Raw genomic sequence first — 144,179 nt, 5'->3', positions numbered from 1 at the left:
GTCATTTACAGGCTCATGGGGGTCCAGAACACATCAGGTGATGTAAGCTAACACCTGAAACAGTGCCATTCTATCGCAGGACACACTCACACTGACATATACAGCGGCAGTTTAGAGCTGCCAATTAACCTAACACACACACATATATATCTTTGAGAAGTGAAAATAAGATAGAATACATGAAAAAACAGCATGCATCTGTTTTCTTACTTAATAATCCCTATGCAGGTAGAAACTGGGCAAAAGGCAAAAACTAGTCCTGAACAAACAAGGTGCCAGTCCATCATATGGCCCTCTCATGCACATGTGTATACGTACACCAGATCAGTTATGTTCATAAGACAAATGTGCAAACTCAACAGTTGTGTAGCAATCATTAATAATCATAATAATAATAATAATTAATAATCATGAGCTGTGAGGTAGGCACCCTAAACACAGCACCATCAGGGATCATTTTCCTTATATATATATATATATATATAAATAATTTGCATATGTTGTATATGGAACACAATACTATGACAGTTCACTAAATGGATGTATACTGTATATATTACTAAAAAGCACCCTGTTCAGATTTGGCTGTTGCATCATTCACATTGCTGCCATCCCCAACCCAATATCTTTTATTTAAAGAAGCAGATTCTGAAAATAAAATACATAAAATAACATTCCAGAAGCAGTTTGATATAGTTTCAGTTTGTAGGGGACTGATGCATTTCTCAGCAGCATTGGGGAAATGGTAGAAACAAGCTCAGACCATTCCTGAGTCTATTTGCACACACATTAGTTTGTAATTACCAATCAACCTAGAACACAGATCTTTGAGGTGTGAGATGGAAACCAGTGAAGAAAAACACACACAGATCTGAAGAGAACAATCAGACTCCACAACGAACAACAATCAAGCATGGGACTGAAACACAGAATGCAGCAGCATTAATCACTGTGCCACAATGCTACACCAGGCTGAGAAAATCGATGGATGGAATATATTATGTAACAGTCTGTGCTCGCTAACATTTTAAAAAATAAAGTTTATAGCATGGATAATTAAAACAATTAGAAAGCAAGCATTGAAATCCTAAGGAATAAAAATAAACAAAACATTAAATAAGGAGTGGTTTAAATATGAATAAAACAAGCTACATATTGTAAGAGAAATATACATAGACAATCTTAAGGAAAGTGCTTAAAAACAAACAATAGTACAATTTTATTAATTAATGAAGCTGCAATTATATGGTGACCACACCACCCTTCCTGTAGGCAAAGCACTACAACATCATTAGTGACGAACCAAGTGGTTTGACATGATAATTAGATCTCAGAGCATACTGCAAGTACTGTATATAAGCTCTGACATTCTCGAGAGCAGGCAGTCTTCAGCCTGTCTTATGAAGCAGATGTCAAGAAACTGCAAATAGGTAAGGAGGGGAGTGGAGGGGTGGGATTGGGTGAAGATATTGCTGCTTTTTTAGTTTTCCTATTTTATATTTTTGTTTGCACAGTTGGTTTATTGCACCATTCAAGATGATTGAGATTCTGCTATTCTTCTGTTTTCTTTTCATCATGCAGTGTAGATTAAATTTTTTATTGTTAGTACGATGTAAATAATGAAGCAGGGTAATATTGAATGTTTATTTTGAGTCATTTAAAACCCATATACTAGAGCTATTAAAAGAGTGAAATTAAACTGTTGTAACCTTGTTTACTATCAGTGCTTGACACTATAAAGTGCACTATACGGTATGCCATACACGTGGTTTAATAAAGTAAAGATATAGGCTTTGGCTAGAGCAAAGATGTTTGAAGCGTTTTCGACAATAAAAAGCTTTTTTTGCTATACAACTCTCCATTTTTATTATGGGCTTTCACTTGCCTGAAAATACTAATAGGATGTCTTTAGCAGGAAATTGAATTTTTACGGTTGCTGAGTTATGGGACATAGAAACACCAAACCTACTGGCAAAGTGATAACTGCATGTACTGTACTGTATGCCCCATCTCACTATACAGCTTTAAAGGGAAAAAATGGCAGAGCGTGTACAAGAAATATCTACAGACAGAAAGTATAATATGTTTAAAGGTAAGACTTTATCATTATGCAATCTGACAACATGTCACCGCTTTGTTAGCTGTATCGTCAAAGTTTTCGTCTGCATGCTAAACAACACTTTCTTTGCTTGGCTTTTAATATATAACTTCTTGCTTTACTTGTAACATTTACATGTGTCTCATGCCTTTTTTAAACGTCTTGTGCAAACATTCCGGCTAACTTTAACATCTGTGGCATTCATCCTTGCTAAATGTAACAGACAGTCTAACACTGCAAATGTTGAACTGCTGTCATGGTGATCAAATGGAGGCTGCTGTTGATAATGTTGAGAACTGTTACCTTAAATCACAATGACAATATAACAATAGTCAAGTTCAGAAGGCACCGTGACAAACTGAGTGCTAGAATTGAAGGGTTTAGGTGCTATTGCAAGGTGGGCTGCTTTTAAAGGAAGAATCATAGAAAACAAGAAGGGAGAAGTCACAAGTGAGCAACCTGAGCAAGTTAAGAGGCTTGATGCAAAAGAGGGCTCATTGAAATAAGAACATGCATTATTGAGGTCAGCCAGAAGAATTTATGTTAAAATAAGAAGACAGAAATGCTGGTCTTAATTAGGTGGAAATGTCCATAACAGGGCTATTGACGTGTTGTTTAACATTAGTGTTTATATGTAGCTTATGAGGTAAATGTAAAAAGACACATTAAATAATTGTTTGTCTCTAAAATGAACCTTTCAGCAGAGCATATAATGGTTCTAGGTTATGGGATACACCTCAAAGTAAAATCAATAATAACAATAACCTCAATAATAGCAACTTATTCACTTGATGTTATCTAATTTATAGAAGAAGAACAGTATCTTTTATAATTGTTTAATATTCATGAAAGGAATGATATGGTTAGCTAGGTTTATGATTTTAAAACTGATGAAGCATGCATCTGCAAACTATTATAATTCCCGTGCTTAGAGCAGTTAAAATAATTTGGTATTCAAGCACTTAAATCAGTTCTATTCACAAATTAAAGTGCTTAGAGACAAGAAAGTGACAAGAAAACAATCAGAAAACAGAAACATAAAAGGCAAAAATTGATGTGGCAAACTAAAGGAAAAAAGAACTAATGCACAGAGATTGCCAAGCTAGGAGAAATACTCATTAAATGGTTCAGTTTTCTCAGCCTGAACCCTCCAAGCTGCTCTTCTTTCTTGAAATACATAAGGAAAAATTCAGAAAAAAACATCATAACACAGAACAATTTGGATCTAGATGCAATTTATGTTTAATTCAAATATGTAGTATGTAAATAATACTGTACAAGTCCTTTTATAACATACTGTACATAATAAGTGATGATGTAAAAGGTATTAGTAATTTTATTAAATCATCGCCTCTGAGGTAATTTCTGTAAACACCATCCATCCATCCATTATCCAACCCGCTATATCCTAACTACAGGGTCACGGGGGTCTGCTGGAGCCAATCCCAGCCAACACAGGGCGCAAAGCAGGAAACAAACCCCAGGCAGGGAGCCAGCCCACCGCAGGGTGCGCACACACACACACACACCCACCCATACACCAAGCACACACTAGGGACAATTTAGAATCGCCAATGCACCTAACCTGCATGTCTTTGGACTGTAGGAGGAAACCGGAGCGCCCGGAGGAAACCCAGCAGACATGGGGAGAACATGCAAACTCCACACAGGGAGGAAGCGAACCTGGGTCTACTAACTGCAAGGCAGCAGCACTACCCACTGTGCCACCGTGTCTGTAAACACCACTTTTTACAAATCCTCAATGTCAACTCTGAGGCACATCCATTTATTAGTGTATGTCCATGTATGTGTTTATCTAAAAGCACACTAAATTAATTTAGAGGAAGGATCACACACAATGTGTGCTTTTTGTTTTTTGTTTGCTTTCTTTTGTGCTTTGAACTCTATTGTGGTGCAATAAAAATATTTTTGAGCTTTTTACCGAAACTCAATAAATATTAAAATAAGCAACAACAACCTCTCTCAAAGACCCACAAGAATTACAAAAAAGAAGAAAATCTTCTGACTTTGATTAAATATAAGAGAGCAGTCAAACTGAGGCATTACACAGGTGTATTACTGCTATGAGGGGCTCCAAGAGCGTTACTTGACACACGTCTGTTGAGTGATTTGCTACTTGAAAGTGTGTCTGAGAGAGGGATGTGCAGCATTGTTCATAATGGCCATTAGCTTTGTCTTCACCCTCTCCTCCAGCCGGGTTGAGAGTATTTCCCATAACTTAGCCTGACTTCTTAATTAGTGTGTTGATTTGTTGTGCCTCACTTGAATTAATGTTACCTGCCTAGCACCACACAGTGAAGAAAATCACACAGGCCATCACAGAGTTGTAGAATATGTGAAGGATGCACACTGACAACATTAAAAAAGTAAAAAGTGCATGTAATTTATAACACCTTGAAATTACTTTATGTTTAATATGATGCTTTTCACATTTGTCATTTTTTACAAATCAGCCTCAGACAATCAACTGACAGTAATCAAATGTTTTTTTAATGCATTTATAAACATGAATTAAGTAATCAAGAATTAATTATATATGTAGTTCATAATAGGAATAATACAAAATAAATCAATTTCAATAATATATATGATCTGGAGATGCTCTTCATATTTACATATTGATTTTTATTATTTCTCCTATTGTTACTATATTTAATAATACTATTGGGGAAAATATTGGGAATTTTGGGTAAAACTTTGGGTAAGTATGGAAAAAAAATGTATTTAGTGTTTTTCTATGTAAAATACACAGCAAATGTGCAAGTATAGTTAATATTATAATATAATATACCAAACAATGTTTACATCTTTATTATTTAAAAAATATATGAACAAAATTTCCAGTATTAAATTAAACTTGATTATTTTGCTAGGATCTGCATTTATTACAATTGTAAATTCAATTTTTACACAGTATTAATGCTGTACTTATTCTGTATTGGCTTTAATATGGTTTGGAGTGCAGTTCCTTACTCATTTACTTTTTTTGCTCTCTGATCTTGAAGAACGACAGTGTTCCTTTTCCTTGATATGTCTTTTCTTCTCAGAATGTTCAGCTTCCAGGATAATTTCAGGTCTAAAGTAAATCATACTATGTGAATGTCTGCTGTCTTATATTACAGTGCACTTATTATTTGTTTCAAAATTATATTAATGTTTGTTAGTGATCCTGGAATGCATTTGCTGAAAGTGGCAGAGAAGATAGGAATTAAAGAACTTTTAACATGCTTAGATTGCCTGCCCTTGAAACCAGTGGGAATTATTTTCATTAAAAAATTGTATGCGTAAAATCATTTCAAGACTGACATCCAGTAGCAACACCTAAATTAAAGTGATTAAAACAAATAAAGGCTCCTCTAACCAATGTTCCTTTAAGTCAGAAGAACTGAGAGATCCAATTTTCCAATTTGCAATGTTATAAACAGTCCATTTGTAACTTTCCATTATGTATTTCTTACCAAAAAATAAAAACAGAACCTATCAAATTTCACTTAGCAATTTCAATTAAAACTGGAAAATGCAGGAAAGCAAATGCACTGTTTAAATGCACTAAGAGGATCATATGATTTTGTATAACAGGCATTGCTCTCCTAGTCAACTGCATTGTAACACTGTGGATTTCCCAATTGGAAGTGAAAATATATGAAAAATAGATGCATGGATTCTCTCTTGTCACTAAAAACCCACGTAACCTAAAAATGTTCAAATGTTTATAGTCACAACTATGGGTTCTGTGAACAGAATGTCACAACATTTTTATCAAAGCATTTTTTTACTCCCCAAAACTATGAAAAATTGTCTCTTGGTTTTAAACAATTACTTTTGATCTGCTTTGTTGCTGACAATCATGTGACAGAGTTAAACACTGAGAAGAACCATGAGTATAAACTGAAGTATACAAAGGTCTGTGGTTGGCTTCTCATGGCCGGCTACAGCTGTGTGGAGATACATACATAATACACTCACTTAGCATCTTACTAGGGACACCTGTACACCTGCTGATTTAAGCAATTATCTAATCAACCAATCATGTGGCAGCAGCAGAATGCATAAAATCATGAACGTACTGAACAGAAGATTCAGTTATTGTACATAAAACACCAGAATGGGGCAAAAATGTGATCTCAGCGATTTTGACCATGATTGTTGGTGCCAGGCGAACTGGTTTGAGGGTTTCTGTAGCTGATGATCTATCTAAAACAGTTTCTAGAGTTTATTTAAGATGGTGAGAAAAGCAACATCCAGGGGCTGGAACTTATGCTGATAAAAACCTGTTATTGACGAAAGACGTCAGAGGAGAATGGTCAGACTGGTCCAAGCTGACAGAAAGGCTACGGTAACTCAGGAAGCCACATTGTACAACTGTGATGAGCTGAAAGACATCAGATATGCAACCTCGAGGCAGAAGGGTTACAGCAGCAGAAGACCACATCAGGTTCCACTCTTGTCTGCCAAGAACTGATAGCTTTGGGCTCAGGTTCACCAAAACTGAACAGTTGAAGACTGGAAAAATGTAGCCTGGCCTGATGTGATTTAGTGATTAAGCTTTGTATTTCAAACCTTGAGGTTGCTGAATCACATCCTTCTACTGCCACTGTGTGACCATGAGCAAGTCACTTGACTTGTCTGTGCTCCCATTGGAAAGCCAAAAAGAAATGTAACCAATTGTATCATAAATATTGTAAGTCATCTTGGATAGAGATGTCAGCCAAATAAATAAATGTAAATGGCACACAGATAGCAGGTTCAGAATTTAGCCCCAGCAGCATGAATCCTCGCATCTAACCTGCCTTGTGTCAACAGTCCAGGCTAGTGGTGGTGGTGGTTGTGTAATGGTGTGGGGAGTGTTTCCTGGGCATACTTTGGGCCTGTTAATACCAATCAATCATTGCATGAATGCCATGTCCATTCATGTCCTCAATTTACCCATCTTCTAATATCCATTTCCAGCATGATGCACCTAAATCAAAAGACATCTCAAACTGGTTTTGATGAACATGACAATGAGTTCAGTGTTCTTCAGAGGCCTTCCCAGACCGAATTCAATAGAAGTCCTTTGGGATGTAGCAGAACAGGACATTAGCAGTATGAATGCACAATGACAAATCTGCACAATTCGACTGATGCAATTATGTCAGTATAGACCAAAATCTCAAAGGAATATTTCCAACATCTTGTAGAATCCATGCTACAAAAAATGGAGGCTGAGCACATAAAGAGGCTCGGCCTAATAATAGTATAATGTCCCTAGGAATATTCACAGTGAATGAATATTTACTGAATGTACTGTATATAACTGCTTCACATCAGCAGTAGAAATTCAACTTGGCAGCTTGCAATGGTAGTTCAGGTGAAAGCAACTGCTACTCATTAATTTAGTAGTCTCGTATTGATGCCTACTTTTCTGAGCTAAGTTGAGACTACTGTGCCTGAGTCATGAGTTGCTATTTTTTATAATGTATTTAGATTGGAATGTTTGCGTTTGATTGAGATTGCGCTTGATTCACCAAGGTGGAATCTCTGATGATCATGCTCAGTTCATTCACCAAAGGCAAGGTGATCGTGCTAGATTCACCAAGGAGATGCACTCTGATGATTGAGCTCAATTTACACCCCCTTGATGGATCATTACAACACTTAAATGGGAAAATGTGGGTCACTACGGCAAAAGGGCTGAGAACACTGCTCTAAAACAACCAGCTTCTTTTTCCGTGTGATTGCATTGCATCCATTATACCTGGCTGCACACTCACTGGTTGTCAGTTCTCACCCATATAGGAGCCCATTCCTATGAAATAAGACAAAATCAAATCTGTTTAATTTCATTGTGGCTTGTCAATGAAATTAAACATATGGCTATGACAATTAGTGATCTCAGGTGCATGCTGCAACAGTCCTTGATGTGCTAAGATTATGTAAATTAAGGATTAAATTGAAAATAACTGAAAAAGTCAAAAAGGCATGGTGGGGCTTGACTAGGAGTGCTTAAACAAAGTGCCCAGGATGGTTACAGTTGTTTAAGAGTGACATTACTTCTGGGGCAAATTGTTTTGAAATAAATGTATGATCAATCCATGGCAACAACACATATGCAAAACCAGCAAAAGAAAATATTTACTAACTTAAATGTGCAGCATACCTTACTGTTTTTTTAGTCATTGGTGATTGTATGTTTTATAAAATGGGTCCTCCACCTCCTCAGGTTCTTGGACCATACTGCTCTTGCAGTTTGGGACCCATGGATCTACCCAAAAACAAACATGCTCTTTTGTACCTATGAATTGAGGTTATCTTTAGCATTCTTTATGTGTGGTGCTTAATCTACATAGAAAAACTTAAAATGCCATTCTGGCAAATCATACATAGTAGTGTTGTATAAAAGTTCTGTAGCTGCTTTTTTCACTTGTATATTTTTGAATTGGCAAGTTTCATTAGCACTATATTCTCCAATATTTTTTGTGCTGGTGCAGCATATCAACTTTTTCATCCACTGGTACAGAACATTCACACTTTCAACTTTTTCACGACTTATTTTCTTATAATATGAAATTTTCTATCCATCCATTATTAAACCAGATTCAAATAGTTTAAGAATATATGGAGTTGAGCCAATTATGCAAGGAGTGTTAGTTTATCCCAGCAAACTCACTCACACTAGGACCAGTTTCAAGTTGCCAATTAACCTAACATATCTGTCTCTAGGCTGAGGGATAAAAACCAGAGTAAGCAAGAAAAATGTAATTTAAAAACTGGACAACTGTGACCATATAGGTAGCGACCAACCTGGGACTGAAAGAACGGACTCTACAGTTGTGAGTCAGCAGCATAAGCACTGTGCTGCCATTTGGGCCAAATATGAAGTTGTAATGTTTTTCATTCGTATTTGTTGTTATCATACTTCAACACATTAAAATCCATCCATTTTCCAACCCGCTGAATCCGAACACAGGGTCACGGGGGTCTGCTGGAGCCAATCCCAGCCAACACAGGGCACAAGGCAGGGAACCAATCCTGGGCAGGGTGCCAACCCACCACAGGACACACACAAACACACCCACACACCAAGCACACACTAGGGCCAATTTAGAATCGCCAATCCACCTAACCTGCATGTCTTTGGACTGTGGGAGGAAACCGGAGCGCCCGGAGGAAACCCACGCAGACACGGGGAGAACATGCAAACTCCACGCAGGGTGGACCCGGGGAAGCGAACCCGGGTCTCCTAACTGCGAGGCAGCAGCGCTACCACTGCGCCACCGTGCCGCCCACACATTAAAATGCAAGAGCAAAATCTATCCTTATTAAGTATTAAGTTTATCATGGTGTTTATACATGATGTCAGTCATTCTATGCTTAAACGTATAAGCAGGTTTAAGTAGTTCTGTAGAACACTACTGTTGAGTGAACTGCACGGTGTTTATTTTGCAAATGTTTGAGAACTTTACTGAACTCCATGAAATGCAGAGAATTCAATGAGGAAGGAGCAGCCAAACTAGTTTTAGGTGGTTTTTAATAGTGCAATGGCCTTTAATTAATTTAATTTGGGTATCTGTCAACTATTCTGGACTGATTATTGTGCCCAAATAATAAACGCTGAATATTCACTGTGAGAAATGCTTTGGGGAATTTCACCAATCAACATTACTGTACATAAATGAGTGAAACTGTGCATAAGACAGCATTGGCCCAGGTTGTTAACATATCCAGTGTGCACATCAGGGAAGAGAAACAACACATATTGTTGAAAAATATTCATATTAATTCTTAATTACAGCTAGTCAGATGGGTCGTGTAGCACAGCAACCTAGGTTCAAATCCCATATTTTGTTAGCTGTTTTTCGTCCATATCCTCAAAGATGTGCATGATTGGTTAATTCATAATTCCAAATTGGCTGTGTGTGGGTGCATGCCTGAGTGTGACAGATGCTGGCAAGATAGGATCTGGTCTAATATAATTTGGATTAAATGGCTTTAAGAATATTATGTTAATTTGTCAAACAATATGTGGGTGACACTGTGTCTTGAAAATCGATTACCCTTCTGTGGTCTAAAAAGACCACAATTAACTATTTGGTTTTCTTTCTGTTATATTTGGCAGCTCAGGTGATCAGCAAATCATCCTGTGAACACTATTTTTCTGTGAGCAAACTACTGGACTACGTAGCCAAGATAAGATACAACATTAAGACAGCTTTTAGTTAATCAAAGGAGTTTGAACAAATGGATGGCTCATTTCTTTTGTCAAATTTTATTACTTTCTCATATACAAAGTATAGGGAAAGTATTGTAATCGTCCAAAGATTTGAGGCTGAGATTTTGTTGAATCTTGACGTTTTAGACCTCCCTGACTTTCTTGTATACAAAGTATAGGGAAAGTACTGGAATCCTCTAAAAATTATATTTCAAGATTTTGATGAATCTCAACATTTTAGACCTCCCTGAGTCCGAAAATACCATTTTTGGAATTATGTCTGTGTGTTTGTCTATGTGTGTGTGTATATGTGAACACGATAACTTGAGTACGCTTTCACTTAGGTCAACTAAATTTTAAATACAAGTATTAGGTATAAAACGTAGATATCTGTCAACTTTTGGGCTATTTTCGTTAACTGGAAGTGGTACTTTACCTTTTATTCATGTAGCTGCAGAGCCCGATTTTTTCAACATTACTTTTATAATTGTTCAATATATTATTAATTTGATTGGATTTGTTGTTGATGGTCTCCAGAAATAGGATAAAAGTGGATTGCAGTAAGATAAGCACAGTTTCAGAGATTAAAGTGTAATTTCAGAAAGTGAAGGTGCTTTCCTTATAAAGCACTTAACACCTGTTTTGCATAGTATGAGATGTAATGGCTTCAGGAGACAAATAACACAATGATCTTTTTTATGATATGCCTTGTCTATCGTAGCACCCAGTGAATGCACTGAAGGGGATAAGGGATAAAACTGTGATTGGTTACCTTTGTGATGTCTTTCTTTGGTCTCAATTAAACTAATTTTTCAGGGTGATCTTTTAAAATGCATCAAGATTGCACAATAAGTTTTGTTATTCTTAAAAATAGTATCACATTTAATTTGAAAAATCAAATATTATTGTGTTGAATGGTAGGATACTGAGCTGTAAGGGAAAGAAAGTCTAAAAAGCACAGAAATGAGTGTCCAGCAATAAAAAATGAAAAGACCAGGGGTTTACTGGATCACAAAGTCTGGTGTTGCTGTCCATGTAGAGAATGTTTTTGAGGGAGTAAAAATTCAGTTTTTTGACTAAGTACTGATTATCAAACAGACATACTTTATCTCTGTCTCACTCATAAAGAAATGTAAGACTTAGTTTTAAAACAAGTAACTGAGCTGAAATTTCTATGCATTGCCTGCTTGTCAGCTTACACTGTCAGGCATATGGACCTTTGCAACTGAAGTGTTTTTGCTATTATTTCAGATAACTCTTTCCCAGATCAAGATTGTAGATATGATTCATAAATGGAACTGAATGGCAGCTTTGGATTTACAAATAAGGTTCATTAACTGTCCTTTAACAGATTGAGCTGCTCTGCTGACTTGATCCAAACAAAATAAATAGTGATTTGCAAAGGATTTTTGCTAAATTGTTGAGCATAATTTGTATGTTTAAAAAGAAAAACAGACAAATAGAGCAAGGGAAGTGCTTCAGTTATTCTACTTATACAACAGTCCTAGGAGCCATGTAGAACCATGAAACTGTTATTTTGTATTTTAGCTTCATCGATTTATTTTTGAATGCTCCTGGAACCAGACAATTAATTTGATTGATGTTTTGGTTACTGCTCTTCATGCGTAAATTTTGGAAAAGAGTTGTTGAAACAACTGGGAAAACTAAACATAGTCATGGTGACATTGCAATCAATGGTTATTTTCAACCTGATTTGTCATTCAAATTAAAAGCTTGAATGTTTTATTTGCACCATGAATTTAAATAATCCATTCACTTTTAAAATGTGTTTTTACTTTTTGTGCAAAATGCAGTGAAGCTATTTTTGACAGTTTTCATTGTGACTTGGGAAATATCAAAGAAACTGGAGCAAAGAGTGCTTTGTGCATTATATATAAATGTAAAAAAAAAGTATTACAAAACAGTAAGAATAACAAGTGTAATGAATAAATTCCTTAGGCCTAAAGGTCAGCCTTGTTGCAATTCTTACAGGGGATTGTCTATTGAGAGTGACATCCTGTGGTGGCTGAACGTTAATGAAAACATAAGGACTTTCCACAAAAATGACAAAATTACAAATCTAAAGCTGGCCCATTCTGAATGATCAGTTATTATTAATCTGAAGGGCGACTGCTGTAGGTTAATCAATGTATATCTTTTAGCTGATTCACACTTTTTTGTTCATTATTGGTGTTGCTTAACTGTAATTGTGCATCTAAGTTCTGAACTGCAGTTTATTAGGCCATTTTATGGTGTTTATGATTGATCAATAAGTACTTTGTGCCATGTGAGGCTGTACAGTGTCTGTACGGTGGCTGTTTCTAAACGTTTTCATAAATTAGTCATATCTGAATGTTATTAGTAAACAATATGATTTAGACATACTGTGCTTAAGTATACATCTTTATAATACTGAATACAATATAAGGTAGGCACTGATTTGTTTAGATGTTGTGTAAAAAGAACAAGATGTTGGGGGGGGGGGGGGGGGGGGGGGGTGCACCTTGAAATTATAGCTCCTCTGCCTAAGGTGGTCTTAATGTATCTCTGTAAAGATAAATACGTACATTCAATGAAGGAGCTGCTAACTAAGGTAAGATGCTAAGATTCTATCTCATGTACTCCTGTACTCTGCCAGCTTGCTCTCTACCCCACTAACATGTCTTTCATAGGATTACACAAGGGAATAAGTGATTACCAGCTCCTTTAATGAGTAAATTCCAGCACAGTTGCTGTTACATGAAACACTCTATCACTGTCCCAACCCTTCTAGAAATGTAGCATTGAAGTCTTTGCTAAGTAAAGTGAGAAGAGGTGGCTACACACAAATGGTTTAGCATGACAAAAAGGGGCGAGCAATCTAAGAGGAATTCTGCCTTGGGAAACAGAGTGAGTCACAGATGCAGGGTATTGTGAAGTACATTTATACAGCTTCTGTTACTTAATCAAGGTGCCAAGCAGTGCATTCAGGAGGGAAACAAATTATTTGGAGCCTCAGAAGAAGATGAAAAGTAATTATGGTGACTGACTTTGGAGACCTTTTCAACTCTTCCATAGGAGCCTAATCTGGTGCTAGTGCTTAAAACCAAGTTACCGTATATACTTGAACATAAGCCGAGTTTTTCAGCACCCAAAATGTGCTGAAAAACGTCACCCTTGGCTTATATTCGAGTCAGGTCCCGCTGCCCCCACCAACCTGCACGTGTTCAGTCTCTAAATGCACAATACCTGTGCAGTGAGCAAGAGAGAGATAGCGCGCGCGAGAGACACAAGCGCACGAGAGAGAGACAAACGCGTGTGAGAGACACACACACACGCACACGCACGCACACACACACGCACGCACACACACACACGCACACACACACACGTGCGAGAGAGACACACACGCGAGAGAGAGAGAGAAAGCCAGCGAGAGAGATACCATATTGTTTTTGTTGACCCTTTTCTCCACTTACAGAGCTAGTTTACTGTTTTTCTTTGAAACAAATACTCAAAAACATTTAACATACTGATGCCTCAATTAATGTACGGTAATTTTATTGGTATTTATTTTGATTATTGAAACTTACCAGTAGCTGCTGAATTTCCCACCGTAGGCTTATACTCGAGTCAATAAGTTTTTCCAGTTTTTGTAGGTAAAATTAGGTACCTCGGCTTATATTCAGGTCGGCTTATACTCGAGTATATACGGTGTAGTAGTTTAACATAAACTACGTTAAGAGATCTGAAAAAAGCCAAAGTTAGAAATTAAAACTTATGATAGATATGATTGTTATGTTTCAGTCAGGATTCCCTTCCCCGTGTGTGGTCTAAACTTCTCATTTATGTCTATTTTTGTTGAAGTTTAAATAACATTAATTAGAAATACAAATAATGAGATCAACAGGTTTGTCATAAAATAAAGTCAAAAGAAAACAATTGTAAAGGCAGTAATAACACTTAAAATGCAACACCACAACACACAAAACGTGCTGTGTTTAAAAGGTAAAAAGAAAAAAGTGTGAGTAAAACCTAGAAAGGAAATGTAGCCCAAACATCAGAAACCCACAGGGCCAGAATTTAAGAAGCAGGAAGAGAAGAGTTACAGCAACTACCGGCCATTCGGCTCTTCAGAATTTCTACAGTACTTGAGCATGCCATTTTGTAAAATATGAAGTGGATAACCCATTGATCACTATCACTCAGAGTGCTAGGATAGTAACATTGGAAAATGAAGCTTGCCAAAGCAGACAGAAACATCAGATTCCTGTGAGAAACTAAAAATACTTTGCAGCAGTTGTGTCTAGACTAAACAGCCTCTGCTGGACAGAAGTGAGAATGAGAGAGATTGAGAGTGAGACAAAAGGTCCGGTACGAAAAAATTTGACAAAGGGAAATATTAATGAAAGAATAAGATGTAAAAAGAGATATTCATTTAAAAAACAGTTCAAGGAAATTTAGTGATAGACAACAACAAAGTCGAGACCTGGGGACACTCCCAAAACATAAAAAAGTACTCGGGATGCATGCCTGGCAGAAGGGGCAATAGCGATTAATGTACAGACCCATGACAAAACTAACTACAGGGTCACGGGGTTCTGCTGGAGCCAATCCCAGCCAACACAGGGCACAAGGCAGGAAACAAACCCCACCGCAGGGCACACACACACACCAAGCACACACTAGGGACAATTTAGGATCGCCAATCCACCTAACCTGCAAGTTTTTGGACTGTGGGAGGAAACCGGAACACCATGAGGAAACCCACGCAGACACGGGGAGAACATGCAAACTCCATGCAGGGAGGACCCGGGAAGCAAATCGGGTATCCTAACTGCGAGGCAGCAGCGCTATCCACTGCGCCACTGTGCTGCCTGATTAAGTGATATGAACAATCCCAAATTGAATGTTTTGAAGATTGGAGGTCTTAGACAAAAATAAAATACTCATAAAAATAAATTTCCTGGAAAGTAATGGTGTTAAAAGAAGGTCCAGTTGCCAAACAGAGAGAATTGGTAAAGACTGATATGGGACCTTTCCCAGACAAGCATATAGAGATTCTAGAGGTGTCAAGATGGAGGATTGAAAGTTACAGAAATTGTGAAGAGGAGATGTTAGGTAAACATCATAAGATTTGAGAACAGACCTTAGTTGTAAGTTAGTGGAAAAAGAGGAGGATGGGATTTCAAACTCAGACCTAAGGGACTAAGAACGCCCACTACTGCTAGGATAGGTTCAGGTCTCCTGGGACCCTAAATTGAATAAACCAGGTTTGAGAATTTACATTATTTTAATATTGCTAATTAAAAGTTATTGTTGATATGTCAAGTAAGTATGTCAAGTTTAACACTTTGTATTCTTTTGAATTAGGAGAAAATACTTTATAAACATTAAATCTGCATGTCAAAGTAGAGTTGTTAAGGAAGATTTAAGGAATAGTCTTTCAAAGCATTAGACTAGATTACATTAGATTAGTAGCTTTGACCATCAAGAATACTTTAGAGTTTTATAGCCTTTTCTTGCTGGCCATGCAGGGTATACTCTTATTAAACAAATCCTTTAATGAATACCTACCCATAAAGTCTTTACTATAATCCTTTGTACATTTTGTTGTCACCACTATCCCTGTGGTGTCAGTCTTCCTTTTCGCCATGCTCTTCTGAGAGTGCGGAAGCTTTCAAGGACTGAGGAGTAGGTCCAGGGTGAAGGTCCAGAAGATGAACATCACCATTACATTCAGCTCATCCAATAGTCTTTTCAGTTTTTAGCAAGTAGTGTAACAGACGCACAACAACAGAAACAAATGCCATTTTGTCTCAAAAAGACTTTTTACTCTTCAAAGTGAACCTGCGGCACTTGTGCAGAGGGTGAGGCCTGATATGTATAGATTATAAATTTGATGGATCTACAGTCTTTGCATGTGCAGTGTCTGTTTGTGTAACAGCAGGTGTAGAAACATTTGTGTTGAGATCTGACACAGTTGTTCTATGGTTGACATACCCAGAATGAAGTCTCTTACTTTTAGGACAGTCAGAGATGGAAGGAGGTGCGGTGATACTTGGAACATTATGCATCCTTTCTTGCTGGCAGACATAGTTCACAAAGAAAGGTATATGGGGAAAATGCACACTATATTCCTTCTGAAATTTAGATCCCTGCAACATCCATCTTTCTTGCAGTGAGAAATGCAGTTTTTGCATAATAGTACTTATACCTTGAGCTGTATCTATGTAAGCAAGTCCTGGGAAATCACATTCTGCCTTTGTAGCTTGAAGCTCCTTTAGCAGGTCATCTAACTCTCTAACCTAGGCATGTAAAGGTAGCCTCTATTACTGAATATATAGTTTTGCATGGATTAACTGCACAACACCTAAACTGTTTGTCCTCCCCTTTCAGACAAATAAATTATTACTGTTCAAAGTCTAAGTAAATCCACAATACAGTTGCCCTGGGCCTAAACCAAATCAAGTCAGAAATTCATTATTATGATGTGCATTTTAGGTTAAAATATGGTCACATGATTACCATTACCTGGCATGTGCAACAATGAGTGGTTAGCTTGCATTTGGCATCTATGTCCTCTCCAAAGAAGACACCATCTAAAATGGGCAAAGGGTGTATAAATAGTAGGCCTAAAAATGTAATATGTTACATCACACCACCTTAAACTTTGTAGCTGGTCTAGCCACCATCAACAAAGATGACAGGGTACATCCAAAAAATCAGAATACTGAATATTAAGGAACTGCATTTCTGTTCCATTAAATTTTAGAAGTAATAGAAAAAAATAACTATACAAATATGTATGCACCTAAAACTTCGATTTGCATCTCAAAAAGGAAAATAATTTTTCAAGTCTGTCACATGCTCAAATGCTTCATCAAACCCATCACACTACAATAGAAAGGGAAAAACACGCTTTCAGAAAGCGTTTGATAAGGTGCCACATGAGAGGTTGTGCATCAAATTCAAAGAAGTGGGAGTTCAGGGTGATGTTTTTAGATGGGTGCAGAATTGGCTCAAACACAGGAAGCAGAGGGTGATGGTGCGAGCAACCTCATCAGAACTGGCCGATGTTAAGAGTGGTGTTCCACAGGGGTCAGTGCTAGGGCCGCTGCTATTTTTAATATATATAAATGATTTAGATAGGAATATAAGTAACAAGCTGGTTAAGTCTGCAAATGATACCAAGATAGGTGGATTAGCAGATAATTTGGAATCCGTTATATCATTACAGAAGCACTTGGATAGCATACAGGCTTGGGCAGATTTGTGTCAGATGAAATTTAACGTCAGTAAATGTAAAGTATTACACGTAGGAAGTAAAAATGTGAGGTTTGAATACACAATGGGTGGTCAGAAAATCGAGAGTACACCTTTATGAGAAGGATTTAGGAGTCGTAGTGGACTCTAAGCTATCGACTTCCCGACAGTGTTCAGAAGCCATTAAGAAGGCTAACAGAATGTTAGGTTATATAGCACGATGTGTGGAATACCAGTCCAAGGAGGTTATGCTCAATCTTTATAATGTACTGGTGAGGCCTCATCTTGAGTACTGTGTGCATAGCAGCACTAGAAAATGTCCAGAGAAGAGCGACTAGGCTGATTCCAGGGCTACAGGGGTTGAATTATGAGGAAAGATTAAAAGAGCTGAGCCTATACAGTTTAAACAAAAGAAGATTAAGAGGTGACATGACTGAATTTTTTAAAATTATGAAGGGAATTAGTACAGTGGATCGAGACTGTTATTTTAAAATGAGTTCATCAAGAACACAGGAACACAGTTAGAAACTTAAGGGTAAATTTCGCACAAATATTAGGTAGTTTTTCTTTACACAAAGAATGACAGACACTTGGAATAAGCTGCTAAGCAGTGTGGTAGACAGTAAGACTTTAGGGACTTTCAAAACTCGACTTGATGTTTTTTTGGAAGAAATAAGTGGATAGGACTGGCGAGGTTTGTTCTGCTGAATGGCTGTTCTCGTCTAGAGTGTTCTAATGTTCGAGTTCAGGCACTTCTAGATAGTTCTAAGCTCAAAACAGAGTCCACTTTTTGTGATGTTATTGGTAAATCGTATTTAGAAGCTGTGTTGCACTATACTTTCAAGACATTGTTGTGGAAGGCAGGGTAGAGACTATATAGATAACACAAATTTTCACTTTAAGAAAGATAATTTGAGTACCGGTAGATTAAGGGAAATTCAAAGACAAACTTGCCAAATATTTTCAAGTGTAACTTCTAACCAAATACATCTCTTTACAGCATCAAATTAAACTGTAGAGAGCAATCTATTAATAGCTTACCACAGACCATAACTCTTCAATTTATGTATTTACACCAAAACATTTTATCAGTGGTTTTGGAGATTTGTACCGTAAATGTTAATTTTACTTTGTGTTTAAGAGAAGAAATACAAATCAGAACCACTTAAGTTTTAGTTACAATTTATCTCATTCCCAAAGAAAAAGTGATGATTGTGGAGACAGGCTTGTACACATTTGGACTGTGTAGCACAAACACAGCTGCACTGCAGTTTATTATTAGCATATGCAGTCAGTGTATTTTGAAGACTATTTTTATAAGTGAAGATGTAGCATTTGCATACATGTAAAACATCAAGACAACAGAAATGTAGTCCTACATACCTGATCAAATAAACACAATGTTTAGTCAACAAATTGTGCTACCTGACGCCAGGTGAAGAGTTTGTATATACAGTTTGTTCTATTATTAATTTACCAAGCAGTTTATATACATGCTGTTTTGTAATTGTATTTACCCTAGAAACCAGCTGTATTGTACCACAGGAACACAATTCAATCAAGCTTCCACAGGTAGATTTTTATATAATTATAAAAGCCCTGAAAGTTTCACTTCAGATTTCACGTAATACTTATCTGGCTATCCTGCAAAAAAAGATAATCTTGGTAGTGAATCTTAGGAGATTAAACTATTAATTAAAAACAGCTTATTCTTGTCTTGGAGTTAAAGCTACGAATCAGGATAGGAACCAACCGCCAAATGGGGCATTAGTCTATCCTATGGTACGCTCATTCAAATTGGACCACTGCGGAATTGTCAAATAATTTTACATCTGATTCTTTGAAACTTGTGAGGAAAAGTTGAGTAATGGAAGAATGCAGCACAAGCCTAAAGAAGAGATTCAGACATTATGTCCCGGAGCTGTGAGGCAGCAATGATAACTATCCTTCTACTGTAATTTTGGTAATATTTACAATTTAAAATAAATGGACCTACAATGTTCAGGCACCACATTCTACTGTCATAAAGTTATGATATTAAATAACCTCATTGTCTCAGGTGACATGCAAAATCAGGACACATTACAATTGTTACAGATACTTTTTTACAGTTGGAACACAGGTGGGCAACATGACTTGCTTATGTTTACACAATGAGGCAAACACAGAAACCAAACTGACAACCTTGTGGTTTGAAATCCAGTGTCTTAAATATACTGCCTTATAAGATTTTTTTCTCCTGGTTTTTGTCAGGTAGGTTATTAACAGGCACCCACCTAAAGTTCCATCTTTTTACTCTGGTTTTTGGAGCTGTAGTATAATGTATATGCTTGTGAAGTTTGTTGTAGGGATGAGAATGTCTTTGGTTTGGATTTTGGAGAATTGAATTTCCCCTTGGGGATTAATAAAGTATCTATCTATCTATCTATCTATCTAGTCTACTGTTTATGTGATGTTTTTATTCTGGTTTATTGTTTATATTATTTTTCACATTTATTATTTTATACAGCACTTTGGTCAGCTATTGGTTGTTTTTAATTTGTGCTTAATAAATGTATTTGAAATTTTGAATTTATATGTATTTCGTGAGTTTTTGTTTTTTGCATTAACCTAAATTTATGTTTTGATAGGCATACATTAATCTTTAATGAAATAGGCACATATTTAGGGTGCCAAGGGTACAGAGACACCACAGTGATTTATCCCCTGGCTACAATGCCCTTAATTCTTTCACTTCTACATTTGGCTTCAATCTGCTTTGCTACCAAAAGGTTTAAACCTTTTTACTTTCTTGTATACGAAGTATAGGGAAAGTATTGTAATTGTCCAAAGATTCAATGTTGAGATTTTGATGAATCTTGGCATTTTAGAAAGCCCTGACTTTCTCGTATATGAAGTATAGGGAAAGTATTGGAATCCTCCAAAAATTTAATTTCGAGATTTAGATGAATGTCTATGTTTTAGACCTCCCTGAGTCCAAAAAACAGTTTTGGAATTATGTCTGTGTTTATGTATGTATGTAAACATGATAACTTGAGTACGTTTTCACTTAGGTCAACCAAATTTTGTATACAAGTATGATTTCTATCAACTTTTGGGCTATTTCCATTAATCAGAAGTGGTACTTTACCTTTTATTCATGCAGCTGCAGAGTCCAATTTATTCGACTTTACTTTTATAATAATTGTACAATATATTATTAATTTGATTTGTTGTTGATGGTTCTTTAATGTACATAATATAAAAATATAATCATTGTCTTGCGGTTTACTCCTCCATATCTGGGTATACGAAAAATTATAGGGGAGATCACTCCTGATTTTTTTTAAAGTATAAATAAAATCTAGATAAAGTTATATGTAGGAAATCATAAGCATTAACTTGCATCTTTTGATCCACATTGGTTGAAATACTATATATCTTCAATATTAGAAAACAATGCAATAAAAGATGTTTTGTTTTATACTAATGATATTTCTATATCAGAATGTCTTTCTTTTTTTAAATTCTTGTTTACCAACATCTATGTATGTCAAAAGACGATTTTCAAAATTGAAGAGTATGCTCACTAGATCATATAATTTCAATAGAGACAACATCAGCTCTTATTTTGCTTTATAATCTTCAGGAGGGTTTCTTACATTATTTACTGCTATTTATAGTTAAATATAAAAACTCATTAAAAAATATATTAAATATGGTTGTGGGATTTAGTTTAGGAATGGCATGGAAGAAAACTGAATTTTTAATCTCTTATTTTACCTTCAGGGTTTATTGAGTGTTAATACCTTCTCAGTCCAGCAATGAAAGTGCCAAGGTGGCCCCATTGTTGGGCTGTTTCCAGAGCATCAGCTGCCCTTAATCTGATACTGGTGTTGTGTACCTACAGTATGTCGGCACGTACTGAGAACAGGAGTATTAGCAAAAAATCAACATGGGATTAGAAATGTTTCACTAATATGCTGGAATTGTATTAAGAACCAACAAAAGCATACAATAAGAAATGAGATTATGCTATTAATCTTAATTTATATAAAGTTTTTGGTAAGGTACTACATAAAAGGTTAATAATCAATCTAAAAGAAGTGGGAATTCAGGGTGCTGTATGTAGGCGAGTACAAAATTTTCTCAAACATGGGAAGTAAAGGGTTATGATGAGGGGATTAGTGCTGGGGTGCAGCTTCTTTTAATATAAAGTATATAAACGATCTAGACTATAATATAGAAAATAATTAATAAGCTTGTTTAGTTTGCAGATGATAGCAAACTAGGTGGAAGAGTAGATAGTTCAGCTAATTGTTACAAGGTGCTTGGGCAGCATTCAGACTTGGGCAGATTTGTACCCAATTACATTTAATGTAAGTAAATGTAGAGATTACACGTAGGAAGTAGAAATGTTAGATTAGAATACACAATGGGAGGCCTGGAACTTCAAAATATACCTTATGAGGAGGATCTAGAAGCTTTAGTGGATTCATCATTATCTACATCCAGTGCACAGAAGTGATCATTAAGGCTAATAGTATAATACTTTATACAGCACGATCTCTGGAGTACAAATCAAGGAAGGTTATGCACAACCTATATGACATACCAGTGAGACCTCACCTGGAATACTGTGTATAATTTTAGTCTCCATATTACAAAAAAAAAACAAAACATTGCAGCACTAGAGAAAGTTCAGAGGAGAAGGACTAGGAAGATTCATAGACTAAGAGATATGAGTTAGGAGAACAGGAGTTGAATCTTTTCAGTTTAAGCAAATAAAGATCAAGAGGTGACACAATCATTAAAGTTATTAAGGGAATCAGTACAGTGGATCCCAGCTGATACTTTGAAATGAATTCTGCATCAAGAACATGGAGACATGGTTGAAAATTTATTAAGGGCAGATTTTTCAGAAATATTAGAAAGTTGTTCTTCATGTAATAAAACATAAGCACATGAAATTAATTACCAAGTAATGTGGTGGAGAATAGGACTAGAACATTCACATCTCAACTTGATGTTATTTTGGACAATCAACTGTATGTGAATATAATAGATGAGCTTGTTCCGATGAATGGCCTGCTGTTATACAACTGTTTTAATGTTCTAATAATCAAATTATCGAAGTAGTAAAATAGTTTATAATGGTCCTAACCGGAAAAAAGAAGTGGGTAGAAAGTAGAGGGCAAGCCTTGGTTCCTTACTCCTTCTGGGTACAGGAATGTGATATACTGTATAGTTATTCATAGTAACTCTGAGATAAACATTTTGTTTTTTCCAAGCTTCTTCAGATTAAATAGGTATCATAAATGGACAGTTGCAATATTTTTCACTGATACTAAGTGTTACAACCAAACTGGGAACCTCAAGATAATTTTTCTGAAAATTTTTATCTAGGCTGTATAATAAATGACATTGATATTATTATGGTTTGGAGCAGATAAAACTGCAAACTGTAAAAGACAGTTAAATGAAAACTCATTCAAATGAAGAGACAAAAATAGCAATATACCAGGAGTCAAAAGGACTTGAAAAACTGATCACCAAAACCACAAAATCTTATCCAAAATTTGCAGGACAAGAGTTACTTAGCTCCTGGTATAACAGCCTTTTATCAACGTCTAATGCAAAAGATACTTGTGGAAAAAAGTTTATGTCTTCAGTCCAACACATAGGCAATTGAAACAGCCCTCTGCCAACTTTAAATTAGATAATATGCAGATGGCAGAAGTCATATTAAAACACAAAATGGTGGTCCATGCAAAGAAAATGAACCAAAAAAGAATGCCAAGATGTACAAAAAAACAAAGTATTATTTTCAAAGGTAAGTGAAATGTACTAAAATTTACAGCAATTGTTGAATATAACACTGCATTTTCCCTCTTTTCTGTTAAATATCTCTGGTCCTCCTTATAAAAATAACCCCAGAACCTGAAGACATAATTATCATACTTTAGTGAAGGGATGGCACTAACAGAAAGACGCATTATGTTAGGTGTACAGTGGTGTGAAAAACTATTTGCCCCCTTCCTGATTTCTTATTCTTTTGCATGTTTGTCACACAAAATGTTTCTGATCATCAAACACATTTAACCATTAGTCAAATATAACACAAGTAAACACAAAATGCAGTTTGTAAATGGTGGTTTTTATTATTTAGGGAGAAAAAAAAATCCAAACCTACATGGCCCTGTGTGAAAAAGTAATTGCCCCCTGAACCTAATAACTGGTTGGGCCACCCTTAGCAGCAATAACTGCAATCAAGCGTTTGCGATAACTTGCAATGAGTCTGTTACAGCGCTCTGGAGGAATTTTGGCCCACTCATCTTTGCAAAATTGTTGTAATTCATCTTTATTTGAGGGTTTTCTAGCATGAACCGCCTTTTTAAGGTCATGCCATAGCATCTCAATTGGATTCAGGTCAGGACTTTGACTAGGCCACTCCAAAGTCTTCATTTTGTTTTTCTTCAGCCATTCAGAGGTGGATTTGCTGGTGTGTTTTGGGTCATTGTCCTGTTGCAGCACCCAAGATCGCTTCAGCTTGAGTTGACGAACAGATGGCCGGACATTCTCCTTCAGGATTTTTTGGTAGACAGTAGAATTCATGGTTCCATCTATCACAGCAAGCCTTCCAGGTCCTGAAGCAGCAAAACAACCCCAGACCATCACACTACCACCACCATATTTTACTGTTGGTATGATGATCTTTTTCTGAAATGCTGTGTTCCTTTTACGCCAGATGTAACGGGACATTTGCCTTCCAAAAAGTTCAACTGTTGACTCATCAGTCCACAAGGTATTTTCCCAAAAGTCTTGGCAATCATTGAGATGTTTCTTAGCAAAATTGAGACGAGCCCTAATGTTCTTTTTACTTAACAGTGGTTTGCGTCTTGGAAATCTGCCATGCAGGCCGTTTTTGCCCAGTCTCTTTCTTATGGTGGAGTCGTGAACACTGACCTTAATTGAGGCAAGTGAGGCCTGCAGTTCTTTAGACGTTGTCCTGGGGTCTTTTGTGACCTCTCGGATGAGTTGTCTCTGCGCTCTTGGGGTAATTTTGGTCGGCCGGCCACTCCTGGGAAGGTTCACCACTGTTCCATGTTTTTGCCATTTGTGGATAATGGCTCTCACTGTGGTTCGCTGGAGTCCCAAAGCTTTAGAAATGGCTTTATAACCTTTACCAGACTGATAGATCTCAATTACTTCTGTTCTCATTTGTTCCTGAATTTCTTTGGATCTTGGCATGATGTCTAGCTTTTGAGGTGCTTTTGGTCTACTTCTCTGTGTCAGGCAGCTCCTATTTAAGTGATTTCTTGATTGAAACAGGTGTGGCAGTAATCAGGCCTGGGGGTGGCTACGGAAATTGAACTCAGGTGTGATACACCACAGTTAGGTTATTTTTTAACAAGGGGGCAATTACTTTTTCACACAGGGCCATGTAGGTTTGGATTTTTTTTCTCCCTAAATAATAAACACCATCATTTAAAAACTGCATTTTGTGTTTACTTGTGTTATATTTGACTAATGGTTAAATGTGTTTGATGATCAGAAACATTTTGTGTGACAAACATGCAAAAGAATAAGAAATCAGGAAGGGGGCAAATAGTTTTTCACACCACTGTATATCAGATATGAGCCATTCCTAATTTAGTCACAGAGAACTGGAGACTGTCCAGGCAGCACTGCCAGCAAGGCAGGAAACACCCCATGACAATGTCCCAGTCCTTCACAGGGCCCCCTCAAACACACTCACGCAGGGGCCAGTTTTGAATTGTCATTAAACTTAAGAAGCCTGTCTATGGTAATGTGGGTAAAACCCAGAGTACTCGGAAGGAAAATTGATGCGCATACAATGTGAATGTGCAAACACCACACAGACAACCAAGTATTAAACAGAAAACACTAGATCCTGAAAGATATCATCACTACCCACTCTATATACAGTGTTTTTGTTATCTAGATTAGTTAAATTCTTGCCTATTACATTGCAAAATGTTTTTGTCACAGTTTTATATTTTCTTACGTGTCTTTTGCAAAATCCTAGCAGGATTTTACTTGTCATTTTCTTAGATTTGTTGAATCACACCACTATGCAGGCAATATTTGTTGTAAACTTTTCCTTCTGGTGATACTGGCAATTGCAACTTGGCTATGGAACTCAGACCCAAGACATATTAAATGTTCTCAATTTTTGTTTATTCACCACTGATACTTTCCTTTGAATGTATTACCCAACCATAGAATAGCTGTAAGGTGTGTTTAATCTGACACTGGCTATATTTTACATTTACAGTATATGAAACAAAACTTGAATGTGTCCTATGGCCAGCCTTATGTTAACTTCATCATCCTGAGCTAGGGTAATTAGTTCATAGTTGGAGTATATGTGCTTTTTTTAGAACTGTCTTCTATACTCAAGTTCAAAGCTGGCTGAACAGTTAATAAATGTGTGCCATACATGTTGTGGTATGTGACACTGCAGTTGGAATTCTTTTCCTTTAAAAGAGGAGGTGTAGGAAAACGCAAGTGTTTAAAATCTGCATTAGAAGGCTAGATGGCATCTGTGTGGAATTTTTCTCCAACCTGCTGTTGTTTGCTTTTTCTGCTCCTATGTGTAGTTTTCTTAGTGTATTTAAAGCATGGTTATATTTTTAGAGATTTAGACTTCTTGGTTTTCTTAATGTTATTTTCAATTGATGTTATAGTGAGACAGGCACCAAGCAGTCCAACTTTTCTACATTAGCATGTGGAGGAGCTCTCAGTTGATCAGTGTTTTGTTCTTTTTTATTGTGCTTTGAGTTGGGGTCTTCCACTGCCTTGTGCAACGCCTGTGCTATGTACCTAGTGTCCCAGGCAACCCAAAACTAATTGGAAAATTCATTACAGTAGAGATAAACTATCTTGTTTTACATCCTGACATAAAACACATGAGCTTTGTATAATAGAAGGTGTTAATGTATTATATTTGTGGGTTTTATATATTTGGAAATGATACTGACCATTCACAAATTAGCAACACATGGAGAATAGATAGAAACAAGAAAATCATGTTGCTGAATAAAGAGATTTCAGCCTCACGCTGTCAATCAAGGGTTTTTCCAATGCTAAGTTGTGTTCAACATCCATCCTGAATACAATATAATATTGTGTAAATCTTGACTTTCCTTAGAGAGGCAATAACATACTTAGCGTGTTTCATTGTCATTCTTTGTCTAGATTCTGTACATTTCACTCATTGTAAGTATAATAAATATTTACTTCTCCCTTTTCACAGATTTTTTCAGCAGCAAAAAGCTGAGAAAAACCCAAATGCCTTGCGAAAAGGAAATGCAGAATTCCTATGAATGTGTCATTAATGAAGATGACTCTACTCAAATTACACCAGATATATTTAAGGTATGAAAAGTAATAGTTTTCATGGCTTAAAATCTGCAAAATCTTTCTGGCATCAGAATATTGTAAGTGCAATATGCTATCTGCAATTTGTAATAACCATTTCGCTGGTATAGTTTGGATTAAACATTTATTATATAAAAAACATATTCTTATAGTCTTTGGTAGAAATTCTGACCCATTGCATTATATATATATATATATATATATATATATATATATATATATATATATACACTGTATATATATATATTGTGAAAGAAACAGCTGGACACACAATGACGGTTTGGGGCAGCCACCTGTATAGTTTCCCTAGCTGCAAAAGGCTTTAAAGTAAAGTACAATGTGTACTGGTTAGAGTCCAAAACAGAACTGTTTAAGAATGGAGGATGAGGGGTTTTTATAGTTGGATCACAGGAAGTGACGTCCTCAGGGCCGGAACAGGAAGTGACGTTCTCGGGGCCGGGACAGGAAGGATTTCTCGTGTTTGGTCTTTGGAGAGAAAAGAGAGAGGTTCAGTGCACCCCACCACCCCCTGGCCTGGGGTGGAATTGTTGTTTCCTGGTCCCTTTGGTTGACTCCCAAGCGCACGTTTGTGACTATATATATATACAGTAATCCCTCCTCCATCGCGGGGGTTGCGTTCCAGAGCCACCCGCGAAATAAGAAAATCCGCGAAGTAGAAACCATATGTTTATATGGTTATTTTTATATTGTCATGCTTGGGTCACAGATTTGCGCAGAAACACAGGAGGTTGTAGAGAGACAGGAACGTTATTCAAACACTGCAAACAAACATTTGTCTCTTTTTCAAAAGTTTAAACTGTGCTCCATGACAAGACAGAGATGACAGTTCTGTCTCACAATTAAAAGAATGCAGACATATCTTCCTCTTCAAAGGAGTGCGTGTCAGGAGCACAGGCTGTCAGAAACAGAGAGCAAAGCAAACAAATCAATAGGGCTGTTTGGCTTAAGTATGCGAAGCACCGCGGCACAAAGCTGTTGAAGGCGGCAGCTCACACCCCCTCCGTCAGGAGCAGGGAGAGAGAGAGAGAGAGAGCGAGACAGAGAAAAACAAAGAGTGAAAAATCAATACGTGCCCTTTGAGCTTTTAAGTATGTGAAGCACCGTGCAGCATGTCGCTTCACTAAGCAGCTGCACACAGAAGGTAGCAACGTGAAGATAATCTTTCAGCATTTTTAGACAAGCGTCTGTATCGTCTAGGTGTGCGAACAGCCCCCCTGCTCACACCCCCTACGTCAGGATCAGAGAAAGTCAGCTCAAGAGACACAGAGAAAAGTAAGTTGGGTAGCTTCTCAGCCATCTGCCAATAGTGTCCCTTGTATGAAATCATCTGGGCAAACCAACTGAGGAAGTATGTACCAGAAATTAAAAGACCCATTGTCCTCAGAAATCCGCGAACCAGCAAAAAATCCGCGATATATATTTAAATATGCTTACATATAAAATCCGCGATAGAGTGAAGCCGCGAAAGGCGAAGCGTGATATAGCGAGGGATCACTGTATATATATATATATATATATATATATATATATATATATTGTGACAGATGTCCGGGGACATTGCCCCACCAGGACGCCGGGAGGCAGGAAGGACCAGGAGAGGGGCAATATTTTCCCCGATACATGGAAGGGCAGCCTTCCTGGGTTGCATGGGGGTCACGGAGCCGGGATGCTCAACCCTGTGGGAGGACGTGGCCACCACAAGGGGGCACCTGGACAGCTCCAAAATGTTGGTTGACAGCACTTCCGCCACAACAGGAAGTGCTGTCAGAAGAGGAGCTGAATCGGCATGCAGCACTTCCGCCACGCCCAGAAGTGCTGCCTGGAGCACTTCTGGGTGCTGTATAAAGGAGGCCACCACCCTCCACTCAGGGCAAGAGTCGGGAAGGAGAAGACAGGAGCCTGAGCCTGACTTAGGAGGAAGAGGAGGTGGCCGGAGAAAGGAAAAGAGAGAGAGAGAGAGAAAGAAAATGGACTGAGAGCATTTTTGTGGTTAATTGTGCACTGTGTTGTTGTGCTGAAATAAAGCGTGTGTATAATCGAGACATTCGGTGTCTGTCTGTCTGTGGCTGAGCTGGTTTCTCACAATATATATACATACATCGATTCATTTATCTAATCCAAATTTCAGGTAATGAAGATCTATGAATGAAATATAATAAAAAAGACCTGTACACCAATCTGCCGCAACATTAAAACTACTGACAAGTGAAGTGAATAACATTGATTATCTTGTTACAATTGCACCTATCAAAGGCTTGGATATATTAGGCAGCAAGTGAACGGTCTGTTCTTGAAGGTGATGTGTTGAAAGCAACATTGTGATAGCTAGATGACTAGATAAGAGCATTTCCAAACAGGTCTTGTGGGGTGTTCCTGGAATGCAGTTTTTAGTAGTTACCAAAAGTGGTCCAAGGAAGGACAACTGGTAAACCGGTGATAGGGTCACAGTAGCTTAAGGCTCATTAATGTCTGTGCGGAGCAAAGGCTAGCCCGTCTGGTCGAATCCCACAGAATAGTTGCTGTAGCAAAAGTTGCTTAAAAATGTATTACTGGCCGTGAGAGAAAGGTTTTAGGACACACAATACATTGCAGCTTTCAGTGTATGGGACTGTGTAGCTGTAGATCAGTCAGAGTGCTCATATCGAACTTTACCCACCACCAAAAGCACCTACTATGGGCAAGTGAGCAGATGGACTATGATGCAATGGAAGAAAGTGGCCAGGTGTGATGAGTCACATTTTTTTTAGATCATGTGGATGGTTGGGTGAATGTGTGTCATTTATCCTGGGAAGAGGTGGCAATAGGATACACTATGGAAAGAATACAATCCAGTGGAGGTAGTATGATGCTCTGGCAATGTTCTCTGGGAAATCTTCAGTACCAGCCTTCAATGTGGATGTTACTTAACATATAGCATCTACTTAAAGATTGTTGCAGACCACGTACACTCCTTCATGGAGATGTTATTCTCTGATATATCCTGCCACAATGCAAAAATTGTCCAGGAATGTTTTGAGGAGCATGACAAAGAACTGAAGGTGTTGACTTGGCACGAGGGAGACCTACACAATATTAGGCAGGTGCTTTTAATGTTGTGCCTGATTAGTGTATATAAATATATATAATGAAAGATAGGATGTCCCTTTGGTGTCCAATCTCAAGGACACCAAAGTAGTACTGAACGGCAAACTTTACTGTAAAATAAAGACGTAAGGAAGGCTTAAACACAAAGGATAACAAAGCACCCCATTAATCGCTGATGCCTCTCTTTGCCTTCTAAAATATGTTAATCTGCTGTCTAGAAAATTGAATGGCTTGTCCACTTTTCACTTTAGAACCCCGCACCATTTCTTTCTCACCTTTCACACTTCTCTCTTCATAACCCCTAGCCTCTCTTTCTCCAGCAGTTTGAGCTCTTGACCAAACATGTTCTCCCAACAACAGGCTAACCTGCTCAACAGCAAGGAGGTGGCTTTAAACACTTTCATTGTATCACTGCCAGAGTAGTCCTGAAATTAACAGTTTCGGGATTAGATCTTTATCAGGCCACTTCTAATGCTTCCTTGTGCCCAAAATTATCAGATCTTCTAAACCTCATCCCTTGGCAGTGCACATGGATGGGAAATTCTATTGACATGTATGCCATAATTCCGTTGCCATGTATATATTGTCAGGACCTTGTATATCACTGTCTCCATCCTATGCCATCTTGAACATGGCAAGACCCCACATAAACAAGTTGTAATCAGTGGAAATGTATACAAGCACACACACACACACTATTTATACAGTATATGCTAAAATATAAAGTGCAATATAAATAAAATTTATTATTATTATTATATATATAAATATGCATATAGTGCATTTGTACACACACACAAATACAATTTTTTTGTATCCTCCTGTATTCAATGTTTGTGATTTTAGACCATTTCAGATGGAACACAACTGGCTTACTACCCACCATACTCTATTTATAACAAGTTACAATTACCAGTGCATTCATTGCTACATTCTTCTTTATGTGCCCATAATCTCCTTAGGTGTGTCTGTTAGCTGACGTTTGCCCATTTGTTATTGTGCTTCCATTCTGTAAATGTCTGATATGACACTAAGTAGTTAATGTTTTTGTATGGGCAGGTGGACCTCATGAAGTGTTCAGCAAACATACAGACAGTTTGTCAGGACACAATTTTAGGATATTATTTCATTTACACGTTATGTTTAGGTAGAATTTGACTCCCTTATTTGGGAATGCACATTTCTACCATTGGTGGTGGTATGATGGCCATTGACCCAATTCTTTATTGAATCCATACTCCAAACATGAACCACTCAAGACATGTCTGTATTAAATTTAAAAGTAGCTACATGCTAATATAATAAAAATGAGATGGTATATTAAAGATTTTGTTCAAGATGCAAACATGATCACTGAATTAGTTTTAAATGTTGATCTATTTGAAAATATTTAAATGATTATGTATTGTGTTCAGATGAAAAAAGATAAAAAGCTATTGTAACAGCTGCTTTTCACTGCATTTTTCTAAATTAAGCCTGGCACACTTTGAACCTACAGTAATCCATTTTCTAATATAGTGGTTTGTGAAAATCCAGTCTGAATAAATATCATAAATCATCTTTGCTTCTCTATCATTGTGTACATGTGATAAGACTGAGATCGGTACTCCATGAAAGTAATGTCTTTGAAAATAATATGATTACTATTAACACTAAGCCAGATTATAGTTGGTATTGTTTGATCTCTTCAGAAAAGATTCACTAAACTCATTTTTAATAATTGAGAGTACTAAATAATATTTTCCTAAAAGTATGCTAGTTTCATTCTATATATTAAAAAATGGAGTTACTGTACACATTAACAATAATGCCTTCTGTAAAATATAACTTGCATTTTAATCTGTCATAGTACATATAGTACGTTTAAAACCACATTTTTTAAAGGAAGTCCTAGTTAGGAATACAAATTTTGCACTTTACTAATATATTACACTTTCAAAAAAAAGAGGAAACCATAAAAGTTAGAAAATTAGGCATATTAATGACTTTGTAAGGCAGTAGACTTCCTGGGCACAAAATATAAACCTGGTACTGTATACATGGCTAAAACTATACTCAATGGGTTGAAACAAGCAAAATACACATTTATAGAGTACAATATTTAAAAAAAGTAAGTCATTGTTTAGTGGATTTGCCTTTCAATAAAATACAGAGACTCAGTTGGATAATAATAAATGCATACTTCAAATTTTGGGCTGAATCCACCAGCTGAGGGAAAGTGCTTTGATATTATCAATAGATGCCAACATTTTTTAATTTTAACGTCTGTGTTTTATTACTTTAAAACTTATCACTGCATATTTAAATACATTGCATTTATTGTTATTTTTGGTTTAATTAACTTATGTACACTATATTAATTACAAGCTATAATTTACCTAAGTCTTGTATGAAAACCATAAATAACAGCAATATTTTGCTGCAAAAGAACATTTAGTTTACTACTTGCTTTATACGGGCGCATCATCCTGAACAAAAAAAAGTGAGTATAAAAAGTGAATGGACATGTTATAGCAAAGATGAATGGGTTTTTATTTTGGCATGAAATAAGTGTAAGTGATGGGCGGCATGGTGGCGCAGTGGTAGCGCTGCTGCCTCGCAGTAGGGAGACCTGGGTTTGCTTCCTGGGTCCTCCCTGCGTGGAGTTTGCATGTTCTCCCTGTGTCTGTGTGGGTTTCCTCCCACAGTCCAAAGACATGCAGGTTAGGTGCATTGGCGATCCTAAGTTGTTCCTAGTGTGTGCTTGGTGTGTGCCCTGTGGTGGGCTGGCGCCCTGCCTGGGGATTTGTTCCTGCCTTGCACCCTGTGCTGGCTGGGATTGGCTCCAGCAGACTCCTGTGACCCTGTGTTAGGATATAGCAGGTTGGAAAATGACTGACTGACTGATAAGTATAAGTAAGCAAACATGAGAATGACCTGAACAAAGCTTGTTGTGGTTTGCTTCTACAAATGTATACTGTCTTACCTTAAACTGTGGAAATTCTCTGTCAATGTAGATAATACTGAGTGGAGATGCATCCAGCCTGCAAAACCTGATTCGCAGAGACCCCTCCTGCCTCAGCAGCGTGGATGCCACCAGTTCAAGACCTATTCACTATGCCGCTTCAAATGGTCAAATACAAATGATTCACCTGATTGTAAATGTAACAGGCCTTGCAGGTAAATCAGACTTTTACTTCATACTTTTATTAAAGATGCTATTGTGAAGAATAAAACTATTTACACTTTGCACACCCTTCATGAAAACTGGATTGATACAGGAGAAAGTAGGGTGAAATTACACCTTTTATGTTTTTATTATTATTATTTACACCTCTGTGTGTTTTTATTAATAAATATTTGATAAGAGTGAACAAATGTATTTTTATCCCAAAGCCTTTTGAAGCAGAGTGGTGGCTCTGAGGCTAGGGATCTGCACTGGCAATCAGAAGGTTGCAGGTTTGAATCTTGTAAATGCCAAAAGGGACTCTGCTCTGTTGGGCCCTTGAGCAAGGCCCTTAACCTGCAATTGCTAAGCGCTTTGAGTAATGAGAAAAGCGCTATATAAATGCAAATAATTGTTATTAAACTGGTGAACATGACCAGTATTGTCTTATTTGTAAATTGCCTTTACTTTACAGTAGTGGAAATTTGTTCTTTTTCAAACAAAAACAATAAACAGCATAACGAGCACACATTTGGACACTCAGCCAATCAATTAACTAGTGCCTAAAACTTGAATTAAAAAAATGAAATACTACACCTAAAAATGGATGACATGAATAACATAATCTTAAAATCCAGTCCTTAATAAATTTACCGTCTGTTTAGTGTTCAAAGAAATATTTATATTTTGCTTTTTCAGTTCCATAAAATTCTTCGCTTTCATTGCTCTATGGATAAAGTTGTTTCTGTCTTTCTTTTAAATTTTGAATCTGGGAGACAATTAGTCCTTAAAGACTAATCACTGCTATCCATAAAGATTAATCCTAAACTGCTTATCTTCTTCTTGACCAAAACTAGGCTCTCATAACAAATTGGGATTGAAATGATAAAAGATGCTTCCTATTCTGTGGCTTCTCACCATTTGGGAATTAGTGAAACGCTGTTAAATGTGTTCGTAGCCTACATACGTCGTGAGGCAAGCAAAAAACATGTAATTAATCATAACTGAAGTTAAAGGAATACTCTACCCAAATATGATAATGCTAAATTTTTTTTTTTTTATTTATTACTTACCCCACATTGTTTGCCATCTCATAATTTTTTGGAGAAATGAAGATAACAAAGGTTGCCAACACAGCAAACTTCAATAGGAACAAAAGCTAAACAAACAGCACACAATGTCTAAATGACCAAGAAAAAAATCTCACCAATCCATATGTCAAATATTCAATCTTTTGCTTACAACGTCTTAAACACATGCATTTTCACTGCAAAAACCGTTAAGCAAGCCAATGCAGGAAAATACTCTAGTGAATGTCTGGAGATCGCAGTGAAACAGTCTTGGTTTTTTGAATTGAAGACAAAATTCAAGGTATCTTCTCTCACTATTTTCTCTTTACCCTAATTAAGGTGAAATCCTGTGGTCAAATTCATTATTTTAGTCAATTTTATAAATTCTTTCTCATTGAGATCTATCATATCATTTGCTCTTATTTTCTGTTATCTACTTTTCTACATTTTTATCTCTGAGTTTTAGTATCAACACAGCAGTAAAATACGTTGAGGGCATTGTCAGATTTGGTTCATCTGTCAGGTTGGTTTCTTTTTAATAGTAACGATATTCTGGGGCCAGTCTGATGTTTACAGTTTGAAACACAGGTTTACTTGTGTGCAACAAGAGCTAAGGACTTGCAGTATGAACACAGGGGGTAGAGAGAGGTGTTTTCTAATTTCTCAAAACAGTGATACTCTATACCAATTTTGAGGTACTAACTCCATCCAGAGATATAAACTATTTTCATATAAATGTTCCCAACTTTTGAACATAACTGGAAAGGGAGTGGAGAATTGTAGAGCAGTTCTACTATCAGAATCAGAATCAGAATTCACTTTATTGACCAGGTATAGTAATGTGTCTTAGGAATTTGCCTTGATGGAATTATTATTATTATTATTATTGGTGTAACATACAAGGACAACACAGAATACATATAAAATAAATATAACAAGATAAAATATAAAATGATAAAATATGATGCAGCATACAAGGGCAGTAAAAAAACAAAGAGATAGTAGGATTAAAATGTCCAGACAGTCTAGTGTGCAGGTATACATAGATACTAAGTAGAAGCTCAGACCTGATTAGTCAAAATAACTGCATGTGGATAAAACTCTTTAGGTGATGTATTGTTTTAGTTTTCACTGTACAAAGACATTTGCTGGAGGGAAGTCTTTGGAACAGGTGATGCCCTGGGTGAGTTGGATCAGCAGTGATCTTTGCGGCCTGCTTCCTTACCCTGGGCTCATATAAGACTTGAATGTGGGCTACGTTACGGCTTATGATCGTTTCACAAGCTCTTATGATGCACTGCAGATTGGCCGTAGCCTAAACGGAGGCAGCACCAAACCAGACAGTTATAGATGAGGTCAGAATAGACTTGATGATGGCTGTGTAGAATTGGACCAATATTGCTTGAGGGAGATTGAATGTCCTCAGCTGACACAAAAAGAACCTTCTCTGATGGGTTTTCTTAATAATGCATGTGATATTATTGTCCCACTTAAGGTTTTGTGACAGCACATTGTCCAGAAACTTAGATGATTTTGTCACCCCACGGTTGAGCCATTTATAGCAAGTGATAGGTGAGCAGGTGATGGTTTCCTGAAATCTATGATCATCTCCTGAGTTTTTTTCAGTGTTAAGGACCACATTATTATGGCTGCACCACAATGTCAGACGTTCCTCCCCTTGTCTGTAGCCTATATGGACTCATTGTTTTTTGAAATTGACAGACGAATTGCCAGAGGTACAGTCATTTGTAGAAAGTGAGAAGAGTAGTGGGGAAAGGACACATCCCTGTGGTGTACCAGTACTAAGGGTTAATGGGTCAGATATGTGTGTGCCCAAATGTTTCCTGTCTGTATTAATGTCTGTGATCCAGTGGTAGATTGAACTGTGCAGGGTGAACTGGGTGAGTTTCTTATATAGGAGCTCTGGGATGATTGTATGGAAAGCAGTGCTAAAGTCAACAAACAAGATCCTCACATGTGTCCCTGGCTTATCAAGGTGTTAATAAATAAAGCTCAGACCCAAATTCACTGCATGATCCACAGACCGTTTGGCTCTGTATGCAAACTGAAATGGGTACATGAAATATTTTGTAGCTCTTGTGAGAATACAGAATAGATTAGAATGATCATGGTGCCAGAGAAAGGTGAGGTGTTGCCTGCTGTTCCTCGTAGACTCTTCATTTTTGTGTCTGTATTTCTGTTATTGTCGCTGTTTGTACTGCCTGTTTGCTGTTTTATTAAGTACAAGTACAACATTGGTAAACATCAGAGAAACAAACAACGGCACAAGTCGTTACTTTTGAAGTTATCGACCAGGGGCTGCTCGCCACAATAACTCGAGACCAAGGTGGCGGACACGACCCACCCGACCACACCCAGAGGAAGCGGAGGAGAAAACGTGGCCGGTGTGCCGGGATCTAAGCGAGGACGAAATGCCGAGGACTGCGACTTCCAGTGCCTAGCATTTTCCTGGCCAATGCCCAGTCTCTGGACAACAATCTAGACGATCTCTGTGGTAGACTTCGTTTCCAGTGAGATCTACGTGACTGTTGTGTTTTCTGCCTCACGGAAACATGGCCAGATTTGGCTGTCCAGCCAGATGGCTTCTCTATCCTCCGCGCTGATCAGTCGGTTTCCTCCGGGAAAAAGAGAGGTGGCGGGGTATGCTTCCTCATTAACAATGCGTGGTGTACGGATGTGGACGTCATTTCACAAAGCTGTTCGCCGTACCTGAAGTGCCTGCTCATCAAGTGCTGGCCCCTTTACCTGCCTAGGGAGTTCGCAAGCTGTACACATGGAGGATGTTTACGTCCCCCCGTAAGCAAACACCATCACCGCACTTAAGGAACTGTACGGCCTCATTGCAGACTGTAAAAACACACACTCCGAAGGTCTGGTTATCATCGCCAGGGACTTCAACAAAGCAAGCTTCAGGTCTGTTTACCCCAAATACTACCAACACGTCTCCTGTCCCACCAGGGGTGCTAACACGCTGGACCACTGCAACACAAAAAAACGTGTACCGCTCGCTCCTGCAGCCGATCCTTGGTCAGTCAGACCACCGCTCTTTGCTGCTCCTCCCGGTTTACAAGCAGCAGTTGAAGCGCGCAGAGCCGGTCTTGCGAGAGGTGTACTATTGGACCCTGGAAGCGGAGGAGAAATTTAGGGACTGCTTTGAATCTGTGGATTGGGATGTTTTCAAAGAGTCCTCTGAGAATCTGGATGACTATGCCACAGCTGTCACCGGCTTCATTGGGAAATGTGTGGATGACTGCGTGCCCACAAAGTCTGTAGGCTACGCATATTTCCCAACTAGAAGCCTTGGATGTGTGCTGAAGTACACTGGCGGATCCATGAGCGCAGCAGTGCGTTTCAGTCTGGAGATACACAGGCATACAAAAAGAGCAGGAATGATCACGGAAAAGCCATTAAATACGCAAAGCGCCAGTACACCCACAAACTGGACTCTCAGTTTAACAGCATAGCAGATGCTCGTCGGATGTGGCAGGGTATTCAGCTGATCACGGACTACAAACCCAGGACACACGCGGCCACAGCTACTGCCGCTTCACTCCCTGACAAGATGAAAGCGTTTTTTGCTCGCTTCGAGCTCGCTAACAGGGACAGGCCTGTACGACCCCCCACAGCGCTGCAAGACTCCAGCCTGAGGGTCTCCGAGGATGACGTGAGGAAGACTTTTTCCCAACTCGGCATCCACAAAGCACCGGAGTCTCAGGTCATGTTTTAAAAACATTAAAAACCAGATAGCTGCTGTCTTTACGGATATTTTCAACACATCTCTGAGAATTTCATCTGTCCCCACCTGCTTCAAGCACACAGCCGTCATCCCTGTCCCAAAGAAAAATAAAGTAGACTGCCCTAATGATTACTGCCCAGTAGCACTTACTCCCATAGCCATGAAGTGCTTTGAGAAGCTGGTGCTAGAACACATCAAGGACATCATCTCTGACAGTCTGGACCCCCTCTAGTTTGCCTATCGTTGCAATAGGTCCACTGAGAATGCCATCTCCATAACACTTCACACCACCCTGACTCATCTGGAGAACAAGAACTGTTATGCCAGGCTGATGTTTGTGGCATTTAACACCATCATCCCATCCCAGCTCATCGCTAAACTCCTGGATCTGGGGCTTAGCTCTTCACTGTGCAACTGAGTACTGGACTTCCTCACCAGCAGACTTCAGCAAGTGCGTATTGGTGGAAAAACCTCCTCCATCATCATCATCAACACTTGCACCCCGCAGGGCACCATGCTGAGCCCCCCCTGCTTTACTCTCTCTACACCCATGACTGCATAGCTAAGTACAGCTCTAACACCATCCTCAAGTTTGCTGACGATACTACTGTAAAAAGTCTGATCTGTGAAGACAATGAGATGGCCTACAGGGAGGAGGTCAGACTCCTGGCAGAATGTTGTCAGGACAACAACCTCACCCTGGGTGCCACAAGAGGGCACTGCAGGGAGATGTGCTCCTTGCTATATTGGACTTCCGTGTGACCTGAAAGTACTTCCAACAGACAGTAGCCCTGGCATCAGAAGTACTCCTGGGCCTTCAATAAAAGGGACCACACTTCCTTGTCCAGGCAAGTTGCAGCTGGGAGTAAGAAAGGCAACATTTGACTGGAGGACGGTGGTGCAGTGAAGAGAGAAGAGAATTGTGGAGAGATAACTTGTGATTGTTACTTTTGAAGGTATTTGTAATAAATTATTGTCTATTTGAACCAGGACTGTGATTGTGTTTTCGTGTTTGGGGCTCACAGGTACCCCAGTTCCATCACAAGCCCTAGATTTTAAATTGAGTCAATTTTATTATACAGTACATGCTAAATTTCATTAAGATCAACTCAGACAGTTTAGATTAATGTGTAGTTTTTGGGTTGACCCCATTACAACTCAATTACAACTAGGGAATCCATTCCTGGGTTCCTGGATTCCCAGACATTTTTCATTCCCGCATTCCCAGGAATGAAACTGCTGTAATTCCTGGGAAAACGGGAACAGCCAAGCTTGCATATATAGTGTGTAAAAGTGTAAAAATCGATCAAGAAATAACAGAGTTATAGTTGAAAATAATTAAGGTGGCGCCATTGCTGCAGCTTGCACTTCATCAGACAACAGCTTTGAGCAGCAACTTGAAATTGCAATGCGTCAGTCTGTTGCATTCGCATTATCTGTGCCAAGAAACTTGCCATCACAGAATGATGACAAGAAACTGGATGCATCAGTAAAAGTTGAAATGGCGGTGTTTCAGAGCAACGGCAAGCGTGGGTGTTGTTCAGAACAAGTGTGTTAGTATCTGATGACTGTGCCGCCTACTTCAGTGGAGACAGGGTGTTCTTTCTCAGTGGCTGGCGTACTCTGCATGAAGGTGCGCTCTCACCTGGACGACCGTATGCTGGACACGTTGTGCCTTCTACGCTCTTATTACTGCAACTAACTAGATACATGTACTTATATGACAGCAAGAACTGCTTGTAGATAAGTTTAGTCTTTTATTTGTGTCAACATATTGCAGTAGTTTTATTAAAAATAAGTGTCTGTCATTCTAAAACCGTTCACATGTGAGATGCCCGTGCACTGTGTCATCCCCGGGCACCCGGGATTCCCAGGAATGAAATGTGGGATTCCCGAATTAACAGGAATTGATAAACCCGTCTTGGAACGGATTCCCTAATTACAACCAGTGAAAATTCTGAAAAACTTTTAAAGCCTATATTTTGAATTGGATCAATGGCAACCTACATACCAAATTTTGTGAAAACTGATTCATCCATTTTTTCATGGCCAACAAACAAGATAACATCTAAGGGCTGAAATGAGGTCCTTAGTGCGTAAGATAGATTAATAACATCACACAAAGTTGACAAATTCAAAAGACAAGTGGGTGTTTAATTTTATTTACATGGATGATCTGGGAATTGGCTCCAGCAGACCCCTGTGACCCTGTAGTTAGGATACAGCGGGTTGGAAAATGGATGGATGGATGGATCTGGGAACTCACTTAAAGAGGGCAACTCACAGGAGACCTTGCCCAGTTTGACTGAGTTGGGACTGTTCTGCAATGGCTAGTGGAAAGGCTTGCAAAATTCAGCTAAGATGACAAACATCCATCCAAAAACATGTACTGCTATTATCAAATCAAAAGTTGCGTCTATAAAGTATTAGTTAACAGGCTTCACACTTAAAAGAATTTTATTTTTACTATCTTACAAATGATCCATTTATTTTTTACTTAAAAACTGATGGTTATGTAATTATAAAGAAGGTGAAAAAAATCCAAGATCATTTGTTATTATTTCAGAATTCAGAAAAAGCTAAAATTTCACAAGATATTGCAGACTTTTGACATCCATTATATATAACTGAAAGTTAAAAAACGGGAAAACATACTGGTTAAAGATTATTTTACTACTTTAGAATGACAGTAAGTAAAAGATGTAGCTGTGCCCCTAGAGCAGAACAGCCGGAAGAAAAAGAGACAACAAATTAACAGCCAGAATGAAAAGTAATTTATAAAGAAGGAAAAAAAAACTAAATTAACCAATGAATCATACCACTGGCAATATTTAATACTTAATGCTTATTTTACTTAATGTTATTTTTCTGAGAAATTGCGGCACTCTATAACATTACTAAAAATAGTTAAGCAATTATAATTATTAATAACTATAATTATTAATAACTATGAAATATATGATATCAAATGGAATAGTGAACTGAAAGTCATATACTTCTATTTTCATTAACGATTGAAAATGCAAGTTTACCTGCATGGCAGAAATAACTGGATTGATACGGTTACATACAGTGCTACAACATTTTAACTTTCAAGATAAATGCAGTTTAAGATTTAAATTAAATAAAATTATCAGTTAAATAGACAAATGGTTTAAAATAAGAATTAAATGGTTAAACCTCCAAACAGAAAATTGACACTTATGACGAATTACCTGGATTAATGAAATGAGGTCAATTCCCTGAAGATTATAGTAAGGTGATCTATATACTGAAGTCAGTCTGGGATGGCATAACATAACCTTTTAGAGATACTGTAACTCTTCAAAGGTGATCAAGAGGTTTCTCTATTCATGAATATATTGTCTTCAATTAGGCAGTACCAATGCTGTTGCCTTGCAACAAGGAGATTGTGGTTCAAGTTCTTTGTTCTCCCTTTGTGGAGCTTGCATGTTCTCCTCATGTCTGCTTTCCCACCATCCAAATACATGCAGGTTAGGGGAACTGGTTTTGTTATATAGTCCCGTATGTGTGTGTGTGTGTGTGTGTTCACTCGGAGAGGGACTGGTGCCTGTCCAGGGTTCGTTCCTGCTCTCCATCTTATGCTTGTGGAGATAGCCTCCAGCTTCCTCATGACTCTTCACTGGATTAGCAGGTTAGGAATATAGGTGGAATGGAAATTGCTACATACCTAATCTTATTATTTTGTGGCTACCTTTTAATTCTTTTAAAGGAAGAATGTTCCTTTTTTGGAAGAATGTTAATGTCATATCCAAGCAAATCTTGAGGAATGTACACATGAATGCATCAAGGCCCTTGCTCCTAAAGAATCTCTGCAATATATAACTGTTTCAGTCTGTCAGTTTTCCAAACCATTGATTTTCCGCTGTTGCTTCTTAAGATGAAAACAATATGATAACAATGTATTTTCGTGGAGACGACTCACCCCACATCTTCTCAGTTAGTCTACAAATATTTTATTTCCAATAGACTATTTAAAAATGCATGAATAGAAATTTAAAGGATGCAGGATAACTGAGCAACAAACAGAGAGAATGAATTTGTAGAATATTCATTCATGTTATAAATGTAAATATGTACTTTTGTAATACTTTTTAAAATCACTTCAAATCAAAATAATATCATTTAAACCTTTTCTTTGGTACTCCAGCATACCTCCCACATCCCAAAGACATGTAGATTACGTTGATAGATTACTGTAAATTGGTAACCTTTTTAAATGAATATGCCAACTTTGGCATCTTTGGAGATCCATCTCCAGCCCCTGCAGAATATTAGTGGATTATGAATTTTTTTGGAAATAAATCATAGAATCTGCGGTGGTCTGGCGCCCTGCCCGGGGTTTGTTTCCTGCCTTGTGCCCTGTGTTGGCTGGGGTATTGCTATACAATCCAGGATTCATTGCTGATTCACACCCACAAGAAATTTTGGCTTGACTTTAAAAAAATAAGCAGCTTAGAATGTGGGTAGTCAGAAGGATGATGTTTAATTAAAGAAAATGTTATATGTAATGTTGATGAAATATTTTAATATTACTGTATATATGACTTTTGTATCTACTAACATGAAAAAGTTCAACATTGTTTGCATCATAAGGTGAAAACGTTTTATATATGCAACATATTATCAGTGGAAAATTAGCATCTAATGGCATCTGATAGGGTATAAGTTCATGTGGCTGTAAAGGATGGTGAGTTGTATTGATAGGAGTATGTTGAAGTGTTTAACGGTGGTTGTTTCAGGGACTATGCTGTGCAACAGTATCCATTATCCAGTTTCTAGAAGGATCGTACTGGCTCATTAACAACGATGTTTGAAGGCTCTCCATATCTTACATAGGATTTTTATTTTTGCTGCCCTTTTGATTCTAGCTGTGGTAATCAAGTATTGTACACTGAAGCACTTTTGTAGAAAACAAGTAAACAAGTATACTGTCCACATAAATATTTGCTTTAAAAGGAAATGTTAAGGACTGCGGTTGCCGGCTTCTCAGTCATTTGTCTTTTAGGGAATGTCTAATCTATGTCACACGATAAATATGGTACATGATATGTGTAATTTATATCATTCCGACATAATACACAGAAAAAGAGGAGCTGGGATGGCCTCTTGTCCCCATCCTCATGCAAAGACAAAAATAAAATAAACAAACCAGTAGCTTAGTAAGCCAAGAAATACTTACCAGTACACGCTTCACACATGTGAACTTTAATTTTATAGCTCTGGCTATTTGTGGATGGCCCTTTTAAAAACAAAAAACATTTACGATTAGTTCCAGATGCAACTACTTGTTGGAAAATAAACTATAAAATATAGTTATGCCTCTAACATTCACACTCACAATGATTTCAGGATTCATATTCAAAATTACGAGGTGAGACACAAAAATAACCGGATTGGTAAACAAATATTTATATTTATTGAATTACAGCATTCTTAACATTGTCACCTTTTATATACACCCCCTCCCGATCACTACACCGCTCCATACATATCTTCCATTAATAGAAACAGTGCTGCAAGTCTTCTTGCTTGAGGCTCTTCAACAGGCTTGCTGTTTCTGTCTTCACTTCATCCATTGAAGAAAAATGTGTTCCCTTCAGGTCCCTTTTGATTTTCAGAAACAAGTAAAAATCACAGGGAGCTAAATCGGGTGAATAGGGAGAGTGATCGAGGACAGGAATGTTTTTGTCAGTCAAAAACTGCTTTATGTAAAAAGTGTTGTGTGCTGGAGCGTTGTCTTGGTGAAGCACCTACCCCCCTCTCGAAACTGGGCATCGAACGTCTTCCACATTTTCTCGTCCTTCCTTGAAATGTTTGTGCCACTCAATAACTTGTCTGCAAGACAAACTGCTATCACCGTACACTGTTCTTATCATTTCATAAGTTTCTGTGGCCGTTTTGTTCAATTTCGCGAGAAAATCTGATGTTGATTCACTGTTTTATTTTTTTGACACGACATTATAGTGGCAACTCGTGTAGAGATTGTTGTGCATATACTGACTGGGCTATTCACAGGATATACCTAGCCGGTCAGTGGTTTGAGAGGGCATGTAGGAGGGGAGGGGATACAGTTCTATGATTCACGTTCGGTCGACCTCCAGACGGTTTATCAGAGAAGCTCCAAGCCCATTCTGGTTATTTTTGTGTCTCACCTCATATACATCCTATCCTGATCAGTGACCCCTCTCAACTGTTTTGTGAAATGTCTTCCAAACACTGTCTGTGCCTACTGAATTTTTTATTATTTAACTAGCCGTCCTCCGCGGCTCCGCCTGTGTAGTAATGAAACAGGAGAAACTTTAAATATCAATAAATAAAAAGGTATTGCCAGCTAAGCGAAGGCAAGGTACACTCCAAAATACAGAGGTAGACCGACTCCCCACTTCTGACGTCACGCTTCCCCCTCCCCTCAGCCTGCAGCCTCTGTCTTGGATTGGCACAAATAGATCGCTCCTGAAAATGAACTATGATTCTTAGAGTGATGAGAGAAGTCGCAAAATCAACCAGAATGTTCAAGCAAATTCCAGAAAAAAAACTCGATCTACATCCATTAAGTACTTTTCTCATTCACTAGCTAAGTGGATATAAGGTACACTCCAAAGCGGGCACGTAAGTGAGGAGGGCCCCACCCCTCTCCCCTCGGCCCGCTGCATCTCTCTCGGATTCGCGCAAATAAATTGGTACCACAAGCAAATGATATGATACTTAGCGCAATGAGAGAGGTCACAAAATCAACTGGAATGTTCAAGCAATTTATAGAAAAAACCCGATCTAAATCTGTTAAAGTAGTTCTCTCATGAAAAGCGGATGGACATGCAAACAGATAGACAGACATTGGATTTTATATATATAGAGATTAAGTGTTCTTGTGGCAGCAAACAGATTTGCCCTTTTGATTTTTTGTAGTTGTGGTGAGTTGTTAGCAAAGGAAAAACAGATTGATGCGTTTCCCTTACACTCACACAAATTCTGTTGGCCACAGCACACATGATCACTGATTGAAGGCTATTATGTGCCTTACTGAGCATATGCCTGACTTAACAATCATGATCTGCTCTTAAATGTCTGACTTAACAATTATGATCTGTTCTTAACACTATTTGAAAAACACTCTTGAGAAATTCCTTGGAAGTGAATCTAATAGTTCAGCTGGGATATCAGCTCTTGCTTGACTTTTCACAGGAAACAAAGAAGGACATAAAGCAGAATTAGAGATGTCATTTTTGCTTTGTCCTTTTTCAGCTCTCAAGGGGCCAGATTACCTTTGTTTTGTGCGAATAGTGGGATTTTAAACAGCCATACATCTCATCTGTTTAGGAATGGTTGTGAAATGTAATACAGTATGTAGATACACATATGTATAATATAATAGTCTGCCTTAATTAGTTGCATTTTTAATAATTTGTGAAGATCCAAGGAATTTATTATTGATCAATATGTAGGGTTGGCTACATTAAAAGTAAAGAGTTACAGATGAAAAAGAAACAGATTTTCATGGTTCAAAAGCTTCATCTATTGGTCAAGGAAAGTAGTCATCTCATGAGACAATAGGAATAAGTGCTATATGGTCAGGTTTTGTTAAGAGCATTCATGCGTTTCTTTATTTATACTATATGTTTTCCATTAGCTTCCGTGTGTGTATCTAAATGCCTTTAAATCTGTAACTCTGAGACTTTTAATTTCAATAGTTTTTATATTTTGTATATCTTCTTGTAATGGAGACGTTATCTTAAGTACTGAAATTCATAATTTAAAGTAATTGTAGACAACTTTCTAAATCCAAACATTTAGATGTTTTTAATATATTTTTTTCTAGAAATAAATGCAAAAGATGAAAAGGGAAATACTCCTCTACATTCAGCTGTGGAAAAGGATCGGTTTGAGAGCTGCAAAACCTTATTAGAATTAGGTGCTGACCCAAACATTCTGAATTCTTTCTTGATGTCACCATTACATATGGCTATCAGCCTCAGACACAACCAAATTATTGAGGTAAGCTATAATACTTTACAGTGGTGTTTCTACATTAAGGGCCAGTAGGAATTTGCACCAAATATTGTGTAAAATATGTAATATGCTTCCCTCAGTATTTTAGTTTATTATTAAAATATTAATAAGTCTCTTGAACTTTGTCTACTTTAAGCAATTGCTTACCATAAGCTCAATGTAATTACGTATCTGGAAAAATTCTTGTAGGATGTGAAATGACCTTCAGGCCATGTAACGCAAGCATGTTTTTCAGCTGACCAGGTGGACCATTTGGTCCTGCAGTGTTCTCTATATGCTTCGCTGTGTGTGTGTGTACATGTGCAAACTGAACTTTTCAGTTAAGTGGTGGGGCTTGAAATTTATCAGCCAGATTAAAATGAGAACTGCCTATTGTTCTCCATGAAGCACATGCCAGTAAAGATGCACAAAAAATCCAGTACCATTTGCTCGCTTAAAGGTAACGGCAGTCATTTGTAAAACAGAAAGAAAATGAATATCAGGAAAGCATCCTTCATAAGATAATGTTACATCTTGATTTTCACCAACTCTCGAGGAAAATGGTGCTATCTTTGAAAGAGCCACCAAGAAAAACTACACATGCTCCTTCCACGATGTGGTAAAGAAACTAGCAGTGCATGTCAGTCAGTCAGTCATTGTCCAACCCGTTATATCCTAACACAGGGTCACGGGGGTCTGCTAGAGCCAATCTCAGCCAGCACAGGGCACAAGTCAGGAACAAACCTCGGACAGGGCGTCAGCCCACCACATAGCAGTGCATGTTCCAGTGACAAACAAGCACAGAATCCTAGTACCCAAAGAACAAGTACACTGTATATGTAGAAAATTGTTTTTTCAATTGTTTGCTCACCTCAGGCTGACCAGCAAACACATGGATGCACAGTGGTTAGTTCTGCTAGTAGATGTGCATTTAATGTCATGCAGTGTGTGTAGTCTACATGTTCTGTCAATTTATTGAGGGTTGTACTTTTCAATCTCAAAGTTGATGACATACTTATGATGCTGTCAGCTTTCTATAGCATTTTCAATCAATATGGCTGTATTTTGTATGATCATGACAATGTTAAATGGTATCACTGTAACCTGATGCCAGGCAGGGCAGTTAGGGCACCATTGAAAGGTTTCTGAATTTTCATGTTTTGGTAGTCATTAGCAAACGAGGGACAGACATTATTAGTTAGGTAAGTAAATGTTTATCTTAGAAGATTCAGCACATGGATAGGAAAATTCTGAATTTTTATGACAAAAACTCCACTGATAATTTATCGTTCATAAACAAATCCTTAAGGAGTGGCTTGCAACCTTATGGTATAGTATTACTATTAGAAATTGTGGAGTACAGGCTGGTTAGGTTTGTTGGTGGTGAATTACTTTTTTTGGCTGCTGTTTCCCTTTTGCATCAATAAAAATATGCACTTTACTTTAAGTAGCATCTCAAAGGAGTGAGCGTGAGTATGTGAATGAGTTTAAGCTGCAATGGACTGGCAATCCATCCTGGAATGTTTCCTCTCTTGTGCTACTAACTGCAGTAAACAAGTTTAACAATGGACCAATTGATCTCTTTAATATCAATATATTAAAAATAAATACAAAGAAAGAATTGTGTGCTCCATTCTATACAATTTTAAAGCTATTTATTGTGTACTAATAAAGGCTATAAATGTTTTCCTTCATTTAATGTCAGTCCAAAAAAAAGAGTTTTAGACCTATATTACTGTAAGTGAAGTATTGCAAACCACAGAAGCATGTAGATGTTCTTTTTTATCAAACATAACGCCATTGGCATTTGTATAGAAAAAGAGATTGCTTTAAATATGAACTATAGATAGATAGATAGATAGATAGATAGATAGATAGATAGATAGATAGATAGATAGATAGATACTTTATCTATCTATATGGGTAAATAGTTTAAAGAAATTGTCAAAATACTCAACTAGGCCTTAAACTGTTCCACATTTGTAAAGAAATCAAAATTTGTAATTAATAATTATGTAAATTGCTTATTTTGATTTAGCTTTTAGTGTCCCAAAACAATACTGATTTAAATCTTGACGGAGATCTTGGGAACTCACCAGTGATATTAGCTTGCTCTACTGACAATCATGAAGCATTAAGCACGTTGGTAAGTAAATTCTGTATGAAATGCAATCTGTGTTGAATATATTAAACCACATTGACTGCATGCTATTGAATGTTAATGTTCACTTTTAATTTTAAAACTATTTTTATTGTTTTTTTGTTTTGGTATTTCTTTTGTTTTCTCATCAGCTACAGTATGGTGCTCGCCTTTGCAGTCAGAATAAGTTGGGACACTTTGCTGTTCACGCAGCAGCTTTTGCGGGATCAAAAAAATGTTTGGAAAAGGTTCTTAAAAAAGGTGACACTCATGAAATCAAAGTGATTTTGTAAACATACACTTGAAAATTTTGAATTTTGAGAAATGTTCAACTTGATAGGTTTTTACCACCAAGCACTCAATCAAAATCTGCACAATATAAACTGTACCATAAAAATAATTAATCCCAAGGACAATGGCAAATTTTTCTAAGAAAACAGACACAAGACTAAATCAGGAAATTCAGGGATGCAAATGAATAAGTCCAATTTTATCCTTACATTCACAAATGTCATAAATTGGAATTTAGCTTGCTACAGATTCAGGCAGGGTCATATCATTTTGACCTAGCAATACTTCTAGTGCTACTGCAGCGCATGGTAAATACCCAATTGATAGATCTGTTACGTATGCAAACATCTAGATGTATTTTATAGGGGCTGTATTGATGATTTTCATGAGGACTGCCAGTTGGTCTTACATATTGCAGTACATGCAGATCACATGGGCTGTAGCTTTAAATGTTGACTTTTTTACCATACTATTTTAATCCATCTTTTTCTGTTGATTTTGTTCTTTTAATTGTAAGGAAAAAATAGTAACCAGTGACAAGCAGTGCAGAGCATTTCCCATGTAAGCACCTAGTTGTACAATTCTTGATATAAATGTCCTACTGTATATGGTTTCCTTTAGCATCTGACTTTATGTGCTTTCACTGCAAACCATGTGGATTTGACTCATTACTGATGACCCTCATTTCAAGCCTCATTCTGAATCAATAAATTGTTCTATGCTTTGTTTTATAAAATACTTTCTTAAAAATAGTTCAACTGTTCAGTGTGGTTTTTATGCAACCAATGTGCAGATTTTTTTGAAATGGTGGTATTTAGAAAATTTTAATTACTTATATAATACAAGGCTATTCAAAATGAAACAGTAGATTTCAAAAAATTATTTCAAGCAAACTGTACAAGACAGAAACACATTCTGCATATCACTGGATAAAGGAAAGTTCAAAATTTGGTTCTATGGTCTTTAAGGTTGCATGCACTCAACATGCGTGCCATGTGTAGTGCGACAAACATCAAAACAGTAGACCATTTCTTGCCACACACAAGTCAACTGGTCCCTAGTTACTGAATTCACAGCGTCCTCAATTCAATGTCGCAAATCTTGAAGATTAGTGGGCATAGGTGGAACAAACACTCTTTCTTTAATGTACCCCCATAGATAAAAATGGCAGGGGGTAAGGTCTGGAGACCTGGGAAGCCATAGACGATGAGCAAGACCTTGTTGTCCACCTCTTCCAATCCATCATCCTGGAATGGTGTCATTCAGGTAACGCCGGACCTCCAAGTGGAAATGAGGCGGGGCACCATCTTGCTTGAAAATGAAGTCATTTGAATCTTCTTGAATTTGGGGTAATTTTTTATGCCATTCGTAAATTTGCTTATGACGAGTTTTTGATGTTTGTTGAACTGTTGGCGGAATTCACGTTGCACTTGAACAATGGACTTACACTTCGCAAACTGCAGCATGCAAAATGACTTCTCTAATGGTGTTGTCGCCATTTTACTATAAACGAGAAACAGCGCTTGGTGACATTCACTGGTACTTTTAGGCGGGCTTTTAAACTTTGAAATTTCCTCTATCCGGTGATGTGAGGAATGTGTTTCTGTCTTATACAGTTTGTTTGACATAAATTTTTGAAATCTGCACTTTCATTTTGAATAGCCCTGTATAATATAATATAATAAAATATAATATAATATAATACTGTATAATATATGCATTTGTTGATTCCTTCAAAATATTGGATATATTTGTTAATTCATTGAAAATCTAAACCTTCCTTACTGTTTTGTGTTTTTCAAAGGTGAAGAACTAGGCTATTCATTTGAACATCACTTGAATTTTATTGACAAGTCCTGTAGTAGCCCACTTCACCTAGCTGTTCATGGTGGGAATATTGAAGTAATAAAGTTTTGTATAGACAATGGAGCAAAAGTCGATTTGCAACAGGTAAATTCCTAATAGCTCAGAAATAATTCAATGCAGTTTACCTTAATATAATAATTATGTATTGAAAAATAATGAGATATTAATAACTACATTTCATCTGAAGAAAAATATGTAATTGATTTCAAAAAGAACATTTGTAAATATTCATCAGAGTCTGAAACTATGAAACATGTCTGCAAACCCAGGGACCTGAGAAAATGATAGGAAAAAGTAGTCATAGAGATTTGTTTAATCACAAAGGAATTGTCTGTCATTATGCTCAGATAACTAAAAATGAGCAGAAATGAGACTTTATAGACTCGGACATCTATTTTATGAATCTTGTGTTCCTTTATAAGTTTATGGGGAGGTAAAAGCTATCAATGGTGGCATCAGAACAAAAGCAGGAATGAGCCCTGAATGGAAGGCCAGTCCATCACAGTTTGCATGGTCCTACTCACACCCTCACTCAATCAGTTCAAAGATATTGATTAACTTAACATGCTTATCTTTGGTATTTTGGATAAAACCTTGAGAATACCCACATGGACGCACAGTGAAAGTGCAAACTACACACAGAAGGTTACTGGTTTGGGAATAAAATAAAAATTCTTGAATCTTTGAGGTGGTAGCAATAATCACCATGCCACCAGATATAATAAAGATAAATAAGATTAAGGTCAAAAGTTATTTCCATGCTGAAAAGGAAAAAAAGGTTCAAGTCACAACATTTGGCTGTGCAGCCTTCATCACATTGTGTACAGCACTATTCACCTTCTTTGCTTTTCACTGTGGGAATAATTTATATTTTTTCTTCCTTTACATCTGCACCCTGATGCAGCCCAGAGATAATAAGTATTATGTGACTGAATACAGTACATGCAACAAATCACAACTATTTTAGGCACTACAGTACATTGTCTGAACTAAACAGTGTTTCCGAATTCATTAAAGCAATTGTGAATTAATGTCACAAACAGTGAAACACAAAATAGGAAAACTGGGTTCAGTCCTAATATTACTTGTTTACTCTCACCAATGGAGGCAACTTTTAAAAAGTTTTAAAAAATACGTTCTTACTCTGTCACCTTTTAATTTCACTTTCCTTTGGTTCTGTAAACGAAAACAGCCACAGAAATCAGACTTCTTATTTTAAAAATGTGTAGTGGATTCTAAAGCATCTGTTCATCCGCACATCCAGAAGCAGATTTGTCAATCCTGAGCAAATCTAACACCTATAAACCAGGTTATTAGTATTACATGTAACTTAACATTTTTTCACTTGATTAGACATCTTTACTTACAGCCTTTCAGAATGACCATGATGCCAATGTGATTTGAAAAGCAATAAACATATCAACATCAATCAAAGATTGCATAACATACTATACGTTGTATGGCAGCTTTATTTTTTCACAAGGCTACAGTTATCACAGACACTGTAAAAGACAGTTCACACTTTTGGAAATATTTCTATGTTATGGGTGTGGATCCACATTGCAACCATTAAGAATATTTTTCTTCATGTGCTAGCATTTCAGACAAAAGATGTTGGCAGTCTTAATTTTGGGTTGTTATGCCATCTTACGTATTCTAATAGACATTTTTACATCCTGGATTACTAATCGAGTGTGAAGCCTTCTCTATGTGCATAACATTTACATGTTCTTTACATGTTCTTGCAGATTTTCTCCAACATTTCAAAGACATGCTATTAGAATCTGTTGAGTCTGTCAACCAGAATTTGTTGGTGTGTAAATATAGCAGACTGGTTTTCTGTCCAGGTCAGCTGATTTCTTTCTTTGCAGGTTTCTACTACTCTTCAAGATACTTATAAGTTACAAAAATTAAAAAGACCAAAGGAAAACAATCCTAAAAATTACAAAATCATAAAAAATTGACAAAAATGGTTATTTTTTACAGTTGGAATTTTAGACGCCATGATGTATTTTTTGTGTAAATAATTTACGTTAATTGCCCACATTCCAAATACAGTATCTTCAATTCAATACTGATTTTTTTCTTTCCTCCCAACACAGAATGATAAATCTACAGCTCTTCATTTTGCATGTTCTCAAGGAGCTATTGATGTTGTCAAGCTGATGCTTTCTTCATGCAAACAGGAAGATAATGTGATCAATATAATTGATGGTGGCCATCAGACACCATTGCATAAGTAAGCATATCACTTAAAAATACTAACCCTGAATAGCACATGTAGGTTTGGAATATTGAATGATTGTTAATTGGGAAATTCACCTACAGTACTTCAAGCAATATATATTTACTGCAAATTCAGCAAAAGGGAATGGTAAAAAGAAAAAAACAAACATACAGTTTTTTTTTTAAAACAAACATACTGCTGGCAAAATCAGAAGAAGTCAGATGGTGTCATGTGTGGTATCCAAAGGTGATCAAACAAAAGATAAACAGTTGTCCTTGACGAAAGCTGGTATGTGATATTCTGAGCAGACAGACAGGCAAAGATGCCAGGAGAACATAAGGATGCTGGACCTTGGTATGAGGTTTCTTTTTATAGGATAGGCCAAACCTCTGCCTGTGGAGAGGAAGCAAGGCCATAATGACAGCAAATTGATCATACAAGGGGCATGTGGAATTCTGCTACATGGCAGAGAGAGAGAGAGTGCCTTTTACATACAGATTTTAAACAGAGTAATGAATAATGAACTGCAAGGAACTGTGGATTTTGCTAAGCCTTTAATTGAGGGTGGTCTCTTGTGGTGATGGGCAGGTGGCCCTACCTTTTGGAGAACCACCCACAAAACACACAGAACATTAAAGAAGATACACATATGCACAGAAACCAAATTACCTATAATCTATATATATAAAAGCCAAATACCACTGACTCACTCATCATGAAACCTCCCAAACCATGAGGACTTGGGACTTTAAATTAGGAATGTAGGTTACCCTTGGCCCATAGGTGCTCGCTAAGAAACAGTTTTAAAAATTTCGTGGTACGAGAGCAAAATTTCTTATAGTTTTTTAGACCCGTTTGTATGTCTGTCTGCTTTTCACGAGGGAACTACTTAATGGATTTAGATAATACTTAACGGATCTATAATTTGTCGAATATTCTGTTATATTCTGGCTTTCTCACCGCGCTAAGTATCATAGTTTGCTTGCGGTTCCGATTTATTAGCGCGAATCCGAAAGAGACTCATCGGGCTGCAGGGAGGAAGTGGGGCCCTCCTCACTCACGCATCTGCCTCTGGGCATAACATTAACTCCGCTTAGTTAGCAAACAAGAGAACTACTTAAAGGATTTAGATCTTTTTTTTCTATAATTTGCTTGAACATTCCGGTTGATGTTGCGACTTCTCTCATTGCGCTAAGAATCATAGTTCGCTTGCAGGAACGATATATTCGTGCTAATCCGAGACAGGCTGCGGGCCGAGGGGAGGGGGAAGAGTGACGTCAGGAGTAGAGAGCTAGGAGGGGCCCTCCTCACTGTCCTGTTTCACTACTCCGAGGGCGAAGCTGCGGGGGATGGCTAGTATTAACATAAAGAAAGAAATCAACATGAACAGAAAAACATTAAAAACAGCATTTGAACTTTTAGAGGAAGGGTCCTAAATTCAGCCTGCTATAGAGTTGATTAGGCAAAGCAAGCTCTTAAATAAGCTGTGGAATTAGTTGCAGCTTTCGGGTAGGAGTAAATGGGGATTTTTCAAAGTGTGACACCCTTTTTTCCTCTTAATTTAGCAACCAAGCTCCTGCCTCACTAGGTCACATGTTTTGGGCCTGCACTAAACTAACATCATTTTGGACAAAAATTTTTAAGTGCCTCTCAGACAGCCTTGGTATCACAATCCCTCCTAACCCATTAACAGCTGTGTTCGGTGTTCTTCCAGATGGACTTGAATTGGAGAAGGACAAGCAAACTGTGATTGCATTCACTACACTTTTGGCACGCAGACTTATTTTGTTAAATTGGAAGAATCCTAATTCTCCTCTTATAAGTCAGTGGGAAACTGATGTTTTATATTATTTGAAATTGGAAAAAATCAAATTCTCAGTTAGAGGATCTGTACAACATTTTTTCAAAACATGGCAGGATTTAATTAATATTATTTTAGAATAAGAGAAATAACTATTACCGCATTTAACTCCCTTCTCCATCTCTTATTTACATAGATATTTACTTCTCCCTTTCTTTTGTTTAATGTTGCCTTATTAAAAAGCCTAAAGCAATTTTCCTTTAGCTAAGCTCTCCTTCTCAGGGGTGGGATTTGATTAGTCTTCAAATTTGTTGGGTTATAAATTGATCTGTTTGTATGGAATGATTACAATGAAAATTAATAAAATAAAAATATTTAAAAAAAAATAATTTAGCATTTTATGTTTATTTTATATTTATATGACACTTCCTGTGCTATTGCATTGGAGAAGTGCAGTGCTTAGTTGTATTTTGTGTCTTCCATTAGATCAAAGTCCCATCTAGAGATTCCACTGTTATTAATTCTGGTTGACATGAACCTGAACTGAAAGAGTAGATGTACAGCATATAATGTCAGCGATATTAATTTTAATGGTTACAATTTCCTTTTTGGAAGAAAATATGTATGCTTTAGAATTATTTACTGACATTTTTGTATTTCTGTACTTATTTTGTTTTTTTTTTATTGCAGGGCGGTGATATTTGATCACATTGAGCTGGTTCAGTATTTAGTATCAAAGGTAATTGTAATTATTATTTTAAAATTTTGTCTCTACTATTCCATAAAAGAATTCCACAAAACCCCTAAACACCAGTTCTGCTTTGGGCCCCACTCCATCCTTGAGCCAGTGCTGACTAGCTTATTTATAGTTCTGTAATCTCCATGCTCTGTTACTTTAGACTTTTTCTTGAGTGAGATCGCTATAGTCTGTCTGAAGCCTTCTGGCCATTCACTAATGATGCAGAACTTCTTAGAGACTCCAATCAATGCTTTCCAGGAGTTTTAAAACTCCTGCCACATTATCAGTTCTTTCCTGCTGTGAAATAATAATTTTCTTACTCCTCTTATATTTTTTAATTATTTTGAATTTATTTATGTATTTAGATTTTTGGGATATAATTCTGATGTTAACTTTTTATTTCACTTTCATTTTGATATTGTTAGCATTAAATTGCCTCTTTTTCTGACACAATTTTGTCTTTTCTCTCCGGTGTCACTATTTTGTTGATCCTTTTGCTATGATGTGCTGTCCAGTTTCTGGTGGCGTGTTCACTGAGTTTCTGACCCAAGGGCTCAAAGGTCAGCTTGAGCAGCCATGTTTTATCCAAGTTTGATGGATAATTCCTGTGAAACTTGTGTTCTGTTTTTTCCTAGTTCATTTTCCTGCTCTCTTAATTTTTGGCAGTTATTTGGAACATAATTTAAGGTTTTGTTTTGATTTGTTGAAAGATTGACTTGATTTCCTGGCTTAAGAACATAACATGTTTCCTGACTTACATTTCATCTTCTGGTCTTCTGTTCAAGCAATTTTTGTTATTATTAGCAGAACACGTCTGTTTTGTTGTTTAGTTCTTTCTATAACTCATAATACTAAATATATAACAATGTCTCCTTCTCCCTCTAAAAATGTGTATAAATTAGTACTGGGAATTGATTTAAAAAATGAACTAATTAATGGCATAACTGTGTGTAATTAATCGCGATTAATCGCTTCTAACATTAAAGCATGTAATTATAAAATTAATTCACAAATCTTGAAGTAAATACACACTAAATCACAAATTTAATGTAGAATCAACTCAAAGGAATTAAAAAAATGGCATAGTTTAAACTTAAACAATGACCTTAAACCTGAATTTTTAATAAAATACTACTTGAGCAAGAACAACCTGAATTAGAATGTCTTCCTAAAAGGCAAATTGAAAAGGAGACAAAAAGAAAACGAGGCCAAAGTATTAATTATCAAATTGGCCTAGCATATGAGACACAGATGTGTCAAAGTAAAAATTAAATGACCGAAATGAATGTTGACTGCTAAAGGCTGATTTAATTGAAGTAATACAAATCTCAAAAATGGGCATACATTAACACTTGTGTTAAAGCGCCGCATATACTATCCACAGTTGTTCATCACCATCAACAACATGATGATATTACTCTGTACAAGTGTTTGTCAACTGGTGTGCAGTTTAAATAAGTAGTGCCCCTGGGTTCAGACGTGAGAGAGACATGCACTTCAGGTGGTCGAAATCTGTCCAAGGAGGTTGAAGCAACAACTCTATAATCATCTTAACTATAATCACACTCAGACTTGTCTAACCCCACTATACTGTGTTCCACTTCAGTATTATGGCCCAGAAGCACACTGTCCTGTACCTCCCCTCTACTCACTTGTTTCACTCTGTGCTGTTCACACACACTGTGCTCCTCCTTCTCGTCTGCCCCCGTGACACAACATGTGACTCCTGCGCTGTGCACTCCATCACCAACACCAAGGAAAAACACTTCTGTTGCAGCACCTTCCACACTCAACCCCATCGCTTATATTTCTTCCATCCTTTTTCCTGGGGCTTCCTCCTCTCACTCAGATGTTTTATTTGTATATTACACTGCACCTTCTAAAAACACACTGTTTAGTGTATGTCTAGCCACTTGGCCTTCTGCATCTCCAGCCTGATTACAATGGTTTCTAATTATAGTATCATAATGTTAAAATACAGTCATCCCTCGCTATATCGCGCTTCGCCTTTCGCGGCTTCACTCCATCGCGGATTTTATATGTAAGCATATTTAAATATATATCGCGGATTTTTCGCTGCTTCGCGGGTTTCTGTGGACAATGGGTCTTTTAATTTCTGGTACATGCTTCCTCAGTTGGTTTGCCCAGTTGATTTCATACAAGGGACACTATTGGCAGATGGCTGAGAAGCTACCCGGCTTACTTTTCTCTTTACTTTTCTCTTTCTTTTGCGCTGACTTTCTCTGATCCTGACGTAGGGGGATTGAGCAGGGGGGCTGTTTGCACACCTAGACGATACCGACGCTCGTCTAAAAATGCTGAAAGATTATCTTCATGTTGTGATCTTTTGTGCAGCTGCTTCCTGAAATGACATGCTGCAAGGTGCTTCGCATACTTAAAAGCTCGAAGGGCATGTATTGATTTTTGATTGAAAAACAAACTGTCTCACTTTGTCTGCTCCTGACGGAGGGGGTGTGAGCTGCCGCCTTCAACAGCTTTGTGCCGCGGTGCTTCACATACTTAAAAGAAAAACAGCCCTATTGATCTGTTTGCTTTTTTCTATCTCTGTGACATGATCTGCTCCTGACAAGCACTCCTTTCAAGAGGGAAGATATGTTTGCATTTTTAATTGTGAGACGGAACTGTCATCTCTGTCTTGTCATAGAGCACAGTTTAAACTTTTGAAAAAGAGACAAATGTTTGTTTGCAGTGTTTGAATAACGTTCCTGTCTCTCTACAACCTCCTGTGTTTCTGCGCAAATCTGTGACCCAAGCATAACAATATAAAAATAACAATATAAACATATGGTTTCTACTTCGCGGATTTTCTTATTTCGCGGGTGGCTCTGGAACGCAACCCCCGCGATGGAGGAGGGATTACTGTATATATATATATATATATATATATATATATATATATATATATATATATATATAGTGACACTAGAGGGCGCTGTCGCTCCTCAAACCCCACAGACAAACGTCCAAGACACCAAGTAAAAGCATTTCTTTTCTTTTCTTTTTGATATATTGTGCTCTAAGCACCTCCACCACCACAATAAACAATAAATCAATAATCACAACACTCCAGTTCTCCTCCCAGCAGCTCCGTCACACTCCCTCCCAACTCCAGCTCAGCTTGCTGGGTCTCTACTAGTCCTTTATATAGTTCTTGACCCGGAAGTGCTCCTGTCCTTCTGTCCATGTGATTCAATAGCACTTCCGGGTCAGATGAAGACTTGTATTTTTCTTCAGCCCAGAAGTACTTCTGTTCTATTGTTCCCATAATTAGGGAGTACCTCCATGCTATATGGGAAAAAAAAATCCATGCGTCTCCCTGCAGCTTCATACGGTGGCACCCCCGGCACCCAGCAGGGCTGTGAAGCCGAACTTCATCTCCCATGGTGCCCTGTGGGAATCCGGGGCACCTCTAAGCTGCAGGGAAGTCTTCATCTAGTGTCCTGGATGTGTCAACTGGGTTGAGCTGCTGGCCGTCCATCACAATATATATATATATATACTTGAAAATGCGCCCTGACCAACCAACTGCTTGAGGTGTCTGCCTCGTTGCCGGCCTTTCACCGCATATTATAAAAGCTGTAATGGTACAAAATTGTTAAAAACAATATACAGGTCATAGTATTTCACTTTACAAAATGCAGTACAATGGACAGTACACATTCATTTAGTTAAAATTGCAACATCCTCCTAAGACAACATTACATGCACCTTGAATTGTCTGATGCATGCGCCTTCTCTCAATTGTTGGGTATAAAGTGTGTCTACACTGTACATGGCCAGATCTACCATCGGGGTGACTTGGCTGTGCACCCTGTGGCTTTGCCTGCAAATGGACTTCAGCATACGCCATAGAAAATCTGTACAAATCACAGAAGTTTTCACTGACAGGCTGTCACAGCAACCCACTATCCAGTGCACACCCCTAACTCACTTCGATCCTCACAATTATTGACCTGTCAATTGAGTCTTAGAGGTTACTTTTATAGATCAGATATTTAATGTGTTACTGTGACACAAAAGAGAAAAAGTCAGAGTGGATTGTCATTTAGAACGAGGAACAAGTGGTTTAACAAGGGTGAAGCATAATATGCTGTTTTACTAAAAATTGTGCCTGAAACTTGCAATTTTAACATAAATAAATAAATAAATAAATAAACCAAAATGATGATTGAAGAACCCATACATACTGCAGCTGGAACTAATAAACCTGATGTTGCAGATAGTCAGGAAATGGTTGCACAGTCCGACAGTACTGACATAGAAGTGAACAACAATGTGACGGACAATGCACCAAGCGAAACATTGCAACAGAAAACTTATGTAAACTTTTATTTTATTTGGTGCAAATATGCAAACCCAAAATGTTCACTTACATATTATATTCTTGTCACAAAGTAGCATACAGTAAGCATTTTAAACTGTTTAGTTGATGTTCATTAACTGTGCTATCTGAAGAAAGTTGATTTCCTATAGACATAATGTTGCATGCCATCAAGTAGTTTGTTACAGTACATTCATTGTAATAAACTATAAACAAAAAGGACTGTGAAGTTGACCAGATATAAAGTTTTGGAGTTATTTCTTTCTCCTTTTAATGCCTGTTCCTGATTTATTATTGACATATTTTCTGTTAGTAATACATGAGAATGTGAGAGTGCCTAGTGGGGCAAGTGAGGTAAGGGAGGGAGGTCTTTTGAGTTTCAACATCCTGGTACCCTTAAAGGGTTTCAGTCCAGCTTTAGGTGTCCACAAAATGAATTTGCACTTCTGTTACACCACTCGCATGGCCAAGTCTTCAGTAAATGTCAGCTTAATGCTGGAGGTACAGAAAACCAGTTGTAGGTTATGTTGACTATGCAGACAAATAATTGCTTTTTAGCAATGTTTACTAACTCCCAGAAGGCTTTTATTTCTGTTTCTAACTATATCAGTTAAAGTAGGACCTCATTATTCAAATACAAATAGCCAAAGACACAGGTATGCATTCAATATGTGTAATAAATATGTCTGAGAAAATTTAAAAAAAGCAGAAATTACTTTAGATAGATAGATAGATAGATAGATAGATAGATAGATAGATAGATAGATAGATAGATAGATAGATAGATAGATAGATAGATAGATTTCTTTTGGGTTTCTTGTTTCATGCAGTGGAGACTGTAATGACAAACATTCTCCTCTCTAGTGTTTTATAAGACAAATGGAACCCCGTTTTCTGTAACTAAATCTGCTTATCTCCTTGTGGGGCTACTTGTAGTTACTTCATTGAATTATCTGGTGACATGTAGCTGAGATTGTCGCAGTACTCAGCATTTTGGCTGTTTGACTGTTAAGCAAGTAAGACAGGATAGTGAGCTTTAACTGGCAGATTTGATTTTTATTTCATGCGGTTTCTGTACTGTATCAATGAAGCATGCCTTAGATAGCTTTTGTTTTTGTATTTCAGATGAACACATTAACTCAGATTAAATGAGTTGTATCAGTCTGTCAGTGGAGCAGGACAGTGACAGCAGTCTGTCGCTGAAGCTGCTCCTCTGTCTGGAGATGTCACTATTTAGTGGAAGCAGTGGATTCTCCATAATTGATAGGAGCCTGCTGAGTGCCAGTCGCTCTGCCACGTATATGTATAGGTATAGACTGATGATAATAGTTACATATGATTAAAAAATTTTTCCAATATGCCACCCTTGGTGAGTTATCCTGCACCAACTGGTGAGAATAAATTCCATCCCAGACTAACTTATTGTGTGTTCACTTGGAATGGTGTGTACTATTAATGGCAAATATATTTTTGGCAGTCTGGTGCTGGAGAAAAATCTTTTAACAGCCCTTTAGCATCTTAGACTCTTATGTTCACAAAATTTCTGGGACTGTGTTAAACAATTATTGTTCTGAAAGATATAGCCATGTTGAAGTTATCTTTGAAGGGATACCCTAAAATTATCAGAATAGCAAAGGAGCTTTGCACTGACTTTTAACTATCTGGTTAATGTATGCAGATGCTTCTCTAAGAAGCAGTCTCTGAGTTTCAGTCCAAGCACCTTGAATATATTCCATTATTCATGTTTAGATCATCCTACTTTATCCTTTCAGGTAAATGTGCTTGCCTAAAGATTTGCATTTTATCAGCTATATGATAAAGATGCTCTTGTATACTCGTATGTATAAAAGCTTTGTCAGAACAAAAAATTGTAAGCATATTTGGGACAACACTAACATCTTGCATGGTATGCTCCTGAGATATCTTTGTTAAATAAATATCTTAAATGTTTACTGGAGTCCTGAGAGCCTTTGTACATGATTGATGAAGGGATCAAGAGGAATTGGGGATCAAGAATTTGTGCCTAACACTGGTCACAAGTCAGAAATGAATGAAAATGACAAGTGCATGAGTTCTTGAAAATAAAATTAGAGCCCAGTTATTATTATTATTAGGTCATGAGTCAACATGCCTGTTAGGTCCTCTGAAGATATGTGATATACAAGAGGTGTTCAATTATAAACAGGAATTTTTATGCTCTGTTCTTATAAATAGTGCAAGGTAGACCTGACTCATTTGACAAACACACGCATATATGAACTTGTTGTTAGTACTGCAAGCTGATCTTCCCCCTTTCCTCTCAGTTGTAAACATATCGGAGCAGAAGGTACACAGTAGTGATGTGCAGCACATTATTATTCAATTTTTGACAAATGAAGGAGTCATTCCATCTCAGAGTTATTCGAGACTTAAAAATCAGTTTGGGGATGAGTCTCTCTCTCTCTCTCAGCTTAGAGTGTATGATTGGTGCAAGTCATTCAGAGAGGGACTATCATCTCTTCGGTCCACTTAAGGAATTTTTAGGAGGAAAGAAATTCAAGCCGAATGAGGAGGTTATTGACTCTGTGCAAGAATGGGTCAACACGAAGTCAAAAGACTTCTACTCTTCTGGGATTAAGAAGCTTCCTAAGCACTGGAACAAGTGTATTGCAGTGGCAGGAGACTATATAGGAAAATAGTGTGTAAGTTGTTTCATTGTATTCAATAAATAAAGCATAGCTCATAAATTCCTGTTTATATTTGAATGTCCCTCATATTTTGGGGGGAAAGGCAGTGCCTGAAGTGGAAATTCATAAGTTTCGGTCAGGATGAAAACCAAACATTTAATTAGTATGACATTTGTACATTAAAGATTAATGCGTAAGATGCCAGTAAGCAAACATTTATTGCCGCAACCATACCAAAAATTGCCAGTACACCACAACAAAAAATGGAAAACTACAGGTGTGTACCAGTCCACTTCAAACACTGGGGAAGAAGCAGATAAAACAATTGAAAACTTAAATAAAATTGCTCAGCTGATGGGTAGACAGTAGCACTTTTTGCTGGTTAAAGGATATCAATTTCAAGAATATTAAATTGAAAAACAATTGGAGCTGCGTAATTTCAGAGTGGTTAAATCTACTGTTGCACAACTCAAGGAGTCTAGATTTAAATCCCAACCCTGTTACTGTTTGCAATATTAGCACTTTCGCTCTGTGTTGGCATGGATAGTATAAGTGTAGTATAGTAATGTAGGGTAGTATAAAAGTATGAATAAATGAGCCCTGTGAAACACCAGCATTCCGTCTTGGGTTGGTTCAAGTGTTAAGTTATGTTCTGCTTCCACGTACCTTTATAATTGGATAAAGTGGGTTCATTAATTGATAAACGGAAATCATTTTTCAGAAAAAAATTGTACTTGTAGTACAAATATTGGAACTGCTATTGTTTTCTGTGCTCAGAAAAGAACTGCAAAGCCAAATGGAATGAACAAGAACGTTTTGCAATTACAATAATGTACACTAAACATATTAGACACATAGTTACTCTCACTTCATGTGTCCCTCATTTATATTTTATGTTTTTTTTTATGTATACCTTAAAATTTACTTTCTGCAGGGAGCAGGAATTGACAGCATTGACTGTGAATGTCACACGCCACTACTCCTTGCAACATCCTGTGGAGCCTGGAAGAGTGTTGAATTTTTAGTTTTAAAAGGTACCAAATAATTCATGTAAAAATTTGCTGTAGTACTAATAGAGTATCTGGCCCAGTTACTGTCTTTGTGGAGTTTGTATGTTTTCTCATTTATGTGTTTTCCTCATGCTCCTCTAGTTTTCTCCCACTACCTAAAGTCATGGGTTTGGGATTAATTAGTGATTGTAAATTACCCTGTTTATAAGTGTGTGCGTTCTGAAATAAAGAATTCAAGGTTAATTCTGGCTTTCTACCTATGGCTGGTAAGAAAAATTTGCCTCTCTGTGACACTTCAATTAAAATGGTCTATAAAAAAAATTTGTCAGTCTTTTAAATTAGACACTTCAATTCATGAAGAAAACAAACAGTATAACAAAACATTAAGCAATTCCACATCTGCCAGCTTTTCTTCTTTCTGTTATATGCTGAAAGTATGAGAACCACTGTTCTCCATTCTGCATTGAATGTTTTGTTATGTTATAATTTATCGGGACGTTAAAACTTAACTCATTTACTTTTTTCTTTAAAAGTAAAACAACAGATGATTCTAAGTACTCTTAATCATTGTTCTTCAGGAGCAAATGTTAAAAAGAAGGATTCTGCTGGGTGCAACTTCCTTCATTTGGCCATTCAACAGCCAAAAGGACTAAAGAATCTTTCAGATTCAATATTACAAGTAAGTTATTATCCACCTTTTCTTATATTACAGTTTTGTAAAATACAGCAAACCACCTACGTTGTAATGCTACAAGTGCCAGATTAAAGAAGGAACTACATTTAGCATGATATTGGTATGAAAAAAATAAAAATATGATTGGGCATTAAACTCAAGTATAAGTGCTATGGTAGGATACAATGAGAAAACTTTATATGCAGTATTAAATCATTAGTAGATGTTCAACTTTACAAACCAACTTAATTTTGAAGAAAAATTAATTGTTTTGGGCCAAAACTGCATTTTTCTGCACACACATTAAAAAAAGAGGAAAACAGTATTTGACTAAAATAAGTGGAAATGCACTGTTCAATAGAATACAGTAGTATGCCTTAGGGGGCACCATCTGATTATCTATTCATCCGTAATATATGTAATCTAATAATATTGCTATACTAGTGTTGATTTCAGTGGTAAAGTCAAAAGTAGAACATGACCACAAAAATGTGCCCTTTCTCTGCTTTGCTTTATTCTATAACATATTTTTACATGTGTGCTACCACAAATACACCTTCATTTTTCTGTCGTCATCATTTGTCTCTTTGTTGTCCCCAAGTCAGTGGTTTTCCTCCATGTCTCTTCCATTTGATAACTAATCTTACCTTTTCAACTTTTCAAACATATTTCCCAAAGACACATGTACTGTGATCAAAAATGAAGATCACTATGTCATGGGTAAAACTATAAACAAGCAGATACTGACATGTTAGCTTTATGCAGTTCACTTTGATAAATAATAAGTGTTATTTTTGTGCCTCTGGATCTCTATACTCTGTAGATGTACTTTTGCCACTGTACCAGCGGGACTGAGTGAATATAACGTGAAATAAAGTGAGTAAGACTTTAGCATTTGTAGACAGCAACCAATCAAATGATCTAATGCTTGGATTAACTGGCTTTTCTGTTTCACAAACAACAGTTTTCATTAAACTACTCCAAAGGACTGTTACTAAACACCTTGGTGGTTGGAGAGTTTGCCACTATATGTTCACACACTTACTTAGAACACCTCAGTTATCTCTTTGGGGATTCTCTTCTTTGCAGCTAGTCCTTCCTTTTTTGTTTTATTTATTTTACTGTGCTGTACCTATGAAGCTTGCTTACTGAGATTTAGCAGTGAGATGTAACAGCAGGCCTCTAGCCTACCCCTACTTTACAATAATAACTTATATCGGCTAAGATGATTTCTTTAAGTATAAAATTAATTACCCTGTGAAAGTCAGTTATTCATTGCTTTCTTACTTTTCACTCCAGATAAGTTGAATTATTTTTCAATTTTTTCTGTTTACATTATTTTGAAAATTCTCTTGTTATGGTCCTCCATCCATTAGTTAGGACATCGTCAAATCATGTTCAGGATAATAATAATTCTTTGCATTTATATACCACTTTTCTTACTACTCAAAGCGCTCAGCAATTTCTAGGTTAAGGACCTTGCTCAAGGGCCCAACAGATCAGAGTCCCTTTTGACATTTACGGGATTCAAACCGGTAACCTTCCGATTGCCAGTGCAGATCCCTAGCCTCAGAGCCACCACTCCATCCTGGATTGCATGGGCTGGAGCCTAGCTGGCCAACTCAACACACATTCTGTGTTTACTCATATGGGGACTATTTTGAGTTGTTAGTTACCATAACATGCACATCTTTGGAATGTGGAGGAAAAAAAAAGAAAAACATGCCGACACAGGAAGCCTGTGCCTACTTTGCATAGAAAGCACCAACAATTCATACTCAAGTCCCTGGAGCAGTGAAGCTAACACCCATAAAACAATGCCACCCTTGTTATGATTATTACTTCTTAAATCTTTTTTTTTTTTTTTAACAAACATCTCTCATTTTCGAAGGCAGTACAACTAAAAACGTATAGGTTAGGAGTATGCCCTGATACAGTGCGTTGCCGCACCCACCACATGACAAACTACATCAAGATCCCAGATTAGGACCCAAGTGCAGCCATGCGATACCTCAGCACCACACTAGTTCAGATGGAATGAAACAGTGTGAGGGTTTTTATGGTGGCTGGAGTGCCAATTCTGCCACCAACCCCCAGGTTTTTCCCTGCAGGTTGAAGGGCCTACTTGCAGGGCTGGATACGAATTAATGTCATACCCAAGACGTGGATACTGTATCTATTAATCAATAAAGCTTATTTGCTTTTTTCTGAGGTTGCTGTTTTAAGAAAATGTTTAGAAGAAAATTAACAATTGATTCTTGCAAGTGTTCAGTCAAACAAATGGCCCCAGGCACTTAGTACTATAATGTTTTATATGCATGCAGTAGATTACACAGCTATCCAAGTCGACTTTCCCTGAAATACAATAATACATATGGATTTTGAATGGTGGCTTGCATTTTCTTTTCATTTTGTGAGTCTTGTGATCATTATTTTCACCAGTTTTTATTTCAGTATTTGTTGGATTCATGTATGTTGTAATATCTAACAGTAAGTTTAAGATAACTGCTATATTTAAAGCAGATTAAATATGGAAGGTCAAAAATATATGTTAGACAGCTAATGTAGAATTTAGTTTTTTTTTCTTTTGCAACATAACTAACATACAGAAAGCAATGTTGTAATATGGCAGAATTTGATAACCACAATGAATATGGACCCAACTATTTGCTACTTTTAAACAATTAAATCATTGAAGAGTTGTCTGCATTTGTTCCTGCAGCATCAGCCATGAGGTATGAATGAATCCTGGATAGGGATGCCAATGTAGGTATTGCACAGTCATTCCCCACCCTACTTATACTGGGCCATTTTAGACATATGCCATATTAACCAGTACAGATTTGAAAGATGGGAAGAAAAATCAGAGGAAGAACCAGATAGACATTCCACAATTTTAATATCCACCCAAAGTCACAAATAACTTGGTCTTGTTTGAAGTTTATACCTGAAAAAGGTTTGGATGCAGCCAACACAGTAGCAAAAACAAAAACAAAAAAAAACCAACTTGTATATGGCATCTAATTACTTGAGTGCAAAACACCTATTAAAGTATATGCTTTAGGAAAGGCACCATCTGATTCTCTCATTATTGAGTGGGACAGCACACTGATCCAGCATTAGCTCTGTTGCCTCCCAGATCTGAGCATCCTGGAATCAAATATGTGCTCTGACACAACCTGTGTGGACTTAGCAGGTGTTGGCTTTTTGTCCAGGCACCCCAGTTTTAATGTCCCTTTTTAAAGACTGGCACACCCTACCTACAGCTGGCTCTGCCCTAGTGCCTGGTGTAGCCAGGATAGGACCCTAATAGCCAGGAAATGAGCATGAGTTAAGTTGAGCACATTTTAGAATGTTATATTATTACTGAATAGCCAGCTTAATCTGATCTACTAACTGCATTTACTTCTGTTGAAGAACTATACTTTAAGAAATGTTTAAATAAGTTATTCTAATTGTCAGAATTCCACATGATCTCTCATCATCACAGTCACGCTGGTGCTTCTCTAAGACCTCATATATAGCATTATACAATACACCCAATTAAAACAACATGCAAGCTTCTTTAACAATGCTGCTTTTAGGGCAAGTTAGTCAATAATTTACACTAGGTTCATAACTTTGTTGTCCTTTTCCTTGCCTTTCATTTCTTATATGTATAGCACGTTGGTCAACATAACATTGTTTTTAAATGTTCTTAAATTAAATTTTCCTGCTTGCTACATATGATTTCCAGTGTACAGTATGTGATCGCTAATTTAGATCAGAATGTAAAATGGGGAAGACTTGTGTCACAAAGAACTCAATACGAAATTTAGTTCTTAATAAACAACTACACTAAGCTTTAAAAAGAATAAACAAAACCAGTCCGTCAGCTCTAAGAAAAGAAAAATACAATACCAATATTCCTCTTTCCCCATCCTCACTGAAAAAAAAGAAATCAATTAGAAATTGTGCCCAGGGAAAATCCACTCTTCCAGTATTCTGCTCAGATCATTGGATATCTGCTTAATCCAAAATCCAGTTCAACCAGTCAGTCACTGGACACACACACCGACTCATAAGGGACCAATTTAGTTTTGCCATTCAGCCCAACCTGCACCTTTTGGGAATGTGTAGGAATCTTCTTGCTGACTAAAAGTAAACACAAATTAAATGGATAGTGCCTGGGCCAGGATTCAAAGTCAGTAGTCTGAACTTGTGAGGAAACAGTGTTAACTACCTCGCCACCATATAAGCATACTCAGCCCATGAAAGTTTAAAGTTTGCAGCATATCTTTAAAGTGTTAGCTTAACTGGGCTTTCTACAATTTTTGAATTGTGACAGTTTAATTTGGAATAACATACCTAAGAATTTCCTTTTGAGGCAGCCTTGTTGGGTTGTGACCATCTTTTCTCACAGGGGCAGTAAGATGCTGCTCTGATTTACTTTACTACAGTTATAGGAGTCATTTGGCATCTTGCTGCCTGCCAGTTGAAGTAGTAGTGTGTCCTCTCTGCAGTTGTCCGTATAACAGGTCATTTATAAGAATATGCGGCTAGATTTGTAAATTATGATGAAATGCTTTTATATAACATGATCAAGAAAATTGTTCACAAGTTAATGAGGGAACAATTGTGGAATTACACAAATACAACAAAAGCCAAAGCTAGACTTTGGGAAAATCTATATAAATTACCAGTGGGAAGACATTAAAAGAAATTGATCCAACAACCTTCATGATACTACATGACAATGGTGAATGTAAAACTATTTAATATTGCAGATGAACATTAGGGACACCTAGTTATGTTCTGAGGGTTTGTGAATGCCTAAATATTTCATTCATTGTGACTCACTGGGTAATTCTGTAGTGGTTTAAACACAGATACTCAAAGGAAATCATAATTTTATCAAAAATTTAACATTTTTCAAATATATTATGCTCTAAAAGTGTTAACCTACCTGCACAATGGTAATGCGATTGTTCAATAAAAGAAGTGTGAACTTTATATAATAACCTTTGATTAACAAAAATGAGTATAACCGTATTAACTGACACTTCGTTTAACACCTGTAAAGGTATTTTCAGCTCTTGCAAACAGCATTATTTCTTTTCTGTTGTCATGACTGGGGTATCTTTGTAGGAAGGACTTTTAGTAGCGATATTTCAAGGGAGATTCGATTTGGTGATTCCTACTGTTGCTAGAAAGAGAGCCAGGTTCAAAAAAGAGGAACGATAAATACATAAAATGTTAAAGGGAACAGTTGAGGGAAGAAAGTGAAATCTAATAAACTATGCTGATATAGTACAGTTAAAAACAGAACAGTTGAAGTAGTGCTCAATACCTGGGACATAAATCCAGCTTGACATGTGGGCCTACATAAATGAACACTGGAAAGAAGATGAAAACCCTGGACCTATTTGTTTGTCTACATATTAGAATCACAAATTATTACTGCCAAATTTTCCTTTTCAAAATAATTATCTAATGTTGTTTCTAACATGGAATATTTTACTATTAAGTTTAACCAATGTTTTTCCTTTTTATTTTTAAAATGTTAAGCGCAAGGAAGTCATGACTCTACTAGATGACAAGGACAATGAAGGGTGCAGTCCACTGCACTATGCCTGCAAACTTGGTGTCCCTGATTCTGTAAACAACATGCTGGGGTTAAAAGTGTCAATTAGCCTAAAATCAAAAGATAAAAAATCCCCTTTGCATTTTGCAGCTGCGTAAGTATGAAATATTTTGGCGTCTATAACAATAAACATACATCTCAGTACATTTGTTAGGGATGTCTTGTGCATTTCTTTTTTTGTGTTATATATAAAACAAAATATTAAAAAATATGACTCATTACTCTAACATTTTCACACTGGTTTTAGTAAAAAAAATTTTTGCTATAATGTACCGGTATTATTTAAATTGTAGAATTTCAAATTGTATCTTAATAATTTGTTGCTGATTAGAATATCATATTTGTTATTTGTTAAAATGGGAAAGATGTATATGGAATATTTGGTATAAAGGTATGTGGTTGCTATTTTAATTCAGATGCGAATTTCTTTTAATTATTTCAGGTTTGGAAGAATTAATACTTGTCAACGCTTATTAGAAAGAATGAAGGACACTAGACTTCTAAATGAGGGGGATGAAAAAGGAATGACTCCTCTTCATTTGGCAGCTCAGAATGGACACACCAGAGTTGTTGAAATACTCCTTAGAAAGGGTGCCTTATTTCTTTGGTAAATACTTATGCTAATAATATTGTTTTGAAAGCATAAAGAAGTTTCAATGAGTAGTTTAGAGAATGTCCTTTTTGCTTTTTACAAAAACAACATTTAAAAGCTGTCTAATTGGGTAAACGGTGCACTATTCAATATACATGTGAGTTACCAGATGTCTTTGAGTAGAGAATTTTCTCCTTACAATATATTTTTGAAGATAGATAATGTACAGGCACTCTACTTAAACAATGTAGCAAATGCTTAAATCCTTTGGATTCAACTTTCATCCATTAAATACATTTAGCCAGAATTTTTGGACTTAAGTATAAACTTTAACAATCTTTTAAAAATAAATTTCTGCTCCTATTTCAATGTAACATACAGCAACATTAGAAAAATATGACTGATACACATTTGAGTATTGCCATTTATGCAATAAACATAAAGCAGCATAGTATAACAGTTGCAAAATGGTTTCAAATCAGTATTTTATTTTAATATGTATATTAAAATCTTATTAACTTTCAGTTAACTTTCTGTTCTTCTTACATTTTAAATGACAAATGAAATATTTCTCATTATTGACGCCTTTCACACACACACAAAAAAAGCATGACACTCTTACTCTCCTATCTACGCATTCACTTGGAACAGCACCATCAGTATATCGCAAGCAACTTTTTCCTCCCATCATAAATCTGACATATAGTCACATATCTATGGTTGATTTTTTTTTTTTAAACAGCAAAAACTTTTTGTTGCACTGTGTAGAGACAGAGTAAACGGAAGAAGAGTTGCAGCACCAACAGAGTTCTGATGATCAAGTAACTGTATATAGAGGGGCAGAAGGGGGTGGATGGAGTGATGGTCAGCTCACACAGGAGTGACATCACAGTTCCTCCAGATTGTGCTACTCCATTCTAGGGCAAACGGAAATCGAGTTAGTAGTAGTGTTACATCCAGATACTTCCCTGTAAGATAAGATGACCCAAATTCTGAGTGACATGCCCAAAGCTTGCATGTTTGACAACTGTAATATACTGTATAATGGCAGTTAATCAAACAAAATTGAAGTTGTAAAGATATTAGGAGCTACATTAGAGATTTTAAGTATTATGTTGTAAATTTATTTAAATGTAAAAGCCATGTCACATTTCATGACTTTTCCAGTTATTTTCACCTGCAGACTTCATTTATATAATCTTATCCAGTTGGGATTCACAGTCATAGTCTGACATACCAAGGGACTCAATCCAAATAGTTGTGACTCAGCAAAATCAAAACACTTGGGATCTGTGTGCATGAGAGTTGAAAAAAATGAATGCTCACCCAGAAGTATAGTGCATATAATATAGCAATAAGGAATAAGAAATGCAGATGTTTTGGACCTCAAAACAGAAAAGAGGCTTGTCTGTCTGATGTCTCATTTTTACCATGAATGAACGGAAGAAGAAAAAAAAGGGCGGAGATTATGGCTGAACTAATCATACATGTTAACCCTTCATACAACACCGGCACCAACAGGCAGAACATTACTGGCTGCCAGAAAAAAAAATGTGAGCATGTGAGGTTTTGAAAGTGTATGACTGTGCTGAAAAGTGTTCACACAGTCATTTAATTTGCATATGCCCTTTGATTTTAAATCATTACCTTCCTTTCCAACTAGAGGTCACGTAATTTGACATCACCTTAACCTTAGATATAATACCATTCCTGTGGTGGGCTGGCATCCTGCCCGGGGTTTGTTTCCTGCCTTGCACCCTGTGTTGGCTGGGATTGGATCCAGCAGACCCCTGTGACCCTGTAGTTAGGATATAGCGGGTTGGATAATGGATGGATAATACCACTCTCCTGATGTGTTGATTTACATTACAAATATAATGTATTTATTATAATATATGCATTCAATTTTGGAGCCTACAAGTCAGGGAGATAAAGTCTGTCCTTATATTGTCTAGAGCTGGGTCTGTGAGGTCACCCAGGTTATACGTATCTTTTTACAAGGCTAAGAGGTGAGAGATGTAGAAGAAATGATGAGCGTTCGCCCTTAAGGTCCACCATGTAATTCCAAACCAAGGGCCTAGTGCCTGGTGGTTAGGCTTTAACTAATTTGGTTATTTGCTGTAAGCCAGAAGCCCCTGTCATTCTGTAGCTCACTTCACTACTTCTTCTTCTTTCGGCTGCACCTGCATGTCCTCTCTCACCACATCCATAAACCTTCTCTTAGGCCTTCCTCTTTTCCTCTTACCTGTCAACTTTATCCTTAGCATCCTTCTCCCAATATACTCATCATCTCTCCTCTGCACATGTCCAAACCAACGCAACCTCGCCTCTCTGACTTTGTCTCCCAACCGTCCAACTTGAGCTGACCCTCTAATGTACTCGTTCCTAATCCTATCCATCCTTGTCACACCCAGTGCAAATCTTAGCATCATTGTGTAGCTCACTTCACTAATCCTGCTTCATCCTTTAGAGAAGCCCCTAGGTTAACACCTCCCACACATGATGCTCCATGACCAGAACAATATAAGAATCTGGACCAAATTAATTTTAAAAGGTTCTTATCTGATTTATTAAAGCACAAAGCAAAACACAAAAATAGAATTAAAATAAATATACAGTAATATAAGATTTGATGGTTTAGCTCATTTGCCTGCTTTAACTACTAACCTGTGTAATACAGAAAAAAGTGACAAAGAAAAATAATGGTCTTACAATAAATATGCACTACTGTCACAGATTCTGCCCTTCTCCTCTATCTTCAGGATGGGTTTAGCCATTCAATCAAATCTATTGTGTATTTACTGTATCTTGTATCTTGTACCAACACTGCCCATGCACTTCCAGCTATTCAGTTTTGCTCAGACACAACCATTTATTAGTAAGTAACTTTATTCCATAACAGGGAACTTCACTCACAATTTCCTAAATAGAGAACAGTCCTTGTCAATAATGAAAATTGGTATTTAAATATATTGCTAGTTAATGCTAGTTAAGGCAAATTTTACATTGTATTGAAGGAATGTCATTTGTATTAGCAAATATCATAGGCATTACCTTACCATTCTTATGTTGGCATGGGTTGTACATAAATGTCAGATCAAAAAAAGGGGGTGGGATGTCATGTCAGACTGACACAGGAGCGGTGCCTCTCAAAGATCAGGTCTTGGATGAGTGAAAGACTAACACGCCATATAGCTAAATAGCAAGTCTCATCATCAGCAAGGTCTGTCTAAGAAAAAGGTTGGAATGAAAACACGCAGCCACTGCTGCCCATCAGGACCATGAATGAACATCCCCATCCTAAATGGAACATTCTGTCATAGGGTTATACAATACTTTGGCCCTGGAGTGTGTTTGATTTGTGGCTGTGTGTGCATGTGTTTGTATTCGCACTGCAAAAGACTGGTACCCTGTCCAGAGTTTGTTCCTGCCTTGTGCCTTATGCTAGCTGAATTGGGCTTCATCACCCCTGTGACCCCATGACATGACATTTCCTTATATGTTTAACACTTTTTTTTTTAACATTTCCTTATTTTGCATTTCAATTAAAATTAACAAAGTGTTTCACAATCCTTATCTTAAAAAGCAAATAGTATATACTTTAATAATTATTTCAGAGCCAAGTGTTTTTGATGATAAAATACAGTATCTTATGTCCCTTTTTGGTCTGCTTTAAGCTGGAACTCGGAAAAGATTAATTTACCCTTGTGACCTTTAATTGATCTTCTTTCTCAGCATTCAGTTTTCTTGCTTAAGTTGTAATTTACTCAACTTAACAGTCAGAGATACAAGTCTTAATTTTTTATTATTTTCAGAATCTCTACTACACCACAAACTCACCACACGTCAATTCTTCAATTTGATTGAATGTTGTATTGCTTCATTCTATAGTAATATATTGTTTTTAAATTAAGTATACTGTGTTAACAAGAAAAAACAAACAAGGAAATGTTATATCTACTGTATTTTGCAGTTGACGTAAAGTACTTGTTTTTTCTTATTTCAATTTTTTACATTTTAGTGATCATAAAGGCTGGACATGCTTCCATTATGCTGCAGAGGAAGGGTATACTCAAACTATGAAGATACTTTTGGAAACAAATATCAAATTAATGGATAAAGCAGATGAAGATGGGGTAGGTATGGATTTGTCTGTGGGTACACCATTTTGTTTTTTTGTAACCACTTGTTAGCAAAAATGCACAGCACAACAATATAGTCAGTTTAGCATTTCAGTTACATTGTATACTTTTGTTTTCCTCTCTCCTAATATCAACCGACCAGTCAACAATGAATTGATGAACAGATTGTTACTGATTAACATAAATGTAGCCCAGCACTAATTATTTTGTGTCTTTCTGTTTTCACTATATAATTAGTGAATTTTGTATTTACATTTTATCTGAGAACTTTTCGCTTTCAGTGAAGAGCTCTACACAAAAACTGAAGACTGAAATTTAAATTCTTAAATAAAACAACATACTTGGCAGAAACAATCAAATATCAAATTAACTGAAAAGACATCTTGATGCCTGCATTGTATCAAGTTCATCTCTTTTCTAACCATTTGTTATATCTCACTCACTTGCCCATCTGAAACTACAAGCCACAAGCAATAACCGCAAAGCTGGTATTCCACCCACTTCCTATTTTCTCCACAAATACTCCTGATATTTGATTCTTTGCATCAATTACCCACCTGACTCAAAGCTCAACGGTCCTCTGGTAAAGAGTAGCCTTTAATCTCTGAACAGGGAAAATTTCTAGGATGGGATGCAGAGAAACAGTGCCCATTGGTAAACACTGGAATCACTGCACCCATGAATTCTCATTACAACTTAGAAGAATAGAAGATCTAAAATAATAATAATAATGTTTGGTAGGTGATGAACTGGTTACACTCTTTGAGAATTTTTCCACATTAAAATAATGTGAATGATTTACTGGTATATAATGGATGTAAAATGTGTAGAATGCCAGGTAGCAATCGTTTAAGCTTAAGAGATATCAGACATGCCACAGGTTCAGATCCTGGTCATGCATATCTTCGATAATAAATGTTGGGTCACATTATGTTTGTTATACTAGTAAAATTTCAAACAGTACATTATTTGAGAATAATAAATGTATTTGCTTTCTTTATTGTTGTCTTTTATAAAGAACACAGCTCTTCATTTAGCAGCACGAGAAGGACATGCTGCTGCTGTGGCTTTATTGCTGGACAAAGGTGCTGAAATAAATTTAAACAAAAGTGAAGGTTCCTTCCTTCATGAAGCAATATATAGGGGAAGAAAAGAAGTAGCCTTTGTTGCTATTGAAAGTGAAAGGTACATTTAATTTATTTTACCATACAATACAGTATGTTGTTAGAAAAAATCTGCATATTATTTATTTTCTTTTTAAGAAATAGTTTGTGCATGAGGATTTTACCTTATCATGACATATTTAGTAAATTATCAAAATATGAACCTCTGTAATACCTTTACACTTTAAAGAAAGGTGAGTTTCTCAGATATGATTTGGGTACAACGGCTTCCCTACACAATGTGATAAATTGCTATTCTTTAAAACTGAGTAGTATGTGAATGTACTTGTAATGTCATGTATATAACTGTTGCACACATAATTGTATTATAAATTGTATGTTAAATGTTTTTAGAAACCATGTTAAATATACGGAATGGAAAAATTGCACAGTAATAAGGAGACCAGTTTGCATGTTGTCCCTGTATCTGTGTGGATTTCCTCTGGATGTTCCGATTTCCTCCCAATCTATAGAGGCATTCAGGTTAGGTGAACTTATGGCACTAAATTGGCCCTAGTGTTTGTTTAGTGTAAGCGTGTCTGTGTGTGTTTTTGCCCTGTGATGGACTGGCATCTTGTTCAAGGTTTGCTCCTGCCTAGTGTTCTATGCTAGCTGAGATAGGCCTCAAACCCAAATCCCCTAACACCAACAACCAAAACCTGGTCTTGATTAAGTGGGCTAGAAAATGAGCTAACATATTAAATGTGCAGTATATTTTCTTTTAAAGATAGGATACATAATATTATAAAGAACTCTTAAATAAATACATATTGTGAAGCTCAGGGCATGTACAACCACCCTAGCCCTAATACAGACAAGCTGAGACACATTCCCACACACTACACCTTTATTTACACATGGGGGTGCTTCCTTCACTCCCCACAACAGCACTAGGTCCAGAGCAAAGAGCACATTATAAATCAACAAAGCACAATCCTTTTCACCTCCACTCCTCCTCACAGGCTTTGTCCTTCTTCCTCCCAACTCTGGCCACTGAGTAGTGGAAACTGGTTCCTTTAATAGGACACCTGGAAGGACCCCTTCTTCCGGGAGCACTTTCTGGTGTGGTTCTGCCACACAGGGCCCAGTAAACATCCAGGCGCCCCCTGGTGGTGGCCATGGGTCCTAACAGGGTTGAGCTTCTATGCTCCAAACCCATGGCCCCGCTGTAAGCCAAAAGGGGGCTGCCCTCTATTGGTCCGGAGGATAAACTGTCCTGAAAATAATCTCTCCCCTGTTCCTTGCATTGCTGTCCGCCACTATATATATATATATATATATATATATATATATATATATATATATATATATATATTTATAGTGGATGCTAGGTGGCACTGTTGCCCCTTAAACCCAACAGACAGATACTCAGGACACAAGGGAAAAGCACTAAGAAGTATTTTTAATTCTTTTCTTCTCCAGAACAGTGCTCCCTAAGCACCTCAGCCACAATAATACAGGCAACTAGCAGTAATTAAGCACAAATACAATTCTCTTTCTCCTCCACACCTCCCAGCAAGTTTCGTCTACCTCCACCCAACTCTGGCTCGCTTGCTGGGTCTTCAGCAGTCCTTTATATTAGTTCTTGACCCAGAAGTGCTTCTGTTCTTCCTTCTATGTGATTTGCCAGCACTTCCGAGTCAGATGGAGAATTAAAGTTCTTTAATCAGCCCGGAAGTACATCGGGTCTTCCGTCCTTGTGACTTCCTAGTACTTCCAGGCTATAAGGGAAGTACAACTTCTCTGGTCCTTCCACAGCATGCCCTGGCAGCACCCACAGCACCCAATAGGGCTGAGATAGCAAACTCCAAGTCCCAGGATGCCCAGTGGGAATATGGGGCACCGCTACACTCCAGAGAAGCTGCCATCTAGTGTTTTGGGGGAGGCAGTGTCCACAAGTAGCTGCCTTCCCCCATCCTTCCATCTCAGGGTGAGTCATAATTATGTCAACACTAATGGTACTGCCATGTATATACTTATATACAATTTTTGTGGACAAGTCCTTCTTATCATTTTGCTGAATACATTTGTTGGTTTACTGTTTATCATAAGGGTGTACAGAATATGGTCCAAAATGACCAAAAAATGAGGATCAAGGGTACTGAAAATAGGGAAGGGGGGTAAAAGCTCAACATCTTGCATGATTAGGCATCAAGATGAGTCAAATGGTATAATGTGTAGGGGTTTTCTTGTGCCAATGAGTCAGAAGGCGCTGGAAAAAAAGAATGAAATGATTTCAAAGTAATTATTATAAACAGAAATGTACCCAAAGCTGAACTACAAGAAAATCTCAAATGGAATAAGCAATTACCTAATTAACAACAATGAGAATCTATTTCTTGTATAGCCCAAAATCACTCAAGGAATGCCTAATTAAATTCCTTTAGTTCTCAAATCAAATGAATGTTTTTTTGTAGAAGCCATGAAACCCTTACCACTTATAAGCCTGGCTCTGTGAAGAAAGTTCCTGTTCTAGACATGATTGAACACCTGCCAGAAGCTGCTAAAGTAAGAATGTAAAGGATTATTAATAAAATATTTGTACATTATATTTTACTTGTATATGCTTGACTTTTTGGGTCTGTTCAAATGTTTCTTCATACAAAATTTCTCGTGGCTGAGCTGTACAAAGGGTGTCAGGGCACTCCTCCATTAGAGAAAGTGATTGTATTTAAAGATTTGGTATATAGAAGAGTATGTGGGGTGCGGGAGGAAGACAGTTTGGTTCTTAGTTATTATATACAGTAATCCCTCACTTATCGCGGGAGATAGGTTCCAAGGCTGACCGCGATAACTGAATTTCCGCGAAGTAGGGACACCATATTTATTTAATTATTTAACGTGTATTTGGACGTTTTTAAACCCTCCCTTTACTCTATTAATAACAGGGACAACTGCTAAGCAATATGAAATCGGTAGATAAGTTTACACTTACTGTATAGCGAAGTACACGTAGCAGCTTGTAGGCGGTCATGACGTCGCCGACCTTGTTGCAAAGATTCCTAAAGCAGATTCCATCCAGACTACTGCCTTATCACGTCCACTTGCAATTCATTTTGCGCCCTGGTTAAAGGACACTGCGGCCGTAGATCTTATATGCTTTTCCTCCTTTTTAAATAAAAAGAATCGTGGACTCATTGATGCTGTAATAGTGTCCTGCAGCGGTGTAGCTGTTCCCTTCCTTCAACATATCCAAAACTTTTACCTTTTCTGCAATCATTTGCATCTTCTGTTGGCGCTTGGACACGGCCCCTGAAGCAGTAGCATGTTAATGCTGAATGAGTGAGATGAGACTTCCTGGTTAATGCAGCACTCCGTCGCTGAGCCAATCAGCAGCACACAGGAACTTAACTGCGTGCTCTGATTGGGTAGCTTCTCAGCCATCCGCCAATAGCATCTCTTGTATGAAATCAACTGGGCAAACCAACTGAGGAAGCAAGTACCAGAAGTAAAAAGACCCATTGTCCGCAGAAACCCGCGAAGCAGCGAAAAATCCACGTTATATATTTAGATATGCTTACATATAAAATCCGCGAAGTCATGAATCCGCAAAAAGTGAACCGCGAAGTAGCGAGGGATTACTGTATAGAAAATCAGTTACTTGAGTATTTCACTACAACTGTCTATTTTAAATACCATTGAATAATTAAATGTAGTAAAAACTAAAAGTAAAAAAGTTGAAAAAAGTAAATTGTAATAAAAAGTAAAAAAAAAAAAATTACATTACATTAACACCTCATTATAAACAATATTATGAATTACTTTATCCTCTAACTTACATTCTATAAACGTTGCTTTTTTGCATTTCTGTTCACATATTGTTCAGGATACTTTTCTGTTTCTTGTTTATTGTATGATTCTCTTTGTTCTTGACTTTTACAGTATTACAGTATTATATGCAGCTCTTTTTTGTTCATTTTCTTTTTTCAACGTTCAATATCAGTGCTTGCCACTTTTTTTCTATCGCAATCTAAAATTCGACGTTCTTGATTAAGATGCGCTTTTCTGCCTTGCCATTATATATTGCATTGAAGGGTGAGTTAGCAGCACTGAGAGTGTCATGGGGTGGTATGGAGAGAGGATTTGCCCAGTAGTAGTAATGATTGGGTGAGCGGTGTGGAGGGGAGAGGTCAAGGCTGAATAATGTGAACACGATGGAAAACTTTTTTAATATTATAGAGAGGTACAGGAAATCCTGTAAAATGCAACTATATTATCTAAGAACCGCTTTGCTAGCAAGAAGTTAATGCATTTAGAAATGAACCTATTTTTACGTATGTTACTTAAGTGGAGTGGTGGCTGTAAGGCTAGGGATCTGCCCCGGCAATGGGAAGGCTGCTGGTTCAAATTCAGTAAATGCCAGAAGCAATTCCACTCTGTTAGGCCCTTGAGCAAGGCCCTTAACCTGCAACTGCTTCATTCTGGGTATGTTGTTAATCTGCATCCAGCCCTGAAAAAACATGTCTTCCAAATTGCAGGGAAAAGTTTGGGGGTTTGGCACTCCAGCCACTGTAAAAAAAATTTACACTGTTCCTCTCTATTCAAACTAGTGTGGTGCTGACATGTCACCCGTTCCACGGCTTTGCTCAGGTCCTAATTTAGGATCCTGAGGTGGTTCGTCATGTAGTGGGTGTGGAAATGCACTGTATCAGTGCTTTGCTCCCAACCTCAGTAATTTGAAATATAGTTAAGACACTACATACAGAAGTTATAAACTTAGACAGACAGACAGACAGGCAGATAGGTCTGAACACAGACTGGAGTTACTATAAAGCAAGAAAAAGGCAAGTCAAATTAACATTTTGAGATAACTCAAAATGCATGTAGTAATGCATCTTGATGCTAGTGAAGAACATGACGATGAACAATCTCACACTGACAAATGGAGCATTGCTTAGCTAGTTATATGAAGTTGATACAACTCATTTAATCTGAGTTAATGTGTTCATCTGAAATACAAAAAGAAAAGCTGTCTAAGGCATGCTTCATTGATACAGTACAGAAGCCGCATGAAATAAAAATCAAATCTGCCAGTTAAAGCTCACTATCCTGTCTTACTTGCTTAACAGTCAAACAGCCAAAATGCTGAGTAGTGCAACAATCTCAGCTACATGCCGCCAGATAATTCAATGTAGTAATTACAAGTAGCCCCACAAGGAGATAAGCAATTTAGTTACAGAAAACGGGGTTCCATTTGTCTTATAAAACACTAGAGAGGAGAATGTTAGTCATTACAGTCTCCGCTGCATGAAACAAGAAACCCAAAAGAATAAATTATATCCATTGGAAAGAATTGCAGCCTTGATCTAATTTCAAATGATTTATCTGCATCTCAAAAGAAACAGGTGTAGAATGTGGTACATATTTTGCAGTACTTGGGAATACTATTTAACTTTCTGGTATTTAATTCTTCAGTGAAAGAGTTAGTTGTAGCATTAGGACAATGGTTAACTGTTGTCCAGGCAATTAGTATATAGGCTCAGTTAAAGGATGCACTTTGGAACATCTGGAAGTAGTGGTGATGGTAAGAATGAAAACAAAGCTGAGTGCCATTATGAATAATGCTGCACATTCTCTCTCTGACACACTAATAAAGGTTACTTTCAGCAAACTACTTATTCAGAAGAAATGTGTCAAGAAATGCAACTTGGGCTCCTTTATAACAACAGCAACACCTGCATAATTAATCACTGTGACTGCCAAGTCAGAAGTTTTCTTTCTTTTGGTTTTCTTTTTCTAGTCATTCTGGTGTGCATCTATCTATCTATCTATCTATCTATCTATCTGCCAAAGCCTGAACTGAACTTTAAAACTTATCTAGAGCTGTAACATCTATATAAATAAAATTCTTTTCGTGTTTGAAACGGAAATGACGTATGACCACGGGTAACGGAAATTACGTATGACCACAGAACATATTATAATACAGGAACTTGTTATTTGTGTGAGAGTTATTTTACTGATATTGAAAAGAAGAAAAAAGACTGTTTAAATAAGAAGCTGGGAAGGTGAATGTAAAGAAGAAGCCAGCGGTAAAGCAAGTGAGACTCCATAATAAGGACGGTTGGGTGCACGGAGAAGGAGTGCCAGCTAACCTAGAAGGACCTTCGGAGCACACGGCTTTACTTTGCTTTTATGGTGCAGGCGTCGGCCATGGACGGAATTTAGACTTTAAAACAAAGTTAATATAAAAGAGACTGGGGAACGTGTGGAGATTGTGTGTGTGTGTCTAATTTATATTTGTATATAGATATAATATAAGTACTGTGAATATATTTGTGCTGTTTGTAAATAGGGTAATTTTCCGTTTCTTTTCCTTGCTTGCTTTCTTTCTTTGCTGTTTCGCCGTTTTCTGGGGAGTATATTATAGAGTGTTTAAGGGGGTGGCATATTAATTAGGGTTTGTGTAGTTATTATAGATTTGACAAGGATTTAAAGGGTGTTTATTGTTTTGTTTGATTTATAGTATATTCTTTTTTGATTGTTTAAAGAATTGTTGGGGTGATTATTTCCTTTGTATAAATTCATAAAAGACAACTCCAGATGAGGATATCAAATTGGGGCTAAGGTTTGGTTAGGTTCCGTACTTAATAGAATTAATTTTCCTAAGAGTAGGAAATTTTTGTGTGTGCTGGGCTCCTCATTCAACTTAAGAGGAACGCACTACACCTTCATAGTAAGAGAGATGAAGAAAACAGCTTTTTAACTGTGCCGAGCTGTAAACAATGTGAAGATGAGACCGCCTTCAGCAGCGAGGGGTCGTGAGAAAAAAGTGGATGCTGGGAGGCGTGGAATGTCTGGCTTTTCCTCCGGGTCAACAGCTTTGCAGTTTCGGGCAGTGTCCTCTCTTCTCGCACTGTTTGTCACACTTCAAGAGCCCCGTCGGTTCCTGGGACAGTGGAAATCTTTGTGAATAAGTGTAATCAGCGCTATCGAACCTTGACTCTCTTGGTAAATTGTGGTGCACGGCTACTTACTGTCCCTTAAGATGAATTCGGGTCACTAAAACCCCCCAACATTCAAGGTTGCTTTTGTGATGAAGTCTTTAAGTATTAGACTTGGGAATTGTTTGGACCTTCTGCCCGTTAAGCACGGAAAGGCAGCATCCACATTTCTCACAATAATTTTTTGCTTAAATCACAGGCACATAGTGCAAGGTTGTCAAGCAGGTAGTTTGCCCGAAACCACTGCAGTAGTACTCAATGTATCTCTACTCTTAAATGTTAATGTTTGACTGTTTAATAATTTATACGCTGCTTATATCTTCTTCAAGATTCTTTTACCAAAATGTTTTACTACTTAATAATTAATATTTATGTAATTTCAATTTATTGTAAATGCTCTTTATTTGTTCAAAAATAACATTGGTAATTAACAGACTTATTTTATAAATACTACATTTTAGTTTTTTTCCCTTGCACTCAGTGAGCGAAGCCACTGGGTAATCAGCTAGTTTCTCATAAAAATGAAGGAGTAACTGGACGTTATGATCAGCTACAGTAATGCTGTTTGTACATTTGATGATGTTCAAATGCAAGGATAATGATAATTTTTTTAAACTGGTAAACCCTTTATTACGTTTTCTGCATGTTACAGTATTTGTTCTATATCTTCAATCATTCTATCTGCAGCAGCCAATTGCCTTGGTTAGGATTGTATCACCTCTCATCCAGACTTTTCCCCTTTGGTTATAAGGGCACCTGTCAAAGTTTAAATAATTCCAACTTCAAAGTTTCTCTGTTACTATTGAATTTCTCATTAAAAATCCATGAATCTTCAAAGGCTGTTTATAGCTCCTGACCTTCCAGTAGAAGTGACCTTACCGTATCTATTTTAGGGTATATCAAAATCCATTTGAAATATCTGAATGTTTGGGCTACTTCAGAATGAATTTGGATTACTTGAAATAACTTTTTTTTGTATATTTTAAAAAGTATTTCAAATCTGTTCAAATGCATTTTCAAATATTTCAAATCCAGTGGGTACTCATTTTGCAGTATTAAATGAAGTGTCAATATCTAATTATTAATTTGCAGTAAACTAATTTCAAGGTATTACAAATGTATTTCGGGGCGGCATGGTGGTGCAGTGGTAGCGCTGCTGCCTCGCAGTAAGGAGACCTGGGTTCTCCCCGTGTCTGCGTGGGTTTCTTCCGGGTGCTCCGGTTCCTTCCCACAGTCCTGCCTGGGATTTGTCCCTGCTTTGTGCCCTGTGTTGGCTAGGATTGGCTCCAGCAGACCCCCGTGACCCTGTGTTTGAATATAGCAGGTTGGACAATGACTGACAAATGTATTTCAATATTTCTTGTCCATTTTAAGATATCTGAAAATGCAGATAATTTGTCTTTCAAAAGAGTCAGCATTTTAAAATGTATTTCATACATCTTTTAAGTAGACCTATTTCCAAGTATCTGAAATACATTTTCATATGTCCATCTTACATTTCAAGATAACTTCATAGACTTTTTGATGAATCTACAAAAGGTTTTTGCAATCCATTTAATTGAAAATGCATAAACATACTCAAAATCTTCTCTTCTCAGTTGAATGAAAGATTTGCTTACTTCAACCACAGTCTTGTGAGCCATCTATCACAAAAGCTGATAGCTCCTAGAAATTTATCTTCTGATTCTGCTGCGACTTTGGGTCTGCCAGATTTGTTCCTGCCAGTTTCCTCTAGTTTTCAAGTCCCTTTTGATGGTGTAGGAAACTCTACTCACTGTCCGCTCAGCTTTCTTTACAATTTCTCTAAAGGAAAGACTTGCACTTTTAAGGGCTGTAATGGTCCCTCTGTCTTCCTTTCTTAATTGCCTTCTCTTTCCCATTATGATAGCAATACAGTATACAGTGCAAAATTGTCCAAATAATGCTTCAGGGGGTGTAGCAACACAAACACTGGTTTTAAAAAGACAGAGGATTGACAAAAGTTGGGACACCTGTAGGAATTGTTTGCATCAACCTTCAAGGCTTAAATAACTAATTACTGCAGAAAATATGTAAGCTGTCAACACATTACACTCCTAAAAATAAAAGTGCCAGTGTGGTTCCTCAGAGCGATACAACAGGGGAACCATTTTTGGATCCCAACAGACTCGTCCACTTGAAGGTCCCAGAAAGAACATTTATTTATTTAGATCTGGAGCAGGCTCCATATAGTGAATAACCATGAGTAGAGGGTAGCAAATCTGTGAAGTACCACGATTTTAAAGGGACTCTTACTGCATGCAGGTACATGGGCTAAATTCAGTTTTTCTTAATCTGTTAGCGCCCAGCTAGATTGCCATACATGAAAGATTTAAGTTTTGTTCTACATATTAGAAAGTTTTTCAAAGCATAAAGAACAAAATTCATATGCAAAGAACCATTAGCAAAATGAAATGGTACTTTGTCTAGCAATAGAGCTACAAGTAACCACACAACCCAATAAAGAACCATAAAATGCCATTAAAGGACCATTAGTATTATTCTTTTTATAACTGAATTTTATTAAAGGGTAAGCAAGCGTCTAAAACTTACATAAGTTCAGGTCTATATGGAAACCATGCCCCCAAGGACCATTATTTTTAAGAGTGTTCCTTGAAAAAGGCATTTTTTATAACTCTAAAAATTACATTATTTACCTAGAAGTTTTTTTTTTTCCTTTTCGAAGTTTAATTTGTACCAATTCAGGTTATTCACTGGACTTGAACTGCTTACATTTGAATAAAATCTGGAAAAATGGGATGCTCTAAAATGTTTTACCAGTATTATAGATCGTCATTACTACTGTAGGCCAAGTAATTTTGAAGGAGGAGTTGCTTTTTATGGCATATGAACACTTACTACACTAGTCTTGACAGCATTTACGTTTTCTCAACACACACACAGACAATCAGATTTCATTTTTACACTATAAACTGTAATAAATCCAAAGTAATTTGTTCTTAGGCTGGGGAGTTCTGAATAAAAACTTGCATATTTGTGCAAATATAAAATTGGAGGTCTGATGTGGTGAAATGTGTGTAACAACGTTTATTTCTATAACACACTAGCTGATTACTCAGTGGCTTCGCTCACTGAGTGCAAGGGAAAAAAACTAAAATGTAGTATTTGTAAAATAAGTTTGTTAATTACCAATGTTATTTTTGAACAAATAAAGAGCATTTACAATAAATAGAAATTATATAAATATTAATTAAGTAGTAAAACATTTTGATAAAAGAATCTGAAGAAGATATAAGAAGCGTATAAATTATTAAACAGTCAAACATTAACAATTAAGAAGTAAAGATACATTGAGTACTACTGCAGTGGTTTCGGGCAAACTACCTGCTTGACAACCTTGCACTATGTGCCTGTGATTTAAGCTAAAAATTATTGTGAGAAATGTGGATGCTGCCTTTCCGTGCTTAACGGGCAGAAGGTCGAAACAGTTCCCAAGTTTAATACTTAATATGAAGAGGTCGGTACATCTTTTTAGATGTAAACCCTCCATTTTCTTAGAAAACTTCATCACAAAAGCAACCTTGAATGTTGGGGGGTTTTAGTGACCCGAATTCATCTTAAGGGACAGTAAGTAGCCGTGCACCGCAATTTACCAAGAGAGTCCCGGTTCGATAGCGCTGATTACACTTATTCGCAAAGATTTCCACTGTCCCAGGAGCCGACGGGGCACTTGAAGTGTGACAAACAGTGCAAGAAGGGAAGACGCTGCCCGAAACTGCGAAGCTGTTGACCCAGAGGAAAAGCCCGACATTCCGCGCCTCCCAGCGTCCACTTTGTTCTTACGACCCCTCGCCGCTGAAGGCAGTCTCATCTTCACATTTTTTACAGCTCGGCGCAGTTAAAAAGTAGAATGACGCAAAGCTGTTTTCTTCATCTCTCTTACTATGAAGGTGTAGCGTGTTCCTCTTAAGTTGAATGAGGAGCCCAGCACACACAAAAATCTCCTACTCTTAAGAAAATTAATTCTATTAAGTACGGAACCCAACCAAACCTTAGCCTCAATTTGATATCCTCATCTGGAGTTGTCTTTTATGAATTTATACAAAGGAAATAATCACCCCAGCAATTCTTTAAACAATCATAAAGAATATATTATAAATCAAACAAAACCATAAACACCCTTTAAATCCTTGTCAAATCTATAATAACTACACAAACCCTAATTAATATGCCACCCCCTTAAACACTCTATAATATATTCCTCAGAAAACGGCGAAACAGCAAAGAAAGAAAGCAAACAAGGAAAAGAAACGGAAAATTACCCTATTTACAAACAGCACAAATATATTCACAGTACTTAAACCTATATTACATCTATATACAAATATAAATTAGACACACACACACAATCCCCACACGTTCCCCAGTCTCTTTTATATTAACTTTGTTTTAAAGTCTAAATTCACACGGCCTGGGAAATCTGCAATGAATCCAGTGATCAAGTCAGATACGTTCCGCTGACTCGTATACTTAATTTAAGTGTAAAAGAAGCGATCTCACTGGCCTGACGACGATTCCTTTGTTGAAGGAAGAAGTCCGTCTCACCCAGGTGTCTCGGCGTTAGCGTCCGTCCATGGCCGACGCCCGCACCATAAAAGCAAAGTAAAGCCGTGTGCTCCGAAGGTCCATCTAGGTTAGCCGGCACTCCTTCTCCGTGCACCCAACCGTCCTTATTACAGAGTCTCACTTGCTTTACCGCTGGCTTCTTCTTTACATTCACCTTCCCAGCTCCTTATTTAAACGGTCTTTTTTCTTCTTTTCAATATCAGTAAAATAACTCTCACACAAGTAATAAGTTCCTATATTATAATATGTTCTGTGGTCATACGTAATTTCCGTTACCCGTGGTCATACGTCATTTCCATTTCAAACACGAAAAGAATTTTATTTATATAGATTATTAACACAAAATGTAGCTCAAAGTGCTTTACAAGATGTCAAATAGTTACAAGAAAAAAAACCACATTATATTAGTCAAGAATAATAATGTAACAAAAACACATTAATACAGACTTGCATATCATAGATACATAATTAGTAGAAAAGTATAGAGTAATATACAGTATAATATTGTATTCTAAGTCTCTAAAGAAGATTACGATGATGAGGTCAGATGACTGGGTTGACAGAAAAAAAAACTACTTTTAGGCTGGAGAAAAAAAAACAAAATCTGCAGGGGCTCCAAGGCCACAAGACCGCCCTGACCCCACTGGGCTTTCTATGTAACATAGATGTACTTTATGTAGATTAATGTACTGTATAATGGTATCAAAGGAGATCTGAATTTTAACAGTATTTTTATTTTTCCTTATTTAAGATGCTTTTGGATAAAGCCATAAAGGAATCAGATGATGATGTCAACTGTGAAAACTACCATGTAAGTTATCAATTAAATAAAAAAGCTGTGTGAGCATTTAAAAATTGAAGGAAACTGAAAATGCTAGGTAGAGTACACATTAAAAAATCATTTTATGGTTGCATATCTGTCCAAGTCCTTTCAGATTATTTTTCAAAGGTTGTGACACAACTACCAAATGTTGATGAGAGGTCAGCAAGGGTTTTCCTGTAAGGGATTCCAGTATGATGTGTAAAATAAAGTAGAGGGAGGGAAAATACAAGGTGGAGTTTTACCCAGAAACCCTGTTTAATACAGCGTAAATAACAAGAAGTCCTAATGAAATAAATCAAAGAGTAAAAGTATTACTTTTGGGTAAGCTTTCTCGAGTGGGATGTACCCTCTGTGAAACTTTTTGGTTGAATGATTTGACCTTAAGTTATCAGTTTCCTTTAGCTTAATTAGATTGGAAGAGGTGGGATCGACTGTGATGTTCCAGACATTTAGGTGGGGCTTCTTCTGACCAAGGAACATGGATGGAAACTGCTGTTATAAACAGTGTTAAGCCCCTCTCCACACCCCAATGATTTTTTTAATCCTTTATTCACCATATATAATTTCTTTTATTAGGAATCTGTAATTTTTCGTATATACCAACTTACTCTCCAGAGAGTATTTTAGGGTCAGAGCACAGGGTCTGCCACTGGTACAGTACCCCTGGAGCAATTGCAGGTTAAGGTCCTTGCTCAAGGACCCAGCGACATAGCATTTCTTTTGTCACTGGTAGGATTCGAACTGGCATATTTCTAGTTGCCAACAGTGCCGTTGTTAGGTTATTTTGTGCCCTAGGCCAAGCTTATTAGGGTGCCAACCTACTGTTCGGCAGCTAACCTGGGGGCTGGGTCCCCCACCTTATGATCTGTGTCCTAGGTGAATGCCTAATTCGCCTTAATTGTAGCACTGGCCCTGGTTACCATCACAGATCCTTTAGCCCAGATCCTTTAGCTCCCTTAATTCAGTCTCTGTAAGACACTAACTATGTCCGTGTGTTTGACAGATGTAAATAATGAAGTTGTGACTTGCCTCAAACTTAAATTTTCTTCTACTATCAATGAGAATTATAAGTTATTCTACTTAAATCAAAAAAATGTCCTCAAAGATGATAAATACAACTTGGCAAAACTTATTCCAATATGTTTAGAAAACAAAGAAAGAAAGAACAGTTACAATATCATTTTTTTTAAATTGTGAATGTCCTAAATAATGTATTTTTTATCTTGACAGATTATTTATAATTTTAAGTACCTACAGTGCCCATTGTCTTATAAAAAACTTGCAGAAGAAGATAAAAAATACACATATCATCCTCTTGCTGCAATGAATGTAAGACAAATATCTTTTAAACTGTTGAAGAAATGTTTCCTATGTGTAATTCCTTGCAAATATTTTCAACTATAGTTTTTAGCATTTTATAATATAAGTAGTAATTTTCTAATTGTTTAAGGGTCTAAAGTAGTACTAAAGGCTTTTACTGGAACCAGTTTAGACAACCTACCCTGACTACACGGACAATAAAAAAACAATCAGCAAAAATCAGCAATAAGGCATCTCAGTCCAGTCAGCAAAATGTTCATTTTAGAAAATTAGTACAGTAAAATAATTTTATATCCAAAGAAGCAGAGTATTCTCAGCATATTGTGCAATTTCAAAGATTTGTTTTCCGGATCTTTTTATTACAGGAGTGTGCAGCAAGGTCCAGTATTATAAGCAGATGTTACAAACACTCAGGTGGAAACTTTTTTGCCCTTCTTTAAACATTGTATAACATTAAGCCTATGCATTAAGGTGATTCCATATAGAAGCTGCAGGTTTTTTGTGGGTACGTGTCTTCTCAACAACATTTAGTGCAGAAATAAAGCCAGGCAAAATTCAGAGGCAGAAGAAGGGATGGACAAGTGTAGAATGGATTAGATAAAGAAGAAGGTTAAACATGTCCTGATAGGGAAAGTTAACAAGTTAAAAATCTCTGTTAAAACAATTAACACTTTTATAACTTTCTGTCTTCTTCAACCTGATAATAAATCAAACACTTTCTTGGTTAGGCATAAAGAAAGTGAAGCTCTTTAGTATTTAATGGTGGCTACTCCATCACAGCTGTGTATATTATAAACTAAATGCATTATTTGTCAATGTGAAAAATTCATATCATACTTAGCTTTGCTTTTTCGTTTAATCCATATAAATATGATATGCAGTATATGATGGTATTGATACACTTCATGGATAAAATATGGAATTGTAATCATTTTTTTTTCAGACAATGGTCCGATTCAAACGTGTAGATCTATTGACCCACCCTGTCTGTAAAAAATATTTACAAATGAAATGGTAAGTATACTGATATTACAACTCAAATCAAATCAATTTATTCTATAATAAAGGCTAACACACAGTGTAATAAAAAACAGTAAAAGGTAATGACTGTAAATCAAGTCAAGTGACATGTTCACAATGAAAGGTTTTACAGGAGAAGCATTATAGATATATGGCCTAGCAGATCATGAAATCCAAGTTGGTGCATAACACATTTTTTCTGCTTTGCTCTACATACTTTAAGGGAATGATCAAAAAAATGTACATACAAGGAATTTCTTATATACTCATTGTAGAAAGATACATATAAAGACAAGAGATGTGAAAGGAGATGGTGAGCCAGCCATGGTCCTTGTTTAACACGGAGAAAGACTGTATACTGTATATGTAGGGATGGTTTCTTCGGTAAGCACAGTGTTGGAGATCAGCATTAATGTGGTCACTAGGAGCATTCACGGTCAATGATAACTTCCTGTTCAAGTTTTCTTTTAAATTGTGGCAACTAGAGGAGAGTGAGTGAAGTGAATTAATGGAGGGATCAGTCTACAAAAATGTCTTCATTATTCCATAATTTCATCACTTCAATTCAAGTTTCATTAATGCAAGCTGGGTGTGGTGTTGAGATGGTAGAAGTTGTTTCTGTTTGTAATACCTGAATTTCACAGAATGTCTGGACGTTGTTGCCCATCAGGTGTGTTCCATCTTGACAACAGTGTAGCCATCTGTTACAGAACTTTTGTTCAGCAGTTTAATGCAGTTGAATACAGTGGTGTGTTTAATCATCAGTTTTCAGTCTAATTATGCATCTCCGGAATGAAATGGAAAAATGGGAAAACCTTTTTGGATCTAGCAGTTTATTTGTAATATAGTGGGATACACTGGAGCGAACATGGGCAAGCATCCTTCTACTCCACTTTCCACACCTTGCTGAGCAAATCCCCTATCAAATTCAGACTGTTCTGAAAGTAAATAGAGGGACCACTGAAAACTAACTACATTTATTTTATTCCTTCAGTAATGTTATGATTTATCATAGTAGGCTTCAGTGAAGCAAATCCATTAAGGCATGTTTTATTAGTACTGTTTACAGTTTCTGTAAGTCTAAAGTTCTTAACAATTTTAGTAAGTTTGTATACTTTTCTATAATTTTTGAATATCCACTTCACACTCATTTGTAACTGGTTTGCATTGCTTTTTAGATGTACGACAGCCTCTCCCACCACTTTGTTTTCTGATAAGTATTTTATTAAAAAGGATGCATGTCTTGAAAGAAAATTACTTCATGTTAACAACTGAGTATTTTTACTGAAAAAGGATCTTTAAGATAAAAAAAAACATAAATTCCTTTTTCTTTTTAATTTTCAAGGATTGCCTATGGTTTAAAAGCGCACGTTCTTAATCTGGTCATATACACATTTGGCCTCCTGCCTCTTACTACACTTATTGTAAAAATGCGCCCAAAAACAAACTACACAACTGAAGATAAATTAAGTATAAATAATGACCTAAAAGATAAGGTAAGCCTTCCTATACCTAAACTTTTAACATAAAGTACCTCCTATTTGAAAATGTATCTTCACATTCAATGGATTTTCTTGTATTTTTGATTTTATTTTTGATTTTATTAAAGAAATACTCTATCAAAAAGTGATTTTTTAATACATTAATTACCCCATGTAGTTTGTAGTAGTGCCAAGAAAAAAATGAATCTCATGTTTTAGTGGGGAAATCAATGAAAGATGTATCCACAAACTGATATTAATTTAGGACACTCCCAAAACGTATTACCAGCCTGTTGGTCCTATATGTTTAATATAATTATTAACTGTTTCAGTCTACTTCAGACTAATCCTAGAAGTCTGATTTGATATCTCTAGCCCTGAGAATCTTTGGCTTAAATGCATGTCCTGCTTTGGACAGATTCTCCATATGGAGTTGTGTAATGTCTATCATTAATTTTTAGGTTGTAAACATAAAAAGGCCTGCATTAATCATAAATGATTTTTATTGCCTAAATCAATGAACTGAACAAAACTGCACATGAGAATTTGGAATAAACATTCACACAACAGAAAATCATATTGAGTACCTCTAAATATATTATGCGTATAGTGCTAAACCCAAGTTTGGCTTGAGTAACCAGTTTGGTGTCCAAAATACTATACTATACATTAAACACTGTTTGGAACAAAAGTTAACATTTAGTTTTAAAATATATGTTATAGGGCAGCATGGTGGTGCAGTGGGTAGTGCTGCTGCCTCGCATTTGGGAGACCTGGGTTTGCTTCCTAGGTCCTCCCTGTGTGGAGTTTGCATGTTCTCCCCGTGTCTGTGTGGGTTTCCTCCGGGTGCTCCGGTTTCCTCCCACAGTCCAAAGACATGCAGGTTAGGTGCATTGGCGATTGTCCCTAGTGTGTGCATGGTCTGTGTGTGTGCGTGTGCGTGTGCGTGTGTGTGTTGTGCTTGCCCTGCAGTGGGCTGGCACCCTGCCCGGGGTTTGTTTCCTGCCTTGTGCCCTGTGTTGGCTGGGCTTGGCTCCAGCAGACCCCCGTGACCCTGTAGTTAGGATATAGCGGGTTGGATAATGGATGGATGGAATATATGTTATACACAATTCATTTATTTCTAAATCCATAGTTTTGTAAAGAAAAATTTTAACCATTAAACAACATCCTTACACTTATTGCATTCTACTTTATAAGGTGGCTTTCAGATACTATAGTGTTAAAAATATTGTAAAAATAATAAAGATAATAAAATATATTTCAAATCAGTCCTGCAATGCTCCTCGTTCATTTGTACCATGCATCCAGTAGTATCTGGACAGATGTCAGATCATCATGATCCTAAATCAATTAATGGAGGAATATTTAAATTCATATTTTAAATTGGCATAAACTGTGCTAATGTGTAACTCAGGTGTGTGATGCTTCTGTTTTTACCTTTTTCAGGAAAACTACTTGCTGACAGTCTGTATGATTTTAGTTTTGATCATGAGTTTATATGCTGTTGGAAAGGAAATTGTGCAAATATTTCAGCAGGTAATATAGGTATTTTATATATATACATTTTATTTAGTTTTTGAAAACCAGAACATTACAATGAAATGCTATTCAATCAGATAAAAAATAATAACATAACAGATGCAATCACTTACTTCAAAATAAATACAGCAAAAACTTAAATTTAAAATACAGTGCAAATAAAAAAATAATCAAAGAAAGAGCAATATTTATATTTTGAAAATTTAATTGATTTTATTTTTGTTTTTTCCTACTTATATTTATATTTCTGCTATATAAAAATAAACATACTGAGAATTATAGAGTGATATATAACCAATGAGTTAATACGCATCATACTGAATAAAGAAATAATCTGTTATTTGTGTAAAGAAACCTGCAATCTGAAAAACAAGAAACAGATTGGAGAACCAGTTGTTTTTAAATTGTTAGTCAACCAAAATGCTCTAATTTTTGCTTTTTTCTGAAGTTTTCACATACCAACTATAAGCTAATAAGTTTAACATGAATCATAATTGTAAAATAAAGTAATGAAAGCAATTATGAAGGAAAAGTTTGAGCATTACATGGCAAATCAGGTGTGAGCAGTTATCATGGGTTCAGATGGAGAAGAATGTTTCTGTAATATGCTGGAAGAAGCAACAAAGAAGCTCCACAGACGTGTATATATTACTTACCTTGATTTTTGGAAAGCCTTTGATAAAGTACTCCATGAGAGGCTACTGATCAAACTAAAAGAAGTGTGCTCTGCAGATGTTTGCAAATATTCGCTTAAAACCTGAAGCAAAGAGTTATGGAATGAGGAATTTTCTCAGAATTTAGTGATGTTAGAAGAATGTACCTCAGGTATCAGTACTGGTGCTGCTGCTCCTTTTATTATATAGATGCAGATGATTAGTGGCGTAGCTCGCTTGCTGAAGGCCCCTGTACAGTGCCCTGAGTTGGGCCCCTCCTGACTAACATAACTGTTAGTAATCTATTCGCAACTAGATCCTAGGGGCCGGCTGGGCAATTGTCACACTGGTGACAAACAAACCAGCTCTCTAAATGAAATTTGAAATAACTTTTTAAATCGTTTTATTACAGCTGCTGTAAGTTAGCAAAAATAAAATAAATTGTGAGAATAGAATGTGGGAGGTGTGGGTAGTAGTAGTTGTACATAAATATTTGTAAAATTTGGACCCATTTACTTTTCCAAAACAACTTTGTGAAAGAAGATGATTAAAATGTAACATAAGCTAGAAAGTAGAAACTGTTCTGTGCTATAAAATGAAACAATTTCAATTTGTAACAAATGAAAATGACAAGACCGACTAACAGGATACTACTAAACAATCGATTCGTTTTACACAAGTTCTGAGAAAATGGACATCATAAAGTGGTCACGCTCACAAATCCTCACATTTGTGATACTAATGCACAGAAACCATACTAAGGTAGACAATGAAACAGATTACAGATACATTAAACTATTAAAACTTATAAAAATGGAACTGACTGACAAGTCACAAATTATATTGCTTATAATATCACTTCTTCTTCTTCTTCTTTCGGCTGCTTCTGTTAGGAGTTGCCACAGCGGTTACCTTAAAATACTCGCTTGCGTTCCTTCTGTTGCTCAAAAGTCTCAACAATGTCTGACACGCCAAGTTGTCTGGCACACTCATTTTTGATTGAGAGTACAGCCAAGCTACTAGGTTTGTCTTGCTGTGTGGTGCTTCTGAGGTCATTTTTGATGAGTTTTAACTTGGAAAACGATCGTTCACACACAGCGACAGTTAGTCAACAGTAACATGTAAGCCGTGCAAATGTCACTGGAAGTAGACGGCAGTGCACAATGATCTATCAGCAACAGTTCAGCTGCTTCGAAAACACTCGACTCAGTTGACAGGATCGATTTAAAACATGCACGAAATGACAACAATTTAGCGGAAAACGCTGGTGAAATGTTGGTGCTATAGCGTTCAATGAGAAGATCGGCAGCAGCATACAATTTGTTATCAGCCATCGAGGTCAGAGTTGATAGTAACAAGGCATTGAATGTTGAAGCCACTGAATCGAGACTGTGAAACCACTGTTTAAGTTAAGTTATTAAAAATTTAAAAACATCTATATAGCCCAGAGTGAGCCACCCAAGCTCGTAGGCCCTTGTGTTTGCACAATCTGCACAATCCATTGCTACTCCAGCGCAAATGATATCAAACCAGGTGTATAAGCAGATAATCTGGAGTCAGTCAAACCATTAAAGAGGGACGTGGACAGAATAAAGGTTTGGGCTGATTTGTGCATATTAAATTTAATGTAAATGAATGCACAGTATTTCAAGTAGGAAGTATTAATGTTAGATTTACATACAGGGTGATTTGAAACTTGACAGCATAATTTACAGGAAAAGCACCACAATGACCTGCTATCCATAATAGTGAGTTGTTGGAATAAAGTCTTCCCTCTCCTTGTCTTATTCGTAATATTTAAAAAGTCCCTGAATGCACCCAAATGTTACACCATATGTGCATTTTCTAATTGGCTTAATAGATTGCATATGGTATTTTAAAAATAATGCAACACAATAAGCAACAGTATAGAGCACGGGTGGCGAACTCCAGGCCTGGAGTGCTGCAGTGGCTGCAGGTTTTCATTCTTACCATCTTCTTAATTAGTGACCAGTTTTTGCTGCTGATTACTTCTTTTAATTAACTTGACTCAGGCCCCATGGTTATTTCTTTTTCTTTAATTAGCAGCCAAACAATAATGAGACACAAAACAAGCCACCACATGACCAGCTCCCCTGTGCACATCACACAATATCTGAAATTAAAGAGAGGTGATGGTAAGGTTGATCTCTCAGGTCACCAAAACATTTTGATGGTGCTCTTCGAAAGAACAGAAAAACAACAGTTTTCGAAATGTGTGCTGTGGAAGAATGAGACCAGCAACAAGCCATGGAATTAAATAATGGGTTTAATTAACAGCAAGAATCGGCTTCTCATTAAGAAAGTGATTGGAGTGAAATTGGTTGGAGTTTGAAGCCCCAGTTTAGCTGGTCATCTCTTAGCTCGTTTCACATCTCATTTCTGCTTGGCTGCCATTTAATGAAGAAAGGAATCAATTCAGAGGGCTGAACTCTTCTAATAGGGCTATTAAAGTGATGGTGAAAAAGTTAATTAGCAGTGAAAACTGGTCACTGATTAGGAAAAGGGTTAGAATGAAAACCTGTAGCCACTACGGCCCTCCAGGCCTGGAGTTCGCCACCCCTGGTATAGTGTATCTCTAAATATTCCACAGTAAAATTATTTATTTTAATCATTACCTGAAGTACTACCTGAATTGTATCTCAAGTGTTGTAAGTTAATTGATAATGAGTAAATTTAAAATAATGAGCAAATTCAATTTTCTCTTTTGTAAGATGCTTTGGATAAAAGCATCTGCTAAGCAAATAAATGAAAATGTAAATGTAGTACCAACAATCTGCAGGCTTGTGTCAAGGTTTAGCGGACCACAGCTTTTGTTTAATATGACTTCATTTCCAAAGCTATTTTCTATGAAAACAAAAATACAGTAAGTGGAAAATCACAAAATAGATTAGTGAATCCAGTGTGTAATTCAGGGGAACTGAAATAGAACAACTCTGCAAAGCATGCTGTGATTGCTATGTTTTTCTAAATTATATTCAGTTCATTGAGTTATTATGCAGGAAGTACTATAATTTTCTAGTGGAATTTATCAAAATCATTAGCACATATAAAAAGAGCCTTGTAATTAAATATATATAATGTAAATATATATGCACAATAATTCAACAATTTTGTTTATGTTGTTGATAGGCTAGAGCATTATGAAAATAAATTATAAGATCTAAATCAACTGTTCCTTTCCTTTTTAATTACATTTGCAGCGTTGCAGATATTTTTTTGACTATTCTAATGGACTGGACTGGGCTGCTGCTATTACTTCTTTACTGTTTGTTCTTCCCATGCTTTTCAATGTCAAGGATACGTGGCACTGGCAATTTGGGGCTGTTGCAATTTTTATATCCTGGCTAAATTACCTGCTCTATATGCAAAGGTTGTATTCATTTTTTATTTATATATATTACATAAATTAACTATTACTCAAATATTATATACTGTAATATATTAAAAAAGGGTTTTTACTCCAAACATAATTTTAACAGAAGCACATATGTTCCTATAAGAATGCCGTACAAAACTGACAACACAAACAGAACATTGATTAGTCCTGGTGACCTGGTCATTCTATGTTCAAATATTGTAACTGTTTCAATCTCTTCAAAAAAAGTATGATCACAGCAGTAAAAAGAAATTTAGTGAGGTGATAGTTTGGAAAGAAGTAAGATCAAACAACTAAAAGGCAAATAAATCAACAACCAAATTAAGAAGAAAGAAACAAGTTTTGAGGTCAAGACAAACAATGGTCATAAACAATAATCCAAACCCCTCAAAAGTACTTTTAGCAAAATCTGTTATGTTTATTGAACAAAGTAAAGATAATTGCTGTTTTTGTGTATTGGCATTAAATATCAGTGTTTTATTAAAAGACAATGGCAAAACCACATGTAAAAAAGAATTTTAGCAAATGCAAGATGGAGGTCTGCCAAGCGAAGTGGAGGCAAGGAAAGATGTACTACTTGGTGGCTTAAGCAGTGGTATAAGCAGCTATAGGAAATTGATGGAATGGAACAGCATGGTGGAGGCACTCAAAAGATCACGCTCAGAAAGTCTCATAGTGCCCAAAAATAAAAAAAGAAGTGGTCAGGTATCAAATTCAATGTTAAAAGGCAAGTTGCAGCCCAGTGTCTGAGTGTAAACACCACTAGAGGAGGTAGTGGAATTCTGGGAATCACACCGTTTCAGCAGTGAGCTGCTGCAATTATTATTTTTTTTTTTTTGTTCTTTATTTCGCCTTATATAATTTCTTGTATTAGGAATTTGTTAGTTTTCGCATACCCTTTGGGGTTAGAGCATAGGGTCAGGTTAAGGGCCTTGCTCAAGGGCCCAGCAGAGTAGGATCTCTTTTGGCAGTGACAGGGATTCGAACTGGCAACCTTCGGGATACCAACGCAGATCGTTAGCCTCAGAGCCACCACTCCACCCTTATTGGTGAGACATTTACAGCCAGCATTTTACCACCGACCAAGCCTGAAAGTGGAGGTCATTACAACGATGCTCTTGTACAGTAAGCGATTGTCAAGCAGGGTGGGAAGCCACATCTTCAAAGGGTACCCACTGTCACCTAAGTAATCGTATTATATGGTTATATTATACAGATAACTTACAGTTTGGACCAAAGGGGTAATATTAAATGTCTTATCTTACCAAGAAGCCAGCAATCACACACAACACCATCATGTTTGCTCCCAACACTGCTCTTTCAAAGAGTGAAGGAATCATTAATGAGACACATTTTCACATTACAGATAATCTGCACATTTATAGAGCAGAAATGGTTTTGAATTACATAAGCAAATTCAATGATTATATTTGGGAAACTTCAATTACATTTGGGAAACTGGACGTTGCTGCAAATTGCGCTTTAGTGTTTGGCTGTTCAACCACAGAGTAAGGAAAACTTATACATCTGGATATCAAGTAGATAAAACCATCCCATGCAGCTGCCAGGGCACGACTTAGTGATGCCTGAGAAATACCTGATCAGTCATCCAGTTCATTTAGAAAAGCTCCTGTAGCTAAAAACCAGAGGGTGGAAAAAACTTGCAAAGGAACAGGTAGAGCACAATTGGTCAAAGTGTTACTTTCTAAAGCTGGCCCAAGTTCAGCACATGGCTCCAAGAGGATAGCTCTTGGAAATCTAAATTGACTTAGAAGAGGTATCATCATGGGAGAAGAAATCAGTATGATCTCTAAACATGTGCTCTCTTCTAATCCTTCCATTTGTGATGTCTTCTAACAGTGCTACAGCAGCCATGGTAGTTGGAATAGTTAGGCCATTCCGTGCACCATTATATTGACACAGATTGGTTACAATCAAGTGCCTTTAATTTGTAAACAATTTACAGTTAATTTTGGTGTATTTGGTAAAGCCTGCATTATGGATGTCAATCTAATAAAGAAAGGGAAACCAAACAGAAACAGTTGACGTTGGGTGCCACCCATTTACAACACTTAGCAGAAATGTGCGTACACCTGGTCTGAGGCTGCCATGAAAATGTGCCAAGTTTAGCTTTTATACCAGCCGATTTGAACGTGGAAACGGGCGTACCCAATATTTTTGTACATATGCACCATTTATACATGAGGCCTCTGGACTGTAAATCTCCAGGATTTAGAAAGGGACAGATAAGGTCATTGATTCATTGCACAGGGTATTAATGCACCATCTAGTTGGCTTGTGGGACTCCTGTTGTCTCCCACTCCCTTTGGACTACTGTATCTCTAATCTCTAAAAGTAATTTTAACTGAACATATTAGTGCTGGTCTTATGTGATCTTCAATTAACCTGTACTGCAATCCCTACCAGGCCCTCTGTCACTACAGAATACATACTGAATACTGTATATAGTCTTTTTCTCTCTTTTTATATCTCTATTAAAGTTAAGTCTTTAATATTCTAAAAGTGAAATTTAGAAAAATGTTGAAAATAACTTTTAGAAAGGAACTACACTATAAAACTTGAATAAAGGATGGAGCAAACTGCCATTCTGTCACAGGACAAACAACTCTCACACCAAGCCATTTTATATACACCAGTTAAACAAACATGAACTTGTTTCAGGTTCATAACAGTAAGAAGAAAGAAACTGATCTTTCTTTAAAAGTTTTTCAAAGTGTAATGCCTGCTTGGTTTAAAAATGCAAAAATGACCAAGGAATGACACATAAAAGATTAATTTTAAGGGTTGTAGTTAATTGCACAAGTGTCAAAATGTTGTACTATGGTTGTTTTTTTATACTGATATTATATGACTCTGCGTAATGTTTATTCCAGCTGCAAAAAAATACCAGAGATGGGGTCTGACATTAAATATTTGATAGGAAGTCTACATGTAAGCACAGTCTGTGCAGTTATTAAATTATAATAATGTAGCAATGCTAAAATCATCAATTTTCTTAAAAATAGCTATTGAATTTTCTGTTTCTGTTCATGTGATCTGATTCTTGTTTCTTTTGTAGGTTTGAAAATTTTGGGATTTATGTAGTCATGTTTGGAGAAATACTCCGCACTCTTATTCGAATTGTTTTAGTGTTCTTCTTCCTAATACTCGCATTTGCACTCTCCTTTTATGCTTTAATGATTGAGCAGGTAAATCACCATTTTATTCTTTTTGCAGATTCAGTACGAAAAACAATTTTGTATATGTAGGTATATGTTGATAGAAGGGCATGCTTTATACTTTCTCATGGAGATTTGTTAGTGGTAGGGATATACTTTATAAGCGTACAATATGATTCCACAGATGCAGTAACATAAATCAGTATAGAAATGAGATACATTGCTGTAATATGATCTCACACCTGGTATTTCTGTCAGTAAGAATATTTTTTCAGCATATTGCTTCATTTAAAGTTCATCATGTTCTCAACCCAAATATATAGCTTCTTTATGATTTGGAGTTGCAAAGGCTCATCACACTGTGTTCTGAAATTAATGTTGTGTCATTGGAATTTAAACACTCAGTTTGTTATTAGTATCTAAAATGTTGAATTGAAAGGATGTATTTTGTTTGACAGTAGGCTTTATTAACTTCCTTGTAATAAAGCTGTCTCTTTCGTTTTCCATTCAGGTCAGTATATAATGATTGTCTTTTCTCTATTACATTACATAAAATTGGTTCTGTTGTTGCCATTAATTTATTTTTTTTCTCAACCTATACTCATCTAGTCTACTTTTTAATTAAAAATTGTGTATGTTAAACATACTTTCTCTTTATTTTCATGTTATAATTATTGCCTTCTGTAGGAATATTTAATACTGTACGTTATAAGAAAAGGTATATAAAACATAAAGCAATTTACTGATTGAAAATGAGACATTGATTAAACAGTAGTGCTAGAAAAAAGAAAGAAAGAAAGAAAGAAAGAAAGAAAGAAAGAAAGAAAGAAAGAAAGAAAGAAAGAAAGAAAGAAAGAACACATTGTTCTTGTCTTCTAGTTAATGTAGCCCAACACTTACAATATACACATAAAAAAGCACATATGCAGTAACTGCTTTTAAAATTGAATACAGCTTTTCATTTTGTCTTCAATTGAAATTAATATCATCTGGGAGAATCAGGATTATAATTTCAGGGTTATAGTGATGTAAATTATGTAAGGATCATGAATGGTATTTTTTTCTCAATGTTCACAACTAGGAATATGTATAAAAAATGTTAAAACTTAATTGAAAAAACAATAAGAGATTCACAGTTTTCAAAATTCAGGTAAAAGTAGGAGATCCTGCTCTGTTGACAACCTTCAGGCTATTTTCAGGTGTTATTACGCTCAAGGATTTAATAAATCCATCTTAATATTCTGAAACATAAAATTAAATGTGAAGAAAAAAATTATGTTATTTATTCGAATTTACACATTTTTTGACAGTTTTCCCACAATGCTATTTTGTATACAGACATGTTGCAATTTTGAGGTCCTGTTGCTGTGATGCAGATTGGGTTGCTGTCCCTAGAGGTCTTCAGTAGTACAATTTATAAACTGGCTTTACAAATCCCTTTCTATCCATGGTTGTGCATATTGTAGCTTCCCCTTGAAAATCTTCTTACGACTTTACATTCTGTTTCATGACTTTGATTTCAACTAATTTCCTCATCCTTTCTTCTTCTTCAGCATACACTTGAAGGTGTCAGAATAAGTTACAATTACAATTTTGTCATATTTTGCTATTGCTGTACATGCAATTTTATCAGGTTTGGGTTTTTTTTTTTTATGTGAGACCTTCATTTATAACCTCAGGTTTCATTTTTATGTTTGTTTAAAACATGTTGTTTTTGCGAGTATATCACCACATTCTCATTTATGATGTTGCAGAATTCAGAATAAGTTATGTCAATCAGACGACCGCTATAAATATGGTGGTGCATGGATGAAACCTTAGCAGCAGTTAGCGTCTTTGCCAAACTTGCCCTAGCGTAAGGATTTTGGTTTTGACTGCAGCTATGTTTCTGATCTCTGAATTTTATCAGTGCCCTTTGTTATCATTAATTTGTTTCTATCTTCTTTGCTTTGATCTTGGATTTCCTATGACCTCCGCTGTTAGCCTCTTTATCATTTCCTGTTCTCTCTTTGCTCACAATTCTCAGGCACACTATTGTGGCCATACCATACTACATTAGATATACAGAGAGACGTCATGCACAGACACACAAATGTGTGTATATGTAGTTTTACTCAAAACAAGCATACTCCTCCAACTGTTGCCACAGGATGCCCATTCCCAGTGCTCTCTCTCCAGAAAGCTGTGGCATATAAGGAAACATTTTGTAGATTTCATTGCCAGTTTAAGTAGCTGGCTCCAACTAATTTGGTAAGACCTCTTATCAGCTAGCTGCTATACTATTTTTTCCCTGTATTATTGTATATTATATAGAAAAAGACAAGATCTTAAAAGGTGAGAGTACTGACTGAAGTAGTAAACAGGCTGATGATGGAGCTACTAGTGGTTTTATTTGCTCCTGGCGTTCCTTTATTAACCTGCTGTTAGTCCAGTGCATCCATGACTTGCCTAATTAACTCAATGATATCAGTCATTTATACTTTTAGCATGAACTTTTGTTAGATGTTTGGCACATTGGTAATGAAGAAAAAAATCGATAACAATATGAAATCTGGCTATCACAAGGGGTATGAATAAAAAAGATATGAAAAAAAAAAGTTTGGAGATCACATTTATGCTAACAAATTTTTTTTATTGGTAGGCAATTCTCTATACCTTGAAAATGTAACTGTACTGATGATTGGAAACAAATAACATTAGATTACATAACATAAGAGTAAATATTTTTAGTGAGACCAAAATAACACCTCCCAAAGTTTTATCAAGTCATGTCGTCTGTTGAAGAACTTATTTAATGGGGGACTGCGCCAGAAGATAGTCGTGACTGAAATGCTTTTCTTGCATTTATTGACAGAGACCCTTGCTCTTCATCTTGATGATTGATTATAACATTTCATTTAGTTTCAACCCAATTAATGTGAATGTGGAACCCAGCAGAAACTGACTGAAATATAATACTTAAAGCTCATTTAGTGCACAATCGAATGGACATGACTTCAAATAATAATACGTGTTTGTATTTCATTTTAAAATGGCACAGAAATTGTGTGTTGTACTGAAAATCATTTGATTAATTACTTTTTAATGAAAACACAAAATAAATATTCCAAAATGAGTGTATTTGAGTATTGCATTGCATTTTATTTTGCGACATGTCATCTTGCTTATGCTCATGCCACACCTTTAATCACTTTTGAAATTTGTAGATAGACAGATAGCTGTGTTACTTAATAGTCAGCTTTATATTAAACAGGGATACATTTGCCTAGCATTAGGGACAGTAGAACACTGTTTTTGTAGCTTTTTGTTGATTTTTAAGTTTTAGTTGTGTTTATGCTTTAAAAATTGCAGAAAGGCAAAGTCAGCTCATAAACAACAAACACATCAGCAGGATGTGCAGCGGAGGAAGTAGTGCTGCAATGCTGCATTAGCAGTATGTGTGGGTTCCATTATAGCATGTACATAACACATAAGGTTATAAATAATGTGTGAGTCAGGATTTTGTTGTTTGTAAATAAAGAAACAGTAAAAATATGTATGGTTTGGAAACAAAAAAGTAACAACAAATGTTAAAACAAACTCTTCTCAGTTTTGTTTACTGAAACAAGACATTTTCTAATCCTTTTTCACAGAGAAATTACAGAATACTATACAATTCAACAACAAACTGGAATAACACATTTTCTGTTTCTGTTTCACAGAGAAATTACAGGACCATACCAGTCTCTGTAATGCAGACATTTGCTATGATGCTGGGTGAAATAAGCTATCAAGACAATTTCTTAGTGCCATTCCTAAATGGTAGAATGGCTTTTCCACCACTTACATTTATTGCTTTAGTTTGGTTTCTTCTTTTGGTCCCAATTCTTCTGATGAACTTGCTGGTGAGTGTGTCTATAAATCTTTGTTTTTATTTAAATACAACATATTTTCAGTGGCTTAGAAGTGCATTATTTGTATTAGCAAGACATTATGCTTACAGTTTTGCTAAATGAAGACATACCATATTATTTTATCATATAAGTACATTCAGATAAAAACTTAACTAGATTTAAATTCTGTAGGTAGTTCAGAATACAATAATAAGGGACATTTAGTACGACCTATCACTAGATGTTCATAGTGCAGAGAAAAATGTTTCCATTTTTGTTTTGTTTTGGGTGTGGTGTACCTATGACTTTATGAGAGCTTTATAGGTAAAATCTCTATTACAAAAAATAACTTGAAACATATGAAAAATGTCACAATAAATGGTCTTATTGTGTGCTTGAAAAAATGTCATTTGACCATTAAAGTAAAATTGCAATAATGTAAAATGAGAGTGCAGTGGTTAAAGCTGCCTTACATCTTCAGGACACTGGCCTTTAATGTCTGTTTTAAGATTGTTGTTCTCCATTTTACTCCACTTATTATGATGTTATGTTAATTTTCAACTAAGAGTTTATGTACCCTGCAATGAACTCATGCCTTGTCCTGACTTGGTTCTTCCTTTGTAATGAATTTAATTGGTATAGTCTTAGGACACCCATCATCTTAAACTTGCACTAATTAGTTCTCAGATGCCACTCTCCTAGGGCAGCACGGTGGCACAATGGTAGCACTGTTGCCTTGCAGTAAGGAGACCTGGGTTTGCTTCCCGGGTCCTCCCTGCATGGAATTTGCATGTTCTCCATATGTCTGCGTGGGTTTCCTCCGGGCACTCCAGTTTCCTCCCACAGTTCAAATATATGCAGGTTAGGTGCATTGGTGATCCCAAATTGTTCTTGGTGTGTGTGTGTGTGCCTTGCCCAGGGTTTGTTCCTGCCTTGTGCCCTGTGTGCCCTGCCCAGACCCCTGTGTTAAGATATAGCGGGTTGGAGAATGACTGCCTGACTGACTGACTGCAACTCTCCTGGCTCTAGCTCTGTCAATTTTCCTAGTAAGCAAACAGTACATCTTATTCAGTTTTATATTTTTTATACCTTTAGATTGGTTTGGCCGTTGGAGATATTGCAGAGGTTCAGAGAAATGCTTGTTTGAAAAGAATTGCTATGCAGGTATGTATTCTTAAAATTAATTCTTAAAATGAAACTAATATTAGATATTGTTTCCTGAAGAGAGGTATTAGTTCTCTGGAAATGTGTTCTTTTTTAATTGTGGCGTTTTAATAACCTGAATTTAAATGAAAAAAAAAAAATTATTATCCCACCCAGCATGCAATGGCGGTTACAAGCTTACACGACAAGTTAGGATAATTCTAGCTCTTTATTGACGGTTTTACGCGGCATTACAAACGGGAAGCTTATGGCAGACATGTCAAGTCTGTGGGTAGCCTGACCTATGCAGCCTGCCATCTATCGTTGCCACGCTGAAAGGATTTTAGCCGGACAGAAGACATAATCTTCTGCTCGGCCTCGGACGGAAGACATACTCTTCCGCCTGGAAGCTTCAAAGTGTTGGTCATAGGTGTCCATTCTTATATACTCATTGCTCCTTGTGCAGGCTCTTGGCTCCGATCCAAACAAGGACAGGAAGGATTCCAGCTCCACCTTCAAAAAATATAGGAATAGCACAATGCCTATATACAGTTCTCATTCTCTCAACAAGGAAAGAAAATAGTGTACTGACAGAAGACAGAAATATACTAGTCTGTCTTTAGGCTGACTATTCACTTCTCCAGTTGTCTGTGGCTGTCTAATCCTGTGCTTGGCTTGGCAATTCTAAATACTGAAGCTGTGCCCCTCTGTACCATATTTGGTCTGCCTGTATGAATGAGTCTATAACAGTGGGCACAGAGAACAGTGACATTAAAATTAATAATACATAGTATAACAGATATGCATATTAACATAGTTATACATTTATGAACAATTTTAATTATAGTATGTTGATTGACTTTGTATCCAGAAAAAATAATAACTTTTTGAGAAAATGCTAACATTTTAAGAATTTTTTTTTTCTTCAAATAGGTTGACCTGCATACAAGTCTTGAGGAAAAGCTGCCTTATTGGTTTATGCGCCGAGTGGACCAAGACACTGTCACAGTCTATCCCAACAAAGTTTGTGGTTCAAAGGTTGAACAAAAAATTGATTATTGGTTTTATGTAGCAACTTGCCTAAATTTGTTTTATGAAATGTGAAAAAAGTCTCAGATATAAACCATGATCATTAGTTGTATTCCCATGAAAAGCGCGTTTTCTAAGCAAATTCTACTATGAAATCTTTAAAAAAGGTTTGAGATATTACAATAGAAAATACTGTTTTGTAGTGGATGAACTACTACCTCATGCAAAAAGTAACTTGAAGATTAAAATAAGAGATAATAAATTTCCACTATTTCTGTAACTTTATCAGTTGTTTTCAAATATATTCAGGAATTGTGCCTATTTATTTGCTTGATTGCTGTAAAACTGTTGGTTTATTTAATATGGCTAACCCACTCAGATATCATTCACCCTTTTTGTTAAAATTTAGCCAAAGTTTTTAATTTTATAACTTTCAGTTTTTAATACTTTTACTGCTAAATGCTTTCAGTATTGGAAAGAAAGCTACAGTAACTTTGTATAATAGTATAATAGTATTTGTTACAGTGTGGCCCGCTGATGCATGTGTGGCAGTCGTAGCGGCCTACCAATGGTAGTGAGTTTGACATGCCTGAGTTATCTAGTGTAGTGAACTTAGTTGGCTTACATTTATGCTAATAGTGATAGTGATGCTGGCATGCTGCGGCAATAAAACAAACACATTTCATGCAATGGCAGAATTTTCATATGTCTGTGTTTTGTTCACTTTCATATTACAGCGTTGAGTGCCTGATGGCTTTTGCCTTTTTCTGTTGAAACACTCCTCAACAAGTCCTCACCCTCTTGTCACCACTTCAGCTACAATGTATATAGTGGTGGGGACAGGGGTAGGGAAAGTAAGTTTGGTGAGACACACCCCGCTAACCTAACAGCGACCTTGACATCTTTCCCATCTCTCCACATTGCATAGGTTTTATGTGCCAGTGCCATAGAAGTATGGAGCATATACTGTACAACACAGCACATGCTGTCCAAGACAAAGGAGAATTGGCTTGCTAAATCAGCCCCCAGTAGGGATGGCACCCTAGGTGGCCATCTAAGTTGCCTAATGGGTTAACTGACACTGCAATACAGTAGTTGACAATTACATGTGACACTACTTTGGTTGTTGTTTCAGTATGTATATTTTGTTAATACCTTTAATTCAGTGATATGTTTAATTTTATATTGACATAATTTAAATAGCTGTAATACTTTCATTATAAACATTTTCATTATACTTTATTAAATGATTATTGCAAATGCATATAAATACAAAACAGCACCCCATCTCCTTAAAGATTAATAAAGAATTTTAAATAAATCCCATATAGCATGCTCTCATTAGTATAGTGTAAAGCCTAAGCATTCTGTCTTTTTATTTTGCTGTTTCAGCAGCGTATAAAAACATCTTTGTAGACTCCCTAATACTGACTGAAAGATAACATATTTGTCTCAGAATTCAAATCCTAAATAGTTCCTTGTAGTACAGTATGTTCTACCAAATTCTATACGCAACCTGGTTGGAACCTCAGTCTTTTATAATCTTACTGGTCCTGTAAAAGTTAGGAAGACATGTTTACTTGTCCTGACAGGAATGCCAGAGTCAGTCAAACTCAAAGACCTGCTTGGAATAATAATTCTTAAGTAATAAAATAATGGAAGTACAGAGTGGAAATACAAGACCAGCGGCTCTGCACCCTACATTCTTATAAGTGGGGGCAGCAGGATTCAACTGTTTCTTTAAGACCCCTGTAGGGTTGCACAGCCCTTTCTTATGCATTGGTCTGTGTGCTTCTAGTAATATCTGAGCCAAACCCAAGGGAACCAAGTGTTTTACAGGGTCAGGCCTATCCCAGATGTGACTCAGGTGGAAGGATCTCCTCACCACAGACCAGGGGAGCCTGGAGTCACTAGCCAGGTATCATTAGGAGCTTATCTGGCAGGAAGGAAAAAACACCAGAGTGGTTTGAGGAGATGGAAGAATAGGTGAAGGACTGCTTTATTGGTGGCTGCTTATAGTGCCAAGTAGAGTCACCGCATGGAGATAACAAGAGACTACAGCTGGTTAGGTAGGCCCCGACAGGCAATCTCTTAAATGTTTCTGTTTTGTTGTATTATGTTTTTACTCCTTCTATGTTCCTATTCCTGTATTATTTTGTTTGTTGTCAGTTAAACATACTTCTTCTGTGTACCTGGGCCACCTTAGTATTTCTGAATTCAGAGGCTCAAGTCACAGTCCTAGACAACTCATTAACATCGTAACCAGCACAAAACTTACTATAAACACTGTAGAAGATGGTACTATGTCTCACAAGCTTTGGTAACACTTTGTTTTTTTAAATTTTTTTAAACAGATGCCTTTTTTCTTCAATTTGAATGCATCATCAGATTTGCTGCCTAAACTAGAATCAGGAGATTGTGCAAGCCCTATAGAATTTGAATTGAAAAAGCAGAAGTTCAGGTAAGCAAAGGTTTTGTATCAATATTTAATAAGATTCATCTCAAAGTTCACAAGTCTTGTTTAAATATTAATATAGCCTTTTCATTAAGTACTTTAGATAGTAGCAGAACAAAGCATATGTTTGCATTGTGATGGTGGACCACTCTGTGTGGCACTCTTACCTGTACCAAAAGTACTACAAATGTTATCAAATGTATGACACAAAATAAAATCCAGGAAGTGTTAAACAATGGGAGAACACAAAATGACATAATAACAGACGAAAGCAAATCCTGCTGCCTCTATGGCCTGAGTATATGGGTGTTTTTGCATGTCTCACCCACTCACCCCCCAAACTCTTACTGTCTCCTTTCCACTCTGAACTCAGGCTGCATTACCTCCCTGGGTAGTCTTAGCTGTCATTCCATTCGTGTCCCAACTCTAAGTTCAAAGGCTGTCTGGCAAAGGGAGAGCTGTGTGCTGCAGGTTGCCCCCATAAAGTCATGTGGCCTTCTCCTAGCTTCCTTCTGATAGCTGTAGACATTCCTGAACCCTACTGCACAGTTAAAGGGCCAGCTACAATTGATGACACCTGTGCTGTTTGCCCTCTAAACTCTACATCAGTTTCCCAACTGTTAACTACAAAGACCCTCTGCTGCCACCCTCTATTTTGGGGATACCGTTCTGGCCTCCTACCTCTTCAAATAACCTTTAACTTAATTTAGAGTCCACAAAATAATTACTTCTTGAGCACTCAACAAATATGTGGGGAACACTACCTTTTAAAGGCTGCACACACAACTGAGAGTTATCCTGACTACCTTCTTAAGACTTAGACAGCCTCCTAATGGCTACCAGCCCTCTTAACTTGAACTGTAGGTCCTCCCAACAAAATAAGGGCCATACCAGGTCTGCCACTTATTTACTTCCCACTTCTCAGGTTGGCTTCGTCACATTGTTTTACTTTATACTTTTCTAACCAAAAAAAGCTATAATATAAATCTGATCCTAGTATATTTATTAATGCAGAATAAGAAATCAGACTTTAGAAGAATTTTTGATCTAGACTGCTGTCTCATAACACTTTGACTCTGATTCAGTTCCAGCCTTTTAAGCAAGCATATTTCATCATGGGATATGTTAGGTGTTAGGTTTATTGGAATTACTTAACTGTCTTAGTCAGGCTGTGTGCAAGTTAGACTCCCTTAGGATTGACTACTTCCGTGTCTATGACTGGATCCTGCCTCATTCCCAATTACCCATGACTGGGAATTAGAAAAAGTGGATTCAGAAATAAGTGAATGGAAGTTTTCTGGATTCAGACTAAGAGAGAAGTAAGGCGGCATGGGAGTGCAGTGGTGTGGACTGCTGGCTCAACACTTCAGAAATCTAACCTCACTTCCAAACTTTGTCAGTGTCTGAATAGAGTCTATATGCTTTCAAAGCATCTCTACACGCTTCTCTAAATCCGCCTTTGTTCTTCCACATCACAAAGACATGTTCTTAAGATTAACTGGTGAACTTAAACTAAGCTTGTAGGACTCTTTTTTGTGTGCGTGAGTATGCCCTCAAGTAGACTTACATCATATACAGGTAGTTGTTGACTTACAACCACGTTTGGTCCTGACGGTCCGGTTGTAAGTCAATCTGGATGTAACATGGATCAGTATATGTATTCAGCACACATTAAGTTCAAATCCCGGATGCATGCCTACAGAGTAGTCAATGGGTCAGCAAAAGAGTATATGGAGACAGTGGTGAAGTGCTATACTCCTTCTCGACCACACAGATCTGCCGTGGAATGGTGTGTGGTGATGCCACCACTACGTAGCATCAAGTCTCAATCTAGACTCTTTTCCTGTGTAATTCCTAGATGGTGGAACTGGCGGCCAACTTCCATCCATACTGCTGACTCCCTCAGTGTATTTAAAAAGAGACTGAAAACCCATCTGTTCTGTGAATTGATGAAAAACAAAAAAACAAAAAACTTTTCTCTGCAATATTTTTAAATTCTTGGTTAATTTGTTTAACTGCTTTAGTGATTGTAATCTATGATTGTAAATGTATGAGTTATTATATTTTTTCACTTGTGGCAATCTGCTTTTGTTACCCATCCTATTACACTTGCTGAACAAACAGGCACTAGCCTAATGTTACTCGATTGTCTACCTCATTCGTAGGTCGCTTTGGATAAAAGCATGTGCTAAGCAACTAAACGTAAATGTATTCAAACCTGTCCGTATGTACACTACTATATAAGTCATATTGTTCATTTTATATCCTTTTTTATCATCATTCTTGGCACATTTTGTAGATTTTCATTTTTTTTAAAATTTTATTTTGTTTCGTTTATTACTGTTTAACCTTTGACCTTTAACAACTTCACAAATCCTTTCTTTGTCTATGTTATGTCATCAGTGTGCGCCTCCAGTGTTCATTATATTAGCTGTGAGAGGAAAAGCAGTACTGGCAGAGTTTGACCACTCATATATTTTCTGTTTTCAGTCTGTTAATAATAAACATTAACAGATAAAGGAGTTCAGTGTGGTTTCATTACCTCATTGTGGCCGTTCGCACGAAGCAGCATATCGTGAGTCACAATGCAGGAGCTTCGGAGGTTAACCAGATTCAAAGCCAGAGCACAGCAGTACAGTGCATGTGGTGAACACCGGTTACAATGAGATAACTTAAAGTCACTTGCGATCACATTCACTTTCTTTCCTCCCTCATACAGCTTGATCACCTTAATTTTTGTGTCAAGATCAATTGCCTTTTTACCTGATTGTAAGATAAATGTAATTGAATGTAGTCAAAACCGCTGCAGGTAGTAAGCTGAGATCAAGGTGAAAGAGGTGGTGTGCTAAAAACTGTCTGTGAGATGCGGTTGCAGTTGTAAGTGGAATGGTTATTTATAGGTTGTAAGGTGATTACTACCTGTATTTGGTTGTTTCTGGTTTGTGCCACATGCTGCAATGGTGGAATTCAGCACCCTGTAACCCAGAAAAAAATATGTTCATAGAATAAAGTGGTGAATGTGATATTAATGTATACTATTAAGGAATGATATTGGATATTAAGGTCATGTCAATCTAGTTAAGTTGCTGACTAGAATTTGTAATTGAAACATTCAGTTCATTTGGAAGTTCTCCTTCTTGTTTTCTACATGGCAATGGATTAAGTCTATCTATAATGAAAAAACTATATAATAAATCCATCTTCTTCTTCTTACGGCTGCTCCCGTTACGGGTTGCCACAGTGGATCATCTTCTTCCATATCTTTCTGTCTTCTGCATCTTGTTCTGTTACACCCATCATCTGCATGTCCTCTCTCACCACATCCATAAACCTTCTCTTAGGCCTTCCTCTTTTCCTCTTTCCTGACAGCTCTATCCTTAGCATCCTTCTCCCAATATACCCAACATCTTTCCTCTGCACATGTCCAAACCAACGCAACTTCGCCTCTCTGACTTTGTCTCCCAACCGTCCAACTTGAGCTGACCCTCTAATGTACTAATTTCTAATCCTATCCATCCTCGTCACACCCAGTGCAAATCGTAGCATCTTTAACTCTGCTACCTCCAGCTCTTTCTCCTGCTTTCTGGTCAGTGCCACCGTCTCCAATCCATATAACATAGCTGGTCTCACTACCGTCCTGTACACCTGCCCTTTCACTCTTGCTGATACCCGTCTGTCACAAATTACTCCTAACACTCTTCTCCACCCATTCCATCCTGCCTGTACTCTCTTTTTCACCTTCCACAATCCCCATTACTCTGTACTGCTGATCACAAGTATTTAATCTCATCCACCTTCACCAACTCTACTCCCTGCATCCTCACCATTCCACTGACCTCCTTTACACACATGTATTCTGTCTTGTTCCTACTGACATTGATCCCTTTCCTCTCTAGATCATATCTCCACCTCTCCAGGGTCTCCTCAACCTGCTCCCTACTGTCACTACAGATCACAATGTCATCAGCAAACATCAACCTATCCATCACCATTGCAAATAAGAAAGGGCTCAGAGCCGATCCCTGATGTAATCCCACCTCCAACTTGAATGCATCCGTCACTCCTACCGCAGACCTCACCACTGTCACACTTCCCTCATATATATCCTGTACAACTCTTACGTACTTCTCTGCCACTCCCGACTTCCTCATACAATACCACAGCTCCTTTCGAGGCACTCTGTCATATGCTTTCTCCAGGTCCACAAAGACGCAATGCAACTCCTTCTGGCCTTCTCTAAACGTCTCCATTAACATCCTTAGAGCAAACATTGCATCTGTGGTGCTCTTTCTTGGCATGAAACCATATTTCTGCTCACTAATCATCACCTCACTTCTTAACCTAGCTTCCACTACTCTTTCCCATAACTTCATGCTCATCAATTTTATTCCCTTGTAGTTACTGCAGTCCTACACATCCCCCTTATTCTTAAATATCGGCACCAGTACAGTTCTTCTCCACTGCTCAGGCATCCTCTCACTTTCCAAGATTCCATTAAACAATCTGGTTACAAACTCCACTGTTGTTTCTCCTAAACACCTCCATGCTTCCATAGGTATGTCATCTGGACCAACTGCCTTTCCATTTTTCATCCTCTTCATAGCTGTCCTTACTTCCTCCTTGCTAATCCATTGTACTTCCTGATTCACTATTTCCACATCATCCAACCTCTTCTCTCTCTTGTTCTCTTTCTTCGTCAGCCTCTCAAAGTATTATTTCCATCTGCTCAACACACTCTCCTCGCTTGTGAGTACATTTCCATCTGTTTCTTTTATCACCCTAACCTGCGGCACATCTTTCCCAGCTCAGTCCCTCTGTCTAGCCAATCAATACAGGTCCTTTTCTCCCTCCTTAGTGTCCAACCTCTCATACAACTCATCATACCCCTTTTCTTTAGCCTTCACCACCTCCCTCTCACCTTGTGCCTTATCTCCTTGTACTCTTGTCTACTTTCTGCATCTCTCTGACTATCCCACTTCTTCTTTGCCATCCTCTTCCTCTGTATACTCTCCTGTATTTCCTCATTCCACCACCAGGTTTCCTTTTCCTCCTTCCTCTTTCCATTTGTCACGCCAAGCACCCTTCTTGCTGTCACCCTTACTACATCTGCTGTAGTTTCCCAGCTGTCTGGTAACTCTTCACTGCCACCCAGTGCCTGTCTCACCTCCTCCCTAAACTCAACCTTGCAGTCTTCCATTTTCAACTTCCACCATTTGATCCTTGGCTCTGCCCTCACTCTCTTCCTCTTCTTGATCTCCAACGTAATCCTACAGACCACCATCCTATGCTGCTTAACTACACTTTCCCCTGCCACTACTTTGCAGTCTTCAATCTCCTTCAGATTGACTCTTCTGCATAGGATGTAATCTACCTGTGTGCATCTTCCTCCACTCTTGTACGTCACCCTATGTTCCTCCTTCTTCTTAAAATACATATTCACCACAGCCATGTCCATCCTTTTGGCAAAATCCACTATCCTCTGATCTTCTTCATTCCACTCGTTGACACCATACCTACCCATCACCTCCTCGTCTCCACTGTTCCCTTCACCAACATGCCCATTGAAATCCAATCCAATCACCACTTTTTGACCCTTGGGTACACTGTTCAACACTTCATCCAACTCACTCCAAAAAGCTTCTTTCTCACCCATTGCACACCCAACTTGCGGTGCATATGCACTAACAACATTCATCATCACCTCTCCAATTTCCAGCTTCATAATCATTACTCTGCCTAACACTCTTTTCACCTCCAAAACACTCTTGACATACTGTTCCTTCAGAATAACTCCTACCCCATTTCTTCTCCCATCCACACCATGACAGAACAATTTGAATCCACCTCCAATCCCCCTGGCCTTACTTCCCTTCCATTTAGTCTCTTGCACACACAATATATCAACCTTCCTTCTCTCCATCATATCTGCTAACTCTCTCCCCTTACCAGTTATACTGCCAGCATTCAAAGTTCCTACCCTCAGTTCCACTCTCTTTACTTTCCTCCTCTCCTCCTTCCTCCGGACACGTCTCCCCCCTCTTCTTTTCCTTCTTCTTTGGCCAACAGTAGCCCAATTTCTGCCAGCACCCTGTTGGCTAACAGTACTGGTGGCGGTCGTTGTTAACCCGGGGCTCGACCGATCCAGTATGGAAATTTGTATTGTTGTATGGGTATTGATTTGGCAAAATTTTACACCGGATGCCCTTTCTGACGTAACCCTCTCCATTTATCCGGGCTTGGGACTGGCATGAAGAAACACACTGGTTTGTGCATACTATGTGGCTGGGTTTATATAATAAATCCATAAGGTTAAATAATTGAGTATTACCATTCTATATCTCATATGATCTGAGATTTTTCAGGTAAGGAAAAAAGAGGTTTTAAGCCTTTTTAAAATTTAATGTATGGTAGTTATACTCACTAGACTTTATTCGAATGTATATGCTTCCTAAATGCCTCCTTCTTGGTCTGAGTTTGGTTTCTTATGACAGAAGACGTTGCAAGAGAAAATAAAGCAATTTTTTTAGAAGACAAAAATAGCTGCCACTACAAAAGAATGTGCTTTGAATGAAAACCTCTAGTGACTGTACATCTCTAGAGGAGAGATTGACCTCCAGCAATAGACAATGCTGCCATCCAGTGGAAAAAGTACTGATGTAGTGCTTAATGCACAATCTCTGTTTATAGATTAAATATTTCAGTTTTTAATAATTTACAAGGGACAAATGCACACTTTCAAGGTTTTAAGTTTATTATTAACATAGTTTCAAAATTTTCCTTGGTGTTCTACTTTTACATTTTAAAGTTTTTTTTTGTAAATTGGAACCTGCAGAATTGGAGGTGAACCTGGTTTACTAAAGTAGAAGTACAATGAATCTACACAATGTAATAAAAGTACTTGCATAATAGTGCTTTATAAATAATAATAACACATAGATTTACAGATTTATAGAGTCATTCCTGTTATGTGTACACAGCACAGTCAAATGCTTACTTGCATTTGCTAATCAGCACACAGGTTGCCCACCTTCAGTCCCATAATTAGTGAATATATCTATCTTTATTTTTATGCTTTACCTGAAAAATCTCAAAATATCTTTGTCATTAACAGATTTTAGTAATGAGACTCTGTAAGTATGGTCATTATTACAGTTATGTTAGATTATGTTTGTAGCTGGTCCACAAAGGGAGAAAATTAATCATGTATCTTAAAACAGTTTTTTTTATATTCCTAAGCTTTCGATTCCTACCAAGAATCATCACCAGAGGAACATAATTAGACTAACAGGAATCCAAGACAATATATAGAAAATAAGGAGGGGAGGGTAGGTAGATGGGAGTGGGGGGTGAAATTAATGAGATGGGGTTTGGAGAGTGTTTATCATAAAGTCTTATTTATTATTAAAAGCAGGAAATCAGCAGCAGAGACACAAAATGTGTTTTACAGCATACCAGGCGATTCATGTCCAGCTGTATACATGGGACAAGCATCAAAAACACTTGCCAAATGTAAACAGGAACATTGCAATGCAGTCAGAAGAAAGGACCCATGGTGTCTCATTTACACACATACAAGTTCAACCGGACACACATTTAAATTCAAGGCTAATACTTAGAGTGCCAGAGAACTGGCTGAAACGTGGCTATCTAATGAAACTCCAGACATTTGTACATGAACTCAGCATATACAGGCTTCAAAAGAAGAACATGCAAATAATAAATAAGACTTCATGACCAGCACCCTCCAAACTCCACCACATCAATTCCCCAGTCCCCCACACATCCACCTACCCACCACTTCTGATTTGTTATATATTGCCTTGGATTCCTGTAAGTCTAATCATGATCCTCTGATGATGATTCCTAGTAGGAATCAAAAGCTTAGAAATAAAAAACTCTTTTAAAGATATATGATTCATTTTCTCCCATTGTGCATTTCCAGCTACAAATATGCAAACTGTATCACAGACCTTCACTTCCATTATATTTGTATATGTACATAATGTTTTTATAATAGTTTTTAAAATATTTTTTCATGTTTTTGTAATTGTACTGTAGTGCAGTTATTCAGACATTTAAACTACTGAATAAGATAAAAAATGTGAGCACAGAAAATGTAAAAATATTATTTTGAGCTTTTTTCATCATTTTTCTATTTCTTTGTTGTATGGAATGTGTACCCTGATAAAGTATACAATTCATTAAGGTGAAGAGCATAAAAGGCGTAAAATTTCACTTGAAGCAGCTAATTGACTTTCAGCACTTTGCCATTTCTGAAGGAATCGCTGATAAATACATAGGAGCAAAAATTTAGCACAAGCTCAAGGCCAAACTCCCAATTAGGCTGAAATCCTGTCAATACCTGGACTGTTACCGAAGCTAGTGGAAGAAATTATTTTATGAAAAAACAGTGGAACAGAACAGGAATGTAGCACCTGATAAATATAGCACTTCCAATTAAACACTGGGTAACACAGATGTTTGTGGAGCTTATTCTCTTACAAATTCAATTACAACAAGATACCATCTGGTATATGTATGTGTACTTTTCTACTTTTATTTTTCTATTTTTATTTATTGATCACTCCTACTTTTTAAAGTATCTATCTATCTATCTATCTATCTATCTATCTATCTATCTATCTATCTATCTATCTATCTATCTATCTATCTATCTATCTATCTATCTATCTATCTATCTATCTATCTATCTATCTATCTATCTCTTGAAAACTTAACAAAAAATGACAAAAAATGACAGTCAGAAAAAAGTGACACCTCTTGAACTTGATACAGTACATGTAAAGGTCCTAAGCCATTTAAAATATCTTAATCTGATAGAAAAAAGCATAATCTGTAAGGTTTTGTTTTATCGTTCCAACCTTCTTAGTCCAATTCAGGGCTCATGGTACTCAGACTGTGAGTCAGGATTTAGACCAGACTGTGGAGTTTTGAAGCAGAAGTGCTAGTCACTGTGTGCCTCTTGCTCTTCGACTCTTTCCACTGATTTTTTTGAGTTCTCTTATTTTATCACAAGGTCTGGGGAGCAAATACGAGGGACATTCAAAAAGTTTCTGCACTTTTATATTTTGGTTTGACACAGTGAAGGCAAAAACATTTTTTGTTGATGGCATTGAAAACTTGGTACAATGCTGGAAAAATTGCATTGCAAAGGAAGGAGACTATGCAGAAAAGTTAAGTAATTTGTTTCTGAAATTCTTAATAAATAGAGTTTAAAAAAAGTGAGGAAACTTTCTGAACATCCTTCGTATCTATGGTACAAAATGTGTTGTAGTCAGAAACCAATCCATCAGACACCAGTCCATCACAGAGCATGCTCACTTGTGCATTCATTCACTGATTTGGTAACTTAATGTGCTTGTGTTTAAGATGTGTCAAAAAACAGAAAACCTTTTCAAAACATCTGTGAACCCAAGGAAAATTTGCATACACCTCACCAACAGCAATTAAACATTGTGCCACCATGTGTTTACAGAATCTCATAAAAAGTAATTATTGATTAAAACAACAAGTCAATATACTTAAATGTAAATTACATCTTTTAAAAAATGAATATCTTCTAAATAATTGAATAGATAAATCTGCTTACACCAAATAATACTTTGTTTGCTTGTTTAGACTTCCAAACTACAATAGCAATTTTGAAGTGCAATGAAAGTAACTAATGTAGGAATGTAGGAAGAGATTTAGAGATTTAACTTGGTTAATCAATTATCTGTTATCCTATTTTACCTTACCTTTCTCTGGTGTAGGAGCCAGTCACCGGGTGTTATACTTTTACTGTATCAAGGTACCTGATAAACACTTGTTTTTAAGAAACAGATTAATACAATTTATTGATAAAAGCAAGAATTATAAAAAAATATGATAACTACATATAAAGATTGATATATAAGACAGAACACAGACTAGACAGACGAACATATAACATAGAAGAGGCTGGCAGTTTATTTACAGTTCTAATTTATCTTGGCACAGATAGGTTTATGATACCAAGTCTTTAAAGATGTTATCCAGCATTTTGCAAAGTTGTTGCTGCAGGTTCATGTGGAGGATTCTTCTTGCGTTGAAGTTCACTCTTTCTTTTTGAGACGTGGTCATGTGTCTATAATGTGCAGTGCTTTCCTCAGTTAGCTCTTTGCTGTGTCATCTGCAACTTCATAGGGAAAAGCATTAATCTTTCTGGCACAAGAGTTTAGATACTGAAGTTCAGTTCTTAAAGTAATAATGGCTGCTTCTCAGCCTTTCAGACTAACAGAATGCTTAGCTTGGCAGACTGGATCTCAGTTTTTCGTTTCACAAAGAGAAGAGATTGTCAGCTTTCAGCTCCCAAGGGAGGGGGTGGCTCATCAGCTTTTAGGTTTCAGAGAGAGGGGCTTTAGAGATTTTCAGTCATAGTGAAGAGTCAGAGAGTAGACCCCCCCTGGGAGTTCCCCAGGAACAGAGTGCCCAGGGGTGTTTCCCTGGGAGTTAATTTTTAAGCAATGTGTAAACTCTTTTGATTGGATTAAAGCCACTTCAGTTGTGCAATTAGTGCCTTCTCATAAGTGCATTATTTTGTCTGTCAGAGTTGTTATTCATGGGTGCCTGCTTTGTACCTTCTAACCTGCAAAGAAGGAAGTTCAATTCTTATTTACATTTTTGTTATCAGACGAAATACAGTCTGGTCCTGATACGAAGAACTCAGTCCCTTACTTTGAAATGTAAGTGAGGGGTTTGGTGCAGCTAGATGTCAGCATTCCAAACATAAAATGTGAGGAGACCAGAAGTAAGAATACCAAAGAACTTTTACTTGAACATTGATATTTAAAGGTCATTTTCATTAGAACAAAATGGAAACAGTACTCATCATTCTCATAAACTTTTTTTTTTTAAATATGAGTGTAAAATCTATTTGTGATTCCTTGCACATTTTTCAAAAGGTTCAATTGACAACGTTCTCTCTTACACTTTATGACTGAGCCCTTTTCAATAAGGCCATTAAGCAACTAAGTGTCACCCACAGCTGAATAAAACACCACTTTTGCATTTGCTTTTATTTAACAGTCTAATATAACTGTATGTTTGCAATGTATTAAGTAAAAAATGCTGCACTAAAACAAAACAACTTACAATACACTGAACTGTTACTCACAGAAAGACAGCAAAAACTAAACACCCACCCTGATTCTAACAAAACAGATTATCTGAATATTCTATTGTAATAGACCCATTTAGTAAATTGTAATTGAAACACAATTAAGTAACACCAAGTAGCTCAGGCAGTTTTATATACTGTAGTTTTCATATTTAATACATCAACAACAAAAAGGGCATCGTCATTGCAAATTTGTTTTTAAAAGGAAGTCACTTGAGAAAATCTATTCTTAAAAGGACATCACCTGTGCCAATGCTTCTAATGTCCTCCATAAAAAAACAGTGACAAATCATTAATTTTCCAAATAATCCCACCATGTGAATTTATTGTGACTGTGTACCTTCACTCGTCCTGTTAGCCTTTATTTCAGATTATGTAATTATAGTCTCCCCACACCTTTTATTTGATGTAATACCTCTGTTAATGCCAACAAACTTTTTGATCAAGCTGGCATCAATACTGCAATAACATTAAATTATATTCAGCCACTTGTTGTAAAGTTATTGGGGAAAAAATGAAAAGGCTTAGAAAGAAATCTGCATGAATTGTGTATATACCTGGACTAGCTATCCATTATCTTGAAATGAGACAAAAAGATTGTAAGGTGAAGAGGTTAAAAGTTTCCAATATTCCAGATTGAACAAATATATTTGAAACTTCCTAAAGCAAAACAATTATTACAAACTGTTTGATTTTTTTAATTGAAATTTAATTAGCGATTGGTTAATTAATTAACATTTATTTCAAACAGTTAACTGCCATCATCAAGTATTTCAAACTTTTAAAACAACATTTCATAGAATTCACAGTTCAGTCATTTAGTATATATATATATATATATATATATATATATATATATATATATATATATATATATATATATATATATATATATATATATATATATATAATATATATCCATCCTTCCATTTTCCAACCCGCTGAATCCGAACACAGGGTCATGGGGGTCTGCTGGAGCCAATCCCAGCCAACACAGGGCACAAGGCAGGAACCAATCCCGGGCAGGGTGCCAACCCACCTCAATATATATATACATACATACATATTTATACACATTGAATACATTTTGGCAGAGTTCATTGGTTCCTTTCAGACTCTAGTCTCACCCCAGAATAAAAGAAGGGAAAGAGAAGAATTGCAATTCTAGGAAGATCATAGTCTGTACGCTGGCTAGGAAGTTCTTATTTATTTTTTTAATTAACTTTAGTGTGAACAGTGAATATCTATCTGATGTAATTACCAGCCTTTGTAGTATTTGACTTGCATCATGTGTTTTCTTTCTTTTCATGGAAGAGCATGGCCTCTGAAGCTAGTCCATTTAAAGTTGTTCTCCACATGGTTGTAATGTAAACCCTTGGATGAATGGCTATTTTTATGCAGCATGACTCTCTCTGTCCTCCTCCTCCTCCTCCTCCCCCCTCTCTCTCTCTCACCAGTATGTCTTTAACAGCCTCCTTTTCCTATTTAAATATACTGTGCTTGTGGTGTATTCAACATGACAGTTAGTAGCCAGTATAGTGCTTCTTCTTGCAACATTTTGTTGGAAACATTTCTTTTAAACACAAAGACAGATTGGTAGATAGAGAGTGATTTATTTGTCCCAAGGACAAAATTTAACTTTTTACAAAGTAAATAAGTAAAAATAAATAAACAGGTAATTAAATACAGTGGTGTGAAAAACTATTTGCCCCCTTCCTGATTTCTTATTCTTTTGCATGTTTGTCACACAAAATGTTTCTGATCATCAAACACATTTAACCATTAGTCAAATATAACACAAGTAAACACAAAATGCAGTTTGTAAATGGTGGTTTTTATTATTTAGGGAGAAAAAAAAATCCAAACCTACATGGCCCTGTGTGAAAAAGTAATTGCCCCCTGAACCTAATAACTGGTTGGGCCACCCTTAGCAGCAATAACTGCAATCAAGCGTTTGCGATAACTTGCAATGAGTCTATTACAGCGCTCTGGAGGAATTTTGGCCCACTCATCTTTGCAAAATTGTTGTAATTCAGCTTTATTTGAGGGTTTTCTAGCATGAACCGCCTTTTTAAGGTCATGCCATAGCATCTCAATTGGATTCAGGTCAGGACTTTGACTAGGCCACTCCAAAGTCTTCATTTTGTTTTTCTTCAGCCATTCAGAGGTGGATTTGCTGGTGTGTTTTGGGTCATTGTCCTGTTGCAGCACCCAAGATCGCTTCAGCTTGAGTTGACGAACAGATGGCCGGACATTCTCCTTCAGGATTTTTTGGTAGACAGTAGAATTCATGGTTCCATCTATCACAGCAAGCCTTCCAGGTCCTGAAGCAGCAAAACAACCCCAGACCATCACACTACCACCACCATATTTTACTGTTGGTATGATGTTCTTTTTCTGAAATGCTGTGTTCCTTTTACGCCAGATGTAACGGGACATTTGCCTTCCAAAAAGTTCAACTTTTGTCTCATCAGTCCACAAGGTATTTTCCCAAAAGTCTTGGCAATCATTGAGATGTTTCTTAGCAAAATTGAGACGAGCCCTAATGTTCTTTTTGCTTAACAGTGGTTTGCGTCTTGGAAATCTGCCATGCAGGCCGTTTTTGCTCAGTCTCTTTCTTATGGTGGAGTCGTGAACACTGACCTTAATTGAGGCAAGTGAGGCCTGCAGTTCTTTAGACGTTGTCCTGGGGTCTTTTGTGACCTCTCGGATGAGTCGTCTCTGCGCTCTTGGGGTAATTTTGGTCGGCCGGCCACTCCTGGGAAGGTTCACCACTGTTCCATGTTTTTGCCATTTGTGGATAATGGCTCTCACTGTGGTTCGCTGGAGTCCCAAAGCTTTAGAAATGGCTTTATAACCTTTACCAGACTGATAGATCTCAATTACTGCTGTTCTCATTTGTTCCTGAATTTCTTTGGATCTTGGCATGATGTCTAGCTTTTGAGGTGCTTTTGGTCTACTTCTCTGTGTCAGGCAGCTCCTATTTAAGTGATTTCTTGATTGAAACAGGTGTGGCAGTAATCAGGCCTGGGGGTGGCTACGGAAATTGAACTCCGGTGTGATACACCACAGTTAGGTTATTTTTTAACAAGGGGGCAATTACTTTTTCACACAGGGCCATGTAGGTTTGGATTTTTTTTTCTCCCTAAATAATAAAAACCACCATTTACAAACTGCATTTTGTGTTTACTTGTGTTATATTTGACTAATGGTTAAATGTGTTTGATGATCAGAAACATTTTGTGTGACAAACATGCAAAAGAATAAGAAATCAGGAAGGGGGCAAATAGTTTTTCACACTGTAAATAATATAACAGCAACAATACCATCCCACAAATACAGACCAGAATAATAAGAATTTGAGAAATGCACATGTAATAAACAATGCTCTTACAATGCTGTGATTGCAGCCATTCCTCAACCCTCTATGAATGGTTCACACGTCTACTAATCAGTGGACAATTTGCATATCACTGATCAACTGGCCCTTTGTCAATGGTGCTAGTCTCTGTGATTAAGCAAAGGTACTGTTTATAAGGTTGGGGAAACCTGCAGTCAATTGAGACTGAGGAAGAGACTTGGATAAGTCTCGAAATATTTCTCCCACTTAAAAACTTTGTCCAGATGAACAGAATCAAATTTCTAGGATTTCCTTACCTGGATTATTGAGCATGCATCGAGACCTCCCATAGTAATTAGAAACTAGTTTAGAGATCTACAATCTATTATTGTAGATTTACTTGCAGACCTGAACAAAACACATTCTTGTCATCCTTTCAAAACTATTTAGCTCTAAGTTGTAAATGGACTAGACATTTTTTAAGTGTTTTTTATATGTAATAAAATACAAGGTTAATTGTGTATGTTTCATTATTGATTTATAAAGTTAAGTTTATTGTCATGTGTACATACATACATAGTACAATGAAATTCTTCCTTGAATATCTCCTTCTTGATTTACAAATGCAAAATTATATCATTTTAAGTTGCTTAAACTATTCAATTCGTAAAGGCAACCAACTGCTAATACAATTGTCTGCATTTGTTTTCTAGATTGAAAGACATCTCAAACATTTTACAAAAGCAGCATAATCTTCTAAAACTTATCATTGAAAAAATGGAAATTGTGTCTGAAGCAGATGAACAAGATGATCCCGACCTTTTCAGTTATGGTAATGTGAAGAGGCAGCATTTACTCAACAAGAAGAGCAAATGGGATTGCGTAATAAAAGCTGTACATGCAAAAAAAGAATAAAGTTCACTCCATATGGTAAAATACGAAGGTTGTGAATATTAATATATGTCTACTCTCTCTTTCATTACCAATTCTGTGTGATATAAAATGGACAAAACTCTCTTTTCATTTTGTGGAAATGAATCATGTTGAGTAATTGCATGAATGGAACTGCTTTTGTTTTGTTTTTTTAGGAAGTTCTTCATGATGTAAAGGAATATTTACTTTTATGCTATATTACTCATAACTCCACAAAAGCCTCACTTATTGGAGAGGCACATATACATATTTTTCTCATTCATTATGTCAGTGATATCTGTATACTTTATTGCTTAAAGGGATGTGAAGTGCTTCATTGATGGTCTTATATTATTAAATTCATTGGCAGACCCAGGTATTAACTTTTTACTGTAGTTTTCATTTAATAAAAATGTTTGATTTTTTTTAAGGTGTGCTATAAATGTCATGCTTTATAAATTATAATGGGATTCACTAAACAGTGCAATGGTTAGCGCAGCTGTTCTAACTTTCTTGTACTTTCCGCCCACGACAGTTTGCCTTACAGATGTGCATGTTAGGTTAATTGGTGGCACTATATTGGGTTAGTGTGTATGTGAGTTGACCTTGCAATTAATGGCATTCTCTCCAGAGCTGCCGTACCCTTGAGGCTTCCAGGATGCACCATGGATCGCTACTTCCCATATCATGGAAAAATTATAGAATGAATAAAAAAGTGGTAAAATTATATAGTATACAGACCTCATGTAGAATAATATTTGATATTTTGTATGAAAAGACATATCATTTATTTTCATGAAAAAACTCTTTTAACTGCCTTGTGCTTTAATATAATTTACCGAATAATTTGTAACATTATGTTTTACTTATAAGTATTGACTTAATGATCACACAAGCCAAAATGATGACTGGGAACTGAGCAAAATGCTGAAAGCTGCAATTACAACAAACACCTAAATAAAAATATAAACTGTCATAGCCAACATAATCATACGAGTACACAATTACTTTAAGCTGTTTTTAAAGAGACTTGATTTCCACAGTCCTCGTCTCCATCTTCTCAGTTCCTCACAGGATCTACAAACGTACATTTATCTGTCAAATGCTCCTTATTGCTGTACCAACTGATGAATGTGACAGTTGTCTTGCTTTTTGTATCCTTCTGTGGTGGTCAGCTGGGTTTCAAAGGAAGTCATAAGTGGATATGACTTAATGTATATACTGTAAATATTGTAGCGTCCCAGCCAGGTTGAAGGCGTTTTGGAGTGACTGTTGGGTCCAATTGAGAGGGGGTGGAGGACTGACAGCGGGGGTATGATTGACATGGAAAGGGGGGGCAGTACACGGGACGGGAGGAGGGTGGAGAGGTTCATGGGAGAAGGGGCTAGAAGGTGGTGTTGTGGGGTTACGAAGTCGGTGTTTTTCTTTTTCTGTTTTTGCTTTTCTTTAAAGGCATCTCTCAGGACCACAAATATGAGAGAAATACAGGAGATTATAAATAGTTCAAACTCAAAGATTTTAATTTTTTTTTTTGCTCTTACAACCCTGTGTTTTTTTCTTCTTCTTTATTGTTCAAGTAAACTGTTTTGTGAGCTTTACATTGTCCGTCTGTTTTTTTCTTCTTTTCAAATCTGACACGAGGGTCGCTACAATATAAACAAATCCACTAATGGGTTTTAACATACTGTATTATGCTTTTATACCATAAACAAAAGAAATGAATATAAGATTTACATTTTCTAATATAATGAAAATAGTTTGACCTTTTTTTGTGTATATGGAGCACATACAGAAAGTAGATTTAAAAAAAAAAAAAGTTGGCACAGTAGTTAGCTTTGCTGCCTCATACTTACAGGACACAGGTTTCTTTAAATCCTGGCTCCATTACTGTCTATATGAAGCCTACACAATCTTCCTGTGTCTGTACAGGGTTTCTCAAGGTACTCGTGTTTTCTCCAACATTCAAAAATGTGTATGTTGTGTTGATTGTTGAGTCAAACCTGGTCCTAGAAGTGTGAATGTGGACATGTATGCATCCTTTGTTGGTCTTGCATATAGCCTAGGCATGATTTCTTTTTTACATCCAAAACTGCTGGGCTACATTCCAGCTTCCCACAAGTACAATGAAGTAAAAATATTCATTGAATGAATGAGCTGGTGAAGATGGATGTAGCTCTCCTGTGTTTTCATCCAGTTTGATTTTTGGCCAGGGTACCTGTATCATGGAGTTTGTTATTTTGTCCTTCTACAGAACACTGAAATTTAAACTGAGAGTTCAAAGGCATGTAGTAATCAGTATCTGTAAATCATCTTGGTACCTGTATATTCACGACTGTAGCTTACTATTGCCTGGCATCCCATCCTCAGATATTTCCTCACTTAGATTGATTGTGGTTTCCAGCAGTTGTGACCAGAAAAAGACAAAAAAGGTTTATAAAATGAATTGATGCTTGGAAGACAAGGAAGAGCACAGTCTATAGTTGTTTACAGATGTATTTCTTCTTCCTGAATGTTAATTACATGTTTATTGTATTGTATAATACAACTGTGTGTATTGTGTCATAATGTGTTCCTTTGGTCTGTTGTGCTTAGTTCTCTGTCTGTTAGTTAACTTGTTAGTTCTGTCCTGTGAGTAATGCAAATAAAACAGGATTCCCTCGCATTGTCTGTTGTTAGTTGTGTTACTGAATCTTTTGTGTAGATTTGTCAATGTTATATTTTACTTTTTAACTGGTTACGGTACCCTGAACATAAAAAGATGCACTTGATTTCTCCTTTGCTGAATATTATACACATACAGTGTACATAGCTGCATATTAGACCAGTTTATGACTTTCTATACTTCCTATGACCTGTTTAAATAGCTATACACCCACTTGTCCAATCCTGTTCTTGAAAAGCACCATTGTTTGAAAGTTTAGTTCAGCATAAATGATCTATATGTCTCTTCCTTTTTCATTCATAACACCTATTTTTTTCTATAGGGTGGTCCAGATCTAATTATGCAATTTTCATTACACTAGAACTTATTAAGTTTATTACATAGGGAATTCACAGCACCTGCCCAGCACATAGAGATTTCACTTAAAATTAGTTTTGTTGCTGATAGATGGCAGCACCTGCCCTGCATCCAAAATGGCGGGGAGACGGTTGTCAGTCGAACAGTTGCATAATTAGATATGGACCACCCTGTACAAATAATTTTCTAATTAGTTTAATATTTGGAATCACATTAACATTATATAACATTTTAAGACAAAGGGTGGATTTTACTGCCTCCTGGGTGCAATTCAGAATCTGGTCACAGTTTTCGGAATTCTTTTTGTATTCTTCTGGGGACGTTTGTTGTGATGAGAGTCCTTTTCTTCAATGTACCATTCACTGAACATTAGCCATTTTCAAAATACTATCCAGGTACAAATAAAAAAGATAACGTTTGGTAGCATAAATTAGATTTAGCTTATAAAATATTGTGCATATTGTTGATTATTTCTGTGAATTATAAGGTACATGTAATATACAATAAAACTATTTACACCAATGTTCTTAGAAGTCAAGCAAAATGACACCTTTTATTGGCTAACTAAAAGTTTACAATATGCAAGCTTACATTCATAATGGCTGACATGGTACTACACCCTAGTATTACCGATGTTCTTGAAATGTATTGTTTTATCAACCGAAATACATCAGGAATTATTCCATTTGGCAACTGGGCTGTTCATGAAAAAGTATATTGTTTTTCCTAATTTACTGTATATATTAAATATACCTGAAATAAAAACCTGGCATCTTTGCATTGCTTCTATAGTGTAAATTAGGGTCATTGTTTCATTTTAATTATAAAAAACAAACCATCTAAAACTATAGAAAGAAAATCTGATTTTTTACAATAGAAAATTTGAAACAAGTGCTTGAGTAGAGTCAAAAAAATTGAAAATATAATTATTTTGTTAATGGTCAGTAACTAAATGAAAACTAAAAAAAAAGCATAACTTGAAGTTTACCCATCATAAAAATACGAGGGACATTCAAAAAGTTTCTGCACTTTTTTAACTCTATTTATTTACTAAGAATTTCAAAAACAAATGACATCACTTTCCTACATAGTCAGCTTCGTTTGCAATGCAATTTTCCCAGTGTTGTACCAAAGTTTTAATGCCCAATTACTACTCATCCCACCTTCACCATTTCCAACGAAAATATAAAAGTGCAGAAACTTTTTGAATGTCTCTTGTAGTAGGAGCATGCAGGTTATTAGAAATGTAATCATTATGTATATTGACTAAAATTTGACTTTATATAGTGTATTTTTAATGCTGCATTCTGAAGAGATCCAATTCATTGAAACATCTGCAAACAAAGAAACATATGAAGAGACTAATGACAACAACATTTATTTCTATAGTACATTTTCATAGAAAGGATGTAACTCAACGTGCTTTACAAGATGTCAAAGAAATAGTCACAAGCAAAGAAAAACTAGATAACAATAATAGTGAATAAATAGCATACAACAAATAAATAATGCACACTTACACAAGATATATATACAATTAAGAGAAGTAAGTAAAAGTAAGTAAAAAATGAAGTAAGTAAATCGTTAAATATATAATTTTTTAAGTCTCAAATTAGAAGTCTGATGATAAGGTCAGGTTTCCAGGGTGGATAGAAAAAAACTCCAGGCACTCAAGAACTCAAAGCTCCAATTACTCGGTTATGCTCAGCTATTTAGCTAAAAGCTCTACTGTCCTAGTATCTCATCAAGATATGTTTTAAAAATTTTTAAGGGTCTCACTTTAGCTGCATAACATGGCAGACTCTCCCAGATCTGTTGCCATGATCTTTTGTCTATAAAAGCTTTCCATATTGAATACACTTCCCCTTTGTTTCCACTTGTGAAAATGGTTCATTATTTAACTGAAGCAATTGTCTCATATCAACATTACTGGACATTTTGAGAATGACATGGATTAGTTCTCCACATTACCTTCTCTGATCAAGTCAAAAGAGGTTTAATTCCCTTAGCCCATCAGGGACAGTGTAGGCTGGTAGTCATACAGGTATATAGAATTATCTCTGACCTCAGACTTGGTCAGGATGTGACTTTTTGAGCTTCGTGTCAGGAGGAGGAGCAATGGCTTTCTGATAGGAGGAAGGTCAATGTAGTGCCTTGTGGTACTTAAAGATAGGCAACTGAACAAGTGAACCCTCTGGTCAGACAGTCAGACCAGTGGTAGCACCACTTAGTTTAAATTCTGTCCATTTGTGTTTTCATGTTCACTTGGTGCTCATCCTTCTCTTGCATGTGTTGTTATTAGTCTTATTCTTGGTGTAGGAGGTCCTTCTGTTATCTTCTCGACCTAGAATATATAATGTATGCTAAAGTCATTTTCCATTTGCATCTAAAAAAATTCAGTTCTTTGGAAGTTTTCAGATGCTGCAGGTAAACTTTGCACAAGCCATATCCGTTATGTTACTTTTTGTTATTTACTACAATAATAACATCAATTAAAAATGTTGTTTAGAATGTTTTCAAATATGAGCTTCCCAAGGAGATGATACAAAACCTATACCAATTAAAGTACTAAACACAAGTAGCTTAAGGTTAGTAAAGCTGGGTAATACAGTATATAACTTTTCACTTACTTTTTATCTTTCAGACAGGTTTGATTTGGTGTTTTGTAATGGGGTAGACTGTGTGTTCATGAGAGCTGACAACCAATGAATGTTCATCATCTGTAAGTGCAGTGCATAGAATGTACAACGCGGAATTAGGAGCATGCATGTTTTGAACCCCAAAAACAGAAGAAAGGCTCATCTTTCACGTGTCTCGTACCTGTCATCATACCTGTTAAGCCTTCATACAGCACCGCTCTCTTAGGTAGCACATTATTGGCTGTCACACAAAGGGGCGAGCATGGCTATCCTGGAAAGTTGGCGCTCAGTCAGTAATGCAGATAGGGACAGAGATCTTCAGTCAATTGAATAGACGTGATATGGCAATGAGATCATTACTGTAGTTGACAATTCTGACATACCCCACAACTACAAGTCATGTAATATGACATCGGTTTAATTCAGCTAGTTAACTTTAACCTCTGAAGTGCACTGCCCACAGTCATAATCAATCTTAAGAACAATTTTAATGTAGTAAGTAAGCTTAGTAGGTTCCTGCAGTCAAACACTCACATTGACAATATATTTGATAGAAAATGCTGTAACTTAAGGTATCTAAGTTGCACTTTTATTGGCATTCACAAAAACAATTTCTAAAAAAATCTAATGTACAAAAGTGCACTGCAGCATTTTTCGTTAAGGCACATCATCTTTGCCTGCTTTAAAGAAGCATACATATTTTACAATTGTCCTTATATTCAGCATTGCTTTTAATCAATGAAAGAGACAGGGTCACATGGGTCTGCTGGAGCCAATCCCAGCCAACACAGGGTGCAAGGCAGGAACAAATCCCGGGCAGGGCACCAACCCACCGCAGGATGAAAGAGAAGGCTAAATTAAATTTTAGTGGCCTAATGTCTCCCAAAGAATGTTGGGTAACTTGGCTAATTTTACATGCATCTGCTTTCTGTTTTGTGTCCGATGCTAACAGGACTGGCTTGAGCACATTGTGAGCCTGTAATGGAATGATGGAATAAGGTGTTTTACTTTTTTTCCCCTTTTGCCATAAATACAATATGTTTGTTTTTTTTATTTCTTCTTCTCTATAACTGTGCAGCTTTTCTTTTGTTATGTTATTTCAAATTTTCCTGGTTTACAAATTCCTTGTACAGTTGTTTGGCTTGCTGCATGTTACACAGTGTAACAACTTGATCATTTATTGCTTAGCAACTATAGCTGCAGTTTTTATATGAGTGTTAAGACTCAGGTGAGAATAGCCAGAATCTTCTACTGTTATGGAAGTATGAGGCTTAGTTTCTCTTACTTCTTCATCACTTCATCAAAGTCCTCCTTTTAACATATAAAACCTTAAATGGCTGAGGTCCGGCTTACTTGTCTGAACTTATCATGACTTACAAACCAGAGCACACATTAAGATCTCAAGATGCGGGTCTCCTTATGATTCCAAGGATTAATAAAATAATAGTGGGAGGTCGAGCTTTTAGTTACAGGGCCCCTAAACTGTGGAATGGTCTGCCTGCTACTATAAGAGATGATTCTTCAGTCTCAGCTTTCAAATCCTGAAGACTCACTACTTCAGTTTAACATATCCTGACTAGAGCTGCTGATTAACTGTACAGACTGCATCTCTGTTGTTAGTCATTAGCACTAAAACATAAGTAACATGATAGTTTGTTGCTAACCCTCACCTATTCTGTTTTTCTTCTCGGTACTCAAATGTGGCACTTGGTGCCACGGCTCACCTGCCAAGTTGTTCTGCCTGCCTAAGGTAAAGTCAACCCTGATGGAGGATCGCAGGATTCGTCAGGTAGAGTGGTCCTTTCATCGGATTGGCTGGCCCAGCGCTGTTTCAGCTGTGGAATGGCCAAGTGGGGGAGGCAGCTTGATGGCTGAGGTCTCCAGGACTCTAAACAAATCCAAATCATATTATGTGATATCATCTATTGTTACATTCTGCTCCATACTTGTAATATTTTTATTTTTATACTGTATTGAGGATTACTTGTGTTCTGTTCTGTGTATTGTATTGTATTGACCCCTTTCTTTATGACACCCACTGCACACCCAACCTACCTGGAAAGGAGTCTCTCTTTGAACTGCCTTTCCCAAGGTTTCTTCCATATTTTCCCTACAAGGGTTTTTTTGGGAGTGTTTCCTTGTCTTCTTAGAGAGTCAAGTCTGGGGGGCTGTCAAGAGGCAAGGCCTGTTCTTGTGTGATTTTGGGCTATACAAAAATAAATTGTATTGTACAGTACTTTGAGTAAGATCACGTTGATTTATGGTACAGTTTTTTAATGGTTTTCCATGTTTCACTTACAGTTATGAAGAGTGTTTAGATGTTCAGGGAGGTTTGGGTTTTTATTTTGTCTTTTGTATTTAGGACATTCAACAGTAAGATACTGGCATGGGAGCTCCCCTCTATTAAATACCCCAGCCATACTCTATGCGGAAGTAGCTCAGTCGAATTTCAGGCCTTTTATAAAAATGAATGTATGAAGATAAATTTCAAGGTCAGGTTTTTGGCATTCATCAGGGTGAGCACCAAACCAGCAGGGTGAATGTTTCTCTGTGTATTGTGTGACAGTCGGTAAGTCCACATTTCTACCTTGTTGCAAAGAGATGAATCTTTATGAATTATAAATGAGCACAACATGCTGTACCCAGTTAAAGTAGAATATGTTCAAAATATGGATTAAATGAATCTATAAAGAGGCAGAAAATTATACTAGGCTCAGGAAGTTCAAGGAAAATTATTGATTTTTGTCACAGCATCTTGAGAATAAGGTTTGCAATTCTGCCAAGGTTGAATGTGTTCAGGGTTTGAGGAAGCTGATATTTACTCATAGGGATAAGTTAGGGTTCGGAGAAAAATAGCGTTTTGGAGGTTTCAACTAGGTACAACAATTTGAAGAAAGAGTTTATCCATCTGTTAGATTAGAATTGCTTAGATTGTGATTCTGTACTGAAGTGCTCTCAGGTTGAGCAAACATCTATGGCCTGGCTGTGTGTTCTCCTGGATGAAAGGTAAAGTAGTCTATGACAATACAGACAAATCACATTAGGGGTGTCAGAATACATGGTGATAAAATGAAAAATCTTTCTAGATTAAAATTTTCCAGGTGTTTAAAAGAATCACAGGAAATCATTAAATTGTAGAACAAATTATGATCAAAATACTGAGTGCATTAATTAATTAGTATCACCATTTTAACAATTTTCTCTCCCAATGTGAGTTAAAATGCCTTTTAGCCGCTTCTGTTTCTGATTTTCCTTTCGATTTTACTAGCCAATGAATTATGTTTATTGTTCCTTTATTATTTCACTCACATATTTCAGCTCTCATAGTGCAAATGTGAAACAGAATTCCCAAGAACATGACACCATGCTCAGTAAGCTTGTTGATCACATAAATTGCAATTTCACACTATATATACAACAAATCCCTTTGAAAAGATAGAATGACACTTCTAAGCACCTGCACTGGAAATTCACAGTTTGGGGAATGATGGCATTCTGTTTTCTTGCTGTTCTTTCAGAAGCAACATCTCATATTGGATTCTGGGCAAATCTTATATGTGTATACAAGAATTTTTCAGGCTTTTCAACAAATCAGAATATGCAGCCCCCAGAACTAATTGACAAAAATGCATTTACAACTCCAACTTGGCTTATGAACGGCCACATATTGAGAATAAAGAAAGATGCAGCTGTATCTTTAAAGATGTAATAATTAACTTAAGCAAACTGTAATGTTTAAACAGAAAATATTTCATTAATCATTATTAGAACATGCCCTGTCTGCACAGTTAATCAAGAGCGTGGTTTGAAACACAATAAACAGTTCAAACCCTCTTCCAACCAAGTTCCATGGTAGCCCTTCATATTACCGATTACTGTTTGAATGTTCCCATATTGGCAATGTGTCCAGATATTATTTGGCATGTCAAAAAAGGCATTAGGAGATTCAGATTGGGGGCTGACCTCTGATTCTCAGGCACTAGTGGGTCACTCACTGCCTCACAAAAGTCACCAAACAGTTAAGTGGGTAGCTCCAAATTAATAAGTATTAGCACTGTAAAAGTCACTTGTTTGTAGTCGTTATGCAAAGGTAAAATAAAATATAATTTGTTTTTTATTTCATTATCTTTCTATCTCTCTCTCTCTCTTCTGTTAATTTCCCAGTGTTAGGAAAAAAGCATTGAGACTGCCATGGCTCAGTGAATAATACATTAAACTTGAAACATTAGGGGTTCATAAGTCACTAAGTTTACTTTAAGGCTGTAATCACTTTTCTTGTTGACTTTAAATAATACATTAAACATAAAAAGAACTCATTGTTTAGGCTTTGATAGACATTGATCACATTTAATATAATATGCTTCTAATGCTTTTAGATCATGGCAATTTGGCGGTGATCCAGAAGCTTTTCTTATCTTTGTGTTTTTTTGTGGACATGATTCAGAAATTGAAACTGTGTGATGAAGGGACACATTTCTGTAAGATGCATATTATTTTGAAACAAATGTTTGTAAAGAGTCTAGAGCTTCTCCAGACTGAAAATAAACCTCAATTTAATGCCAATACGTCACAAAGCCCACTTACAAACACATCCACATTCACACTGGGCTAATTTAGGTATGAAATTAAACCCACAAGCAAGTCTGTTAAGATGTGGGACAAAGCCCAGAGTACTAGTGTGAGGGTGCATATGGCTGTATTTCGAAATGCCTGGTAATTATGATGTCGCAACTAATACTTCTTTAAACCAATAAAACCTCAAAACTATAAATTGGATAAGTCCAATATGTAAATGGAGGTATGATTGGATGTTAAAATTATGCAAAATCCAAAGCCAGTCTAAAAAAGCAGAATGCTCTTTAGAACGCATTAAATTTAAATTTGATATAATTTGCAGACTTTTATGAAGTATATAGTTGTAGTGAGGACAGCAGAGTTTAAATGAGGTTACTTGTTTGACTTTTATATTTGTCAGTTTTGATCACTGGGGGGAGGCATTACAGCACCCCAAACCGTAGACACAACCACCACAACACAAGTCCCAGGTTTAATACCAGTTTTGTTACAATAAATTATCTTACAAAAAGGCTTTAAAAGTAACAAAACAGTCATATTCTTCTCTTTTCTCTCTCCTTACACTCCCCTAGGTGAGTTTTGTCCATCCTCGACACCCAATTCCAACTTGCTTGGATGATGTTGAGCAGCCTATTTTATGTTGGACCTGGGAGTTGTTCTGGTGCTAGGACATGGCCCGTCAGAAGTATTTTTGAGTCAATTGGAAGTCCCATAAAGTAGGGATGATGGATCAATGCAGCACCACCTGGTGGCACCCACAGAACCTGACAAGACTGTCCTAAGGGACTATAATATCCAGTATGTCTTGCCGGTGACTGCCCAGGGAGGCTTCCACCTGTGAATTTCCCATTGGGATTAATAAAGTATCTATCTATCTATCTATCTATCTATCTATCTATCTATCTATCTATCTATCTATCTATCTATCTATCTATCTATCTATCTATCTATCTATCTATCTATCTATCTATCTATCTATCTATCTATCTACCTAGCGTGTGAGGGGAGCATATAGTCCTCTCCCCCTGACCTTCCACTATGCTGGCCTTCTGCCCAGACCAGGGAATGCCCTACATCCCAGGTGGGGTGACAGTATATCCCTTAGGGCACTTATACAGTTTTAAATTGATTTTATTGGTTTTAACTTCCTTGGCATTAACCCCAAGTGTCTCTTGAGCTCAAAATTCTATGTAAAAATGGTTTAGCCTGAGTGTCTTTCAGAATAAGGTGTTAGGATCTGTAAAATGTTAAACCCAAGTAATGCTCAGGAAAGTATTCTTTTGCCATCTAATGGATAAAATAACATCATGCGGCAAAAAATCATGAATATTTATGTGCGTTTTGCCACTCTATGGTATCTCATCAACATTTGTGAGTGGGGTGCAGCCTTCAACCAAAACATGCAAGAAATGTAAAGATGTAAAACCAGTTTTAGAGCAAATGGAAACTGATCCATTAGTTGAACCAAGATGTTGACATGGATAGTGAAACCGATGCATACAGCATTGTACAACTGAACTGCCTGGTGTCTTCAGTTGTGTAAATCTTCAGTGGGGTGCAGCATCTATGTGGTAAAAAAGCAACAAAGCGAAGGTCAAGAAAGACATTAACCTCCTTAGCACTGCTCACAATGCAGCAACTGTCAATGTTTGTGTCGGGGGAAATGTGGAAGTCATTAAGCCTTGTGCTTGTGGTAGCCTACAATAACACAATAGGCATCATGGCTAGGGTGGATCAGGCATTGACATTCTGCTATCTTGACTGATATGACTGATGTGCACAGGCAACAGAAAAAAATATTATAAGCAAAGTGTGCAAGGAAAGACACTTCTGCTGTCCAAATTGCAACGTTTGTCTATGCGTTGGTGTCTGTTTCAAAACATGTCACATGAAGGACGTGTACTAAATCTTCATCAGTACATCAATAGACACTTGACATACTTCTACTCTATTTATGTTGACATTTTGGTATTTTCATGTTTCTATAACACATAATAACATTTTTTTTTGTTGAAAAAAGTTTTTCTTTGTATTTCTTAGTTTAATATGTTTTTGTGAATATGCAGGATATATAATTCTGCATCAATAAAAGGAATGGCTTGTTGAATAACTGAATATTGATATGGCATGTAAGCTGAACAAAAGCTATTGATTTTGTGTTGTTCCATCTACTCAGCCATTGTGGAGTGATGTGTTTTTTGATATTGCTGTTATAATCATCCTTCGTAATGAAATCTTTGGAACACCACAGAGCCTGGATTTTAAGTTGCTTCAACATTATTAAGCGTGAAACATTTCATTAAGATCAACTTTGCGGTTTTGGAATAATGCAATTTTTCATTTGCCCCCACCCCATTACCACCCCCCTGAACAATTACAAATTTTAAAAGGGCATATAGCATATATTTTAAGTTGTACCAATGGCAACCTACATGAAAAATTTCATGAAAACTGGTTCATACAATGCATAGAGAAGTCAGTAGGTACAACAATAAAAACATGATCTATTCTATCAAAACATATCTGTTAATGACATATTAGCACCAAGGGAACCTTATTCCTCATCTTAGTTCTAGCCAAATGAGAAATGGGAATATCAAAGTTGAATTCATGACTTCCCTTAGATTTTTGGATAAATGTCAAAGTATAATACATTTATTGGTAAAACTTTAGTTTAGGTACTGCAAAAATCAATCTATTACTCTTTTACTCATATGTAACAAGACCTTAACAAACAGTTCTTTGGGTCTTCATAACATTTACAAAGCATCAGCAAAGTGTTTATTCATCTCTGCAATGTGTCCTACAATCTTGAAAATAAAGCTACCACAATGGTTCTTTACAGCGACACTATAGGGGAACCATTTTTGTACCACACTGCACATTGATGAATAACCGATGTTTTAAATATATTATGATGGCCAAAACAACCCTTTGTTAAGATCTTGTTACATAAGAGTAAATGAGTAATAGTTGCATTTTTGCAGTCCCTAAAGTGTTACCCATTTATTTGTAAAATCAGTTTACTGAAAGATGGCACAAATGTACAGTACTTCCTCACAGAACAGTAAGACATGGTTTAAAATTCCTGCTCGGTCACTGAGTGCATTTACATGTGCTTTATTAACATGGTTATTCACAGAATCCTGGTTTCAATGATGTCATTTATACCTTAATTCTGAGAAACCAGAATATTGGTCTCTGAGAAACCGGGTTAACAAATGTAGATTCTACAAGCAACCTGGTTATTTGGACATGTAAACCCTTGACTGGGTTACAGTTAAAGATTTCATAGCCCGTGCATGTCTGTTGCACTCTGTTAGATTGTGCATGTGTTAGCTTCATATGCACATCAAGCAGTCACTGGTAGAAAACAGTGGTGGAAGTATCTACAAAGAAAGATCTCCTGAGGCAAATGCATAAGTGATTGCATTATTCCTACTCCTGATTGAAATAATCTGTCTTATAATTTCAGAAATCACAAAATTTATGTTGATGAGCTAAACATAAAGTACAAAGCTCAGTAGCACAGGCTTGAGAGCAGTAAATGTTGGAGGTAAACATATTTATAAAACACAAAAAAATGATCACAGGCTGCATTGTCTTAGTTTCATGACTGCCGATGAGGATGTATAACTTAAAGATCAATGACATCAAAATGTTTTGCCAAGGGAGAACTCTATAAGTGGACTCATGCATGTAAATTGGGGTTTCTGCCTTAATCAAGGGACTCACCTTATTGTAGTTTTATGTTTTCATGCAAACACACTCATTGTCTTCATGGAGTTTGCTCATTGTCCTGGTGTCCACATGTTTGTTCTTATTTACATACCGCAGTCAAAAAACAATGCATTTTAGGTTGATTTACAGTATAGCTCAAAATTGGCTAGGTAAGAGTGTGCATGAGTGTTTTCTTTATCTGTCCTGACAGGAGTTAGCGCCTGCCTTGCACTTTGGTAGTTTTGGTTTAGCCTACAGCACAAAGTTTGATTCTCTGGGAGATAAATTTGGAATAAGTAGAATTTGTACATGGATGGATTCAGAAAATTAGTGGAAAGAAACATTTCACTGGGTGACAAAATGAGTGGGATTAAACTGTCATGTCACAGGCTGGAATGCCTTCTGTGTGGAGTTTGTCACCATATACAAGTGTGCTTCCTTTCACAGTCTTGAAAACGTTAGGATCAAATGGTGTTTTGTAAAAATGTTTACTCATTATGTTCTACAAAGTACATAATGTCCCTCCTCTTTTACATCCCTGAACTAAGCCAACAATGATTTGTGGTATAAACACTGGCCACTGCATCACATGATCACACTTTTTCAATGTTTTATTTTTCTGATTAACACATGCAAAAAATAACTTCATCTTACTCAGTAGAGGTGACCGTAATGACCCTATAAACCAGGCTTACATGTTTTAGTCAAGGGTAGGGTAGCTATAAAACTCAAGATCCTTATTCTTCAAGTTTTTGTTTTGTCCTTGGATAATAATATACAGTATCTACGTTACAGTCTGAGCTACAGCAGACCATTAAGAAACGAACTGGAGTACTGGAAATGTTCGGATTGGGTATTCTGGAATATATTTTTAATGAAACTTAAGGCTATTGAAGTGCATTAATAAACTCTATCTACACAACTGGGGAATACATATCCTCTTATATGAATGAAGAAAGGTGGCATTGATAATTCATATAAGTTCATTATCTGGGATCAATAAAAGACTTGTGGTTCATCTGGGGTGAATACCAAATTTGTGTCCTTTCTTGAATAAATTCTTTCATCTTGTGACTGAGAATTAGATAATTTGTTTGTAACAATGCAGGAAAACACCATGTTCTTTGGACACAGAGACCCAGACGATCCAATACATGTTCAAAAATATAAAGTTAAATTATCTAGGCTGAGGGAAACATTTGGAGAAAAACTTATCTTAGAACATGAGTATGACTCTATACGACTCATCCAGCTCTATATTGTTGTTCTTGTGATAGGCCATGTCGCAAGATCATCTTATAAGGTGAACTTAACTTATTACAGCCTTCCTTTCCCTTTTATGATTAGTTATGAAAGTAAATGACAGGACATTACAGTCCCGTTCCATACTTCAGTCTCCAGCGCTCTCAGCAAAGGACAAACTTCCAATTATTATCAATGACGGCTCTTCTGTGGTCAACTATGTCACACTCTGACATAAAGAGTCTTTTTCTGTTGATCAGTGTCAAAAAATCCAAATTAAATCCACTGTAATTCAACATTGTGTAATGATAAAATGTCAAAGCTCCAAACGGGTATACTTTTTATACTTGTTTCAAGTCATTAGCTGACATTTTAGAGAAAACTAAGCATGGTTTGCTTTCTTCGGATTTAAGGATAAACAGTCATTAATTTTAAAGTACCAAAGCCAAAACATTTTCATTCATTATATGTAGACATTAAATATGTCTTGTGAATGTGTGCTAGAAGGAGGTGGGTGGGTAAAACCTAATTACAATACTTAGTATACACACATTTGCTCTTTACTGGTTGGAAAATATCTCTCCCACAGTATCTCATGGATAATTCTCACCGAAATTGAACAGTATGTGCACCTGCAAAGAAACAGGTTTTCAACACTTGCTTCCCAAGCAAATGACGTAAACAAATCTGGAGTTCACATCTGTCAGAGATCAGCAAAGGCATCACAGCATTACAGCCATTGCTGTTCCAAGTCAAAGCACTTAATTTTCCCTTGGGTAAACAAGAGCTAACATGAGCCACTAATTCACTATGAGATTTGCAACTTCTTCCAGGCAGCCAGTGACTAAATCTATAGAAAAGGCTAAGGGAAACAAAAATGACTCAGTTAGTGTCTACTGTAGTATAATGTGAACAGTATAAACTGTTTTCCTCAAATGATAATAAAGCAGCGCAGAAAAAAAACAAAAAAACCCCAAAATGTTAGCATGGTTTGTACAATTTTTTGTTATAAGATCTTAGTAAGTTCTTGTGGGGCCTGCTTCTAAAAAAACAAACCACATTCTGTTTATCTGTAAGAAAATAGGATTTGACAAGATAGTCAGAAAAAAAATCTAAGCAAAATACAAACTTCAAACATTGGAGAATATAGTAATTTCAGAAAGTTTCCTTCTTCTGGCTTTAGTCCAGTGCCAACTTAGATGCTTACATTTTTTGCTTATTCAACAAGTACATAAAACCAACCCACCTGCTTTGGATCTGTCATTTGTTTTAGTGCTTTTGGATACCTATACCTGATACTAGCTACTTAGCACAATAATTTATTCCCATGTATCATACATAAAAGCTTGTTACAGTCTGTGCATATTATTTAAGCATACCCAGTTTCATAAATTTTGGATTAACTCTAAAACAAACAACATAGGAAACAGAAGCTTACTTAATTATGGGGTCCAATTAAACACAAAAGCCAGTTAGAGTGAAAACCTCTAGAAACAGTGAGATCCCAGGACTGAACCTGAAAACTACTGCTTTATAGGATTGTGGTTATTTAGCCTGTCACTTGCTAACGATCGCACAAGTGTTAAAATCGCCAGAGCAAGCAAATCTTTTCAGTGTTTATGTGGTTTGCACAGGTGTTTGGTGTTTGTTATTTGGTCCTAATTGGGTAAGATTAATGATTGCAGTTTTCATTAAATGTCTGTTGGGAATTTAATATCAATTTAACATAAATAATATTGAAACTGAACAATAATGAATTGAGCTAGAAGATGACAATTTAATGTCATGTTATCTTACGGAAGTCCTATTATAACTAGTGTATGTAGATGGGTTCAAAATTGGCTCAGACACAAGAAGCAATGGGTTATGGTGCAAGGAACCCTTATTAGAATTGGCTTACGTTAAGAGTGGTGATCAACAGGGATCAGTGCTAGGGCCGCAACTATTTTTAATATATATAAATGATTTGGATGGGACTATAAATAACAAGCTGGTTAAGTTTGCAGATGATACCAATCTATTGATACCATCCATGGATCCATTGAATCATTACAGAAGGACTTGGACAGCATATAGGCTTGGGTGGATTTGTGGCAGATAAATTTAATGTAAGTAAATATAAAGTATTACATGTAGGAAGTAAAAATGTTAGTTTTGAATATATTGTAGCAAAGCACAGTGCAAGCGCACATGGCTCAAATAGATTAGAACTCTTTATCATGGCTGTTTTGTTGGTTTGCTATCCTAATGAGAAATTTCTTACTCAGCCATCAGAGTTAACTGAAAGGCAGACGGCGGCACAAATGTTCCACTTTTATAGGGAACATCTTTGATGGCGGGGCAGCACGGTGGCGCAGTGGGTAGCGCTACTGCCTCGCAGTTGGGAGACCAGGGGACCTGGGTTCGCTTCCCGGGTCCTCCCTGCGTGGAGTTTGCATGTTCTCCCCGTGTCTGCGTGGGTTTCCTCCCACAGTCCAAAGACATGCAGGTTAGGTAGATTGGCGATTCTAAATTGGCCCTAGTGTGTGCTTGGTGTGTGGGTGTGTTTGTGTGTGTCCTGCGGTGGGTTGGCACCCTGCCTGGGATTGGTTCCTGCCTGTTGGCCGGGATTGGCTCCAGCTGACCCCCGTGACCCTGTGTTTGGATTCAGCGGGTTGGAAAATGGACGGATGGATCTTTGATGGCTTCTACATTTACATAATGGTTGCCTGAATACCGCTAGAGGTTTTCCCACTCAGATGGTCCTGCATTTGCGCTTGTCACTGCTGCCGCAGTAGCATTCGAGGGAGGTAGTATAGGTGTCACTTGATTGGCTACAGCAGCTGATTTTGGTGGTGTTTCCTGTTTTGTAGTGGGTCGAGCTTGGGAGGAGACTGGGTGTGGGAGCAGAGAAGGCAGTGGACGTTTCTGATTGACAAAGATACCTACCTCATGGTGATGAAGTTGCAGCATCCCTCTAGTAAAGTCGAGAACTGCTTCTTAAGTGGCTAGGAAGTCCATCCCCAAAATGCACTCCTATCAAGTTGTTGAAATTCTCCAGCCTGAGGTCCAACAGCACTTTTGCTGCTTCAGGTGCCAGTCTCAGGGATGCAGCATTTATACTGGTATCCCAACAATTGCACCTGGCTGCTACAGTATTTGAACTTGGGACCAAAATGGCTTCCAGGCCTGTTGACCATAATAGCGGGGTAGATGTAGCTGTGGCCTCGTTGATCCACTAGCCGGCTCTTCTGAGGAAGAGGAGGGGTACCGGTGCCAGCACTCCTCATGGTGCGTTTCACGATCCATACCACCTCTGCAAGGGTTTGACATTTTGCTGAATTGGAGCGTAAGTCATTATCCCGCACTCCTGACACTTATTTGGCAAAGCACAGTGCAAGTATGCATGGCTCAAATGGATTAGCGCTTTTATTCATGGCCGTTTTGTTGGTTCGCTAACCTAATAAGGATTTGCTCACCCAGCTGTCAGTGTTAGATTGAAAGGCTGATGGCTGCGCCAATGTTGCCCTTTTATTGGGTATATCTGCGTGGGCTTTTTTTTTATGGCTTCTGCATTTACATAACGGTTGCCCGAATGCCTCTATGAATTTTCCCACTCAGGTGGTAGTGCATTAGTGCTTGTTACTGTTCCCACAGTTTCTGGGTACTGCCGTTACGTATAATGGAAGGTCTGAAAATCGAAAGAAGACCTTATGAGAAGGATTTAGTAGTAATGGTGGACTCAACACTATAAACTGCCAGACAGTATTCAGAAGCCATTAAGAAGGCTAACAGAATGTTAGGTTATACTGTGTACAGATTTGGTCTCAAGGTTATAAAAAGAAGAGAGCAGCACTGGAGAAATTCCAGAGAAAAGCGACTGAGCTGATTCCAGGGCTGCAGGGGATGAATCATGAGGAAAGATTAAAATAACCAAGCCTTTTCAGTTTAAGCCAAAGAAGATTAAGGGGAGACAAGAATGAAGTGTTTAAAATTATGAAGGGAACTGGTACAGGTTACTTTACAATGAGTTCATCAAGAACACGGGGACACAATTGGAAACTTGTTAAGGGTAAATTTCACACAAACATTAGGATGTTTTTCTTTACACAAAGAACCATAGACACTTGGAATAAGTTGCCAAGTACTGTGGTAGACAATAGGACTTTCTAAACTAGACTTGATGCTATTTTGGAAGAATTAAGTGGAGAGGACTGCTGAGCTTTGTTAGGCTCATCTAGATTGTTCTTATGTTCTAACTAGAAATGTAATAAAATTCATCCACTGCAAAAGTCCATGGCATGAGTTGAGTAGCCAAGGGGTATAAACATATGAAGTTTATCTACTTCACTATTTACGATTTTACCAACAGACATAGAGGAGCTCAGGCGAACGACCCTTAAGGTAAGGTTATTTGACTTGCATGTGTTTAGCCCTAATATCTCATAGATTTGGAGCCTTACATTCTTGGCCTGTACTCATTCTGTATGAAGTTTGCATGCTGTATCTGTATTTACTTGTCTCTTCCCCCATGTTCAGAGGTAGGGCACATTAATTTGACTAATTATTAATTAACTCTGGATCACTGAGAATGGGTTTGTAAGTAAGTGTACTCTGCAATGAATTTTTGCCCACCCAGAGTTGTACATTGTTTTATGTCAATGCTTTTAACTGCAATATGTTTGTATCAGCAATAGTCGGAAAGATGGATTTAGAAAATGATTAAGATAATAAATTAATAAATGGATGAATATAGAGTTTCTTCTTTTAAAAAAACGATGGAGAGATAATCTTAAATTTCACCAAATGGATTGAAAAAATACTTCTGGAG

At 36.9% G+C, this 144,179-nt stretch overlaps 1 protein-coding gene across 1 annotated transcript; it reads left to right on the top strand.

Moving 5' to 3' along the window:
* Positions 1-26,818: 26,818 nt before the first annotated feature.
* On the top strand, positions 26,819-125,054 carry trpa1b (transient receptor potential cation channel, subfamily A, member 1b). The gene is made up of 27 exons (XM_051929348.1): positions 26,819-26,936; positions 33,041-33,203; positions 45,857-46,032; positions 48,065-48,172; positions 48,319-48,427; positions 50,262-50,407; positions 52,426-52,562; positions 55,042-55,090; positions 63,033-63,132; positions 63,687-63,787; positions 69,329-69,498; positions 69,847-70,011; positions 74,018-74,132; positions 75,157-75,323; positions 77,719-77,809; positions 87,602-87,661; positions 88,904-89,002; positions 89,937-90,007; positions 91,359-91,509; positions 92,944-93,033; positions 96,911-97,080; positions 100,166-100,295; positions 103,967-104,149; positions 105,233-105,301; positions 106,214-106,318; positions 108,664-108,770; positions 123,976-125,054. Exons 1-27 carry the CDS (start codon positions 26,850-26,852, stop codon positions 124,175-124,177), a joined length of 3,321 nt encoding a protein of 1,106 aa, XP_051785308.1. The 5' UTR covers positions 26,819-26,849; the 3' UTR covers positions 124,178-125,054.
* The last annotated feature ends 19,125 nt before the right edge of the window (positions 125,055-144,179 follow it).

Source organism: Erpetoichthys calabaricus, chromosome 6 (genome assembly GCF_900747795.2).
Source record: "Erpetoichthys calabaricus chromosome 6, fErpCal1.3, whole genome shotgun sequence".
In the NCBI taxonomy this organism is placed as follows: domain Eukaryota; kingdom Metazoa; phylum Chordata; class Cladistia; order Polypteriformes; family Polypteridae; genus Erpetoichthys; species Erpetoichthys calabaricus.
Note: the sequence above shows the minus strand (reverse complement) of the source record. Positions and strands in the feature narration are given on the sequence as shown.

Coding starts and splice junctions, on each gene's coding strand:
- trpa1b (XM_051929348.1), top strand. CDS start 26,850: ATGCCTTGCGAAAAGGAAATGCAGAATTCCTATGAATGTGTCATTAAT. Junction 33,204..45,856: donor AAATGTAACAGGCCTTGCAG/GTAAATCAGACT, acceptor ATTTTTTTCTAG/AAATAAATGCAAAAGATGAA. Junction 74,133..75,156: donor ATAAAGCAGATGAAGATGGG/GTAGGTATGGAT, acceptor TCTTTTATAAAG/AACACAGCTCTTCATTTAGC.